Source organism: Python bivittatus, unplaced genomic scaffold, assembly GCF_059951505.1.
Source record: "Python bivittatus isolate LINGU-HERP-01145 unplaced genomic scaffold, Pbiv_v1 ctg000060_np1212, whole genome shotgun sequence".
NCBI lineage: Eukaryota > Metazoa > Chordata > Lepidosauria > Squamata > Pythonidae > Python > Python bivittatus.
This window is the reverse complement of record NW_028277044.1, coordinates 18,778,997-18,904,103: the sequence shown is the minus strand read 5'-3', so window position 1 is coordinate 18,904,103 and position 125,107 is coordinate 18,778,997. Positions and strand designations below refer to the sequence as shown.

Below are 125,107 nucleotides of genomic sequence, written 5' to 3'. Positions count from 1 at the left end.
GTTTGTTATTTGTATATCCCTTTTCATTATCAAAATATCAGCCGTTTTCTTTTGTATGTCCAGTGTAGCAGCTTTTTCCATACCATTCTTGTAGCTGTCATTTTTAAATCCACTTTCAGCTCAGTCTCAGTCTTGTCTGGTAAAACTTGTTCCTCTTCCATAGCATCTTTTAAACCCTATGTATAGAAGCAGACACTCTTAAAATTAACTTCTGGGTCCTTTGTTCAAAAATATCCTTCAATATCTCCAATGTTAAAATATTTGCTCCATTCTGTATTAGTCAAATTAAAGTGTTCTTCTTTAATTGTAATCTTTAGTAATCTTTAAACTATAGTTAAAAATTAAGATTGCGCAAAATTTAAAATTTCTCTGTGTTAGAGAATAAAAGTATTACAAGAAAGCTGTGGAAACTCAATGAATTCTTTGGGCCAGTTGCCATATCTCTGTCCATTTATTCTGTAGGTCTTGTGGGGGAACAAAAGGAAGCCAGGTACGAGATAGGCATCTCTGTCCTCCAAGAAGGAAGATATGATATAAATCTAATATATACATATATTCATACATCTGGGTGATGAAAAACAGAAAGGCAAGAAAATTTTGAACAGGTACATATGGCAGTTATTTTCCTATAGAGTAACTACTACTAATCTTCAAACACCACAGATACAGTCAGAAGAGGAAAACATCACTTCAGAGAATGTTTTTTTCTTTTATAGAAGATCTGATCCCAAGTTTTTCTGTACAAATTAAGCACTGTTAAACATAACGAGACAAACATTTTCCCAATCCTGAAAACTAAACAGAATGGCACGATAAATCTGATATCAAGGATTCAAGCATTAAATGCCACTGATTTCCAGGAGAACCAATGAAGATTTTCTGTAACTGAAATAGAATTTATACATTCTCAATTTCAGCTGGACTCTGTTCAGCATTACTAATCTATGTTTAGTTGGGACAGAAAGGTGATAGAGAAGATTGTAAAACAAACAGATTACTTAACATTTATATAATATTTTAATCCAATGATTTCTGCAGCAATTAAAATAAATGTTGCAAATTTGACCAGTATTTTAATCATGCCCCTGTTGCAGAGGGGTGGACAGGCTGCTCACTTAAGGCTGTTTTAAGAATCCATGACAGAAAAAAAAATCAAGAGAGTTCTTGGTTTTAAGTTTTGGCAGCTTTGCTGCACTAACTAAAGCAAGTAACTAATACTAATTTAATGTTGCATTAAATATGTCTTCAGTACCAATGGTATGATAGAAATGAAAATGATTCAATGATTTGTACACTTGTATTATGATCTACACTGAGTGGATATTTAAGGTTTGGGTTTTTTTCAAACCTTTGTGTTATCATAGCTCAGAGACTGACAAAGTATGAGAATAGGAAATGCAAAATTATTTGCAGTTAATGCATTACAGTGAGGGTAGGAATTTTTTTTAAAAAGAGGCACAGTGGTTGAAGTTACCTAGAAAAGAAGGAGGAGGAGGAGGAGGAGGAGGAGGAGGAGGAGGAGGAGGAGGAGGAGGAGGAGGAGGAGGAGGAGGAAGAGGCAGCTGCCTAGTAAAACAGAGGCTAGGCTTGGATGGAATGAAAAGAAGAAGGATGGTCAAGGGCTAAAAAGGAAAGGGTCTTTTTAAAAAAAATATTTAAAATTATCAGTAAGGGAAACAGTAATGCAGAAATAAAGAATGTGTGTCCAGGTAAAGGATGGGTGAGAAATTCACTGCAACTGAATGCTGATACAAGCAAACAATTTTGGCCCTCCCAAATATATAGGGAACTCTGAAATGCATATGTACACCAATTCCTTTTTTTCTCATAATGTTGGTCATTTACCAGTCAAAAATTATGTATAAAAATTAGTATATAAAAAAATATTTTCAAAACTCTAAAATAGGAAAAGAGTAGTAATCACCCCATGTGCAGAAAGGTAGGCATAAATATTTTGGGATTTCCAATGGGAAAATTAGAAGCACACGCTGTGTAGAAAATTGCAACATTGAGAGCTACACATGAGAAAATGCATGAGAATCATTCTGCATGTGTTTTCTGCCAAATTTGTGAAGTACGGGGTTGAAAAGCTACTAAAATGAGCATTTTGGCCAACAAACAAAACTCCCCTGGAACTCTGTTGCCCATCTTCACTGATACATTTTTGTAGCCTCTATCTCAAAGCGCTTTTCTCTTAGCAAAGTTCAGGGCCGACACCAGGACACAGCTGAGGAAAAAAACAATAAAGAAGATTGACTGCAGAGAGGTAAGGTTTTAAGTACCATCTATCCTCTTTTATTTTATTCTAAATCCTGGATCCCCACCTTCTTTTTAATGAGTGGCTGAAGCAGACCTGGTTTAAATTAGGCTGATGTCCTATCATAAGTAGTTGGATCAGATGGTGAAGGGCAATGAACAGAGAGATGGGATTTTTCCACAGTAACACTCTTTTAGAAACCCCTCCCCAGGGAAGCTTAGAAAACCAAGTCAGGTAGTTTTCTAGGCTACCTGACTTCTTCTGAAAACAAGTTAAAGCAATTTATTTCACTATCTGTTTCATTTGGAGGATTAAGCAGCTTGGTTGTTTTAAGCTGAAAGTATTTCACTTTTTTTTACTATTACATTTTAACATTGATATAAATCTGGAATCTGTATACACTTTCCCATAAATATCCTAAATACACGGTACACTGTTACGTTGTTCAATTTTTTAAGTCTGAAGGCCAGTAACTTAGATATTGTTACCTATTGCAGTATAATATACAAATTCTGTTTTAGAAATGTAAAGCTGTTAAATTGATAACTAGCACAGATCAGAGATCTATATAAATCAGAAGATGGATGGGATGTGTAAGAAATAATGACTATTTAACTGCCTCCATTGAGAATGTAACTTCAGTTAATTGTTGCTTCTTTTTGTAAGACATTTGAGTTAATTAAGATAATTTCAAATAAATGCTTAAATTGTGTCCCACACTAAAGATAGTGATGATAACTGAGTCCACATTCATATGAAAAAAACCACACCTTCTACAATTTCCTTTTCAACTTGTTAATAAAATATTTATGAAAGATATCTTCAAGGGCCACTTAAAAGATATATTTAATTTTTTTGTTAAGTGAGTTTCAAAGAAAAGAGAGTCAGTTTGGTGTAATGATTAAGGCACTGGACTAGAAACCAGGAGACCATGAGTTCTAGTCCCACTTTAGGCACAAAGCCATCTGGGTGACCCTGGGCCAGTCATTCTCTCTCAGCCCTAGGAAGTAGACAATGGCAAATCACTTCCAAAATCTTGCCAAGAAAACTGCAGGGACTAGTCCAGGCAAAGCTGACTCGAAGAAACACACACACACACACACACACACACACACACACACACACACTGTTTCAAAGGCAACTTTTCTGATCAGACTCCTAGAGAAACCAATTTGGTGGAATGCAGTCAATGTGGTTGAGATAGTTGAAATTTCATTCAGATTATGTGTCCCCCAGGTCTTCATACAGCACTAAAATGTCTGAAATTCCACTTGTATTGTTTTGTATTTTCAAGTGCTATATGTAGTTGTGGGTCTTTTTGGATACCTGCAACCTTTCCCTTACCGCCCTCCATAAAGCTAACATGTATTCCTGTGACCATAGAAACATAAGATGTGGGGAAAATATGGACTTGTTTACTACTGTAATATCCTTTTATAATTTATTTGGATATAGTAACAGCATAATGGTTCTAAAGCCTAACATTTAAATGCATGCAATTTTAATATTCAACTTCCTAACGGTAAACAGATGTATGAGTGTCTATCTATTTCTCTCTCTGTGTACACAAGCAAACACATGCCACAGTTGTAGTGCTCTTGATGTGTGTGTGCATATTTTAAGCCATTTGCATATATGACACTGAGCATGCTGGAATATTGTCTTAATTTTATCTAGTAAATAACCAAATTTAAAATTACTCCTGATTTTTAGCATCCCATGGTATAAAACATGGCTCCCAGGCATTTCATGAATCCTCTCACCCTATGGTCCTATAACAAAAAAAAAAAGAAGGTTTTCCAAGCACATCCTTACCAAATGTAGAGAGATCCTGCCATGAGAAAGCTGGCTTTCAAATATCTAATTCTGCACTAACATAAGACATTGAGTCATGGCTATTATTGGAAGCAGAATCCTATTTCTTCCCAGCACCTTTCTGTTGGCAAGATCAGAGGCAGGGATATTATACGATAATGGGTAAACCTCCAGGAAGTTTAATGACACTTTCCTCACAAGGGGTTCGAACTCTTTTGAAGTTTATATTCATAGCAGATTCATTTCCATGTTGCCCGATTCCTTAAGGAGATCCTCCTGGCTTTTCCCTCCACTGTATTCTCCTCGCCTAAACGCCACCAGTATCAGATTCAGCGGCTGTCCTTGGGCGGAGGACTGGTGCCAGCTGACAGGGAAGTTTCCGAAAGCTCAGGAAAATCTCAGGCCGGCTTGACCGCCCTCGCGCAGGTCTCCGCGCCGCTGAAAAGCGCGCGCCGGTGGTTGGCGTTCCCCTCTCTCAAGCGGGCGCTGAAGGCGCGGAGGGCGAGAGCCGTCTCTTCCCCGCGCTGGGCGGCGCGCGCTGGGAAGAGCCGGTCTGAGACGGCTGGGCGGGCTGTAAAGCGTATCTCCATGTGGGTGACCTTCGGAGAACCCGAGGCGTTCCCGGTTGGAGGAAGACGCGGCGTGTTACCTGCGTGGGAAACTCTCTCTTTTGGGCTGCCAAAAGCTGGCAGTCACGGGCGCTAATTGCCAGCCCGGCCTGGTACTGTCCTCCTTCCTCTCGCCTGCAGGTGCGTAAGTGAGGAAGAAGCGGCTCGTGAGGTAGACCTGTAGAAGAAGGGCGGGGCGGGGGGAACGAAAGGCGAGCCTCGCAGGAGCTCGGAGGTGACCCCCACAGGCCGGGCAGGAGGAGATGAAACCCGGCAGGGAAGGAGGGGCAGAGGGCGTTCTTGGCCGGACTGCCTTCCCTCTCCCCCCCGCGTGACTTCGGTCTCCCCCTGCAGGCGGCGGGGGCAGGACCACCATCATGCTAGCAGCGAACCGGTCTGCCGCCGGCGTCGCTTCCCCTTCCAGCTGAACGGAGAGTGCCGGCACCGTAGCCGCTCAATGGGCGCGACTCGGGTTTGCCCGGGAATTCCCGGGATCGGTCCCTGGCTGCTCCTGATCGCCGGCTTTGTGCAGTCTGTGGTCGTGGCCGCCGCCTCGGAAAAAGAGCTGAGCGATCCGGCTGCCATGCCAGCCATCCGTCCCAGTCCCAGAGCAGGCACCTTGCAGGCGCCGACGGGGACCCCTTTCGAGGAGACCAGGCTTCATGTCTTTACCTTGGATTACCCGCACGTGCAAATCCCCTTCGAGATCACCCTCTGGATCCTCCTGGCTTCCTTAGCCAAGATCGGTAAGTGACGGGAAACGCAGAGGGGTTTAACCCCCTTCGGGCGGAGGACGGGGTCGGCGCGGTGACTGTAGAGCAGGTGTTTTGGGGAGGAGGGGTGCGATGCACGTAATGGGTGCCTTTTATCGATCTTCTCTACGAAATGGTCCTCCAGCACTTTCGGATTTTTAAATCTTTTCCTGAAGCCTTAACATTCCTAAGTGATAAATTGGCAACCTGTCAAACACGGCGAAAGAGATTTGGAAGAGAGCTTGGAGAGGTCAGGTATCGTTGAAAACCTAGAACAGGGCAAATCCAGGCTCTCCGTTTGCATGACAAAGATTTTCCCTGCCATTCGTTTTGCATAAGGAGCCAGGTCGGATTCCTCCTAACTCAGAGAAAGCAACACATTAGATAGATAACAATCGCGTTGAAGGATTCCTTCCTAGTAATTTCCTTGGTGTAAAATCAGCTGGCTTTTGCAGGAAAGTTTTATCTATGCTTCTCTGGAAATAGAGTAACTATAGAGAAAGACTGAGAGACAGGATATTCCTGATCCCTAAACATGTAAATGTTATAATATCTCAAATACTTTATATAGGCAGCAAACTCTCCCTTTGTATGCATTTGTGTGTGTGTGTGTGTCATTGTTTCAGATTAGTTCAACAATTCTAATGTTGATGTATTAAGACCAACTCCAGCTTAGATTTGTATAAATACTCCTTAATCATACTCTCTAGAAAATGTCACAACAGATAATATCACTCAGTTGACCTTTGCTTATGTCAGAAACGCTAAGCAGGTCAGACCTGCTCAGTGCTTAGATAAGAGACCACCAGGAAATGCCAGGCTGAAGACTAGGCTGGGAAATTGGGAAGACAAGATATCTTGGAAGTATGCAATGGCAAACCACTTCAGTATTGTTGCCAACAAAAGAACATGGATAAGTCTGTGCAATGGCTAGAACTGAGCTCAGCTCAAGGATGTGTGCATTCCATTATTCCACTGAAATGTGTGGGGCTTTGAAATATGAACATCTAGTTATATCTATTTTGCAATACTCTAGTTACCCTGGAAACATTTATTTGGAGATCCCTCATCTTCTCTTTGAGTATATATGTGTGTTCCTGAGAGTCCATTCAGGAAGCATCTCATTCCATGTGAAGGTTTCAGTTTATTTAGATCTGCCTTGGATGACATTTTTCATGTCACGTGCTCTTCAAAGGAGAAGAGGCTAGTGATTAAAGCTTATCCATGAAAGATGCCTTTCATCTTGTCCTGTCTATTCTTTAGAAAGTCTTCTCTAGTAATCAAGCATGTTCAAACTTGGTTACAATGTAGTTGCACGTTGAAAAAGTGTTACTTGCATTTTTATAAGTTTTGTACTGAAGAGGTGAATTTTCCAATGAATAAAATTCAATACAGCATAAAATTAATTCATCTGATTGTATGAAATGTATGGCTATAGTATTTGATTTATCACTGACAACAGTGACCTACAAGAGTGATGTGAATTGTCTCCTTGTTTTAATGCAGGCATGAGAATATTGAATTAAAATAAAATTTAGGCTCAAAATCTACTGATTTGAACAACCCTACAGTGTAAAGTTCTGTATGTGTCAGAAATCATTGAAGCTGACATCCAGAAAATTGCCTGTATCAGCTACAGCCCACATTTCTCCTCAGTTCGATGGGACCAACTTAACAAGCTACGGCACCTGACCAATTGTCTGGGCCTGGAATTTTAGCACAGTTAGGCCTGGCTAGTATTAGGACAGAAGACCTTCATAGAATCCAAGATTGTAGGCTAGACTGGAAAGTTAGAAAAAAACCTTTTACAATAGTTTTATAATAATTGTTAAGGATAATTGGATAATGTGATAATGGCAGCAATACAGTCTGTATACTTCCAAATACTGTAAATTTTCAAAGTATTTTTATGTAAAATATGCTACAAGATATTTTATTACACAAATGAAATAAACTTTTTGTGTGTACTTCAGATGAAATCCCAAAATTAGCATCTGCAATAATGGTTAAGTATCATTCTTTGTTCATTCACTGCCGATGAAAGGAAATACTTCTTAATTCTGGACATTACATTACCTATGAAATTCATTTCTATACAGTACTGTGATGGTCATCAACTCTGCTACTTTTAAAGCAGGATTAGGTCAGTGCATGGAAAATAAAGCTATCAATAACTAACAACATTAACAACAACTTATTTTATTGGCTTGGTGGCTATTGGCCAATCAATCACAAACCATAAGAATAATTTTCTAACTGTATGGTCAAAGGCAGACGACTTCCCACTGACATCTAATAGGGCACTATATAGGAACAATACTCTGGACGGGAAAGACTTTTGGTCTGATTCTATAAGGATTCTTCCTTAAAAATATTTTTTTTTTATAAATCTAACTTGTGCTGGTTAATAACTGCAATAAAGTTTTTAAATTTCATAAATCTAACCATGCCATTTTAAAACATGCTTGCTAATTTTGTTCTGAATCATCTTACAAGTCCTAAATTCAGAAGGGCATTGTTAGTCCTGCAAGGTAGTCCAGACAAGAAGCACGACCAGGAGTACTAGCTCTATATTTACGATAAGGTTGCATGAACAGAATCTTGCAAGATTGAAAGTATTTCTCCCCTCCTTTTACTGTCTGTAAAACTAGGGAGGGTTCCTTCTAGTTTTGAAACATCTGAAATGTTTCTCACGTCCTCCCTCCTTCTGTGGGCTGAGGTATCTTTTACATACTGGTTGTTCAGTCTGTAGCTCTCCCTCCTGTCTCCCAAGGTCATTCCCACATACCATTATAGGCATTAACCTTACCCATTTTAATGTCCTTGTCCTTATGACATCAGTCACAAGAAGGAAGTTCAAAAAAATTCTGAAAGTGAACAGATCATGACCAGGTGGTGCCATGTCTCCATTTACTGTTAACTTGTATTTGTATCTGGCTTAAACCCTGACTTCCTAGTTGCTCAGACTTACTTTATTCACAACAGCTACTCTCAGATAAGAACCCGTCTAGCTTTGCCCTAAATGTGGCAAAGTTTTGTTTTACGATTTGCAAATTATGACAAATTAACACCTGATACTTGTGCTTTGCAGCATATATGATGACCCTTGTTACTTTGCTACTTTTTCTGTTATATTACATGTGCTTTTAGTTTTTTACAATGGAATTAATACCTGAGTAAGTGCTTATGCTTTATAGTATGTGTCATGATCTTACAGGTACTTTACTACTTTTTTTTATATTACATGTGTTTGGTTTTTTTTTACAACAGTCTATGACTGCAATGAAGTTGATCTGATCTGAACATAGTTCACCTAAATAAAAATGAATACAGATAAGTAGGTTTCTCATCTCACCAAAAATACCACTAGAGACTAACAGAGTTTCAGGGTCAAAAGGTTTGGCACTTCAATACAGATTTTTCTTTTGCTAGTTTTAATTGCTCTTGACTATCATGACTGTTAGTTATCAGGAATAAGTGCAGTAAACACATTTCAAAAGTTAATTGTAGACATACAAATAATTCATAACATAATAAAAATGTGTCTACTTTACTACAAGTGACAAGTACGATATGATTTCTATTCATAACCCCCTAGGAAAGTTAGATGTAAAATGTTGACATTTTTCAAAAATCACTCATCAATAAAAAAGATATGGGTGGATCATTTTAGTACATATTTCAGTACACTGAAAAGTATGATGGTATGAATTTCAACTTTAGCAGTGAACTATAATAAAGAACTACGGGTTTCTGGTTCACCTTCCATTTAATTACAAGATGTGTAATTAAATGGCCTAAGTGTGGAAAATGTGGAGTAATGGGAAAAACATTAATGTTCTCTACCTGAAAGGTGCCTCTGTGCCTCTGGTGAACCATTTCAGCATAGCAAAAGTAAAATGATTTACAGAAGAGTGGGCAATTCAGCAACTAATAGAAAATAATCTGTTGATTATTGGTGATGGACTTCTAAGAATATTTACTCAGATGTAAATCAATTTCCTCTCCCAAGTCAGTGGGCTTATGAATGCAAAATATAATTCCTACAAATAATATTTTTTGTTATCATTGAGCCCTCCAAAATATTTATCAAAGTTCATACTTCCTTTGATATCATAGCTTAGCTCTGAAATGTATGAAGAAAATATTTAGCAGCCTTCTCCAACTTTAGTGTCCTTTAAATGTGTTCTTCCAGAATTCTCAGCAATGACAATGCTGGGAACTCCACAATCTGGAGGTCACCCACGTTATGCAAGATTTCTGAAGCGGCAGTGGAAACAGCAAAAATTCTATAATTTGTAGCAATTTTAGACTTTAATCAAACCTGCTGCATGTTCACTTCACATTAATACATGTTCAATATTGTAAAATTTAGTACTGTAAGCTAACACATGTAGCTGATATACATTTTCCAATCATTCAAGCAAGATATAATTCTTGTAATTCTTAAAGGAGTATTGGTGGTTACTGCTTACATCCCATATATTTATAACATTTGATCTATTTTCATCTTGATTAAAGGACTAAAGCTTGATTACTGGGGATGCCATAATTTCAGTATCAACTTCTATCTTCTTCCTTCCACTATTTGTTTTGTTTGTGAAGAATTCTGAACAATATAACAGTTTGCTCATTATTTAGTGATTGCTGAGTTGATGTATGGAGTTTAGAATTAATAACTTAGATTGGTTTTGTGTGTCCATTTTAACAACTTTCATTATGGTTAGGTAATAGCTAACCACAGCTGGTCTGAGACAGCTTTCAGAAAAGGGCAAGCAGTAGTCATCTCTCATATGCCCATAACAAGTACCATAAAGCAAGATAATGATGGAAAGCTCAACAATGCACTTTAATAATGTTGGGGGTCAGTGGAAGTCCTTATGAGTCCTTATGAGTATATAGTATACAAGCTGCCCTTCCCATACTCCACCAAGAAGCTTCAGGAGTCATTCAGTAATTCATGAATAATTTATCATCAATCATTAAAAGTCCAACTTTTAATTGAGCCTGCACTATTAGTTAGGCATGGAAGACCATATGATCTTCAGTTGCTCAGGCACATCTAGGAAACCTTTTCAAGAGTTCTTCCTTTGACTAATTTTATGTTTTGCATCCTGAACCACATCCAGTTCTTTAGCTGGGGTGGAGCAGCCTCAGACTAACTAATGGTAGTAAGATGACCTTGAAGAAGGATCCAGAAGCCATTATGACAGCAACAGGTGATGAACCATGTGTTAAGCCCATGGCGACAGGATAGTATTGGAAAAAGACTCAGACTTAAAGCATCCTTTAATTATTTGATGAAGTGGGAGACAGGCAACCATGAGATTTCCAAACTCAAACAAGGTCAGCGTACAGTGTAGGCATACATATCAGATTTTAAATTATTTGCCACGGATAATAATATGATCAATTTAGAGAAGGATTTGATGATCACATGGTGAGACAAGGTGCCCCAGATAATTTGGAAGAGTTATTCAAACATTGCACAGTAATATATTTCTGGTTGGAAGAGTTGAGGTATGGGAAAAATGCATGGGGACCATATTTTATAGCCTATTTTCAGCCATGTCCACCTCCTGATGGCCTCCTCAAAATTCAGCAGTAGAGAACGTCCGAAATTGGAGCAATCAAGAGATCTCTATTCCCAGGAAAAAAACAAAAAAGGAGAAATATTGGTTTTTGTTTTACTGCAGAGCTCCCAGACATTCAATCATATCCTGCAAAGCTAAAGTTCATGCCTCTGACTCATCTACAAAATGCCACACCTATGGATCTACAGGCCATATAGCAAGCGAGTGCCTGAATCATTCCAAGCCCATGGGTTCAGGAAACTTCACAGGCTGCCCTCCCAAGAGTTTTGAAGAAGGGGCATCAGACAGTTAAGGAGAACTCAGACAGCCAATAGCAGACAAGCTGTTACTATTTGTTTAAACTCATGCTGTAAGACACGACTCTCTATGACAGCCAATTTTATAGATGAGACTAGTGTACAAGAGTTTAATTTATCCACGCAGACACTGGAAAGATCAGTGCTCATAGGGCTGACACTAATTCATTCTTCTGATTTGAAGGCAATATAGTCATAGTCCAAACAGCCCCATAATACTGTCCGGTAACCACAAACTACTGCCTGAAATACCTGTAGCTCTTGTTCCATTCACAGATAGGACTAACATTTGGGATGTGTGTGAGATGTGGGGTGTGATTTCTGTTTTCCTTCAGATCACATTATTCTAGGTAGGTTCCCCAACCTGCCAGAGCAAAAGAAATGAGTCTCAAAGGCTATAGTGAAAAGTGAGACTCCTGTGTGCAGATGGGAACATCCTGTGGATAGAACTCTACTAAGAAGCCATACTTGCTGAAGGAGACAAACTCATCCAAGATCCCAGTCAGTGTAAGTGAATTCATGGGCATATCCATCTAGGCTTTTTGCAATAGTATGGAAGTGGTTTGCCATCGCCTTTCTCTGGGAAGCTTTTTTGACTGCCCAGTCTAGCCTGCAACTTGAGTATGTAGAGTTTTCCTTCCAAAGAGCCAACCATTCCACTCCAGAAAATGGTGACACTTGCTCATTAGCTAAATCTTATAGCACTACCCTGTCAAGGAACCTTTGGCAAAACTACAAGATTAATTAAAGTCTGATTTAATCAATGCAACTTTTATCCAAGTGGTTTTAAAGCTTTGGTATCAAGTCATGAAAAATAAAGTTACCTCATGAGATCCAAGCTCATTATTACCTAATAGGCCAACTCTTTCCTGCAGATTCTACCCGTAGAAAGTTAATAGTTTTGACTGTTTGGTTTTATTGAAACTTGTAACGAATGAAGAGTATGTGTGTTAACTGATTTTTATTTTTGGAGTTTAATGGTAAGTTTATTTAAAATGTATGAAAGGGAATGAACTAGATACAAAAATAAATAAAATTAGCATTTTAAGAATAATATCCTATTTTGTTGTTGTTGTTATAAATGTAATACCTCTTCCCTTTCTCTCTCTCCCTCCATTAATTTGAAGGTTTTCATCTCTACCACAGATTGCCCCATATAGTTCCAGAAAGCTGTCTCCTTATTGTGATTGGACTGATTTTAGGTGGAATTATATTTGGGGTACAGGAAAGGTCTCCACCGGTGATGAAGAGCGATGTTTTTTTCTTGTATCTTCTTCCTCCAATTGTCCTTGATGCTGGTTATTTTATGCCAACACGCCTCTTCTTTGAGAACTTTGGCACCATTTTTTGGTATGCTGTTGTGGGCACCCTCTGGAATTCATTTGGCATTGGCATTTCCCTCTTTGCCATTTGCCAGATTGAGGCCTTTGGTCTGAGTGACATCACTCTGCTGCAGAGTCTGCTTTTTGGCAGTTTGATTTCAGCAGTGGATCCTGTGGCTGTGCTGGCTGTCTTTGAAAATATTCATGTCAATGAGCAGCTGTACATCTTGGTTTTTGGGGAATCACTCTTGAATGATGCTGTAACTGTGGTAAGTTACATACCTTCGCATACGCGTGCACACACACACACGCACACACACACACAAAACCATTTGAACTTCTTTATGAATAGAGCCAGGGAAAAGTCAAAGCACAAATTTTATTGTGATTCAGAGAAAAAAAATCTTAGCAGAAGAGAAATTTCACAATATATGATGATGGCTTCAGCAATGGATTCTTTTTCAGTGCTAGGTACCTTTTATAATATTTTAAGGCTTTTGTTCTAGAAGGGTAAGGAATGAAGAGAAGAAGGGATTTTAAACCAAACTGTCTAGTAATCTAAGTATTCAAAATATGTGCTGTTATTATTTGTAATAGCAAATTATTACAGCCTTTCAATTACCACAACATCTGGATACTTACCTGCTTGTTCATTTCATACAACTCACCTGCATAAGCAGACTGTTTGTGGGGCAAGATCAGAAAGAGTCAAGATGGTGGATTTGTTAAACAAGGGGTTGGGTTTTGTTTGCACGGTTGCCTCTTGGCTTTTTTACGCTCTCCTCCCCCCCCCCCCCCCCCAATGCCTCAGTGCAAGTTCCAGGCAGGAGAACAGGTCTGCATTCTCTAATTAAACAGTATCCCTTTAATTGATGACTAACGTTAGGATCTGAAAAGTTTGCACTGGGGCCCAGAGAGCTTTGGTTATGCCCTGGTTTCAAGAATGGTATTGCACATACTATCATACGCATACATCTAGAAACATACATTAGCCTTGTCATTCATCATATATGCTGATTTTGTAACAAGAAAGAAATGCATTTTTAATTTTCCCGCAGGACATGGTGGTACTTATCTCAGAGGAAGTGAGACAGAAAATGGGAATATTGTATTATTTACTGAATAAAATTTCCAAGGGTGTTAGAATGCGTAAGCCTTTAAAATAAAAGCTCTATCTACCTTTGGATTATTTCCTGATATACATGTGAATGGTAATTCTATTTTGTGAAAAATACCAGAAAGTTTAAAAGATCTGAAACAATTTGTAGCTCAGTGACTCTGAGATTCATCCTTTCTCTGTTAAAATCAAATATCAATGGACCGCGATAGCAAATAAATGAATTCTGTCCTTCCTGACATCTGTCCCTGCATTTGGCAACTATCTGCATTTGGAAGGGGAGTTTGAATTCTGCTTTGCACAGGAATAGATAGTTGGTAAGATATTGGCAGAAGTTATTGATCAGTTGTTTATTCAAATGGAAGCTTATTCAAAAAGAATAAGTCATGGGAGTTGCCTTGAGAACCTTATTTGTTTAAGCCATAATAAATGACTGCATTAAATATAACAATATTTTATATTTCTACCACATTCTCAGGTCTGTCAAGTGCAGGTAAACCTTTACTGTGCACGTAAAGGTGATAATATGTCTGTTAGTAACAGCAGTACTGCCGGTATAAATAAAGATATTGCTGTGTGTTGCATCAATTTTTACACTGATGAAAGGCGTTATGCACAACTCATTGAGTGAATTGCTATTAATATGTTAAACATCCTGCTAAAGTTTTAGATAGAAAGATACTTTTTGTCATCAAATATTGTAAGTCATATATTTTGTACTCATTCTTTTTCCTCCTAAATCACAACAAAGCATATTTCACTACACTAATTATCTTAGTTAAAGAACTAAATTATTAGATATATAGAATGCAGCTCACCAAAAGGTGGTGCTAATCTTTTTTTTTTTTTTTAATCATTCTTAAGTTTTCTAGTGACATGAGGAGGAATTTTTATTCTGCTCATGCTGAAGAAGGAAAAGACAATTTAAAACTTAATAAGGATAGGCCTATGTTCCTGTAATCTGGTAAGAAATGTAAACTGCATGCTACATATAGCTATAGGGAAAATCTTATTATTATATTAAATAATATTTATTTAAATAATAATTAATAATAATTTAAATAATAAATGTATTATTATTATTTATTAGCCACCCAGCTCCAATGGATTCTTTATTTAGTTCTAAACTAAGTAGAAAACTTAGAAAACAAACTTACGGAAGAGGGATCATGCTGCACCTAGCCTTTCATTCAGGCTAGGTAATAATTTTAAATAATTTTATTATGGCCAAATCACAACTAAATTCTGCTCGTTTCACAAGCCCACAAGAATTTATTTCACTATTTTAAGCTCATCACAGAGTGCAATTCTATCAGTAACCAGATGGAGGATTAGTAAATTTCTCCATCCGAATGCTGTACCTATAATTCAGAAATAGAAAAAACCCACAGCAAGGTGTGTTCACATATTGGGAAATTATTTGAACTAAGTTTTGAATTAATTTCTGTAGCCTACTTTCAAATGAAAAAACAGTGAGGAAAAAAAAAAGATGAATACAGGAGTGCCGAAAAGTTAATGGCCATCAATACGACAATGTGGACCACAGCCCAGTTCATCACACAAATGTTATGCCATAACAACATCAGCTGGTTTTCAAGTCACCGTAAGATTCCAGTTTGCTAATCACAATGGCATACAGTATTTTCTCCTAAATTATGTATTTAAGTGCCTGCCATGTGTTTTTTTCAGCTCCAGCAGCCCCAAAAACCATCTTTAAATATTTTCATTTTCCCTTTTTTGCATCTTATATTCAGTGAAGTGAAGAGATAAAATTTGTTGGGCTGAACCACTTTAGGAAACTGGCATATTAACACATTTAAAAATTCTGTCTCACATTACAAAATAAAGTTTCTTATTCATGTACAGTTCTCATAACAAAGAAGGTTCATATTTGCCTTTCCCCTCCATTTGCATTTTAATGGAGCACTCAGTCATGCGATGTGCAATTGCAACGTGAAATGGCATTGTTCAGGAAAAGTATTACAGTTTCATTCTGCTGAATATTAACTGGGTTACTGTCTATCTTTAATGGCTGATATTTGATAGGCACAAGGAATGCCTGGGGAGTAGAACAAGGAAGTGACCAGGCTGTTTCAAATTGACATGGGAGCATACAGCTCAGATTTCCATTTCTGACTCTGCATCATAGAAGTAAAATGCACTGCCATCTCCTTTCACTATTTCCAACTATTTTTGTGTGTGTGTGTGTGTGTGTGGTTCAATACCTTTTTGCTTATAATATGGTTACTGCTTTCTCACAGGCTAATGAGACACAATTTCATGAAGCAAGGCTAATACAGTTTGCATTCCGTGCCTCTTGCCAATGCATCCAGTTTTACTGCAAGTATAGCAAACATGTTTTGCTTCTATTATCTGCTAACCACACACAATTCTTATTATGCCTGAACCAGGACAAGTTTGATAGATTGTTGACAAATTGTCGTTCTATTAAATTTTACTTGATCAATAATAGAAAACGCTGTCTGAAGTTCTAAAGTTGGATATAGCAACAAAGAGTAAATTAGAGGTAAGAATGAAGTTTCTGAAGTTTCTCAAAAGCCCTAAGCCATGAGAAACAACTTCATGTGTTATATTTGGCATTTTTACTTTGTAATTGCAAATGTTATAATTAAAATATCCTTAGAATAAAGCAAAGGATGCTGTGAATAGAGCAGGAATGCATTTGTGAGTCATGAAAGTTAATCACCTAACAGTGAAATGTTAATGCATTGTCTCTGTTATTAGAAATAAGACCAACATACATAAGAGTTTTTTCTTATCTATGTTTTTCTTTTATTGTTAGCAAATTTAATTTAGGGTAAGAATATGTCTAAACTAAAGATTACAGGTAGTCTTCGACTTACAATCACAATTGGGATTGGAATCTCCATCATTAAGTGATGTGGTTGTAAAGCAAGACCGCATCGCTTAGCGATGGCAATCCCAACACTCCCCCTTGCCATTGATAAGCAAATTTCACTGGTTGTTAGCTCAGGATCCGCTCCAATCCAAGCCATCCCAGGCTTGGTACCTCCCAGCCCCAAGCCTCAGTAAGGTAAGGGACTGCCTTCAACTCCCCCCATCTCTGCCCTTTTGGCCATCCTGCATCCTGTCTTGTGGGGTGGCAAGCAGCCCCAGAACTGCATGGCTCTGGGGCTCCTTGCCACCCTGTGGCTCAGGGGCTTCCGGTGCACCATGGCTCTGGGGCTGCAAGAAGCCCCTGAGACACAGCACAGTGTGAAGCTGCAGCTACCCCTGGAAGTCTCAGCCTCCCCAGCCCGCCCCAGCAAGTGCCAGCACACTGCAGCGCCTGGGAAGCCCCAGAAAATGCCAGCAAGCATTCATTTACCCAGTTGCCTTCTCTCCCATTTCCCCTGCACCAACCTTTCGCCTTCTGTGCCCAGCCACCATAGCCAAAGCAGAAGTGCCTCCCTGCCTTTGCTGTCTCCTTTTTGGACCCAGCTTCTCTGGCAAATGTTTCCTACATGTGGCTCCCCAGCCCGCCCCAGCAGCACAGCGCAAATAAGAATTCCAGCCAACGGGGAAGGCCAGAGGCAGTGCAGTCTGCCACCAGCCTGTTCATTCTTAACTCACAGGCTATACAAAAACAGGTGACAGGCCAAATTTGGCCCGCAGGCCATAGTTGGCTGATCCCTGCACTAGAGTACAGATATTTGTATTGTGGTGCAATGGATAATACCTTTCAAACTTTTTTGAGGAGCCAAATTATTAATTCCAGTTCTCCTTAATTTGCATTGTACGATGTAGAAAGTTCTAGAATAAATAATGCAGTTTGAAGAAAACACAGGTGTCAGGACAAGTGTCATGTTATTCCAACATCTACAGGAAGTTACTACAGAGGTTATCTATTGGCTGGCTATCAACGTGCTGGTGATACCGTTGTACATTGCCAAATTAGGCTGGATAGAGTTGCTGTTGAAGGCTTTGATGGCCTAAATGGGTCAAAATAAGCTCAGTTTCGATCCTCATACAGCAACAGGTAGAAGCTATAGCCAGAAGGACCTTTTCTCCAGCTGAAGCTGGGTGACAATTGTGGGCCTTTTGGGACTGGGAGACCCTGACAGTGACTCTCATGCTCATCATGGGATTCGATTGCTGCAGTGCCAACTGTGAAGCTACAACTATCTGCTAGCCAGTGGAAACAGTTCAGAATGATCCCAATCTACCATATTTGTATTGGTTACCTGTTTGCTCCTGGGTCCTGGTTATTATTTTTAAAGCCCTACGTGGTTCGGCTTGTAGACATTCAAGAAGACTCCCAAGACCTGCTTATTTTGAATGGCATTTTAGGTGCTCAAGGTGACTGGGCTGTCATAATTTTGACTACTGAAAAGTTATTGTATTTTCGTTTCAAACTTATTCAGTTTTTCTGTATGTTTTGTTGTAGTCTTGTAAACTGCCATGTGAAGCGGGCAGCATACAGTTTTTGCATCAGTAAAAAAGCCGATCCAGTTCTGAAAATGGATGAATTCAAATAGTTTTGTGATAGGTTTTCATTGTCACTTTGACAAGCAATTCTTTCAAAGCCCTTGTTGAGCCTGAAAATGGAGAAATGACCTAGAAAGTTGATAGGGCTGTTCCTCTATAGAGTAGAAACAAACAAGCTGTCTGGCTGAAGGAGCAATGAGAAGACAAAATGAGACAAATAAAGCAATGTTGGCAGAAAAACCTGAATGAATTTGATCAGATTTGAAGTAGAATATGGTTTAAAGTCTACTTTATGGCAGTGATGACAGCAAGGAAGCACTTATTCTTTACTACCATTATAACTGGCCTTTTGCGTACTATTGGATTCTGGGCCACAAGAAGAAAATAAAGACTTCTTGCTAGTCCAGTGTGATTAATTTGCACAATACGTTGTAGATAAAAACAGTCTTATCCCTGCCACCTGGCTGCTTTTAATGTAACTTTAGCTCCTGCTTGTTCAGTTACAATGGATATTTTTAAATGTATTCAGCCTATAGATATGGAGAGATGTTTGTCTTTGCTCCTTATGCATTATGAATACTAGGACTGTGTAAGGCTTTGGATTTCATTAAAAAAAAAAAAGTGTTGGAGCACATGGAGGCACGAACATAGCACTTCTGCTAATGCAGCTGAATCCTTTTCTCAGGATTATGTGGCAGCTGCTGAAGTCACCTTTTGGGAACTGATCCGAAGTACCTCAGTCTTAATAAATACCTCAAGTGGATGAAACCACCTGCTCTCTTTGTTTCTGACACATCATTTCCCCCTCTGACATCCTTTTCTTCTTTTTCTTCTCTCCCCACCCCCAACTCTCTCTCACACACAAGGCTCCCAGGTAAGAGACAGCTATTTCTCTTCAGAGAGTTGACTAGATTGTAAAGATTTTTTGAAATTCAGCCATACAACATTAGCTTGAGAACTACACGTTCCTCATGATGACATACAGGACTGAACAACTGAATAGGCTTATTCCATGGGGAAAAAATGAAAAGATACATGTTTTTTTAAGAGAATGCAACACAACTGAAAGGTACTGAACTTTGGCTAGATCATGCTCCACCATCGTGTGTTCCTATTCTTTCTCATTCTTTCTACTTTCTAAAATGATATAATAGTAAGTCATTTACATTTCCAGTTAAAAGAACTGTAAGATTATTTGGAAAGGATTCTAAAAAGCTAAACTTTTCCCTTCATAGGTCCTGTACAACTTGTTCAAATCTTTCTGCCAGATGCGTACAATTGAGGCCATTGACATATTTGCTGGAATTGCTAATTTTTTTGTAGTTGGCATTGGTGGAGTTTTGATTGGAATCATTCTTGGATTTGTAGCAGCTTTTACTACTCGTTTCACCCATAAAATTCGAGTGATTGAGCCACTGTTTGTCTTCTTATACAGCTACCTATCGTACATAACAGCTGAAATGTTTCACCTTTCAGGCATTATGGCGTAAGTATATACAGTATATATAAAAAAAGAACCAACAAACCTAGGCTAAGAATATCTTGAATGCATTATTAATAGTAACTTATGCTCTTCCTTTTTTAAAAACAGGATCTAATTTCCAAATTTAGACATATTAGTATTTAGCAAGTCCAGTGTCTATTATGGTAAAAAAATGGAAAGATACAATGCTCAGTTTTTTTCAGATTCATTATTATTTCTTTGGGTTTCTGTGAGGGTTGTGGTTTCAACTAATAGCCTAAGTTAATATGCTCAACCAACTTAGACAGTGAAAGTATATTACTGTAGCTGTCTTCCTGAGATCACTAGTTCTGATTACTAATCTTTATTAATGCAATCTTGGAACTATTTCAAGTCCCTTGTACCATTCAGTCTTCCACAGATGAAAATATGTGATGTCAACAAGGCTATGTCTGAACATTTTTTCCCAATTTTTGAAGGATCTTCTATATTGATCAAACAATAATAATGACAGAGGATATTACGTAAACTGAGCATGTTTGTTTTTCAAGTTATAGGCTTGTTGCAAGTAAATCATATATATCAGCTTTTTACCTTCTAGCAATTTGCAATCTAATTCTAAAAGAGTAACTGATTTTAAAAAAATGTTTCAATTCCATCATCATAGTTAGAATTATCTACAGCATATTTAGGAACAGTGCTATAGATAGTTATGATAGTTGGTATGAGAAAATGGCTAAAAGTTTAAGATATGCAAAAGTGATTTCTGTTTGAAAGCTTGTTTCTGCTCTATACTTTATAAGGTAACCTTAGTCAAATCAGTAAGCTTCAGCCTTCAATTCCCTTCCATCTTTAAATTATTTTAAAAGATTTGTTGAAAATCAATATAATATACTGTATCTCAAACATTCTAAAGTGTTGCATAAATAACAGACTGGGTATCATCAGAGGGATTAGCATATTTATATATTTAACAAAATGAATATTCCATTCTCATATAGTGTGAACATGTTGTATTTCTTGCTTTTTTAGTGCCATGTTTCAATTTTTTAAAAATCCACTTTTAATATTTTAGTAGTATAAAGCATTAGTAAATACAATGTTCTCACATTACTAATTAATTATTCCCAATATTTTAATGTGGCAAAACATGAATGAAGTAATAGGGCTTAAACTTGAAAACTAGACTTTCATTGCATAACCTGTAAAAGTGGAAATGTATTTAACTGCTCATTTTGTTAAATATAATGTACTATGTTAATTCACCTGACTTAATCTTAAGAGCCCTGCCTATTTCCTTTATTCCTATTAATAGCATTTGTGTGGTTTCCAATTTCCTTCTAATTCTGATATTAATTTCAACATTCATAAATCTGATTCATCAACTAATCCTTAAAGTGCTGCAAGATTATTTACTTTGCTTGTTGTAAAGACTATCATAGGTACTCTTATTATGGAACATTCAGATATGTGCATTATGAGCTCCTAAGGTATTAATGGTCATTCTTATAAAATCGTATTGTTTCTTCAGTGCTGTATTTGTTGAGAATAGCATGTCTTGTAATATTTATAGAAACAGGTATCTACCAATTGTTATCAAGCTAGGCCAGATTGTTTTAACTATGATTTGTTAAATAAGCTGTAGTGACTCATTCACACATAGTGCTAAGCCACTATGGTTAGGTTCCCCCTTCTAGCTAAGCCAAAACCAATTTACATTATCGCTTACCATTTAATGGTTTGAGCTATTAAATTCTTTTCTAGTACCAATATAGTATAAAATTTATGTATACATTGGTACTAGAAGGGAATGTAATAGTACATTGGATGTTAAGTTTCTTTTTTCATAAATGGAGTGATTTTGATCAAGCCAGAATGAAGTGTTTTCAATAAATTTGTATAACTCCTATATATCACATAATATAGAAGGAGAGCCAGGAAACCTAAGACTGCATTGTGAGAAAGCCAGAAGAGATGTCATGATTATATCTAGATTTTTCCATTCACTAGACAGAAACTGCCATGTTTGCACAGGCTGATTTGCAATACTGGTAGGTCTGCCCATTCTAGTTTAAAACGGCTTTAGATAAATGGAAGTGATTACCTAGGAATACTTAAATAAACTGAAATCAGTACACTGAAGGATATCTGCACGAGTCTTTCTCTGACAAGGCAGAAAAACAAAATACAGATCAAACCACTAGCAACTTCTTGGATATGTTTTCCAACCCTGTACTCACATACCTGAGAATAATAATCATTCAAGTCATTGGGACTTAAATTTATAAGTACTTGGGTTACAAAATAAATATATTCAATAAAATGAAAATAATTTATAATTTATTCCAACTTTTATAGGTGAAATCTACATTGCTGCTGTAATTACTAGCTGAACTCAGGCAACCCCAGTCATAAGAAATATCCATATAGCCTTACAACTGAACTAAAAGGGAGACTATGATTAGCTTTCTTATACTATTAGAGTTTTGGAAATTGGGTGAAAGTTCCTAGAAGTATCTAGTGTGGGGCTTCACATTGTCCTGCTGATGCAGTCATTATGTGGGGATCAGATAAATGGCCACTCTGTAGTCCTGGGCCTCATCCAGAGATGAGATGGGAACTATAAAATGAAGTTTTATAGAATTTTATGGAATTGCAGCCCCACAGTACAGTAGAACTTTCTAACTTCCTCTTTCATGCAATAACATGTTCTGGCTATCAAAAACTATAGAATGGCATGAGAACTATTGCAGAGAACTTCCTGTGGCTTCTCCACTTGGTCAGATATGCCCTGTAACACTCTGGAGACTTAGTAAATTTGAAAGATTCCTATCTAAGCTGCTTTAAATAGGTATGTAAAAATGCAACTCGTTTTTGCATCCCAGAATACATTAACAGACCACTTCCATAGCACTGGCAATCAGCAGAAGTTAAGGCTGGCTGGAAGGTGACCTCAGTTTAGTTTAGCTTACTGTACCTTATATAAAAGTACAAAACATACATGTGACCAAAATATATAACAATAGGTAGACTCATCAAAAACAGCAGTAAATCCAGTTTGTATAATCTCAGAAACATCTGTTCCAGGAAGATATTTGATAGCAACAACTTCATGGAACACATCTTAAAGTTCAAGATTAAAACAGGAGGCACTGCATACCACCCACACAGGATATCTATTTGCAGTCTTTCTGACATCATGAAATGGTATCTTTGAAAAGTGAAATCATAACCACACTGAATCTCACAATGCTGAGTAACGAAAGAGGGGACACTTAATTATAGTGCCCACCTGGCTTAGGTGGCCAACACAGCAGTATACTATGTCCCTTCAGAGCCATAAAAGCCAATAAGAATTATCACTTTCCATTTTCTACAAGCAAATAACAATTAAGTCTTTGTTAGAATAGTTGACTGCAAAGGGGCCCACACAATGCAATATGTTAATTGCAAAAAAGTCTATAAATGTTCCCAGAGATCTTGTTATATGGTGTCAAGAAATGTGTTCAGCAGTGATGAAAGGAAGAAGCTCAGTTTCAATGAACTCAGTGACATTAACTTCCATAATGATTCTGGGTGGTATGAATAATTTGCATTTTACTGAGCTTACTTCAGATGCACATTACCCAATTACGTATTTGTAAGAAAAATACAGAGAAACTGAACTAGTTTTTTCCTGCAGGATTACAGCATGTGCTATGACCATGAATAAATATGTGGAGGAGAATGTTTCCCAGAAGTCCTATACTACTATAAAATATTTCATGAAGATGCTGAGCAGCGTCAGTGAAACCCTTATCTTTATTTTCATGGGAGTATCTACAGTGGGAAAAAACCATGAATGGAACTGGGCCTTTGTTTGCTTCACTCTGCTATTTTGTTTGATTTGGCGTTCACTAGGTAAGAGCCACTTAAAGCTTTCTAGATTGCACTTCAACCTACTTTACCAGTGAAACATGATTATCTTTGATGGAACTGTATCTCTGACAAAGAAATGGTCTTTTCTCAAGATGAAAGTCATGTTCTTTACAGTGACAGAGGAAACTCTTTACAAATGACTTTCTGAGTAGACCAATCTGATCCATCAACTAAACCCAAACATTACATAAGGAAGGAAGAAGGTATATTCACACCAGAATGTGGCAGGAGATTTCCCACACATCCTATACAGTGTGAAAACACTGGCAGTACATCTCAGATTCTCACTCCAGATGTTAGGAAGCCTCTTGTTTTACAGAAATTCCTCTGGAATTATTGGCTTGGCTATTTTAAAACTGCAAAGGCATGGGATGTACTTAATTTGTCTTCTTTTTAAAATTATATTAAGTATATTTTCATTACAAAAAACATTTACAATTATAGTAAAAAAAGATTTTAGCCATTATATATACCAAGAGAAGATTATTTGTGTTTCTGTGTTGTTTTTGAGGCATTGTTACCTTAAATGTAAGCATTCAAGCATTTTATTATTATTTATTTATTTGATTTATGAGATTTATATGGCTGCCCAATTGCAAGAGCAACTCTGAGCGATTTACAGTTTGAAGAAACATGAAAATGAGGAATTAAAAATATTGTATCATATCTTTGGAATATTAAAAAGCAGCAGGATGATGGAATAACAGAAGTTACTGTGGCCAGCCAATGCATATCTCATCCAAGGGTTTTATATATGGGTTCATCCTACAATCTGGCTGAATGCTTGGGGTACAGCCAGGTCATGAGGGCCTTGCAGGACAAAAGCAGGGTGTCCAAACCTCAGGGGGAAGGATGTTACACAGGGTAGGCACTTCAACAGAGAAATCATGCCCCTATTAGGTGACACTGTTTTGGGGAAGGGACCCAAAACACACCTTCTTCGCCAGATCTCATGGGATGAGGAGAGACAATTAGGGACAGGCAGTTCTACAAGTAACCTGGTGCTGTGCCATGAAGGATTTTATAGGGGATAAAACCCAGCTCCTTGAATTGCACCTGGAAGTGTATACAGAGCCTGTGCAGCTTGTGAAGCAGTGGTGCTATCTGGGCACACAGAAGTGCATTCATAACTATTCACACCACTGCATTCTTAACCAATTGCAGTTCTGGGTAGTTTTCAAGGGCAACCCTACATCGAGCATATTGCAGCAATCTAGACAGCAGATAACTAGGGCATGAGTGACTGTGAGTAGTGCCTCCCAATACAGGAATGGGTGCAATTGTGTCAGCTCCACTAGGTAGACCAAATCAAGAAGTCAACTCTACAGGAAGGCTAAAACTACTTTTATTGAGCTTAGCTATAACAATAGAATCTTGTCTGAATGTGCTGTGCCCCTCCCCCTTCTTATACTTCAGTGAATTAGGGAAGTGTCTGTCTGACCCATTTACAAACACTATCTGTCTGTTGTGGACTTAAGATATGTTTTATCCCTTGCCACTTCGGTAATGGACTCATCTATCTCTGTCGAGGTCAGCTTCCTTACTCTCAAAACTGTCACACAAGATGGATTTGTGCAAAGGTCTTCCTGGCCATGGGTGTCGTCTCTTCTAGCAGGAACAGAGGACCCCAATGTTGTATCCACTTCTGTTTGGGAAACTCATTCCAGACCAAAGGGATCCCCAACCACTCAGTCTTGCTAGTGTTAAGATAAAGCCTGTTTTTCCCCATCCAGGAATCACAGCCTCCAGGCACTGGGAAAGAACCTTGACAGCATAACTTGGTCAGCCTAAGGTGGAGATGTATATTGTATATCAGCATATTGATGATACCTGACCTCATAATGGTGGATGACCTCACTCAGCAGTTTTATGTAGATGTTAAATAAGAGCAGAGAGAGGTTAGATCCTGGGGACTTGGGTAATTGAATTAGATCTCTGCTCCCTACCAACACTAACTGGAAACAGCCATGGAAGAAGGAAGAGAACCAATGTAACATTGTACCTTCCATTCCCAAACTTTGAAGCTGGTCAGAAGGATACTGTCAGGGCTAGCCCAAGGAACTCCAAGAGACCATGTAAATTCAGTCCAGCAATGTTTATTAGCTACAACCTCTAGCAAGAATCTTCCCAGACTGAAACCCCAGCTCCCAAGTAATGCCAGCCACAACATTGTGAATTCCTCAGGGAGGTGCCAGCCTCGTCCTCTTATATTTCCCACGCTCCTCAGGAGATGAAAGAAAATGTTATTCTCCCTGAGCCTGGCCTTCATAATTCCATTCCATCACAGATACTAATTTGTTTTGTATGTGTGTGTGTGTTTTTTTTAGGAGTTTTTGCACTGACTCAAGTGATAAATGTATTTCGGACAATTCCTATAACATTTAAAGACCAGTTTATTATCGCCTATGGAGGTCTCCGAGGAGCTATATGTTTTTCTCTTGTTTTCCTGCTTCCTTCTGCTGTATTCCCTAGAAAAAAGCTTTTCATTACTGCCGCTATTGTAGTGATATTCTTTACTGTGTTCATTCAGGTAAGAATATTTCCAATTCTTATATGTATAATGGGATCAATAATTGTTTTCATAGAAAACATGTAACTCGTCCAACTCACAATACTGAAGGTGTCACACAAAAACAAAATAACATATTATGCTATCAGAAATTCCATGTGTCCGTGACTGAATATCTTTGATTTTGTCTCAAAGCCTTCTCCTTGATCACTTGCTATATCTATTGACAATCACACCATTTATGCTATGAAACAGGCTAGCCTCTTTGGCTTTATTTCTGGTGCCTGCTTTGTTTTTCATTCTGCTTTCAGTGTATTAACATGCCGCCTTGTACAACATTGCAAAATTCTGTCCCTCTTTCTCTTGGATTTTGGATAAATTTTATAGTTTGCGAAGTACTCATCTCCTGGCTTGACTACTGAAGTATTTTCTGGTGCCTTTCCTTATACTTGAGTCCCCTTGTAAGCTGTATCTAATACTCTTCGGTGAAAATAATCAGTACCATCAGTACAATGTGAAATCTCTCCGCCAAGCACATCTCCTTTCATAACACAAATGTATTTTCCTTTCAAATATTTATAGTCTTATGCTGTATACAGACCATTCATTTATTAAAATACATGCTGAACAAAATATGAAAAAGACATCATGGCAAATCATCTTGGGTTGAACTGAATGTCATGCTTGTTTCTGGCTCTTCTGTACAGGGAATGACAATTCGTCCACTGGTGGAGTTTCTTGATGTCAAAAGATCAAATAAGAAGCAACCAGCAGTCAGTGAGGAAATCTACTGTCGGGTATGTTTGCATTTTGGGGTGCATTACGTGCCTTTTGGGGAATGCCCAGAACCATGGTTCCCAAATTGTATGTGGTGGGATATTTTAAATTTGGACCTAACTACTTAACAAATGGAACAGTTAGGTATTTCTTTTGCCTTAGGGGCACTGTAAAAACTTACTGAGACACTAGGGTGCCATGAACTGAGAAAAAGACATGTACATCTAGTTAACAAGAGTCATGTTCAATTGGAGGGACTTTACTTTTCAAATGGAGATAATGTGACATTTATAACATGAAAACAGTGCTTTGATTATGTTATATCAAGTTGGTGTTGACTCTTAGTGAAGTACTTGTCACACAAATTTATTGTTGATTTTAAAAGCATATGTATTAGATAACTATTCATTTTATAGTTATTCTTTATAGTTCTTTTGTTTCCCAACCATTAAGTAGTATTCTTAATGTTTTAATGCTTATTTTGGTATTGAGATTTTATTGCATACTAAATCAAGACAGCTTTTTCTTACAAAAAGAAGTAATATATACATTTGTTGAATAATAATGTAATGACTTTTTTTTTTTTAACATCCTAGTTCTTTGATCATATGAAGGCTGGTATTGAAGATGTATGTGGACACTGGGGTCACAACTTTTGGAGAGATAAGTAAGTAACAAATTTAGTAATAATCTAAAAGAACAAGTGGAAAAAGACAATTTATTATTTAATTTAATATTTACATTCTGATTATTACTCAGTTTACCAACATTTATTTTGGCTCAGTTTAAGAATGATTTCATTTTAGCAATCCTGAATATTTAATTCTGACTCATTCCTGTCACAAATTCAAAACTTCATTTCAGTTAGAAACTAAAATTCTCTAAAATTCTACAGTCAGAATAATTTATCTCATAAAAACACAGAGAAATTTGCTGGGCTTTCAATTCATTTTAATTCAAATTAATGGCTCTTGCTTCTCCCAGGTTTATAAAATTTGATAAGAAGTACCTAAGAAGACTTTTAATTAAGGAAAATCAACCAAAATCAAGCATTGTTGCCCTGTACAAGAAATTGGAAATAAAGCATGCCATTGAAATGGCAGAGAATGGGATGATAAGCACAGTTCCATCTCTAGCTTCTATCAAGTAAGTAGAGAGAAAGATGGAGCAATATCATTGCCAGATTACACCTGTTAAAAGCGTTGAACTTGAATTCTTTATTTCTTTGCAGCCCAAGAAAAGACAAAAAGGAGCATCATATATATATATATATATATATATATCATATATCATATATTTATATTTATTTATATATTAAATATATAAATATATTAAATATATCATATATATGTATTTAATTTAGGGCTAAACACTGATCTGTTTAGTTACTTCTGGGATTTATTTCCTTTTCAAAAATGTCCAAAACCTTCCATTAGTTAATAATAAAATACAAATAGAAAACAAATAAGTAAAAGCAGCTATGGAAGTGAAATGTTAGGGATAACATTTAAAATATTTGGTTTTTTATGTATTTAATTGCTAAAATGATAATAAACTAAGTATCTGTTGAACTCTCGAAGGAGTGCATTCTATAATCAGGACTTTGCTCCTGATTATACTTGCAACACTGAAAAAGGGCCTCTAGCCATGAGCTTTGCAAATAGCCAGGCTTAATGAGAGTTTAACAGTGAGATAGAACACCTAAAACAGCCTTCTCTTCCCTCCATCTGTTACCTTCCAGATGTTTTGGGAATACAACTCCCCAAATTCCCAGCCAGAAACTCCTTCCCATCAGAATGGGGGAAATAGAGTTATCATTGTTTTATAGACTGAATTAGTTTGCTTGTATGTCTCTATGTTTTGCATGCATGTAAGATTAGAGTTAAGGGCAATCATATTTTCTATGATGGAGAGACCGAGTTAGGGATAGAGACAGAAATAGATGTATAAATGAGATGGTATTTATAAGCCACCCTAACCCAGAAGGAAAATATAAACAAACAAAAACAACTTCCATCAAGATAATCAAAAAGCAAAAACAATTTATAATGGCACCCACAACTGGGCTCAAAATCTCACTGAACAGAACTCAAAGCAAAATGAGGTCGGTAGGGGGAGGGTACTCCATATAGTTGGGATGACCACAGAGGCTTTAGAAGCTCACAATAATTGAAAATGAAAAAAACATTGAAAAATAATATAGACAAGTTTTACTGCCATGTTATGAACCTGTAATTGTGATAAAACACAGTTTACCAGGAAATACCTTCAGTTTTTCAGAGCAAATTTTATATTGAGATTTTGATCATATAAAACTTTATTTACATTTAATTGAGTAAAATGTGTTAAAAGGCATATTAATTCTATAATCAGTTGATAGACTTGTGAATAATTAATTTGAATTAAATTCTCAAATACTTATGAATGAAAGAATCTATGGATCAAGCCTACTTGGGAAAATTGAAGATTTCTTTAAGATTTTATCAACGTGCACATATCTACAATATCGATACAGTTAGTCAAGACCAGCCAGAATTGTTGTTTTTTAAAATGTAAAATGATAATGATAACATATTTTCTTCCTTTTAAATGATATTCTATCTTTGAAAGAAAGTATAATTTGTATTATTCCAACGTATGATCTGTTTAGCTCTATATTTTATCCCTTGTTGCAACAGTGAGCCTCAAGAAGAACAAAAGATAAATACACCTTATTCTGGTCAGATGGATAACATAAGAGATATTTTAACAAAGAATCTCTATCAGATACGGCAAAGAGTAAGTAGAAAACAAGTTCTACATTAACACTTTGGTGTGGCTAATCTACTTTCTCAGATGGCTATTTTTTCTTCTTTCAGTTAAAACACTAGCACGCCATCTTAAAATGTGTACACAGAAATAATTTCTATTACAATCAGTGGAATTTATCTCCAAGCAAATGTGTTTAGGATTAGTGTATAAGAAAGCTGATGAATTACTATGCAAGGAAGAGAAATATTTCTGTTTATGCAAAAAGACTTAAGAGAAGTTTGAAACAGCCAGCTGGAACTGTTTGCAAACACATGTCTCTTGATGTTAAAATGGAGTGTACAACACATGGGGCTTAAACACAGCATTACATGCTGGGTCAGACATTTGAATGCTACAGATGTGAGAGTGGGTGAGCATACAGGCTCCCCTCCATATATATATATAAATAACTGTACACCTATACCACATTCTCCCATGCTCACCCACAGTGGTTTTTGCTGGAATGAAAAAGAGGTGAGCCTTGCTCATCTTTCATTTAACATATAGAAAATAAAATCACAGATTTCTCATTAACATTGGCAGTAAAAGCATACCAATTTTTGCTTCCTTTGCTAAGAAGAACAGGCGCCCCATAAAGAACAGCAAAATTGCTGAATGTTCATTGCCAATGCATAGATTTGTAACCCTACAAATTCATGTTTGTGTGTGTGTTTTTTGGTGGTGGTGGTGGGGAGAAATTTCCCCCTTACTCCTAGCAAAAGGCAGCCCACCTACAGCCCACCAGTCAAGTGTTGAACAGGTTATCTGAGGCTCCATGTGGAGGTGCACAGACTTAAGAGTTTGTGTGCTGGTTGTTGCATTTTTTTCACTGAAACAAATTCAGACATAATTCTGAATACCCAGGGAGAATTCCCAACTCAATCAATCAATCCATCAATCAATGGGCTACATGTTTCATACTCCAATTAATCTTAAGAGAATACCATGTAGTCATGCAAAGACTCTCATCTTTAAGAAAGAGTCCTATCCAAAGGATCCCTGATAAATGTTTTCTTGTGTCCTTTTCCGGCAGAAGCCTTAATTGCCTGGGACAGGTTACCTGTTGGTTTGGGATGAGGTATTATTAGCATGCTGATGATAGCCAGTTGTATATTTCCATTCCTGGCCAGGCCACAGATGCCATGAAGGTCTTGACCCTGTTCCTGGAGGCTGTAGAAGCCTGGATGAGACGAAGGCAGAACTGCCATTTTCCAGTTATAACTCTGGATCAGACATTATTTCTCCTGAAGGAGCAGGCTTGAGACCTGAGAGTTGGCTGGCTGCTGCTGGAAGTGCAGGTTGAGTCAGGGAAGCTTTTGCCCAGCTTTGGCTGGTGCATCATTTTCTTCATTTGTTCATATTATTTATTTACCATATTTATGAACTGCCCCAATTAATCAAAACCAACGCAATAAAAATAACAACCATAATAACGTAGCAATAGTAGTACATAAATATAATGGTTACCCACTATCATCCATTATCAGTCAGGGCCAACGACACATTGGTAGGAAAAGCACAGCCTTGCAAAATGCAGGTAGAGATGGGCCACAGGTACTTCCAGGGAAGGGTATTGCTTAGTGTTGGGACTATGCCTGAGTGGGGCCCTGTGATAATAATTTATACCCTTATTACACCGGAAGAGTACAGGTAGTCCCCAGGTTAAGAATGCCTGGTTTAAGGACAACCCATAGTTAAGAATGGAGCTGACTGTAGCAGAATTCAAGTTAAATACACAACGATTCAAGTTAATTGCACAATCTACTTATACAGTATTATACAATAATACTGTTCTGGCTTACACACAAATTCGACTTAATGACAGACCTTGGGAAAGGAACTTGTTCTTAAACTGGGGACCACCTATGCTGCAATGAGCTTTACATAGGCATGCCTTGAAAACCATCTGGAAACTGCAATTGGTGCAGAATGTAGCAACTTGCATGTTGGCAGGTGAGAGCTACTACAGCCATATTACACCAGTGTTACACCAGTGCTGTGATGCTGCATTAGCTTCCAATAGACTTCCAGGTGCAATGATTTAATTCAACATTTTAATTTAATTTTAATTTTTGAAGCCTACATAGCTTGGCTCCAGGATGCCTTCAACTCCATCTCTTCCAGGTGGAATTGATCCATTTGGTATATTCATTCCACCTGGAGAGATTCAGAATTCATGTCTGAGGTGTGGAGACCCAAAGTGTTTTTCCATGGTGGAATAAACTTATGGACCGTCATAACTCAGAGGTTCAAGTAGCACTTACCCAAGGTCTTTTAAGAAGACTCTGAAGACAGAATCTTCTGCAGAGCATTTAAAGTCTAATGGTTTTAACAGTGACCGGGCTGGTGCCATGGTTTTTACGGTTAATATAGCATATTGTTTTATTATTTTTTTGTAAGATTATTGACATTTCTGATATTTAACATCTTAGTTCTTAAAATAAATTGTGGTACTAAAGGAAGCTACAAAAGAATAAATTACTTATGGAATATTACACTATTTTCAGGTGTTACATTTCTGATGTAAATGTTATGTTAATTGTTTTAATTGTCTTAAATGTTATGTTAATTTAAGTGTTGTCTGTGAGATATCTTAAAAGCAAGATATGATGCCAGAATACTTTACATCAGAACCCCTCCCCCCATTAATATAATTTTAAAGCAAATATTTTCTTATTTGTTTGTTGCAGACTCCATCATATAATAGATACAGTCTTGCTGAAGATGCAAATGAAAAGCAGGCCAAAGAAATTTTGATTCGTCGCCGACATAGCCTGAGGGAGAGCATTAGGAAGAGCAACAGTTTGTCAAGACCAGTACTTATATATATATATATATATATATTTAATATATTTTACATGGGATTTGATTAAGCAATGTATTTTACTATGTGAATGGAACAGTGCTTAGGCCACTAAATGATTCTCAATAGGCTGATCCTGTATCGCTAATTATAGATTCTTTTTCATGATAACACAACCTCATTGACTGTGTCAATGAGTAAAAGCAGTCTTTTGGGGACAAATAAATCTATCATAAGGGGGACACAGTGGTGCAGCAGCTTAATGACGCTGAAAGTTGCCGGCCAGAAATGGTCAACACTTCAGCAGTTCAAGCCCAGCTTCGCGCAGCAGAGTGAGCTCCTGCTTCCTCCCCAGCTCCTGTCAACCCAGCAGCTTGAAAACTTACGTGAGTAGATAAATGGGGACTCTCACTCCGGTGGGAGGAAAAATGCTGGTGGTGCCTTGCAAAAAGGAGACGGGAACAGTTGCCGGTAGCGCAGAAACTGCACATGCCCGAAAAAAAAAAAGGCGCGAAGCAACGGAAACCCTGCCTCCTGCGCTTGCCAGCTGGGCTCTGCTCTAGGAACGAGGCATTGGCAAACCACTTCCGAAACACTTTGCCTTGAAAACTGCAGGGACTCGTCCAGGCAGTCACCGCAGAGTCGGTAACGACTGAGTGCGGATAAAAAAAAAAAATCTATCATGGGAATCTGAGAGTGACCACTATTTTGGTTACTCAAATTTTTATTTCTTTATAGCAAGGGCCTCTAACCTTTTTGGTAAGAAGAGTTATTTCTATTTAGTGGAAAACATCTGAACAATTAAAAATGTACCGAAGATATATCATAACATACATGGATTAGTAAACCAAATATCTGCAACACTAGATTTTATTAGTCATCAGTACATTAACATTTTGGTGGAATGAAGTTATTCTTATTACTTAATCAACTACAGACTGATCTTTATTTCAATGTGGTGAATAAAAATAATTCATTCTTAATGGAAATAATAAATCCCTCTCCTCTCTTCTGCTCCAGTTAGCTTTTGCAAATTATTTTTCCTACCATCTATGGTAAGAGTGATATTACAAGTGTATCCATAATGAATTAAGTGAATTAAAAGGAATCATGATTAAGCAATCTTGAAGATATTTAGAAAACTTGTTCTATACAGAACGAATTTAGAAACCCATTTTCTAAATATGGGTCCTTTTTTGACTTGTCTTAATATTCAGAATGAGTTTCATAAAATGAGTAGCAAGAATCACAACCTTCGTTGCCTCTAGGTAGTAAAATTTAGCTGCCTTGCTTAAAATGTGTGGCCTTCAAAATCTATCCTTGTGCTGTTTGCTTGCACCCAATAATTTGAGAGATACAGTCTTTGAATACTGCTGGACCTGCTAGGCAGAGAAGTGATAGTCATAGAAGAATGGAATCCTTGTATTGAATGAAAGAATATTTTTCTTTATGACAAATTGGGTTAGAAAAGACTAAATAAGGTACAGTAAAGAAAGGAGAATCAATATTAAATCAATTCTATTCAGGTTCTTAAACTGATGGCCTTAAAAGCTATAGCCTGGATTAGTGTTTTCTAATTGCCAAGCTCTTTCTCCTCTGATACCAGGCTAAAACTAACCGTTGCAAGGAGGAAGTCTTTCTCTGGTAGACTAACATCGAGTGACATTTCACCCATTTAATACAGAGAAGTTATATAGACTTCCTTGATCATTGCTCTCACAAAATGCTCACCTGGTGAGCTACCTGATACTACTACTATCACCATTTATTAACTACCTTTAAAAATGTCACTTCAAACACAATTACTTTTAAAAAAGAATTGAAGAGCCCTCAGCCTTTAGAGGCTACCTATAGGTGACTTTCTACCTCTGCATTTCCAGCAATCTGATGTTGGGAAAGCTTTTTGCAAGGCAATGTCACATTGCCATGCTTCTCAGAAATCAGCCAATTAGAGTTGATCTGTCAATCAGGAGATATGATAAGAAGTTTTCTGTTTTTTGCTGTTGCTGATAGTGGGAACTAAGAAATCTTGAGCCCAGCTACAGAAAGGAAGAGGAAAGCCACATGGCTTCCCACTTTCTCAAGCAATTCTAATACTGCAGCAATCCAGTATGTGTCATTGGGCAAATCATTAATGCATGCATGAAGGTACTTACAGAGATTTCAAGGAGAAGCAGAGATTGATGATTGCAAGATCATTTAAAAGATATTGAGATGATTACACCTGTGGCTGATTTGGATTTTTGCTCTGATCTGAGTACAATAGCAATGACTGCTTGATTAAATAGCATCCCTCCCTTTTCTTCCAACCTAAAAAGATTGGGAGGGTTCTAAAATTGAACACATGGCACTTCATACATATCTTTTTTCTATTTTAAAATGAATAGAATGGTCCTTGGACAAAGTTCTATTCCATGAGAAGCTATACTAGTATTTGTAATGTATATATTTCTCTTTGCCTGAACGTAACACATTTTATGCTTCTTTTTGCAGGTGGATACCAAAGCACCACGTTACTTATCACTACCTAAAAATGCTAAACTTGCAGAGAAAATACGGAAAAGAAATCAATCCTCTTTTAAAGGTAATGCAGTTTAGGAATAAAAAGAAGAATGAATTGTTCAGCATTTTCACTGCCATATTATATACTTAACTATATTATAAATTGTTCTTATATTCAATTCTATTTATGTTTGTATATTATATCAAATACAGCTTCACTACCATTTCAAATATGTTCCTCCGTGCCTTAACTCTAGAAAGCTTTTTCCTGATTGTAAGCTTTAATTCTGTCTATGATACTATACAAAGCAAAGACTTACATGGGCAGGATAGAAGAGGTGAACAATGACATATGCAGTCTTCCACTTTTGACCATAGCTAGTTACAGAAATGTGAAATCTTTGCATACACGCATACATAGATATCTCTATCTCTCTTCCTAGTTTATAGGAACATGAAAGTCAACCTAGGTGCTCCTTTTTATTTGGCCAATGACAGACTGGTCAAGAATAAAGTAACAAGTAAAAAAGTGTGGTCTTGATAAATCAATTAGCAATTATTAGTATTTAGGTGCCACCAGTCAAGGTTTGCAGATGTACCGTAGCTTTATTTGCATGCATTTAACAGAGTACTTTAGTGCATAGCACCATGTTACAGAACAAGTTTCACTTAGTTACTTTTTGTGTTTTAGTATTGAATAATTTCTCTTTTAACTGAGTCTTTGAGATGTGAGTGGTCAACTTTCTTCAGTCAAGGGCTACACATGGCCTTTCAGTGGCATGTTTGGAGAACAAGATAGGGCTAAGATCAGTAAAAGTTCTCAAGTGAAAAAGTGAATGGAATTAGAATAGACATGTAAGAAAATTAAACCCCAGCTTCACCCCTCAAAAAGCAACCCACCTGTGGAATCACACTTTATCTTTAATGCTTTTTCAGCATTACAAAAATCTAATTTGCTCAAAACTGCTAGAAGTGTGTAAAACAATTTAAAAAAAAAACCCCAAAACCCTAGCCCTAAAATTTCCCATTCCAACCTCAGCAGAATTTTCCTGATAGTTTAACATTTGTAATGGTCCATTTTGTGGGTAGACTACCTCTGGTATGGTGGAATGATCTGTTCCAATGCTGGAACACTTCTGGCAAGGTCTATTTTGAGGATGGGGTGGGACATTTGGGGTAAGACTATTTCAGTCTCAAAAGATGTACTAACTGTACTGCAGATTTTCACTGAAAGCCATAGAAAAGATGGTAGACCACTGTTTCTCAGCCGTAGACACTTTAAGATGGGTGGACTTCCAGCTCCCAGAATTCCCCCAGCCAGCATGCTGGCTGGGGAAATTCTAGGAATTGAAGTCCACCCATCTTAGAGTATCTGAGGTTGAAAAATACTGTGGTAAAGTATTGGGGATTATGCAAGCAACCCCACAGCTGCTTAGCCTCAAAGACTGTTAGTTCAGTTGATTCCAAATACTTCTTCCTATTCTGCAGAACTACAAGGATTCTGGCTCCTCTCTGTCACATATCTATGTTCTCCATCATGTATTGTTTTTATTTTGTTCCTGGTTGTGTCAATAGCTCAGACTCATTTATTACTTGTCTATGCCTTCCTATCACAGCCTTTGCCTGTTGCCAGTTCTGTAAGTTTGAGGAAACTCCAGGACTTCTCTTAACAGCTTGCCTTTTCAAGGATATTTGTAACAGGTTGTAGATAATGGTGGTAGATATGCTAGATTAAGCCAGCAATGAAGCAACTTTTCTTATGGCGGTTACTGGCACATGATGTCACAAGTATGAAAAGAATTAAGCATTCAAAGCATTTTATTAAACCTTAAAAAAAGGGGGAAAATGTTTATTTTGCATTTCAGCCACATTAGGTTACCAGATTAAACAATTCAGCATTTTGTGTAAGAACCTATTTCCTAATTCATAGCATCATTGTAACACTCTTGGGGTTCCATGGCTCTTTATAATTCTTGCTCGTCTCTTCCTCTGTAAAAGTAAACTGTATACCCTAGGACAAGCAGTATTTACATTTCTGATTCTCTGCCTCTTGCAACTTAACTGCCCAACTATTTGTTTCTCTTATTTCAGTGTCTTTGTGTAGTATACATGTGGACTGTATTTTCTTCTGTCCCTTCTGTCTTATCTAATATACATCCCCTTTGTCAAGTTATGTAGCTTGAATCCATCATGTTGGGCATGTGTGTTCATACTGTTTGTAATAAAATGTACAGTCAGTTATTCTAATATTTGACTACTGTGTTCTTACTCATTCCATACTAGAGAGGGACCCTAGTATTACATCATCCATTATTACAGTATCTGGGCCTACCGTAGGGCTACTGACCATAAAGATTCATATCAGATGCCAGTTAAGTGTATGTGCTTTACAGTACCTGTATCTTTAAGGACATGTGCTATACAGTGTACCATGTAGCACAATTCCAGCACGATGGCAGTGCCTTCAATTTTCTGTTTGTAGGAAGCAGGAGAACATTTTGCTAGGATGTGTATTTAGTTGGATAGGATGGGCTCATAATATAGCATTTGGCTGAATTGAGCAAATCCTAGAGGTGATTATGATGGTGTTATCACTGCCTGTAATATACACACCCATCTGTTTAGTCCTGTTTTTGATTATTGTCCAATTAAATAAGAATCCTGCAAAACCTGTTTGTCCAGAAACAAGAGTAGAACATTTATTGGAGGTTTTGTTATAGCACCTTCAATTCTGTAAAAGAAACTATTGAATTTCTCTTGAGTTACTTTCCTGGAACCATAATCTAGGGATATCCAAAGATTTGAACAAGCCTCAAGACCTTCTTCTCATGGTTGAACTGGAAATTATGCCATGAACCGTTTCTTAAAAGTTTTTTTTCCCCCAATACTGTTATTCAGACAGCTGCCGAAGGATTACAAACTCAAACTCTCTACATGTGTATTGTAATTTTTTTGATTTCAAACATAGATTCATGACATTGTGTGCTTCCACTACCATTTCATTGAATACTGCTAATATTTTCCAAACTAGAATATGCATTAACACATGGTGCTGGAAAGCATGTCATGTATACATAATTTTCAAACAAATGGAGACCATAGCCTTTTCTCTTTGAAATGGCTGCTTTGGTAACCTGGAGAACTTAATCAATGTTAGTATAATGCATGATTTTGATTAAGTTTATACTTAGGTTTTCTATAGTTTAAGAATTTGTTTTAGATACATACAAATTTAAAAGTTTCCTTTGATGAAAAAAAAAAAGCTGAATTAAAGCCAGATAAACATGTAATGTGTTCTAATATTTCATGTTCCCTGTGAATAGCAAAACAATGACAATGTTGTGGTCCTTTATCAGCTTCCTGTCATTCTGTCAGTTCCTTATATTTTATCACAAGTATGGTGTTGTTCGTCATCCTTCCTTTTTTTGCATTAGTATTTACTTAAAAGTTAACTATCAATACAGTTCCAGAGCACTACAATTGCTTATACTGTACTATGAAATTACATAGAGGAAGCATAAAAATTTAGTCTCCCAGAAAAATGTACCCCAGAAAACTGACTGTAAAAAAGGATGAATTTGGCAATGCTGATTTGCGTTTGAGTACAACTCAGTTTCTTATCTTGATGAATCTATGAAGTGAGAACATGCACTTCAGCTGTTTTAAATAATAATAATATGCAAAATAATAATAATATGCAAAATTGGCACTGAACGAGAGTGTGACTGGAATTTTAAGTAGATTGCACCCTGAGGCTAAAATGTGCCTGTGTTTACAGGAATATATTAGCTATATTACACACATTATGTAAGCAAGAAAATGGGGATATCTGGGAATCAGCCATCCACTTTGGTGGTGTGTACAATCCTACAGAAAGAGCACAGAGTTGGGTGTAGATATGCTGTCTTTCAATGTACCAGCCCATGAACATCGCTCTTCTCCCTATGTGATTATTTTTGTTAGCAAAAGAATACCCAACTAAGACTATGGTTCCATATCAACTGAATGTAATATATTCACGATTTGGACAGTTTTGTGTTAACATGTGTTCCATAACTTATTGTGACAGTCAGTATATTGATATATTTTATATCTACATATATATATATATATTTTAAATTTGCAGTAAGTGACAGCAGTGATTCTGAATCTGACCATACCATGGTGCTGAATTTAAAATCCCAAGCAGGAAAAATTTTGAGAGATCAAAGACTTCGGCAGCAACAATGCAGAATTGAGTGGAAGAATGAAATGGACAGGGACAATGGTGGTAAAGTGAACTATCCTGCAGGAACAAGAGGCTTCCGGCAACCACTGTTGCCAAGACCAGCATTTGGCACAGTGAATGAAGAAGAATCAGCTGAAGATGACAGATCAGTCAAGCCCCAGCCACCACCTCGATTAGCCCGACAGGCATCAAAAGCGGAAAGGCCAAGAGATAAATATGAGAATAAACCACAGTAATAATTATTAAACAGATGATAACATTCAACAGCACATATAGTAGACTAACATTGTGTAAACTGTAGTAGGGCAGTTGGATTCATTTAAAACCTAGCCCTAGATTTGTGGGGGTGGGAAGGAAAGAAAATCTAGTCAGAAATCAAGTAGGGAGAAATTCTCAGCTGCTATGGGACCAGATAGTGCAAATTATACAATGAAGACAAGTTTGATCACTTATTATAGATTGTATGCTTGACATGTGATTTATCTATCTATCAAGGGAAAGACTACCAGATCTGAACTGTAAAAAATCTGGAACACCACTAAGGGGCAGCCCTAATTAAAACTAAATTTTAATTAGAGGTTGCACTAAAAAAATTCCCATCCTGTTAAAGATATCCAATGTGCCGACTCACAGTTAGGAATTACTTTAAAGAAGAGTCTGCAACAACAAACAGGGTTCTCTTGATTTGGGGATACAATCCTGTACATGTACTCTGTACAGGTACATGTACATGTACTCTGTACATGTACTCTAAAAGCAAAGGAGCTTACTTTTAGGTAAATGGGAATAAATTTTGCACATTATTACAACTGCATAATACTTGAACCACAGAGCCAACTACAGCAGCCATCAACTATTTTCTTGACAATCCTTCACACCTTGCCATCGCTCCTCTGCCTTGCTATTTCTTATGAATCACAGATCTGTTCATGATCATCCACAGGAGCTTGCTTTTTTGACAGAAATAATAATGCATAGATTATTCTGCTCATTCAACTCAGGTAATATAGAGGCTGCTTCCAAAGTCCAAATTCTAATATTCTGTAGAAATGCAAATAGGACAGCTTTTCTTTCAATCATCATGCTTTTTATTACACTAAGTTAATGGTCAGATGTTTATTTATTTATTAAAATGTACTGAAGATATTTTAAATTATATTTTAGCACCCAGGTACAGAATTTAAAAAAAAAAAAACATTGCAGATCAAAGATCTTTGCTGTAAGCCAGACAGGATTGTCTTTAAAAGCCTTGCTACAGCGCTCCTCTTATATGTCGCTCTTACTTAATGATTTCTTCTCTTTGAAAATAGTTTGCCATTTGAAGGAAGGAAAATAAAAATGTGTTATATATGTATTTTTCCTAGTGTTTTTCTCAGAGGTGCAGAGTCTGCTTTTTTTTTTTTGGCTCAACCAGATGTTGGTCTGTTGGTTGCAACAGAAATTGACTGGCTGGCTTGTTGCCGAAGCCTGATGTCGTGGGCTGAGAGAGAGTGACTGGCCCAGAGTCACCCAGCCGGCTTTTGTGCCTAAGGTGGGACTAGAACTCCTTGTTTCTAGCCTGGAGCCTTAACCACTAGGCCAAACTGGCTCTCTTGCATTTTTTTAGACGCACACGCACATTCATTTTTTGGGTTTTATTTTTAGCATCACATTTTAGAAATCAACTTTTAAAAAAAAAATCACAAATCAGAGCTGTTTTCTAAAGAGTTATTGGTCATTATAATATGCTCTTAGTATAGGATACATTAGGAATATAGACTTAAAGTAATATTTGCTTTACAAATGAAATCATCCTACAGGATAGTAAAACATGCAATAAGGCACCAAAATATGAGATTGTGATAAATTTTAGTTTTGACTTAAGCTGCCCAAGCACAGTAATAATATTGTGCATTTTTATTTGATGCTGTTGCTTTGAGCTGAAATTCAGTTCAACTTTAAATGGCTGAAAAAAGGTCTTTAGTGCCATCTATTGGTAAGTATACCAATAACTTTCTTTTGCTTTTTTAGAAAAGAAAACTCTGCTCTTGTTTAACATATATTACGTTGTTTTAAATATATCAGCAATCAGCTGATGTGATTTTTAGGCAAGTCATATATTATGTACTCTGGAGAAGTACATTCTGTAACATGTTGACAGACATATAAAAGTTCCTGGGACTTTTGGATGGGCATAGATAAGATGCGATGGTAACAAGTGTTCTGTATCAATATATAAAAGGAAGCAAGATAAAGTAACATTTGTGGAATTAGCCAAACTGATGTGAGGGAATTCAAACCTAATTAAATTCTTCAATTTGGTACAATGTTAACATTTTGGACACTTCGACCAGCATATCGTTTAAGTCACAGGTTACACAGGAGTGTAGCGTACTGCAATCCTGTGCAGACTACTATTAAAACTATCATTCTAGAAGAGGTTTGGAGTTTTTTTGTGTACAGTACACAAAAACAGTATACTTTACACCATTTCCCCCCAGTGTAGGTACCCAGATATGTGGATTTCAACTCCCAGAATTCTAAACAGTACCCATGCCCAACAGGGAATTTTGGGAGCTTATCTATAATTCTGAAACTATCCAGAAAGGAAATGCTGCTTTAAAGCTTTAGAAGTTTAAGTATAGATGATTCTACATATAGGAGATATGCCCAACAGTCTGTGTATGGAAAGTTTAGTTTATAGACCATGTGTTCAGGAAGAATACTGATTAAGAATTACTCAGATTGTAGCTTACTATATCTGAGGTGGCAATTTATTAGCAGTGGTCAAAGGCACACAATTGGAGTCACTGCCCTTTCTCCCAAAAAGTGCAGGTTATCATGAATATAATTACTACAATTACCTTTCCCCACCCTTTATATTGTGCCAGGAAATTTTGGGAAAATTCAAGAACAGCCAATCGGTGTTATTTTCTAGAAAAGTAAATGGAGGGCCAAAATGTTTCAAGCTAGAAACAGGGAAAATATTTTGTCTCTAAGGTGGGTGTCCCCTGACAAGCGTACTGATGGTTCTTTTATATCTGGACTTCACCCAGATTTCAGTATAGATTCAAATATTGTGGCTTCCAGTGTAGGGACTGAATACAGTTATTAGGGGTATATGCCACAAAATAAAAATATTTTACTGTATGAGCGTGCTCTGAAAGAATTTTAATCTCAGCTATTATCAGGAATCCTTGGCCATAATGATGCTCTTGCAAATTTCAATTCATATCTGCAATACAGGCTGTCACACAGAATTGCCACGTGAAACTGTAACAATTTAATCAGACTTCAACATGTATGAATCGATCACTGAGTTCTTAAGGAATATTTGCTAATTATAACCATGTTCACTCAGCCATACAGCTTCATAAGGGTGGTTAAAAATTCAAAACCCCAAAAAAAGCACTTAAGAGTTGAGGGTCTCATATTATTTTGCCCAAATCTGTAATTATCTTCATGTTTTGTGGTCATTTGTGGTGTGCAAGAAATAATTAGGCTACAGTGCTATAATCCTTATTGCTGATTGGTGGAATTTAAGGAAAATATCTTTGGGGTGCTAGAAAATGAATCACTAACAGGAAAATAAGGTTGATATAACTTTCATGGTTAAACAGAAACCAAACTGGATGGCCAATCCTGCACGTCAATTATTGATATTTATTTTATAAAAGGGAATTTCATAAGGAAATACAATTTCTTAGAAATGAAATTGGAATGGGAGAATATAACTCTCCCACTCCAATTCAGACATGAAGAACTGACCACGAATCATTGTGAAAGACCACAAAGGTATATTCTATCAATAGCACACTCCGACATCAGATACCCCCATTCTTGAAACAACTCTAGTGAATAGGAAACATTAGCAGAAAGACCCAAATTCATATGCTTGCATGGATGCGCACTGGTAACTGAAAAGTTGGAAAATGAAATTCCTTTTTCACAATCAGATGAAGCTGAAGCTACTGAACACCTTTTCCCATATGCCTTGTTAGCAAGCTATAATAATATATATACTGAAGTCTTAAATCGTGAAGTTCCCACTGAGGCTCATGTCTGCCACATTAGCCCTTCCTATTTCTATCAAGATAAAAATTTGGGGATGTTGAAAGATAAGGAGTGTTGTGGTACTATGTCTCACAGGTAACAAATTAGTTGACATGGATGGAAAAGTATTGTGCATGAATATTTATCCTCATGGAACAGAAGATGTCATTATCGCTGAATATAATCATCACTGTCTACTAAAGGTATTTTGTGCTGCCTTCAACTAAGTATGTCCAAACTTTGTTTTTAACTGCAGTATACATACATACACACACATCACACTATTCCAGTGCATACACAACACCATTCACTATGCCTCTCCACACCTTTCTATTGCTGCAAACCATTCTTGCTTGTCATATCCATCTGCTGCTTCATATATTGCCTTTTGCTCTTTAACCTTCTCATTCTTCTCTTTGTGAGGCTCTCATGAACTCTGCCAAATCACAACTTTCTTAGTCTTAGTCTTGACCATTCACTCTTACTTCATATAATTGTTTTGCAACTCAGTGCTATATTCTCTCTATATACCCAAACCAACTCAAAGTATTTCTTCCATAGTGATAACTTTGTGTTCCATTTTCATTCATTCATTCATTCATTCATTCATTCATTCATTCATTCATTCATTCATTCATTCATTCTCACACACACACACACACACACAGTTCTTAGTACCCCATTTTCATTGAATGCTAGTTACTTTGATGTAAGTACATAGATGACTGTCTCTCTCATATAAAAAAATGGGCAGAAGCCACTTCTGCTTCTTTCAACAAACATTTCTTCCTTGCAAGAGACCACATATTACCCACCACATTTCTAGAAGTGTTTGCACATCCTAACATTTCTCCATTTTTCCCTTTTACATAAAGATTTCACCAAGGTACACATTTACTAGCTTTAGTTTATCATCATTTATATATAACTTGCTGTTATTCACTCAATTTCCCTGGTCAAGCACTACTATCTTGGTACTCAATACATTATTTTTCAGCTCAATACTCCAGATTGCATCACACAATCCAACATCTGCTACGAATAATTTGTGTTCCCAACCAACACCACATCATTAGCATATAAAAATACATGTGCATTGACATTTCCAACAAACACAACTGTAACATCAAGCATTCCTTATATGTTTATCCATAAGTACATTAAACATTGCACATCCTTGAATTACTCCATTCTCAATGTTGAACAATTCATTAAGCATTCTATTTATCCTCATGCAAGCTTTTTCCCCCATGATACACCACTCATACTGCATTCAGCAACCAAGTTTCCAGTCCATATCCAAACAAATATTTCATAATTCAAGCATTATCTCTTTATCATATGCTTTCTCTAAATCCAGTCTACAATTAACTTTCTCATACATTTCACTCATACATCTGGTCTACATACCCATTGCACAGCATAAAGCTGCACTGTTACATTGCATTTCCCAAATTTTGCTCACTGTCACTTGTTATACACTTTCAGTCATAATTCTGCTGAACACTTTCCCTGGCAACAAATTAATCCTCCTATAGCTTTTGCAATTACTTTTACTACTTTTCTCATACAACATTCTTCCAATTGTTATTCATATATGCAGTCTTCACACACACATTAAGCCAACTGTATAGCCACTCCATAAGCAAACTACACCCATATTCTAACATTCTCCAGTTATACTATTTACACCTCAGCCTTACCATTTTTCAACACTCTCACAATATTCACACCATTGCAAGATGCTGGTTGTCACTTTTAAAGTCCTATATTGCATGGGGCCAGGTTACTTATTCCCAATGATTCTGGCCATCCCATGAGATTTGGAAGTGTGGGCATGCTCCAGGTCCCACTGATGAAGCAGTATAAGCTGGTGGGTTCCAGGAAGCTGTTAATAGCAAGGACAGTACAGGGCAGTTTTAGCACATTTGGCCAGTATGCTACAAACACAATGAAAGCCCATTTTTACTTGAGCATGTTCATGTTCTTCTATGCAAACTTCTAGATCTCTAATCTAGAGACAACACTGCAAGCCAACATACTGTTGCCCACATCCCATCAACTCAAAGATACAAGTAATATATTTAGACGTAGTCAGAACAGGACAATAGGATAACCTGCTAAAATACAATCTCTTAAGAGTGTTTAGTCAAGACAGTAAAACGCTTGCTGATTTATTTCAAGAGCAATATGGCTTTCTGTTTGATGGAAGTAACATAGTCCTCTTCAAATGTGAATGCCATATAAACTGATGTATATATGGTGTATACACTAAATGGTGTATACACACTTATATATTGCACGGAGCAGCAACTGAACAGATGACAATAATAACGACACACAGATTGTCTAGGTTTACTTTTTTCCTTTTATTTCCCATTACCGATATTGTAGTGCAATTTTAAAACCAAACCTTTGTAGAAAGCAATTCGAAACCAATTCAAATAGCTGCACAATGGAACAGAATCCCTGAGCCCAACTTCTTATAGGCTTTCTTTGTTCCAAGTACTTCATCGGTATGTTAAATATTTCCCAAATACTTATTTTGCTATGTAATGTTAAGTAACCAGATCAAGATTTCTGGGTTGTAATTTCAGAAGAAAGTTTGTTGAACACTATTTGGACTGTGAGCAAATATATCTTCTATTTCACTTTGAGAGTGGATGTCCAGTTTCTTGGGAATTAATTTTACTGAACTTTGTAGGGTTTACTTCTAAGCAAGCTTGGATAAGAACAGAATACGTCTGTTAGTCCCCTAACCTAGTAACTTTGAACTGGAAGAGAGGATCTAGCTTACATTAAGAGCAAATATCCAGGTCTTTCACTTACATGGCAGGTTGTTTTAGAAAGGGTAAGCACTATTACATACCCTCTCACCACTTCTTTACTTAAAATTGCTACCTAGGCACCCATCACTCCTCTGTTATTCTAAGACAGTGTTTCTCAACCTTGGCAACTTTAAGCCATGCTGTCTGGGGAATTCTGGGACTTGAAGTCCACACGTCTTAAAGTTGCCAAGGTTGAGAAACACTGCTCTAAGAATGAGGCTGATTATAGAAATAATCAGAATCTCACGAGAAAAGAGTATAATATATATTTCCTCCTTTCTTATTGCCTTTAAATCAGCTGGTTTGGAGATGTCTACAAATAGTGTTAATAAATAAATGTTTGAATGTAAAATCAATCCTCTTCAGTAAATGTAACATTTCCTTTTGCAGAACCATACATTTTCCCTCTTGCAAATATTAAAGCAGGTTGTATTATTACGACCTACCATACTGAGTGCAAGCTGTGTCTCTTTCCAGCTGCAAAGAAATGCATTAGTCTTCATATTGAAGGTGAAACATGAAGTTGATAAGTTGTGTTCAGCAGTGAGCACTTTTGCAAGGTTTTGCCAATGTCAGTTTAAATAAATAGGAGCCTGTATTCAAATTCTGAGGAGCTTAATTAAACAAATGTTTTATTTGAAGCAGCTGATCTTGATATGAAGAAGAGGAAAGAGGTTGGATGCAAACAGAACTTTGACTACCTAAGGCAGTGTTGTCCAAACTTGGCCACTTTAAGATGAGTGGACTTCAACTCCCAGAATTCCCCAGCCTGCCATGCTGGCTGGGGAATTCTGGGAGTTGAAGTCCACTCATCTTAAAGTGGCCAAGTTTGGACAACACTGACCTAAGGATATACTTTTAAAAACAGCTCAGTTCACTTGGTAAAATTTCGCTAACTGAATGACAGAAAATACTTTTCAGTTTCAATACTCATTTTAGAAGCATTTGAACAAAACCTATGCTTCTGATTGAGAAATGAATGCTATTTTTTTAGTACTAGATCATTCCTTTGGGGATTGAACTCAACAACCAAGCTGCCATTAAGAAAATTAGACTCTCTTCTAAACCTTTATTCAGTGGGAGTGAATATCTGCTGGGATGGCAGCTCTTCTCCCATTTTCTCTACTGATGTATAAAGCAACTTGAAATATGGGTTGTGCTTGTGCACCATCAAAAAAACCTGCTCCAAATTCTAGGTAGATGTGAGGAAGCGGAAAACATGGCCTTCTCTGTTTAAAGGATTTCAATTTGATTTAAAATGTTATTGCTCTGTTTTACATACTTTTATTGCTCTGTCATTACATACTTTTAAATTTCATGGTCCTCGTGACAGAATATCGTGATTTATTAAAGACCATGATGAGAACTGCTGAAAGTCCCAACAGGCTTCCAAGAATTGGTGGGCCACATGGACTATATTCCTGCACAACGCCTGAGAGAAGAGGAGAAATTATGCGACCCACAGCTGAAACAGACTGACCAACGCCAATGAGCATACCACTGGCCTGATCCCCACCCAGGGTTAGTTCAAGTTCAGTAACACAGGTACGTCCTACAGTGGTTGAAAATGCTAAAAATGTACAAGACAAAATGACTGTCCAAAGGCTTTCTGATACAGAATACAGAAACATGAACAGGCAGGTAAGAAGAGTAGAGTGCAATAACATAGCATAGGTATTGTGCCTATAACACTTAGTGATAGGTCCAAGCAGAAAGCCAGCAGCTACTCCAAGTGTGCTACTATAGCTAATTAGGTAGCCAGTGAATCTGGGCTTCATTCCAAACCTTTCTTCAAGTGCCAAGACAAAATTGCTATGATAGAGCATAACTGCAACGGACATCAGGAGCCGTACCAGAAAAACATCCCACAGATTAGAACTGGCAACACTGCCAAGCCTCTTCAGCACAGACATGACCTGAATGCAAGAGGAGTTCGTATGACTGCTAGACGGCATGGCTTCGTGAGCTGAAGTTGTAGTCTGAAGGCTGTGGTTTACTTCTGCTGAAAGAACACTTCTGGCCTTGTTAATAAGGGTCCATTCACTACTGTGCCTCTTTTTTCCACACCGCAGCATCAGCCAAAAAACACCTGCAAAGGAATTTAAGCAAGAAGTTACACCCTGACACGGCATTACACATTTTCTTGGAATAATCTGATGTTTTTTGCACAGCCACTTTATATGGCTGTGTGTTGTGGACTGCCAACTGTTAAAAAATAACTAATGCAGCGGCACAGCTTTGAACTAAGCAGTTCTTCTCTCAAGACAATCAAATGGTTTTCATGCACACAAGCATAACGGCAGCATAATTTTATCTTATTTGTTTATAGGATTAATATTCTCCCTTTATTTTGTGCAATTCAAGGGGGGAGGTATATAATTGGTAGGTTACTTGCAATTGCTCAAACAAAAGTCAACATTTATAAAACAACATAAAGGACAAAGGCAAATTAGGGGAAGAAGTGAGATAAAAAACAAATCAGAAACAAATCACACAACGCAGCAAAATCTTTGTCCAATATCTAAGCAATGCATGAGTGAAGAGTGCTTTTTTAGGTGCTTTGAATGTATTTTGCTCTTTCCTGGGATTAAAAACTGTACAGTATACGGATCAGATCTCAATAATATGGTATAAATAAAAACAGGATGGAACCTGTGCCAAATGCAAGACTTGTTCTTCACAAAGTTTTTTATTACTGGCAAACAATAATAAACCACAACAATCTTTTTCCTTACAGCACAGTCAATCCAAGGATGGCAAAAAGTAACAAAAACGTTAAAAGATTTCTCTAGTTGACTCAGTACATAATCTTGACTGAGTAGTACAGTGTTTAGATGAGATGACATAGGAAAAAAATAAGTAAACAAAGGTACTACTAGTGATTTTAAATAGTTATTACTTCTATTGTTTACAAAGTGCGACATTGCCTACGGGCAAGTATTCTCATTGGAGAGATAGAAGTTCACCAGCTGTCTCGCCTCAACTGATAGAACAATAGGGCAATGGAAGAGGCACAAATTTGAGTCTCATCACCACATGAATTATACCCTTAAAAAACATTATGGGGCTCTCCTCTACACTGGTATATACCCTGCGGTTGTCTGGATGCTTTAGACTTTTTTTATTGTATCTGTTTTTAACTGTACAGTGGGGCAAAAAAGTATTTAGTCAGCCACCAATTGTGCAAGTTCTCCCACTTAAAAAGATGAGAGAGGCCTGTAATTTTCATCATAGGTATACCTCAACTATGAGAGACAAAATGGGGGAAAAAATCCAGAAAATCACATTGTCTGATTTTTAAAGAATTTATTGGCAAATCATGGTGGAAAATAAGTATTTGGTCACCTACAAACAAGCAAGATGTCTGGCTCTCACAGACCTGTAACTACTTCTTTAAGAGGCTCCTCTGTCCTCCACTCATTACCTGTAGTAATGGCACCTGTTTGACTTTGTTATCAGTATAAAAGACACCTGTCCACAACCTCAAACATTCACACTCCAAACTCCACTATGGCCAAGACCAAAGAGCTGTCGAAGGACACCAGAAACAAAATTGTAGACCTGCACCAGGCTGGGAAGACTGAATCTGCAATAGGCAAGTAGCTTGGTGTGAAGAAATCAACTGTGGGAGCAATAATTAGAAAATGGAAGACATACAAGACCACTGATAATCTCCCTTGATCTGGGGCTCCATGCAAGATCTCACCCTGTGGGGTCAAAATGATCACAAGAACGGTGAGCAAAAATCCCAGAACCACACGGGGGGACCTAGTGAATGACCTGCAGAGAGCTGGGACCAAAGTAACAAAGGCTACCATCAGTAACACACTACGCTGCCAGGGACTCAAATCCTGCAGTGCCAGACGTGTCCCCCTGCTTAAGCCAGTACATGTCCGGGCCCGTCTGAAGTTTGCTAGAGAGCATTTGGATGATCCAGAAGAGGATTGGGAGAATGTCATATGGTCAGATGAAACCAAAGTAGAACCTTTTGGTCTAAACTCAACTCATCGTGTTTGGAGGAGAGAGAATGCTGAGTTGCATCCAAAGAACACCATACCTACTGTGAAGCATGGGGGTGGAAACATCATGTTTGGGGCTGTTTTTCTGCAAAGGGACCAGGACGACTGATCCGTGTAAAGGAAAGAATGAATGGGGCCACGTATCGTGAGATTTTGAGTGAACACCTCCTTCCATCAGCAAGGGCATTGAAGATGAAATGTGGCTGGGTCTTTCAGCATGACAATGATCCCAAACACACCGCCCGGGCAACGAAGGAGTGGCTTCGTAAGAAGCATTTCAAGGTCCTGGAGTGGCCTAGCCAGTCTCCAGATCTCAACCCCATGGAAAACCTTTGGAGGGAGCTGAAAGTCTGTGTTGCCCAGCAACAGCCCCAAACATCACTGCTCTAGAGGAGATCTGCATGGAGGAATGGGCCAAAATACCAGCAACAGTGTGTGAAAACCTTGTGAAGACTTACAGAAAATGTTTGACCTCTGTCATTGCCAACAAAGGATATATAACAAAGTATTGAGATGAACTTTTGATATTGACCAAATACTTATTTTCCACCATGATTTGCCAATAAATTCTTTAAAAATCAGACAATGTGATTTTCTGGATTTTTTTCCCCATTTTGTCTCTCATAGTTGAGGTATACCTATGATGAAAATTACAGACCTCTCTCATCTTTTTAAGTGGGAGAACTTGCACAATTGGTGGCTGATTAAATACTTTTTTGCCCCACTGTACATTGCCCAGAGTTGTTCTGGAGTTGGACAGCCTCTAAAGATAATGATGATAATAATAATATCCAGTCAGAGTCCATCTTGAAATAATTCTATACTTCTAAGAAGAGTTGGTAGCAGCGGTCAGCTGCAGTATACTGTCAAAGACACAAGATGACCCGATTTATAAACTGGGTTCAGAAAGAAGATGATTCTCTGTTGTAAGCCCTGCCTCTTTATAAACTAATGTGGGAGACAGGGCGAAAAGACACAATCGAGGGAAAGGTCAAATAAAAGGCAACTTAGCCCACAGCAGGAATGTGGGCAGGGTAAGCAGCTCAGAAGGGACCCTCCCTAGTTTCTTGGGCTGTAAAGGGGATGTGGGAAGAAATGTACTTTCAGACTTGCAAGATTGATGTCAGCCTTGCGAGGTAGACCAGACAGGAAACACAGCTAGATGAGCTCATTCTGCTATTCAACCCTGTTATTGCAGGGTTACATTAATAGAACCTTGCAAGTCTGAAAGTACATTTCTCCCCGTCCCCTTTACAGCCCAAGAAACTAGGAAGGGTCCTTCTGAGCTGCTGGCCCCGTCCACATTCCTGCTGCGGGCTGAGTTGCCTTTTATCTGACTGTTCCCTCAATTGCTTCTCTTCGCCCTGTCTCCCAAGGTCATTCCCACAAACCATTACACAATGGGTGCTGCCTGGCGTTTCCAGAAATATAGTCCTGGCCCAACTCATGATTCAAGTACAAAATATTAGCATAATTCAAATCACATACCAGCATTCAAGACAAAGATGGAAGCACAGATGAATGCGGTCAGGTAAAAGCCACTCTCTAGCTCTGTAAGATAGCCTCCGACAACTGGTCCCAAAATGAAACCAAAATTCGATATTGCATTGAAATATCCAATTACTAAGAGGCGCTCCTTCTTAGGAACCAAGTCAGAGATGAGTACTTTGGAAATGGAATGTGTATGTTTGAAAATGCCTAAAATTAACAAGAAAGGTTAGTAGAGAAACAAAATTTGAATAGTTACATAACCCAAACCTTTGAACTCCTATTAGAAAGTATTGTAAATAAAAGCAAAATCAATAGAGTAGTAAAACAATATTACTTAAAATGCAGTCAAATATTTGTCAACTGTAAATCAAATAATGGTCAAGTATTTTTTTTTACAGAATTATAAAATTCTGTAAAATTCTAAAATTTATTTTTTATGAAAAAACAACAACAACCCTATGGCATTACAGGTAGTCCTTGACTTACAACCACAATTGGGACCAGAACATCCATCGCTAAGCGATGCAGTCATTAAGTGAATTGCACCTGATTTTACAACCTGTTTGCTGCAGCTGTTAAGCAAATCATACAGTTGTTAAGCAAATCTGGCTTTCCCCATTGACTTTGCTTGTGGGAAGCTCCCTGGGAAGGTCACAAATGGTGATCATGTAACTCTGGGATGCTGCAACCATCATAAATACATGCTGATTGCCAAGCACCCAAATTCTGAACATGTCACCATGGGGATGCTGTGACAGTTGTAAGTGTGAGGACAGGTTGTAAGTCACATTGCCGTCGTAACTTCAAATGGCCATTAAATGAATTGTCCTAAGTCTAGGACTACCTATAATTTGCAATGAATTACTCTTAATTTTATTCTTTTACGATGCTAAGGGTAAGTGTGCAGTTCTCTCTCACCTCCATTTAAATAACATGAAAGATCAGTAATGGAAAAGTCTAGCTAATCTTGTATCCTGTTAACAATCCACAAGCAAGACATGAGCAAATAGCATTATCCTACTTATCTAGCCAAGCAACAAGTACAAGTAGGCGTACATGATGATTATTTATCTGATGCTAGCAGAAGTTACAATACCAGTCACAAATAGTCTTATTCTTGGATTTCTGAGTGAGGCAAAGCCAAAGTAAGACCTCTCTGGAGGAGCAGAGATGACATCATTGGCAAAGATCAGGGGACCAGCGATGAGCCTGGTCTAACAGAACCTCTCTGGATAAGGAGAGGACAAGAGATTGCCCACTTGTGCTCCAGACAGCTGCTCCTCATGAGGAGACTGCAGGACAGTGGTCACCTCGTGGGTCTGAGCACTGGGAGACAAGGGAAGCCATCAACCACAGTGCAGCCTTTAAGGACACTGGGTTCATCAACCTTATTTTCTAAACACATCTAGATTTACAATTACAGGCAGTCCCAGGGTTAAGAATGTCTGACTTACAGACAACTCAGCTCAGACAACCAGCTGCCTATTACTAAAAATGGTGGATGGCATTTTCCTTCCTTGAGCTGACGAACTCCTGAAGCCACGCAATGCTTTCAGGAACCGCTGAAGTTGCAAGTTTTTAGTATAAAGTCTGTTTTCAGCAGTTTGTGAAAACATTGCACAGCTTCAGCGGTTTGTCGCCTTGTGGAAGGAGAGTGCCATCTACCATTTTTAGTAATAAGCAGCCTGTTTGCAAGTATGAATTTCAACTTACTTACAAATTCGAGTTAAATCAGACTTAGGAACGGATCTTCTTTTAAAAGAAACTTTCCAAGCAATAAGTTTGAAAAACTACCTGGTAAGTAAAACTTCATCCCCAAATAGAAGAAAAATTAAATACAGGTACTTCTCGAATTATGACAGCAATTGGGACTGGAATTTCCGTTGCTAAGTGATGAGGTCATAAAATGTGACTGCATTCCTTAGCGATGGCAATCCCTATAGTCCCAGTTGCCATTGTTAACCGAATCCCATGGATGTTAGGCAAGGCAACTTCCTGCTGGCTTCCCACAACCAAAGTCAGTGGGGAAGCTGGCAAGAAATTGCAAGCCCCAGGTCTGCAGGCAGGTAAGTGGCTGCTGTTGGGTGGGAGAAGGAATGAGGGGGTGTGGGGGTACGTGCACGAGAGGAGTGGTGTGGCATGGGGAGGGTGCGTGAGGTTGTAAGGGAGGGTTGGAGTGAGTGTGTGAAGGGTGGGCAAAAGAGGCTGCATGGGTTGGGGAGGGGTGTGTGAGGCGTTGCGTGGGTCGGGGAGAGTGTGTGTGAGGAAGTGTGTGAAAGGCACAGTGCAAGTTGGGTGCACGAATGGTGCAGCGGGCATGGGGAGGGTGCACGAGGCTGTAAGGGAGGGGTGGGGAGCATGCGTGAAGTATGTGCAAAAAGGGCTGCATGGGTTGGGGAAGGGTGTGTGAGGCGCTGCACAGGTTGGGAGTGTGTGTGGGGAGTGTACAAGAGGTGCGGCATGGGTTGGGAGGGTCAGGGAGGGCATGCGAGGCTTGGAGTGGGCTGGGGAGGGTGCGTGAGGGTGCGAGAGGATGTGCAAGAAGTGCCATGTGGGTCAGAGAGGGTACACAGGGGTGCAGCACAGGTTGGGGAGGGTGCACGGGGGTCTGAGAGGGTGTGAGGGAGGTGTGGCAAAGGTCAGGGAGGGTGCATGGGGGTGCACACTGGCCGCCATGGTGTGAGCGCAAAGGGGCTGGGGGAGGGTGCACGGGTGGGGAGACTTACCCCAGCAACTAGTGACCTTCCCTGCTGGCTTCTCCACTGACTTTTTCTGGAAGCCAGCAGGGAAGGTTGCAAGTAGCAATCACGTGATCGCAGGGTGCTTTGCAACTGGTCATAAGTACAAACGGGTTGCCAAGCACCCAGATCATGATCATGTGACTGCGGGATGGCTGGAACTTCAAGGACCAGTTGAAACCACCATTTGTTCAGCACCATCGTAACTTCAAATGGTTGCTGAATAAATGGTCATAGGTTGAGGATTAACTGTAACAGTTTAAAGAACTTAAGGAATATAAAATAAAGGGCAAAAAGCTAAATAAGAATTTAATTCAAGAAAGTTTTAAATGGATTAAGGGACCAGAAGAATTTGGAATATTGGAACTTTTGCTGAGATATTTTAAATCACTTTTGTTAAGACTTTTGAAATAATAAGATAAATAAAACAATATTTTCGTGGGGACCTAAATTGTTTAGTCTACCACGAAAGAGATGACTGCTGAGATTCTATAGAAATTAGACACTAGAGGAGACTAAAGTTCCAGGCAGGAAAAAGAAAAAAAAAAGAGATAAACCCTTTTTTAAATTGTTATTTTCAATTCAAAAGAAAAATAATGAAGCTCACAAAATGACAGATAAAGGTATGACACTTGAGACATTTCTAAAGGGTCTTAAAGAACTGGGAGAGAAATTTATAGTTAAACTAACAGCAGTAATTATTGCACCTGCTAATGCATTTATTGAGCTAGATCTTAAAAAGGAAACAAAAGATGAAAAAAAGAATGTGGAAGAATTTACAGACCAACAGAATGAAGAGGTGAAACAAATTCCAGCTGATACAGAAACATTGGCAAATAAAGAAATTGTGGATTATAAGACAGAGATGACAGTTAAAGTGGAAATATAAATGATAAGCCAAGAGATGAAAAGTGACTTGGACAAAGATTTATTAATGGATTTACAAAAGAAAGTTTTGAAGAAATTTTTGAGATGGGAGGAAGAAAGTTTGAATGGAGATTCAAGCTTGCTACAGGAACTTGATGAAGTAAAGATCAAGATCGTTAGAAATAAAACAAAACAAACAAACAAACAAAAAAGAATATAAAGTTGACTTATTTGATCAAGGATAAAATAAAAAATACTGCCATAAAATGCTAGAAATCCTTTATGGATTTTTTGCCAATACCCAGATAGAAATGACAACAATTTTTGGATTTGTGAATGGAATGGTGGGATTATGGGAGGAAGTGGATTATGTTGATAATTTTATAGGGGGTGGAGAAATTTTAAATTTGCTTGTACTTGTTGCAAAGAAGATCGGAAGTCACTTACATATTCTTTTTTCTATTTCTTTTTTTCTTTCTCTATTTTTTTTCTTTTTCTTTTTGCACTTTGTATTTCTTTTTCTTTTTGATATTAGTTCGATTACCTCTTAGTATTGTTAAAATCCTTAATAAGAAATATTTAAATATGGTTTTATTCTCCATGAATTTGTCTAATTCCCTTTTAAAGCCATCAGTGATAGACCATCAGCACAGCTTGTATTAACAAAATCTATTGTTTAACTATACAGGTGAAACTTGAAAAATTAGAATATCGTGCAAATGTTCATTTATGTCAGTATGGCAACTCAAAAGGTGAAACCAATATATGAGATAGACGCATTACATGCAAAGCGAGATATGTCAAGCCTTACTTTGGTATAATTGTGATGATTATGGCGTACAGCTTATGAAAACCCCAAATTCACAATCTCAGAAAATTAGAATAGTGTGAAAAGGTTCAATATTCTAGGCTCAAAGTGTCCCAATCTAATCAGCTAATGAATCCATAACACCTGCAAAGGGTTCCTGAGCCTTTAAATGGTCTCTCAGGCTGGTTCAGTAGGAATCACAAGCATGGGAAAGACTGCTGACCTGACAGTTGTGCAGAAAACCATCATTGACACCCTCCATAAGGAGGGAAAGCCCCAAAAAATAATTGCAAAAGAAGTTGGATGTTCCCAAAGTGCTGTATCAAAGCACATCAATAGAAGGTTATATGGAAGGGAAAAGTGTGGTAGAAAAAGATGCACAAGCAGCAGGGATGACCGCAGCCTGGAGAGGATTGTCAGGAAAAGGCCATTCAAAAGTGTTGGGGACTTTCACAAGGAGTGGACTGAGGCTGGAGTTAGTGCATCAAGAGCCACCACACACAGACGGATCCTGGACATGGGCTTCAAATGTCGTATTCCTCTTGTCAAGCCGCTCCTGAACAACAAACAACGTCAGAAGCGTCTTACCTGGGCTACAGAAAAAAAGAACTGGTCTGTTGCCCAGTGGTCCAAAGTCCTCTTTTCTGATGAGAGCAACTTTTGCATCTCATTTGGGAACCAAGGACCCAGAGTCTGGAGGAAGAATGGAGAGGCACACAATGCACGATGCTTGAAGTCCAGTGTGAAGTTTCCACAGTCTGTGTTGATTTGGGGAGCCATGTCATCTGCTGGTGTTGGTCCACTGTGCATCATTAAGTCCAGGGCAACGCAGCCGTCTACCAGGAGATTTTGGAGCACTTCATGCTTCCTTCCACAGACGAGCTTTATGGGGATGCTAACTTCATTTTCCAGCAGGACTTGGCACCTGCCCACACTGCCAAAAGTACCAAAACCTGGTTCAGTGACCATGGGATTACTGTGCTTGATTGGCCAGCAAACTCGCCTGACCTGAACCCCATAGAAAATCTGGGGCATTGCCAAGAGAAAGATGAGGGACATGAGACCGAACAATGCAGCGGAGCTGAAGGCCGCTATTGAAGCATCCTGGTCTTCCATAACACCTCAGCAGTGCCACAGGCTGACAGCATCCATGCCACGCTGCATTGCAGCAGTCATTGCTGCAAAAGGGGCCCAAACCAAGTACCGGGTACATACGCATGCTTATACTTTGCAGAGGTCCGATATTGTTCTATTTCCAATCCTTGTGTTATTGATGTCTGTAATATTCTAATTTTCTGAGATTGTGAATTTGGGGTTTTCATAAGCTGTATGCCATAATCATCACAATTATACCAAAGTAAGACTTGACATATCTTGCTTTGCATGTAATGCGTCTATCTCATATATTGGTTTCACCTTTTGAGTTGCCATACTGACATAAATGAACATTTGCACAATATTCTAATTTTTTGAGTTTCACCTGTAGGTTGTTTAAAAAAGGGCTTCCTTTAAGCCCTGTTCAAGTACAGGCAGTCCTCGCCTAACGACCATGTTTAATGACGGTCTAGAGTTACACAGACTTGGGAAAAGTGCTTTAGGACCCCCGCAGTCATGTGATTGTGATTTGTGACATTTTTACAATGGCCATTAAGCAAATCACTGCAGCCATTGAGTCACATGGTTGTTAAGTGAAACATGTGGTCATTAAGTGAATTCTGTAAAAAAAAAAAAAAGAAGTCCATTGGGGAAGCTGGATTAGCTTAACGACCGCATAATTTGCTTAATGACTGTCATAAAATGTAAAATCAGCTCCAATTCGCTTAACGGCCAAATTGCTTAGCGACCTAAATTCCGGTCCTTATTGTGGTCAGAGAGCAAGGACTACCTGTACTGTATCATTTGCAGCACTTACTGGTAACTACCCTGGTGATGGGTACACTGTTAGAAGACCTCAAAAATCAGGTTAGATTTTCTCCACAATGATCTGACACATTTTAGTGTTTGCTAAAATGACAATCTGATCTATGAGACCCTTTATCGATTAATGAAATATACTTGGATATGAACAGAAAAGTATAAACTTACCCACAAAAGTTCGAGCAATGGCAAATAAAAACACACTGGTGGATATACTAAGCACAAAATAACCTAATGCACTGAAGAGAATGCATACAAGTAGGCAATGGGGTCTTCCAACTAGATCACTCCAAGATCCCTGGATAAGACAACATAAATGTTTTGAGATCAACGTAACTATTTATTAATCATGTATAGATTGCATTCAAACTTAGATATGGATAGAAGATTCAGTGAAATCAATAAAACAAGCTTATCACAATTAATTTAAATTCCCCTGCGTCTTGTCTAATTCTGGATCCAACTAGTATATCTTTTCTTATATGCAATGGCAATAATTTACATTTAAATATGTAACAGCTATCATTTGTAGATTACTTTTTCTAACAGGTTTGTTAATATTATATTTATTTGTTACATTTATATCCTGCTTTTCTTCAAAGAGTTCAAGGTAGATTTTTCTCTTCTCTTCCTTGGAAATTGTGGATTTCTCTTCATTTTACTCCCCAAACATCACCTTTGTGAGGTAGGTGAGGTGAAAGAAATGACTGGTTCAAAATCACTGAATGAGTTTTCATGCCAGAAGTTGAATCTGTACGTGGGTCAGTCCATTCCTAGTCTAACACCTTAGCCATTATACCACACTGGCTCCACAGATCAAATTACTTGTTGCTTACCAATGTAAATTACAGGTAAGCCACAATTACTGTGAGTTTGAATAGAGCAACATTTGATTTAGTGTGGTTTATAAATTGATACCAGGCTGCATTGAACACGAGCCAAAATTCAGTTAGTGTGAGGGTAGCACGCATGCAGTTGAGGCTATCGCGTGTGCAGCTGCTGTTGGGGTTTTGTATGCTAATCGTTGTTTGTGCAGAATGGAGAAAAGGAAGGAAAGTTAAAAAAAAAAAAAGAAGAGCTCATTTTGAAGAACTACAGCAGAATACAGGAGATAGCAGTAAGCTTTGGATATAGGTTTATCCTCTTTTACTGTTATACACTATTTCATTAATAAACATATAAAACTTTATGTTTAAAAATTTTAATTGCATATTTCTGTCGGGCAGGAACCGATTACGCTATTTCCCATAGAAGTATCACTTTGAATACTGCGAATTTGAATAATACGACCATTCTGTGGGATTCATTAACCACACTAATTGAGACCTACCTGTATAAAAGAATATATACATGAACAGAAGAAAACATTGCAGCAAATGACATAGAAAGCTTGATAGTAGCATTTAAAGATACAGAAGCAGCTAAATATGGTTGTGGTTATAATAGGTTAGATTGTGCTGTACAGATAAACTACTTTTGCTTATGCAGATGTTTGTACTGGAGTGAAGGAAATGTGCATTTTTTTAAAGCAAAGTATTAGCTTACAGAAAGGCTGTGGCAAAAGAATTAATGGGATAGTCCCTATTTGCAGGAATTATGTAGTATTACTTAACTTAAAATAAAGTTTCCTTGAATTGACTCAACTCCTTGTGATTTCATGAATAGATCCCTACAGTTTTCTTGACAACAGCATGGAAGTAGTTTGGCATTTTATTTTTATAACTTCCAAAGTTAAATATCTTTATAAAAGATATTTTATATCTTCCAGGCCTCTAGCTCTGGTAGTCTCTATTGGTCTCTTTTCCAAGTACTAAGCAGGCTCAATTGTTACTTGGTATTTAAGGTTATACAAGCTTGGCCAAGTGCTACCACCTGCAACATTGCCAGCAGAATCACTACATAACAGATAGCGTCCTATTCGGGAGTCCCAGGATCCACAGCAAATTATTTAAGAAAGCAAGGTAGGTTCAAACACATCCGGGGATAATTTGTGCAACAACAGCCATGGCAGTACAGGAAGTTAGTTTGGGTTCACCTGGTTTTTAGGTGTCGTATTTTTTGTCAGTGCTTTCAAAGCTATAACATATATTTAAAGTAAAATAAAGTTATACAAATACTCTTGACAGATTCATTTGAGAGACAAACCCAGTTTACTACAGTGACAATTTAAAACAAGAATGTATTTTAAACACAACATTCTGTTTACTGCATCATGCTATCCCAAACCTTTAAAAAAAGATCAGCAGTTATTTATGAATTAAGAATATAAACTTACCACTAAGGTGCTGGAAAAGAGTTGGAGTATTCCATATAAAGAACCTAAAAGGAAAATAGTGAAATAAAAAATATAAATGATCATCATTCTGCTGTAGATTTTCAGCAGGAAGAAAGCAAGTTATTCTTGACATTACTGGTAATATTCTTTGGCCGGATACATTCCTTAAAACTAAATCTTTGGGGACAAATGATTTAATAACTTCATGTAAACAGAAAAAGAAAGAAGTGGAATATAAAATTCACTGAGAAAAATCAGAATATGCACCAATATTCATTACCGTGTTTATATTTTAATGGCAGAAAAGAGGCTAAACAGCTGCTCCAGACTGAGATGGGTCTACTATTGTGGAAGCCTGCAATTTATGAACTTCTATGAACCCTTTTTATTTATATGAGACTCTGGGGTTGTACTGTCTCTGCTGAAGAAAGATAACAACTAAGGTAGCCACTAAAACTGGGAAAAACCATTCTGTCCTACAATGACTATCAATGGATATCAAACTTTCAAACGATTTAGTTTCTACGTGCCTCCCCAACAAAGTCAGTTGTCTGTCTTCCCTGAAAACCTAGTTATAATAATGGTATATTACCTTCAAACATACGGTAGCGCTTGATAAACTGTCTCAATCATAAGAGGAAGCTTTGATTTTATTTTCTGAAACACATAGGCAACTTTGCTGAATTATACACCCTGTTATCTGTTATACTCCAAGGTCTTTTCTTATTAAGAAAAATCTCCATCAAGGGTAAGTAAGTAAATTTATTGTTGAAACCACAGATCATAACATATATTATGCTACAAAATAGAATAAAATAACAGTAACAGTTACAACAATAAACTTACTATTCCATCAAGGGTCTTGTACTGAAAAATGACTTGCTTCCAGTTGTTGACAAGGAAAGATGACATGCTCACCTACCACGCCTGCGATTGTTGAACTCGCTCCTAAAGATTTCACATGAAGGTTTAACAAGGGAACAATCATACTGACACCAAAGAAATCCTGGAAATAGACAACATATTTTAAAAAAAATTAACTTAAGCATAGCTTATTAGCAGTTGTGAATAACAATCCATTGTTAGTCATTTTAACTGTATTTTATCACTACAACATTAATTCCTGCACAATAGACAAGAACTTGTCTTTTATTTTCTGCTGTGTTATTCAACAGAAAGGATTTGTCCCAGTAACATTTGCTTACAAAGTTTTTTTTTCAAAAAATCAATTTCAGAAACATTTCCAGACTTAACTACAATTCTCAACCATGCTTGCCAAAGATTGTTTTAGCAGAACCTTCCTTGCACGTTGGTTTTGAGTATAAAACTATTATATATGCCCCCACAAGCCTTTATGAAAACAGTATTCACTAATCCTACCAATCATAATCAGCATTTAATAGCTTACGTTACTACGCATTATGCATTCAATTATCTTCCACAGCAATGATGTACATCTCCATTGGCATTACTCTACCCAGAAAGGTTGCAAACTGTTAAGTGAAAGTTAAACCATGTAAGGAGGTTACAAAACAGATCTTGAACTAAAAGAAAATATAATGCAAAAATCAGCCATCCATTTGGGGAACTCACTACTGATTACTAGCAGAAGGTATCTTGCAAAAAGCTAGAATCCCAGATTCCTTCTCCTCATTCCCAGATAAAAGATAATATGTGACAAGAAAGGTTTTTTTTTCCTAATTAAAATGCTCCAGAATGATGCTAGTTGAGTACAAAATTAGTTTCATGTGGAATAAGGAAGGTTATTGTGGTCCTCAGAAGTGTGAACCGAACATGTTATAGCAAGAGCTATGATTCTCTGGTCATTATATGCACATTCCTTTCTATTTCCCCACTGCTGATTTACTCCATATTCAACAGTAGGTGACTAGAAATGCTGCCAAAATTTTCAATCTGTGACACATTTAGCCTTCAGTGTCTTAACCCACAATATATTAGCAAATTAATCTGAGTTCTTATTTCCATATGTAAGTTTCGTATGTGCCAAACTTTTTTCCTTCCTTTATGGACTCAAAGCCCCGTAACCTATAAAACAATAATCACATGCAGTTTTTTCTTTTTCTTACTTGAGAATTGAACATGGCAGTATGACAGAGAAAAACTGTGATTTCTCTTTTAAAGGGTTGAAAAAGAATGGAAAAGGCAGTAGAATACAATTTTGAGGTTTGGGGAAATTTTGAAAATGTGGATAGCAAACATGGGAGAGGTTAGATGTTATCCCTGCCATGCATTCAGCTTATCATCACTTATGTCCAACTAAATCAGCACCACTTTAAATAACAGTACACTTCCCCAGCGGGCATTAGTATTTAGAGATAGAAAGTATCTGAATATGGAGGCTTTATTTAACTAATATACCCAGAGTTGACTGAGTGGGTAGTATAAAAATGAGGCTAAATGAATAAATAAAGAGTGACCAAAATGAAAATGCTTTCAGAGAGGGGAGGGAAGGCCTGGTCATACAGTATTTGTCATATGCAGTACTCAATCAGTGTTTCTCAACCTTGGCCACTTTAAGACCTGTGAACTTCAACTCCCAGAATTCCCCAGCCAGCAAGGCTGGCTGGGGAATTCCGGGAGTTGAAGTCCACAGGTCTTAAAGTGGCCAAGGTTGAGAAACACTGATTCATTGGATGGATGGATGAGAAATCATTCAATTCAGCAACAGGTCTCATAAATTGTCCCTCGCATCTGCATACTGATTACCACTTAAAAACGCTCCTATGCTACCTAGGGACAGACGTAAACGTGGGAAAGGCTATGTCCTCAACAACTAAAACACGTCAGCAAAGAAACCGGATCTAGCTTTCTCTGCGGAAAAAGAAAACATGCGACTCAACCTCCAAGCGTCAAACGACAGCCTTCTCGCCCCCCGTCCCCCGCCATCCTCGATTAGTCCACCAACTCTGCTCCTGTCAGAATGCTGCCTTCCTCCCAGTGCCAAGGCTTGCACCCAGAGGGGGCAGAGTGCCTCTGGGCACGTGCAGAGTCGAAGAGGCCACTGAGCGCGGAGGAAGCCAAGGGAAAGGGCCCAACCTCCGGCGGCTGCGAACCCTCGCCGCCAGCTCACCAGAAAGCCCACCGCGTACAGACACAGCAAGAACCGGTTGGGCCGGGGAGCCCTGCCTCGGAGTAACGACGACAACGACGCCGCCATCAACTGGGGCGTTTCCACCGCCCCGAAAAGAGGCTGCCGCGGGTCGCCACCGACGCCCCCATTCTCCATGGGTCGCGGGGCGAGGGGGGGAAGGACCCCGCCGCAGCCGGACACGACCGGAGCCGGCGCCGCCCCTCCCGGCCGGCCAGCCGGCCGAGCGACGAGGAGAGAGGCGAAGGGCGGCCGCGCGGCGGGCCGCCGCATGCGCAGATGACGGGGGGCGGGGCGTTGTGTGGTAACAGCTGCAGCCGCCGCAAGGGCGAGAGCGGCGGCGGCTTCCTCTCAGCCGGCAACAGAGTGGGGTTGTGGAGGATGGCGGAGGAGCCGTTCCCGGCAGCCTTGTGCCCCCGGGGCGCTGGAACTCATTAAAAAAGATTATTTGCCAAGGTCTGGCCTTTGTAGGCTTCTCCAAGGCATTTTGGAAGGGGGGGATGGGAACAATGGCTCCACGGCACTCCTTCAGGTTCTCAAAGCGATGCAGCACTTCAGGTGGGCCGCCGCTTACTGAGATTCAGGTGCGGCGGGAGGGGACGCACGTTTACAGGCGGAGCCCATACCTCTCCAGTGCCGTTGAGTTAATGGGATTTAAACCCCTGACAGCAGTTTCCGGCGCATGTTTTGAAGAAAGCCTCGACCTCTGGATCTGTGGTTGCTTTTTAGGGGTGAAGTTGTCCCAGGCCTTTTGGGCTCCACTGTAATCCAGGAGCTGAAGAAAAAAACAGAAATGCCACAGACAGGCTTTGTTATGGTATAGGAACAATCCTTACCCTATTGTGAAGTACGGTAGTTTGAGGTGGCCGGATCTGGGAGGTGTAATTCACAGCACGAAGTGATACGGTGATGGGGAGGAAGGAATTTAATCTTGGAAAATAACGCGACCTACTTTCCTATTTGTATCATTCAGAATTTAAAGTTTTTGTTAGAGGCGAGGAGCAATTAAAAATAGTACATGTTTCCTAAATCACTGTGCTTTCCCTAGGAGATGGTGCTGCTTTAAAGCATAGCTCAAAGTTCTGCTTTCAGGATGGGGTAAAAGAAATAAAGACTCCGATATGGACAGAAATTTTATCTTCCAGCTGCTCAACATCAGCAGACTGTAATGAAAGAGCATCGGTACCCCCACAGTAAGGCATCTTAGAGAAATAATCTTGCAATGCGAAACAGGAAACGTGACTGTTCTAGTCTCTCCACAGAGAATATACAGTAGTTGTTACTCTACCCTACCTGGAGCATATGGATCTTACACAATGGTAACCCATGTCTTCATTACTACTCACTTGAGATACTATGTGCTCTATGTGGGGCTGCCTTTGAGGAACACTTAGAAGCTGTAATTGATACACATACAGTGGCCCATTAGCTGGCAGGTGTTAGTCAACCCGGAGTGCATTAAACCTGGGCTGTGGGTGTCAGTGGGCTTCTGTGTGCAACTGAGATTGCTGTTGTGGGGCGGTGTTACTTGTACTAGGTTGTTTGATCTCTTTTGGACTTTTTAATTGTTTTGCTGTATGGTGCTGTGAGACTGAATGGATTTGACAGCGTACAAATCTAATAAATTAATACAGCAAGGGATCTTCTAAAGGTACATATGTCTTTTAAAAGAGATATATGTCTATTAGGCCAATCATTTTATGCATGGATTTAGAAGTAACATTGTTACATGCAGTCCTTTCCAAATTGTTATAAGTAGCAGGCTATATGCTATATACAGGAATGTGGCTATTCCTTCTATACTCACACTTGAGCTCATAATAAGCCATGACATAATCTACGTTCAACTAATGTGTGGATGAAGATTACCCAGTGATGATAACCGTGGATCAGGAATGGATTTCTACAACCAAGTCAAACATACTCATCACAAGATTGCCTTTTGCTCTTCTGTGATTAGCTGATCCACCTAAATTAGGTGTTATAATGCTCTTGTTTCTGGTGGGTATTTTAGTAATGTAATTTTAGTCTAATAGTCAGCTTGGAGGCTTTCCAGATATTTTGGACTTCAACTCCCATCCCCCAGGCATGGGATTTTGAATTGTAATCCCCAATATTTGGAGGACATCAGTTGCCTATTTCTGTTTTAGATATCAGATGTAATCATCTTACAACCCCCTTTACTTTAGAAGCTGAGAGATATTGCTTCACTTACTTCAAAATAGAGTTTAAAGAATTGTAACAGAGATCCTATGGACAGACTCTCTTGGTTATTCTGCAGTGACTCTGAAGCTGGACCTGAAAATTCTCCCTGATGGCACCTCTTGGTGGATATACACAAAGACAGCACAACAGAGCAGCATTGTTGTGGGTATTTTGGAGTCTTCTTAGGAGCATCACTATGGGATGGCTGTGAAATTTCAAAGTGCACCACTACAGCCTGGTGTATGCAAGGAAATTATGGGTATGGGTGATATCCATAATAAGATTCAGTTGTTTTAAATGTTTCTTTATACATATGAATTTTTTGTTGTTGTTCACAACTGCTTTACTGAAAAGTAATACTGATTAGAACAATGAACCAGATACAGTTGGACAAGGACATCATTTGGACTGCAAGAATGAGACAAACAGTAGATGGCAGCAAAGAGAGAGATTTCTGTTATCTCCTGGCTACCAATTAAGGGTCATCTGAATTTTTGCAGTCTAGATCTGGTAGGCTGGAATTAAGCTCTTAGTCCATGATAAAGACAGTTCTAATCATTCTACATTATTTTCTCTAGCTTGTCAATTTAGAACTGCAATGTAGTTCTAACAAACATTTCTTTTGGGAGAAGTCAGAAATCGGCATTTTAATTTAATTTATTTAATTAAAGTGTATGCTGCCCAACACTCAACATCTCTGGACAGCTCACAACAATCAAAACAAATTACAATAAAATCAATTAAAAGAAAAAAAAGATAAAAAATAATATAAATTAAAAGATGGCAAGACCATGTACCTGGAATGAATTGTTTTCAAGAAACATATTAAAAGGAAAGAGTGTTTGAGGCAGGTGCTGCTAGGCCTCCTGTTCTTAGAAAGATTGGTTCCTTGGTTCTTACATGGAAGACCTCATAAGTAAATTTAAATGAGATCCTGATCCTCAATGACTTTTAAAATATGTTGATACTGTTTCCAGAATCAATATAACCCATTTTATGGCAATGCTGCTTTGGCCATTTGAAAGGGCAATTGTTTATTATGAAGGGGAGAAAATACAGTTTCATCTGTGGCAAAATAAGCTAATTCTTAAATGTCATTGTAATGGGAGCCTAATAAGTCCTAATGCATTTTCATGCGTATTTAGAATTAAAGCTTTAGCAGGATTTGAGAGTCTGTGAAAATCAAAGTAGGGGATATGGGGACTTTCTTCTACCCTCATGATTACCAATGATTACTGAGGTAGATTCCCTCATTCAAAGTAGATCAAATCTGAAGTCTACAAGATTCTGCATGACCCTGAAGCATTCTTCTTTCCATGTCCTCTGTATCATGTCCTTGTATGCTAGCCATTCAAATGTGTAGTGCATTTCTCTTAGGATTCAAGCTACACTCTTACATAAACCCTTCTACACACCTAACAAATTCAATGAAAATTATTTCTGATAAAGATAAGGGTTCCTGCTATTGCTGTACTGCAATGGCCATTCAAGGAGATAAGGCATTTTCATGCCTTTTCACTATATAATTTTTTGCAAGGAATGGGTTTCTACTGAAAATGATAATTATAATTTTCTAATAATAAATCATATAATTAGAATTATTCTTATTGTTACTATTATACTTATTAGATCAGACCATTAGCCTAAACGGCAAACGTCGTCTGGATTTCTCTTTTTTAATCTCTTTCTCACTCCAGTCTTTTTTCTAACTTTAGTTAATGACCCATCCAGCCATGGAATTAATTTTAAAAAAAGATCTTCAGCAATATCAAATATTTTAATTTATTTTTTTGAGCAGTTAACATCATTTGATGACAATTATCCCAGTAAACTCTGATTTTTATTTCACAAAACAGGAAAGTTCAATACCTCTAAGCAAGAAGGTATTATTTAAATAGGACTTACATTTTCTTTTCAATTTCTTCCAATTTCAATGACAAATTTTATGAGCTACCTGAACATTCAAAAAGTTTTTCCATACTCAACAGAATTTTGTGAAACTTGATAAATAGTGATAGTACTGGTAATATTTATAACTACTTTTAAAAATGGTAAGAAATCTTACATATGAAAAATGCATTCTGTTGTTTGCCAAAATTGAAGACAAAGTAGATGACGCTAAACTTTTCACATGTTATATCCATGACCAGTCAGTTTCCTAAAAGAAAAAAAATCATACAGGGGAAATATAATAGTTTATTCAGAAGTATTTCAGTAGATTTTTTTTAATGTACATTTTTGTAGACATTGGGAGAATAGTAAAACAATAATGGAAAACTGCATATCATATACCAAACTAAACCCAGTAAGACTAAAAAAAAATTAAAACCAGAGATAGCCTTAATCTAGTAAATTCTACATTATAACTCTGAATCTTATAAGATTATATCTTTATCAGTAGAATGGATAATTGTTTCCATAAGACTGGAGGCCAAGACTCTAGGGTTGGATTTATTTTTCACAACGAAACATAAGGGCTTAATTTTAATCTAAGAGTTGCCACCATGAGATTTTCTACTTAGATTCATGGAGTGGATGGTATAGATTTTTTCTGTTTCATAAGCAGCCATAACCTTTAAAGCAAATTGTTCAACTTTCAAAAATATAATTTTAAAATGATATAAACATTGAATTAAAAAAAAAAAAAACCCTTACAGTAGTTCTTAGTTTCTTGCAGCTCTAGGTGCAGTTGTACTTTTCAGACAGTGAAAGTGTCTAAATGATCCAAATGCTCATAAAAGAAACTTTGGCATCTTCCAAGACATTGACAATGCCTGAAAGTTCTATTAGAACATCATATGTGTTTATTTAGAGCACAATAATTAATGTATGTGATTTATAGACAGCTTTAGTTTCCTGAAAATAGCTCAAGTAATCTTACTGACAACATTTAAAAAAAAAAAATTAAGCATGGTTGGGTAGAGTTTTTTTTTTTTTTAACTAAATGTAAGAGATGATATAGAAGAGGCGCTATTGTGGGATACTATGAAACCATGCATAAGAGGAATAATGATTAGTGAAAATAGCTACCCCAAAATACTCACCAAATGTTTATTTAGTAGTTTTGCTACTATACATATTTTTGGTCATTGTATATACTAAATGGCTACAGCAAGAAAGAACAGTTACTGTATATACTCCAACTTACCGTGAAAAATGTGCCTCCTGTGGATAAGCCTTCAAAATGTTTCGTATGTTTTAATTTTCACAGTTGGTTTATCCGAGGGTAATCCTGGAAAATAAAGCAAAACAAAACAATTCCACCACCACCCCTCAAAAGAAGGCACTTCTGTACCCTTGCCACGAAAGCTACATTGATATGTTCATAAAGGTCTCAGGAGTTGAGGATGACTTGAAAGAGGTTTTTTTTTTAAATGGAATAAAAAATAGTCCTTTTTCGACCACCTTCACAAAGAATTACTATGAAAATTAACATTCTAAAATAAGTTTATAACCATGTTTTCCTGTACACCATTCCTTGTTATTTTACAAACTGATGAAATTCAAAACCAGGAACTTGAAATACTTTAATGTTCAACTTTATATTTTCAGAATACAAGAATTGGTTTTGTCCTAAGGAGTGAACAACAATGTTTCCAATGACATCTACAGTCTTGACATTTGTCAGTCTCTCTGACCACCAACCTCTAGCATAATTTTTATTTGCAAAAATGTCTTGCCCCCACATAGACTCCCTTGCTTTGTATAGAATGTGCCTACCTGTAGAGAGAAAAAGAAAAGAAAAAGAAAGATAAGTGAAAAAAGGGGGAAAGAGCCAAAATAAGTTAGGTTAGAAGGACAGAAGTGTTGGTGAGAAACTTGCTTACCATAGCAGTTATAATCAGACCAACAATATGCTGTCAAAATTTTAAATTATCCCAATGGCTCAAAAAGTTTGTATAATTGTATACTTCTGTGTTGAATTAGTTCAACAAGTTCCTTTAGATCAGGATTCTCCAAAGTGGTCAATATCAACCTCCAAGGGTCAATGGGACTATCCAAAATTGTTGTTACTGTTACTATTGTTAATATTATTCATAGTACTATTAGTCAAAGTAATATTTATTAAATTATTTTCATATAATAAATGCTTGGGGGTTGATGAATAATTTGAAACTTCATGAAGAAGTCGATCAGCTGAACAGTTTGGGGACCCCTGCTTTAGATAGACCACTATGTGCAAAGAGAGAGAAACTGATGCACAGATGTCCAACTACCATACAGAAAAGCTATACAACTGAATAAAATCCTATCTGTTTGGTAGTGCAGACCCAGATATCACCTTCCCAATCTGGCATCTTCTGGAGGTATACAGAGTAAAATTTCCAGAATTCCAAGGCAATCAAGCAATTAATGATGTAGGCTGGTTCTTGCTGTATTCCCAGAGCATCTGGATGGTATCAGGAGGCAGAAAACATCTGTTTCTATTTGAAATTGAAAAATAATAAATACGGCCTGTTGTCTAAAAGCATAGTTGTGCCACTGGAAATCACTTTCTCTGTATCCAAAGATAATTAAAGCATACAAAGCAGGACCAGATTTCTTCTTTCTTGTGAATATGAGAGCATATTAGATGCTAAAATCTTGCCTGCTATGAAACAGAGACGCAATTCTAATTCTGAATTTGAGCTAGGCATGTACGCCCTCGTTTAAAGATTGAAAAAAAAAGGAAGTGTTTTGGAGTTACTTGGACACCACATTTCAGCTTTAAATGTCTTGATTGCTCTTCTGGAATGAGATAGCCAACCAGTCAATGAGGCTCAAGTGTTTTTATGCATCTGATGATAAGCTTTCAGTGTGCCTGGTACGTGTCTGCAAGTTAGTTTGGCACAGTGCTTTGTATGTGTGTCTGTGGCAGAGGAGGACTATTCCTTGCCTGCTTATGGGAGGAATATAAATTGATTACAAGGTGTAGATACTGCCACTGCCTGCAGCATTGAATATTGAAACCCAACCTAGGCAGAATAATAAGGGCACAGTAATTTCATCCCTCTTCCTCATATGTAGATGCACCCATGTGCAACAATATTTCAAGCCAATACCCAGCTAAGGGAAGGTCAGCTATTTTTGGCTGGTCACTCCAGCTAAGGAAAATACTGTAAAGTTGTTTCAGGGAGTGTCCTAAAATAGAAGTCTATCTTCATTTGTTAGGTTGCAGTTTAATTGAACACAAATCAAGACATAGCATAAGCAGTGTAATCCTTAACTAAATTTATCTAAGGGAGAATATTTCTCCCCCACCACCCTGAAATATATCTCTTAGATTTATCAGTGGTTTTTTTAAGGAACGAATCAGCAATGAAGTTGAGCGTTGGAATATTTTTCGGAGGCTTCTTTGGAGCTCTTGGGATTTTGTTTTTTCTGGTTGCTTTTGGGACAGACTATTGGCTTCTGGCTACAGAAGTTGGAAAGTGTTCTGAAGATTTGAATCGCACTAGGGTTAGTATACTTTTTTATTCCTAGGAAATATCTTGTAGTTGTGTCACAGACATGTCTACTTCTTTCTTGTTTAGAAAGACCATTGATGAATGAGGCACGTTCTTGATTTTAATATTAACCTCATCCAGTAATATTCACGAGATTATTTAGAATCAGCAGGATATTACAGAGTTGGGTAGTCTACCATAAAACATATAACATGAGTTCATACAAATGTATGATGAGTTCTTAGTTTCTTTTGTGCAGGAAGAGAAGATTATGTTCCACCATGAGGGTTTCTTCTGGAGGTGCTGGTTTGATGGGAAGGTTGATGAGAATCCTAGCAGTATGTTGAAGTTTTGGTACAGTAAGTACTGTAGTTTTGACATAATAGAGAGAATGCTTGCTTACATTTTAAAGCTTGCCCGTTTTAATAATTTCTATCTGTAGAATGAAATCTTTCTGAATAGGGTTACGATATACCAAAACAAGTTTTCGTGAGTGTTTTCATTCTCTTTCTCTCTGCTGCATTTCTCTGTGATTCTTTCAAAATCTGTTCTAGAGGACTTCCCAACCTTCTGCAGCAGATACGTGCTTCTGTTTGTTATAGATATTATTCTGCTGGACAGAGATGGCAGAATATAGCTCACAGTCCCCCAGTTCTTTAAGCTGTTTTATATTCAGGGATTCACTCGAGATTTACTTCAACCACAAGAACGCATTGCTTTGCGACCACTCCCAGAAGCTGTCCACTGAAACCGGCATGTTTGTTCTGGCAGGATGACCCTGTATGCAAACATAAAACATAAGGTTATGCTTAGATTTGCAGAACTGTGAACAAAAGGAAAGCAAGACAGTTCTGCACATGCCTGCTCAAATACATTCTGCAAATACTTGAGCAAGGTTCACGTAGTGCTATAGACAAGACTGAATAGCAGCTTTCATGTCTATGCTTGTCAAAGAGCTGCACAAGTTCTTGAATGAAGTGGAAGAACTTATTTGAATGCATTTTCTGTTTTCTCATGCACTCCTCTAGAGCAAGGTGTTTTTTAAGTAAGCAAGTAGACAGAGCCTCTCTGTGTAGATATCTGTGTAGACATGTACAGATGCCCACACATGGAGCACCAGGTATTCCTAAGCACTGTACACAGAGAACTAGAAAAACAGGTGAAATTATAAAACTATGGCTACAAACTGTTTTAATCATTTCAGAGGTATGATACCTGTATGCTTCACAGAAGTTCCTCCTGAACATTTAATGTTAAACTCTTTATTGAAATAGTGCAGCCCATCTTTCCATAAAAAACTAATTGCTGTTTGTAGGATCATAATTCAAAACAATTGCATCAGTAAAAACTCCAAAGAGTAGCAAAGTTTTAGCCAACATCAAAAAACAAGCACAAAGCAGTAACCCCTTAAATCTCTCTCTCTCTCTCTCCACCTCTTTCTCTCTCTCCCTCCATCTCTCTATCTATCCATCTATCCATCCTCCCTCCCTCCCACCCACCCATCCATGTCTTGCCCTTCAAGTTTCCTCCTTTTTCCATGCTACTCTCCAGATGCCAGTGGAGAGGCAGTGAAATTACTGGAATGCCTTACTAGGACCCCTAGTAGAACAAAGCTAGATCATGGAGACTTGTCTAATGAATGATGTTTGGATGATATTGGAATATTGGAATTGCAAAAGAGTTATGCAATGTACTGGTAGCTTGAATAAGTAGAGAGATTGAAGAACTTGGGAGGGACAAGAGTGGGTCTGTTTTATGAGTTTTTTACACTAATATGATTTCATTATAAGGATCTTCTAAAATACAGGCATCTGGGAATATGGAAAAGTCAATGGATGCATTTTTTTTTTGTCTTAAAGGTTTTAATATAAGTGCTGAATAAAATTCTAATTGGGAATAATTGGCAAGTATATATATCACTGGGAAATATCTTGATGCTCTTGGGAATTTCTTGACTGCTTCTGTTTCACTCTGAATCAATGAGCTTCTGTGTGCTATTGCTGCTATCAACTTAACTCCCTCCAGAGTAGTGCTATTTTTTACAATTATCTTTAGCTATCACAGATCATGAAACAGATTTTTATTTTTTATTTCTATTTTTAAATTTATATGCTGCCTGGCTCCTGGTGACTCTAGGCGATTTGTCAGTATATTTTGTAGAGCCCTACAAGAACTATTCCATTAAATAAAGTCATTATTCCTTTCCCCAGTCATAATTCAGAAGTTTGGATCTTAAACACATGGGGCCAATCATTCATCCACCCAGCATAAGCATTCTAAAATGGGAAAAATTTAAGTATATGGAAATGCAAGAGAGTAATTTAGTCTTTGCTACTCTTTTTCAGCGAACCAGTCACCTTCTAAAAACTGCACCCATGCCTATCTCTCTCCATTTCCTTTCTTAAGAGATGACAATAATTCAACCACCTATAATTCTGCAATTAGTAAGTATTTTCTTGTTTGTTGCAATTAGCATATTAGGGTGATGCAATTCTTCAAGTTCAATTCCAAAATGGTTCTTTAGAAAGCAGAGCAGCAGCCACTGCATTAAGAGTTGCAGACAGATGGTGGATTTGCACACCTCTGCACAATGAAGCACCATTTTGGAATTGAATCCACAGTGTTGCATTGCCCTGAGAAATATTTTCTTGTGTGAGTGGAACCTCTACATTCATAACTCACTTATGAACCCTGGAGGTTGTGACTTTTCTTCTAACAACTGAAACCAGAGGCTGAACTGATCTCATTCATTTGAATTAAAATATCTCTTAAATGAGGCACTTTACATCTTTTACCTGCCCAAGCGCTATATTTGGGAATGGAAAGAATCAATAGGCTAAAGATAATGATTTGTATCCAATAGTTCCTAGAACATGGTTTGGCTTGTTTAAATAGGTAATCTGATTTTCAGTGATCTTCTTATCCTTACTATTAATCCTTGGTACCATGTCATATTCTGTTCCAAGTATTCCCCAACATTAAGAACCTGATATCTAAAAGGAGCAAGAATGGATAAAGGGGAGCCTAAAATTCTAGTATCCTGACTTATGTGATTGGAAGGGGTGGGGTGGGGTACAATCTAAGATCTCTATGTATGTAATTCAAGTATATAGTACAAATTCATGCTTAACAAAGAGGAAAGAATGAACCATTTATAGGATAGAACTAGTCACATGGTGTGGTTCAAATAAAAATTAACGTGTCAAAAGCTATGCTTCACTACTAGCTGAAAAAAGATGGCCAGCACCCATTAGTGGTGTCCTTTTAGTCCACAAATTTAGTCCAACTTTTTTTAGGTGCAAGATTGCACTGCATCTCAGCAGCTACACATAAAAATCAGGTAAGTCAGGAACTGAGAAATGGGTTGAGTGGGGTAATTTTTTTTAATATATACAAAATTAAATCAAATTATATTAATTTGATATTGATAATAAGGTTCCTCCCAATAATTTATCCCCATTGATCATATGAAAAAGTACAGTTTAGGGGTGACATTTGGAGAGGGGAGGGGGCAAAAAAGTCAAGATGACATCTGCACCCACACAAAGTCCTGCTTCTTTTCTGTGTGTATGACATATTAAAAAAGGGGGATTTTGATTGCATAGGCTTGAGCATCATCTTGACTTTTTTACCTCCCCCATAAATGATCTTGTACATATTGATCAATTATGTAATTGGTCAAAGGTCAAACAGTAGTCAGTCTATTGACTGATTAAATCAATCAATCAAGAGACCCTTTTTTTTTTTCCATTTTTAAGAGCATTTTGCGCCTTTTCTGTGCTAGCCCTGACTCTTTAGAATAGCCTCCACTCTGAGATTTGGAGGTCCCTACTCTGTTAGCCTTCCAGAGGGCTGTGAAGACCTGGCTCTTCACCAGGCATTGGGCTAGGATGGAAGTGAGCTCAGCAAATAAAAATTGTGTTGTAAATGTAGAGTTGGTAAGAAGTTATGGTGTTGTGATGGGATATATTATATGAAGCTGTTGTGGGGTTTTGTGGCTTCTATTTTATGGAATGTTGTTGTGAGCCACCTAAGATTATCATGCATAGAATGAGTGGCCATACAAGTTTTCTAAATAAACAAAAACTCCATGAACTCCTATCATGATAAAAGGACTTCTGGGGAAGCAATGGCGAGCTGAAGATCGCTCCGCTTTCAGCAGAGCTGACAACCACAAGAGAATGAGGAGCTGAAAAATGGATCAGTGCCTTGAAATTCCTCTCCGGACAAAGGGGAGGACTTGGGATCACTCATAGGGCTTCTTACAGAGGCTGCCTGTGATAAGACCTAAAACAGCAGTCTTCAGTTAGTTTTAGAGCTCTGGGAGCTGGGAGAGTCAACTTGCCCAAGCTGTAGTTCGGAGCCTTTAAAGAGACAATGGGTTTGCCCCCTTCCTTTCTTAATCACTTTTGAAAATGGCTTGTAAATTGCTTTTTGGATACTAAGAACCTTCAGAAAGACAAGTTTTATTTCACTGAGTGATTTTCCTTCTATCATCAATGAAAGAAATTTCATGTACGTTTAAGAATTTAAAGAATTTTTTTGATTTGGAAATAAGCAGCAAAAGGGGGATTAGAACATTGACTTTGGAAAGTTATAAATGGATTAAGGGGCTAGATTGACTGAAAATAAGATTTTGAAATTAACTATAAGAATCCTCCCTGTGGTTTGTTTGAAATCCTATTAAAATATATGAAGATCTTGAAGTTAAATGTAAGAAATCTTTCCATGAGAAAATGGTGTGGATTAGAGAAAAACATGATAAAAGGAGACCTTGAAGGCTGGTTACTAGAGGCAACCAGAAAGAAGTAAAGGTTACAATTAAAGGAGAAGACCTACTAATACAGAATGGAGAAAAGTATTTTAACTCTGGAAGATTTCAAGGATATTTGGCAACAATGTACTCAGAGCTTTCTCTTAAGATGATTTGATACTATAAAAAATGGGTTTTAAAGAAGAAATAGAAGATACAACTGAGAATCAGGCTGTTTTGGATATGGATTTAAAAATGATAGAGTACAAGAATAATATTGACAAAGATGCTATACAGGACTTACAAATGAAACTGGCTGATGTTTTAATAGCTAAAGGGACATACAAAGTGACTTGGAAGTGTGGAAGAGTGACTTGGACAACTTTCTTATTTTGGACTTAGAAAAGAGATGTGTTACGCTTATGAAGAAGTTTTTGAAAAAGATAAAGAGAGAATGAAAAGAAATCAGCTTTTGGGACATTAATTACAAGGAATGAACATCAAGGCTTTAAAACCAAACAGAAGAATTATAAAGCCGGTTTGTTCATTCAAGGTTAAAATATATGATGTTTTTTCTTCTAGTTGTTTTTAATGGATTTTTCATGACCAGGACTGAATGATGAGGCCTTAAAGATTTGCTATTAGATAAGATATGGGGAGATTTTTTGTTGTATGATTAGAGAAAGTGATGAAAGTGACGAGTGATTACAGAAAGTGATGTTAAAATTGAAAGAAAGTGTTAAATTTGTGAGGGTTTGAAGATTAAGATTTTCTGGTAGTTTGAACAACAAGCTTTTATAGGTTTGCTTATAGATATGAGATAAAATATGGGAAGAAAAGATTTTTGTTGTATTTTTAGAGAAGATGATAAATTACTGTGTAAGGTAAAGTAAATGAAATTGATTTACTTGTTTAATCTTACATATATTGTTATTTCTGGTAACTCTTAATGGACTTTTGCTGATTAAGTTTTAATGATGAGGTTTTATTATTTACTAGTAGATAAAATATGAGATATGGAATGAAGAAATCTTTGCTTGAAATGTTAGAAAGGTAATAAGTTTCTTAAATCATACTTGTCTTGATGAAGGGGGAAGTCATTTCTTTATATATTCTTTTTTCTTTATATATATAGTTTTTGTTTTCTTCCCCCTTTTTTTCTTCTTTTCCCTTTTCCCTTTGCACTTTTAATTTTTATATTTTTCTTAATTTGTATTAGTTTTTTGTCTCTGTATTTTTAAACTTAAATAAAAAATATTATTAACAGAAACTCCATGAACTCCTATTATAAAAAAGCATGAACTGGATAAATAAGAAGAAACTGAGAAACATTGAGCCTTTGGATACACTGTTCAGGAAGGCAATAAATTAGGCTGAGTTCTGCAAATAGGAGCATTTTGATTAAAGGAACTGTAATTCTGAAAAGTTACCCCCCTTTCCTCCAAAAAAAGCAAAAAACTTTGGTTGTATTTGGGCATGTTAAAAAATAAAATTACAAGTTATTGCATAAAAAAAAAATGAAAATAGAATCCTCTGCCTAGGAATGCTATTCCTAATCAGTTTAGTTGGAAATCCTTTTCCTTTACAAAGAGGTGGAAAGAAATAGTTCAAATATTGAAAATAGAGCCAATTTGCAGACTCTTCATCAACTCTACTGGGAGAGAAGGCTGGACATCTGAACAAAAGTTTTTGGTACACATTCAGAAAACCTACATCAGGGTTATGTCTTCCCTTAACAGCAACCTGAGAAAGTAGAAAGATTATTTCACATTTCACAATCAGTCAACCAACCAACCAATCAACCAACCAACCAACCAACCAATCAATCATCATTCAATCCCCTTCTTAGGGGTACTTCTAATTCTGCAAGTTTTATGATACTATGAAAGACATTAAGTGATAATTTACTCTTCTTCTGACTGGCAATATCACTATGGTAGAAATCAAGCTCATATAACCATCTACTCCTGTTTGTTTTCCTGTTCCCAACTCCTTTATATTTTTAGCCTTGTGAAACACTGCCAAAACTAGAGCTGTGACATGCTGCAGAAAAATGTTGTGGTGCTCAGTTATGGAAACTATTTGTATTGCAACAACACAAAGCATTTGGATTTGAGATCTGTAGCACCACTTCAGTGCATTCTTATCCTGCTACTTTGGAAATACCCTAAGTATAAATATTACCTAAATGTCCACTTTATTTATTGAGAAATGATATTTACAATTTACATTTATATTTGTTGATTGTTATTATATTATATAATAATATAATATACTATATTATATTATTATACCATATTATACAGTGAAATAATAAATTACTCCATTTTGGGTGTCATACAAGTTTAATGATAATGATAATGATAATTATTTCTCTGTGTATGTGGGCATCTGTGGAAATAATTTTTTCTGGGCACCAAACATAAAGGAATGTTTAACTTTCCAAAACCTTAGAGTTGATATTTTTCCAATTTGTTAACCATATTGCTTCCTATCTTATTATTCCTGATCACAAAAAAGCAACAAAGATGAAATATTTTTAATATAATTTCTCAAAAACAAAGCTAAGAAAATAATTTTGACTTGGTCATTTCTTATGAAGGAAAAATCTCAAACTGGGGAACTCTGTCCATGATTCTACGTAATGTTAGAGACTATAGTAGACTGTTAAGAATAGAGACTATAGTCTTGTATATCTGTGTGATCTTATTTTGAAAGGCCCCATTAGATGTTCAACCCTCTTTCAGAGGTAGGGTGCAAGTAACAAGTTCTTCAACCAGAAGACATGGAAGACATCACTATTATAAGACACAAGACAGGATTCTTTCTGATATGCATATAAAATTGTGTTTAGAGATGGATTCCAAGAATTCATTTATGTTTTTATACTATTAGTATAGTCATTGTTTTTTGTTTTAAATCAGCTATGGAAGCCTCACTCCTTTTGCCTGATTGTATATGAATGTTGGCTGTTTTCTTATTGCTCTCAACAAAGTTACAATATCATGTCACCATAACATAGCTAGAAGTATATATTAAATATTTAAAATAAATAAATGTATAGATTCATAGATAATCAAGGCATACATTTTATAGGAAAGTATCATGAATTATTGGAAGACACTATACTAAGGATTTCTAGCTGGAAAATAGGACATGGCTTTCTGTCAAATTTATAATTGTAGTTGTATACATAACAATGCAAATTTAGAAATAATTCCTTTAGGTTATACCTTATTAACTGAGCATAACAGGGAAAGCTGTGACCAAGATTAGATTCTGACAATCCTTCATATAAAGGACTGTCACTTGTACATTAGGGAACATAGCCACCCTAATACATTTATAGTATCTTTTTAGAATTAAAATTATTTGTAGAACAGTGATAATAAAGTTTGGGGTAAGGTCTTTAAAATTATGGAAATATCAGTACTTCCTTGTGAAATACAATATGAGGAAAATTAATTTCTAGAATGTTCATCTACTTGAAGTTATTTTATGCATCCACATTCATCAAATAATAGTTGAAAATATAGTCTTATTAATTGTGAGCTATTTTTCTAGTTCAAGGATCAACTTTTTTGGTTTATCTTCTCCATTTTAGTTTTATGCAAGTGTGCTCAAACTTATGCTATTCCACAAGAATTTAACATTTGTCTCTTCTTTAGTATTTAGATTTATAATGAATAAAATAAATTTATTTCCATGATCCTAGTTTTTATAAAGAGATTCCTAAAAATGGATACCTAATTAGCCCATTAGATTATTGTTATGAACACTTGAGGGGAAGGGCACCATATGTCACCAAACTCTTAGTTCATTGATCACTATCCAGCCCCATTAAATCAGCACTGCTGGTCCTCAGCTCAAAGAGTTTTAGTATTTTGCTTTGAAAAATTTACAAAGAAATGGGCTGTCTGAACAGTTCTAGTGATTAGTGATTCTGACTTGTTTTTTTAGGATACATATTTTGGCTTGTCTTTCCATTGGTACTTTCGGTTTGGATTTAAAAATCATATGCAAATACATTTTGGGGAATATACAGTATACATTTCTTAAAAGCACTCAATCCTGGTTTTTAAACAGAAACAATTTTGTGCATTTATCTTGGCTACATTCTTCCTTGCATTGTCTCTACGCTCTGTTTCTACTTTGGTAAAATCAATTGTATCTGGTAAAACCACGTAAGTATCTTGAAGAATCTTGGCTATAGTTCAGCACATTATTTTGTGAGCAATTTCCATTGGCCAAGCAAGGGGGCTGATTAACCACATGCCTCTCCAGCAGATACCAAGCAACAGGGATTCATAACACTCTTCGCATGCATCATTATATTCCAAGATGATCTGATAGCACTTGGCATTCACGTCTAATGCAGGACATATGGTGCTTTAGATTACTGATTACCAGGAAGCTGGGTTGGAATAAATGTTCAGCTTGCTAAAGAAAAAAATGAAAATGTCAGGGAAGGATGGAAAGATTTTGTAAAAACTGTATTTTATTCTCTACAAATCTCCTTTCTGTATTCTTCTGTCCTCTTTGCACCATTTCCAGTTTATCGTGGTTTCTGGTCAATTTTCATGCTGCTTGGAGTGGTCACGGTGGTTGTTGCTAGTTTCTTCATCATCTGCGCTGCACCTTTCGGTAGTCACATCCTCTACAAAATAGGAGGAAGCTTTTTCATTGCTGCTGGTAAGTTTCATGTGCTGTCCAAAGTTAGTTTCTGTTATTGTATACAATCACCTTTATTTTATTATGGACACCCCACTTATTCCTCCCACTCTGTCCCCACTTCTACCACAAATTCAGGGTCTCAAACAAATTAATTTTAGCCTTGTGACTAGCCATGCCTGATCCAATAGTCCAGACTACTCTATATTATCCTCAAGTCATTTTCAATTCTTCCTTATTTGCCCCACTTCCATTCCAAGCCTCTGTTCTTACCAGCATTCTGGTAGCTTCTATCCCATCCTTTTTGAGTTCACAGGCACTTCATTGGATTTATATCCCATTTATATTTATATCCTTGAAGGAATAGTCAAGATGGCCTCAACAGAAGCTCTGTAATTGATCTTCTCATCATTTTCCTTTCCAGAAAATTCTGTGCAAGTAAAACGCTAGTGGCTGGAGGCTTTGAAGTCCTCCTGGCTGCCTTCTCACTTATTAATTTTAAAATACAGTAAAATACACCATAGATTTGACATTTTGTAGATTCAGAGCAAGCTATTCAGGGTCCATGAGTCTCTGCAAGCATCTCATGGTCTACCCCAGAGATTAGGCTATGCACAGAACAGGAGAGTTCTGATTCAGAAAAGATGTTGCTGATGAGGGGACAATGTTTGTATTGGGTGTATTTAAAGAGCAATCCTACATGTTTCTACTCAGACATAAATCTTATTAACTGCACTGATGGGGTTTTACTTCCAACCATCCAGTTCTTCAGCTGTGCAACAGAATACTGTAACCCTATATTTTTTCTCAGCTTTCTGCTCCTGACTTGGTGTTTCTTCATATCACTTCAGTGGCTGCTCTGAGGCTCAAAGTCCTGTTACCTTGCTGAAAACACTGCCCTTGAAACACATCATTTTATTTACCTCAGATGAGGCATGAAAGATTCTGATCTGGACTAGGACCAGATCATGGAACGTGTGATTTAGGAGGGATTCCTTCTCTACAAGCTGTTTCCTTCCTAAATTCTGTTCTTTTCTGCATTGGTTCAGGAGTTAAAAAAGAAGGAAAAGAAGCTCTTGTGGCAGAGAACTTTATTCAGTTATTTTCAACAACAACAACAACAACAAATATCAGGGAAGAATGGGGGGAATCAAGGAGACATGATAAAAAAATTATTAAGGATTTTCAAATCTGGATAGTGAACTACAGAGGAGCCTGTCACTCTACACAGCACCTGTTGACCACACCTCCCTCCCTCCCTCCCTTGTGTCTTATGGAAACCTTGCACCATAAACAACCCTTCATTGCTGGTACAGGAAAGGCATTGCTATGTGGGAAGTATAAGCAAGATTGGGAATTTGTTCTTGAGTGCGCACGTATTTATTTATTTACCTTTGAAAGAAGAATATACATGAATGAAGAATTCCATTAATAATGGAAATGGTGAATATCCAACCTCCCTCTCATGCCTATGTTACTGTGCACCTTGTGGATCAAATATGGGTCCCCTTTAAAAATAAAAGAGCAAAATGAGTGTTGGTGAGGGATGGAGAGAAAGAGAGAGATGAGTCCTTATTTATCCTAATCTCTCCTGAACACATAGTTTATGTCTTAGGAATAATGTCTTCCAGTCCTTTTGGATTCATTGCAGTTTTAAGAAACTTGCTCTTACTAATGAACAGATAGTTGTGCCCCAAGCAAAAAATCTTAACAAGTTGAAAGAGGAAATATGCAGCAGTCTCCAAAGTTTCTAAAAATCCATGTTTCTTGAATTTAATCACAGCCACTGGGCTTGAATGGCAATGGCTACGCGTGATAATGATCATAATGATAGAACAGTTTTCTCCAAAAATGAATGCGTTCCATTTGGCACATTCATCTTGGCAATAAACCAGTGTTACGATTAAGCATCCAAACTTTTCAAGCATAATGCAGGTTTTGAAAGAGGGAGCCATCTAAATAATGAGTTTTTAAGACAAGGATTGGAGGCTCTGGTCCTCCATGGGTTCTTGGTATCCTGCTCTCATCAACCTCAACCAATTCTCAAAATTGATGGGCCAAATCTTTTCTCTTTTGGCTGGATAGATAGATATCACAAAAGTCCCATGCTGACCTTTCAAAATGATGCTGAGTAATACACAATATGAAAACATTCATCCCTTTGTAACTATAAGGTATCCCAATATATATTTTTTTCTAGCCTAATAATTATTATATTCACCTCATTCATGAAAGGTCCCCAGCAGAGACGAAGACAAGAGTAGTGAGTAAGAACTGACACCAGGCAGATGGGTTCTAGTTCACTTTCAGCCATAGAGGTTCATTGGGTGACTTTGGGCCAGTCATTTTCTCTTAGCCCATCTTCCTCACAGAGTTGTTGTAGGGAAAATGGGAGGAGAGAGTGTTACGAATGCTGCCTTGAGGTTCTGACCAAAAGGGAAAATATAAATCTGGAAGTTGTGATTCCAACAGATTTACAGGGTTGGAGAATCTGTTTCTCTAGATTTCCTAAGTATTTCTGAGTTCCTGTATGATAATTTTGCCATAAATATTACTAAAACATTATTTCTTCTCCATCCTTCAGGCATCTTATTCTCCCTGGTGGTTGTGCTATATGTTATCTGGGTCCAAGTAATGGCTGATCTCAAAAACTATGAAGCTCAGAAGCAAATTGACTGTTCAAGTTATTCCATTTATATACGTTATGGCTGGTCTTTTATACTGGCTCCAGTTGGAATATTTTTTGCTATGTTTTCTGGTATGCTGTTCCTCCTGGTAGGGCGTACAATTTATCTGCATTCTGATTAGTCCGGTGGCAGATGCTTAAAGTACTAGTGTGTAGTGAAGCTGTGCTGAACAATGTTTTTTATACATTATTATCCCTTCTACCATAGAGTGCTTATGGTGTCATTCAAGATTGGCTTAAATGACTAATGTAACGAATATTATATTCTCTACTCAGTAATACTGGAAGTGTGGTGATTAGGTGTCCAGTGAAGATTGCTTCCAGCAAATGTGCATAGGATTGCAGCCCCTGTTTACATGTTCTTGTCATGAAGGACATGAAACATCTTTCTGAAATAATTCTTTCAGAAAGGATGATCCTTTCTTATTTCTTCAGATCACCATACCTGTATTAATACACAAGGAAATATATGAAATCATTGATTTAAGAATTAGGTGCTAGCTGTGGGCCAATTCAACAATTATCAACTTAATGAAGGAACATTTACAATGAAGTTATACCTCCTCTTCTCTCCTCCACATGTCCTAGCTGCTGGAAGTAAGGAAAGGGTTGTGGAGAGGCAACTGTAGGTCACCCTTCTATATTCATCTACATCAAATTTTGTATCCTGCTTCCAGAAAGATTCCAAATTTGACATCTTCAGCAATAATATTTTAATATTATAAAATAATATTATAATATTAATGATAATGCTCATTTCCAGAAACAGACATATTTTTGACACAATATAGATCTAAATTTTCTCCATCCTCAGTGTTTTCTTCCAATGCAAGGGTCTGTGTGCTTATGATGGCCAGTAAATAAGGTCTAATCATTACATTAGCCTTGCAGTCAAACTGTACCTTTCTTCTGTGCACAAGGAATGTAACATTATATGGGAAGGCCCAGATGCAAACACCCACATTGCTCCTGAAAGAAGGCCCAGCTTTGGTGTCCCTGAAAGTAATCTGAGAAGTAGTTTGGACAGTGTGTGTTTCTTCATTAGAATAACATTTAAATTGGTCCCACAACATTGTACTGAACAAACATGTGTCCCATGAAGTGCTTACTCCATTTTCTCTTGTTTCAATTCTCAGCATTAGCTTTACTATGAGCAAGCAGTTCTGCTCTTAAAAATATAGTTATCCATGTAATGCTTTAGCCAATGTGCCAGAGAAAAGATGGCATCAGCAGAATAGTGCTTTGGTGCTGCTCAGTAGATATGCAACAACTCCATGTGGTCCAAATCATAAACAGCCCATGCAAAAGAAATGGGGAAAGTTATGGGTTATCTAGTTCAGCCCCCTGCAAACAGCAGTTGTTGTTGCTTATCTGGGCATCAAAACAATGCATGATAGAATAATATTATTATTTTTTGGTCACTGATATCGTTCATTATTTAAGTATTTATTTTTACGTTATGTTTTGGTTTCCAATGAAGTTTGTAATTGGATCCATTTGATCATGTCATTCAAACTATTGTCTGTCAATCACCTTTTTGCAGTCAACCTGTTCTCTTATGGCATGTGCACATAGGGAGGGAGGGAAGAGGGGAGGGAGGGGGGGAGGGAGACCTATGATGGATATGTAGAAAGGGTGATCATGTGGAATGGAGAATAAGATGATATTTTAAGCCGCTGATATTACCACTTTATCACACACTTTCCATGTTGAAGAAGCAGGAGGATAATGGGCTTTATCCACAGTCAGAGACCACAGTTGACCCCTGCCTAGTTGCTTTCTCTCGCAGATTGATAAGAGCTAATCCCTACCTGCAACCAGAGCAGAAGGCTCCAGTCCTTACATGTGATCTCCTTTTTTTCTGGCTAAGGACCATAGGCTTTTCCCATAATCCCTTAACCTACTGTAAGTCTGAAGTATTATGGGTATTGTAAAGGGGGCATCAAGGGCTGCTTTGTATGCTGCTACCATGGCCAGAAAATACCATCAGGACTCACTTACATGGGGGAGGGCAGGCAGGGAGGGGGCATCAGAAATGTTGCATATATCTTTCAAGCCTGGAGCCAGGTCTGTATTTCTCAAGTATACTTTCTTATCATTTTGCAATCATTCACTTTTTAAAATTAAAACCATGCTACATTGGGAAACTTGTTCCATCGTCTATTTTTCGTTATAGCAAGAAAGTATGTCTCTAACAGTCTGTTTACATCTGTTTTGCTATAATATAATCCTTTCTTTTGATTTTCCCCTTCTCCTCTTACCACAGTGTTCTGGGTAGAGTTAAAGCCAGCATGATCATGTTCCCACAAATATTTAAAAGTGCCACGGCCCAACCCACAATTTTTATGGAACTTCTGTACTCACCTTTCTGACACCTGCTCTGTTGTCTGAATACTCTACAGTACCTGTACAGGAGGCCTACCTGTATACCTCAGAATATCACTTAGAGCTCCAGACAGAGGCTAGCTATTCCTTGCATCATCTATCTACCAGGAGAAAGCTATTAACAATTGAAAGTATGCCAAATCTGTGTCTTGAAAATAGGAGCAGATTTCAAAGATAAAATTCTTATCTCATCATTTGCAGCAATATATGATAATTGGATTTCTTTAGAAAAATACATATATATGTATTTGACATATGTTTTCTATGAAAAAATTGCTGTATATGTTCCCTTTTTTAAAAAATAAAAGTTAATGAAGAAAATATTTGTATAAAGGAAGGATTTTTTTTCTTATTGCTCTCTGTTTCTCTCCAAACAGTGGTGCTGAATTTCAGTATATTAGCAAAACATAATAGTTGCCATTTGCTTGGATATGCATTTTATTAATTTAGTTGTTAGGCATTTATTCTACCTATATATCTCAAAGCTGGTTTAATGTTCCAGGCTATTTCCCATTCAGCTATGGAAACAGCCAAACTTCCTTATCTCCAATTGCCTTTGGATCATGGTGCTTTTACTAGGAAACTATTCTGACTCATTCAATAAATTTGATGGAGTTGGGCTTATCTAGACATCTTCCTAGCATTTCTTCAATCTTTTCATTGTTTGCTCTCTTTAGGATTTCCCATTAATATTTATCTATTCTTTTGCTGCAGGTGATTTTTTTCCCCACTACTACCAATTTTACAGGGCTACTTTAAAACACTTACATGTCCACTCGTGTGTAATGTTTTATATATGGACATTTTTAAAAAACTGTCTGAATGAGCTTTCTGAGCTTAAGGAAATGTTTGTGGGAACACTTCCCCATCCAGCTTATTCACAGCTGAATACAATGAACTGAACCACTGAGGTCCCAGGACTCATTGACAAACCCAGTTAAAAAAGTGGTAATTCCCTGTAACATGATCACATATAGGCTTCTGAAAGGTAATTTCAGAAGTGTATAATAATTTTGCAGGACTGGCACAACAGTAAAATGTCCAATGTTAATACTAAAACTAATCAAGTTTTCTATGTTCCTTTACTAATCATATGGTCTCGCGCTGGATCTTAGGGAGGTTGAGATTAGTGTAAAAGATCCATGATGGAGCTTTATTTATTTTCTAATTTTAATTTTTTAATTGTGTATTTTTAAAAGAGTACAAGAAATAGGTAATATACTTACAGGCTTAAAAGAATATAGGTAATAAAGTTAGAAAAGCAAATATAAGCAGTAAAATATGGGTGGACGGCTGACAAATCTGAAATACCATATGACAAATATATTCCAATACACAATTAAAAGCTTATAATACTATAAGACAGTTCGTGTCCATTTTCTAATCAAAACATGTCTCTGTGAAGCTTTAAATGTAAAGTTGATTGAAATTTTATTGTGTAATAACAGTAAAAAGAAAGTATTAAGTAGAGCTGTAAAGTGGTGATATAATTGTAGCTTCTCACTAAGAGGAAACAATAATAGTAAGTGACAGATAACAAGTCAGAATGAATGTAAGCAAGAAAAGTTACATAGGAATGGAGAAAATTCCAGTAGTTTCTCCCTTTTGCTCAATGCATCATCACTACTATTCATGTTTATCCTTTATTTTCAGTGGAAATGACATGCTTCTTGGATACTGAATTTTTGACAAGGCAGGTCACTATAGAGTATAATAACTATTGGGACATACAGTTCATATATTGGTAGCAAGGACAGTTTTATAAGGGGTGAAAAATAGAGAGAAAGAGTTGTTCTCTTAAAATGTGATCAAGTGAGAACCAGGCTTCACTCCCCACTTAGGCAGTTAATCACCAATCACTTAACTCTTACTTCAGCTTCTCCACTTGACCTGGCAGAAGATACTTCACCCCCAACCCCAACATATATTTTCTTAAACTATTGGCTTTTTCCTCCTGCTCTTCTAAATTAATGGATCCTTTCTAGGTCTCTTGGTAGCTTCGTAGAGTTGAGATATATTCATATAATGGCCCTCTCTAACTTGGGAACCAGAGGTCTCCTCTTCACCACCAAAGCCTTGTATTATACACTGAAGGGCTAATGAAGGAATGTAATATCAATACATGTATAGTATTTATTACAATTTTTATATAGTAAGGTACTCCAAAACAACTTCAGGGGTTCACTTGTAAGGAACAATATACATACATGCACATCACATACACATACAGTCCGTACTAAAACCATTCAAAACTATAAAAGAGCCATAGAAGCATCTCCTACCAAACAGACAACATATTAATTACAACTCACAGGCCAGTTTTTACAGCTTGTCTAAATGCCAGCATGTTTGGGTCCATTTGAAACTCTGGAGGAATACTACTGCAGAAGGTTGGGACCATAACTCTGAACTCCTGACTCTAGATCCATTCCCCTCCCACCAGCCACATCCTGGAAAAGTGATTTGAAAGCATACCCTCCCATGCTGAGGGAGCAGATCCTTGACAGCCTTAGAGATACCAGGCAATCAAGCAATGTACAACTCAATAGGACAAAACCACAATTTCGCTTATACCATAAACCTATTAGTAACCAGGGCAGTACCTACAAACCAGTTTAGAGGCCCTCATCTGCTAATATGTGGGCTACTGCATTCTATACCAATTACAGTTTCTGAATACAGTAATTGTAAAGCCAGACTCATATAAAGTGCACTGCAGTAGGCCATCCTTGAGGTGATAAAGGCATGAGTTACCATTGCCACTTCACATTTATGACACTTCTTCCCATAATTGTTTTTTTCAGACATTTAAGCAGAACTATGGGACTTTTTAGTTAGTCTCAATCTTGTGAATGTATGGTGCAGACGGCATAAGGAATGGCCTTGAAGGACAGGAGAAAGAGCCCCTACCAGGGAAATGGTCAGATAAGCAAGGCTTGGGCCTGAACCAAGAAAATAACTTGAGAAAATCTTGGACAAGTCCATCCCTAGTTTACACAAAGATAAAGTGAGGGAGGGGAAGCATAAGCAGATTTGCAAGATTCTGTTACTATAGCTGTTACAAAAGTAGTCCTGAACTATGTGGCATTAGTTTCTTAGTCTGGTCTACTTTTTAGGGCTGTCATATGGTTCCTTCCAACCTCTCACATGATTATAGTGAACTTATATTCTGGGGCCATATGTATCTATAGGTATATATATATAGCCTTCAAGTCAGTGTTGACTCTTGGCAATTGCCCGGACAAGCCCCTGCAGTTTTCTTAGCAAGATTTTCAGAAGTTGCTTGCCATTGCCTCCTTCCTAGGGGCTGAGAGAAAGCAACTGGGCCAAGGTCACCCAACTGGCTTCGTGCCTAAGGCAGGACTAAAACTCAGGGTCTCCTGGTTTCTAGCCTGATGCCTTAACTGCTACAGCAAACTGGCCCTCATATAGGTGGATTAGGGTTTCTGATTTTCAAAATGTGAAATACACGGTCCCACAGCCCAATTATACCTATGCGGTCTCTTATCTAAGGGATGCATGAAAAGGAGTCCTGTATGCACTAATATATTAGATCTTACCTTAAATTTTATATGATGTTCTGTGTGGCAAAATACCTGTAAAGTTACACATTTGATTTCTTAGTATGACACTTGATCCAGGTTTTGGTTCCAGCAACTCAAATACAACATCAAAAGGAAGGTATCTTATCTCTTCCTATCAGAATTTCCAAGGTAGTAAGATCTTGCTTTATCATGAATACCGTTCTGGGTTGAGGATAAAGTTCAGGTTAATGAGTGACTCACCAGCAAACAACCCAGCTAGAGGAATTAATTTTTATTAAGCAATTGCTAAGATTCAGTTGAGCAACTTTATGTTGCTGTCCCACATCTTTCTGGCTCATCATAAGGTACCTGATGTAAAGCATACTTTCATTCATGAATTTGAGCTTGTTGATTGTCTATATGATAATGTAATATACTGCTAATTCTTGATCACCGTTTGGATTTTGTCATTATTCTCCTCCTGCCTCTCTTAAGAAATGTGCTTAGCGCTGATCTTGAACAAAATATTTTAGAACTCAGGCACATTGATATGGGTAGGTGGTTCTTTGGATATTTTGGTCCTGAGGATTATTATTTGATTAATAATGGAGCTATCATTTCATATGGAAGATACTGACTGACACCCTGTGGACAAGTTCATAATGTTCACTTGGGAGTCTGTTAGTATTAGGTACTATTTTAGAATTCTTCCTGAGAGTTTTGTTATGTGTGTGGCGATTTATTTAAAGGACAGGTGAAAGAAGCAATAGAATTACCTCATTCACCTGGGAAAAATGGCAGCCGCTCAGGAAGGTGTAGTGAAAATATCATACCTAGTCTTAGACTATTTTAATGCAATCCTATTCATATCTACTCAGAAGAAAGCACCACTGAGTTCAGAAAGCTTTATGCTCAGGTAACTGAGGGTAAGATTGCAGAATCAGTCTCATTTTTGTCCTAGTTCTTACATACCTCTGCAGCATATTGAGGACTCCATGGGGCAGGGCTAATATATGTCTGGCCCTAAGACCTGGAACCATAAATCAGAAGGATAATATAGTTCCCCTTACAGGAAGGCAATGACATCATTCTCAAAGAAGTTCAGACTGGTCCTGTTAGAACAATGGTGAACCCTAATATTCATCAGAAAAATGCCAGAAACCAGATTTTTGTATTATACCTGACTGGGGAGGACAGGACCATGATATTTTGCTTCTGAAGTGAAAAACAAAATGGTATATGTTGATCATATTTAGAGCCAAGTAGAATGGTTGACTCTTGCTTCAGTTCTACATTGGGAAGTGATCACAGTCATGTTTAAGAACAGTGAGTATCTTAAGTCTTTCTTCTACCACCCCACTGCTGGCCTCACTATCACTACCTAAGATGTCACCTCATTCTGTTGATTACAGTCAACTCTACCTACACCTGCTAAATGAATCAGTTGCTTTCAGGTGAGATGAAGAGTGCTGTCTTATCATCACTGTTGCAGTAAATTCATCAGTCTGCTCGGTTGGGTGCATGTCAGATACCCTTTTCCTCAGAGGCCACATTTCTTGGCCTTTCCTGCTTGAAAGAGAGTTGCCTGTGATATACCCATTACATCTATCTGTCCATCTAGTTTAGTATTATTTATTCCGATTGGCGGCGTGTTCCCAGAATCTCATGCAAGCAGTGAGTCATATCACCTAATCCTTTGAACTGGGGATGCCAAAGACTGAACCTGGGGACTTTCTGAGCTGAGGAGGATCATGCCATAAGCATGATCCTTGTAGAAATTGAAATTCCAATATTTATGAATGTTGAAAAGGTATGGGAGAGTAACATGAGACAAAGTCAGGTATGAATAGAGGTAGGGAAGATCTTTTAAATTCATCATCTCTTGCTGTTCAGTGGCTTTACTTCGGAACGGATCATTCACCCTGCAACATATTTCATGGAGCCATTCCTCCCTGGTGTACTTGGCAGCTATTTTAAGCTCAGATCACATTACTCCATTCAGCATTTGGCATGAGTGTTCCTGAGTTGTATGAGACTGATCTAAACAGAAATCATCTCGCTGGTTTTTGTTCTCCAGAATTAAAGCTGACAGCATGATCTTTATGATCCTTTCTTTCTCGGTATGTTATTACTTTTTGTAACAGTGTTTTGCTAGCACCACAGGGGAAATTCAGCACAGTTGTCAGTCAGATAGAGTGAATTATCCGACATGTTAGCTTTCCTTCTCACTTACATTTGCTTAAGAGCTCATAAGCCACAAAAATTGTTTTTAAAATGCTAACTTGAATGAAATGTCCTGCCAAGGATATCTGAGAACAACTTACGGAAATTTTGCCAGTTTCCAAACACCCTGTTCTGAAATACTGTAGTTTACATAATCAATATGTTTGGAGATCTTTAGCTGATTAGTGATGGGGAGGTGGGAATGTACATTACACTTTTGAAATATGAAACTGGCTTCACCATGCCATATACTAACCATATTGGAGTGGCTATATTTAGACTTCTATATATTGTACAAACTCATCTTTCTCCAGATATATAGAGCTATAATACATATAAATCCCAGTCCACCTGACTGGGAATTATGAAAGTTGTGGTCTGACACATTTGGAAATTTTGGCCAAAGCTTACAGGAGCATCAAGATTAGGAAAAGCCATATTATACAAATGTATGGGCAATAGGCTTTTAGTGGCTACTCTCCATGATATTTGAATTAAATCTTGGATATTGGATATCACTGACTGCCAGATGCTAAGGATTAAACAAAGGTTGACAGACACATTTCCATTGCACTAGTGGTTCAACCACTTGGCAAACCTTTTGAATTGGAATACTGCATTAGATACTGTGATGCTATTATCCATTCTGACTAGGAATACATTGACTTTCCCTCCCCCCCCAACATGCTTGTTTTCCTGCATTAGTCCATAAATATTGTACCTTAATGGCAATCACAATTTCTTCTAAAACCTTCTTTTAAAAAAGCACATAATAAGGAAGGGACTCACCCTTCCCAATATTGTTATTTCCATAAATATTCTCATATTAGTTGTATGGAAATTCTCCATGGAACCTGAATCTTGAACATAAAACACCCTCTACAGTAAAGGAGCCATAAGTAGAAGCCAGTATGAGAGAATGGAGACTGTAGTAAGGAATCAAGGAGAGTATTATAGTGATGTTAATTTTTGACACCAATTTCTCAGTCACACATAGAATTCAGGGGGAAAAAGGCTTTATGTACATAAATCAGTGTAATTCCTTGTTGGTTTTTGCGAACTCTGTCCACATTTGTTTTGCTTTTTCCTTTTTCCTTTCCAAGTTCAATGTTTGATAGCAAGGCCATGATCTTGCTCAGTGGGCATAGGTGCATGACAACCCCCCCACCCTTTGCATGTTCAGTCCTCAAATTCCACAGGACCACCCATCTATGCTGTAATAGACCTTACCAGTCTCACCAGCCCTTGCCAACCTGACTGTCTGCACTTCTTCCATTAAGTAAACATCTGACTTTATTTATTGATATAAATATACCTAACAGCTCAGAATATACAGTATATAGCTCATGACTGAACTTTCGGGTTCTTGGTGTCTGAGCTTGGTTGTTCTCTAGCAGATGTTTCATTACCAGGCTAGGTAACATCATCAATGCATGGAGAATGTTTGCTGGAGAACAACCAAGCTCAGATAACACCAAGAACCCAATAAAGATAAAATATTAGTACATGCATCACTCAGGAAGCTGAGTGTCAAATTCTAAAACTGCAATGTTACAATGTTAAATTTTAAAAGTACTTGCAAAAACATGTACAAAAATATATAAGAAGTATTAGAAAGCAGACAAAGGCAGGAGTTATTCTCTTTTCTGCCTCTGGAGATGCTGGAAGTCCAGGAGAAGCTCCACCAGCCATCTGAGGGAAAGCCATTATTACTAGTGGACAGAATCAGCAATTTTATAAAAGACTACCATTGTTTAGAAATCTGACTTGATGATCCCTCTGTCTGATCAGAGTTTCATCAAACTCTGTACCTCTCAAAGCCTCCTTTAAAACCATGTTTGAAAGCTTTTTCCTCCCATCCCAGCCTGTAATTCCTCACAACAAAAACAGGTTATTCTGCCAATAAAACATGTGGTGATCATTGTAGTTTATTTTAAAATCTGCTTTCATTTGTCTTCCAAAATCATCATTCTCCATAAAGAAGATGTACAAAGTAGAGACTGCCGCCACCTCCCTTCCCCCAATGCTTTGCTTTACATCTGCAGTGGTAAGGCATTTGAGCAATGTTCCTTCCTGTGCACCAGTGAATGTTCTATCAAGAGGACATGGAACATTCTTCCCTGTGATTAACTGCAAAGAAGAGCTAAAATAGCCTAGCCTCTCCAACAGGCTAAGAAGAGCTGAAAACAATCCAACAGCAAAGCATTTAACAGGACAGGAACACTAGACAGGAACTGAAGTTCACCCAAAGTAAAATGACAGAAGTTAACAGAAGCATCACCTTGCTAATAAAGTACCGCATGGTAGACAATATATGAGAAGTTCAATCTGGAAGCATAGGAAGATGGATCTACAGGAGTGGAAATCCAGAGGAGAAACTTGTGAGGGAGGGAGGTCCTGCACGTGACCTGAGCACAGCGGGTCATATATGATTTTACGGGATTGTTTTATGCCTAAAAAACAGACAGTGCTCTCTCAGACTTCTTGATCTCCCACATTGCATTTTTCTAAACATGTGATCTTATTATGGAGATGTCTTGTGTTTCTGCTTTATAACTCCTGGGATACTGGCCTGGAATTGTAAGTCAGTCACTTTGGAGCATCACAATACTGACTCCCATCCCCTGCAGAACACTGATCGGCAGGAACTGTCCTGGCTAGAGATGATTAGGGGTAAACTTTGGCATAAACGTGGCCCTTTGTTTTTATTTCCTGATATATTTTTTACTAAATTTATACCCTGACTTTCTGTTTCTGCTAACACCTGCGGAGACTTTCAACAATTAAAAAGTACAACATATTCCCATCGTTGTCCACCAGGAACAGGGATAGCAATAGCCACTGGACAGCTCCTATCCAGATTCGTATTTTGTCAAATACTCTGTTAAGCACAGTAAAATCCTGCCATAAAGCCATTTTTCATCCAAGATAGATTTCTTTCTCTGTATCAGAATGATTTCCTTGACCTATGAACCTCACATACAACTATGTGACTAAAATATGATTATGGCCTCTGAAGAGTGTAGATCTGTACATGGGGTATTAATCATGCCCACGCAGATATGCTTTCCATGTGATGAGGGAACAGACTCTGTCTGGACGGGAAAAAAAGGGAATCAATATGCCTGATTGCTCGAGACTCTTCATTTTGCACTCTGTAGCCCCTTGCTGAGTTGAGCAGCGGGGATCCACAGCTTGCTTCTCTAGTGTTGTGCCACCAGGTGGCAGTATAGACCGAGGAAATGGCAGCTGTGAGATTTCTGAGCATTGGAGGCAGGTAAAGTCACTGTGGATATTATTGTTATTGCTATTATTCCTGTGAAATAAAAATAAAGGCAGGATTAATACAAAGGAATTGTTTCAAAAACATGTCCTGTTATTTCCACATTTGCGTCCACTTATGGCATGTGAGTTAAGAGCTGAGGTGATGCCTGTAAAATCTCTACGCAGCAGTAGCTCTCCCCCAGCGGTGCTTCTCTACTCCATATTAACCTCTGACAGGATACGGATCCTCTGATGCCTTCAACGGGAACAAGGAGAAGCTCTGTTGTTATCCAGATTCTCCTTATTAGTTCAGCTGTATAACCAGAACTACATTGATCTTTGCAATATCACTCGGACATGCAGCGTGGAGTGTTGCCAAGAGACATAATCAAAATAATCCTATCCCTGTTATAAATGACATCTTTGAGGAATAGAAAGAAATGAAACAGCTACCTTAACAATATTCCTATAAACAGAGCATTGCAAGGAAGCTGGTGTGGTTGTGGTGGTTAAGATGCAAGACGAATACTGGACAGAACCACATTCTGTCCACTGTCGGCCATGGAGGCTCATCAGTGACTTTGGATCAGTCCTTCTCTCTCAGGCTAACCTACTTTGCGGGGTTCTGTGGTGGGGATTAATCTAAACAGAAATCCCCAGGTAAACTGCCTAGAACTCCTGGGAAAAAATGTCAAACAGCAATCAAATGAATACAGACAGTGATTGACATTGTGGGTGAGCAGAAATTTTCAGCCTAAGGCATTAGCTTTTTGTTTTTAGATATTAAAGAGAATACTACAACTATGTTTTATGATTTCCTAGATATACGCTGTTCCCCAACTGAAAAAAATCTCAATAAAAAGAATATAATGGACCCCAAAGGCCCACTTCTCCACCTATTTATCAGAGTAAACAATCTATCTGGCTGGGACACTTCCAGAAATGGTTCAAAGACCCTCCCTCAAAGAATGAAATTTAAGGTGTACAGGCAGATGTGGCTGCTTCCAAAAGTTGCAGACCAATGCTGAGTTTGTATCTCTGCATGCTTCCAAGAAGCTCATGGAACTCAGTTTGAAGTGTTGCACAGCCTCAACAGATAGTGATGTATTCTTGGAATTGACTCAACTCATTTCTCTACTTCTGTCCTTTTTCTTGTAGAGAAAATCCATTCAGAAGAAAAACTCAGAGTATTCGCAAAATTAATTTTTGACTAGTAATCTTCTGCTTGGAAGTAGTCCTGAGGCAGGTGTCTATAAAACACAATTTGAGAATATGCCTCTTTGGGAAGAAAATAAAATTACTTTAAAAAGTAGATAAGCGTATCATTCCTCATTTGATATCCAACATTCCATTAAAGAACACAGTGACCTACCTCAGAGCTGGTTGCTATCTATCCTCATTAAACTCCTTCTATCATATATGGCTGATCTTCCTTCCTTCCTTCCTTCCTTCCTTCCTTCCTTCCTTCCTTCCTTCCTTCCTTCCTTCCTTCCTTCCTTCCTTCCTTCCTTCCTTCCTTCTTTCCTTCTTTCCTTCTTTCCTTCCTTCCTTCCTTCCTCCTGAGGTGCCTTTTGCTTTATAATGGATTTTAACCAACCATGATCATCTGGAGCTTTCCTATCAGGATCCCAACAGTGTATCTATTCTGCTGTGGTGCAGCTCCACCATGCATACATAACATTTTCAGGTTGCCACTTCACATAAATGTGTATGCATGCGTATGTATGTATGAGTGTGTGCATGTGTGTGTGTGTAAGTATATATATGCGCCATGCTAAGCCTAGCTATCCCCTCCCAAATGTGATGAGTCTCAATCATGATTGATTATTATCAGCCATAGTAATTTCTCTTCTAGTCATATATTTGAAGAGCAGTTTTAATGGAGAACATTAAGAAATGTTTCTAAATTAGGAATAGTCCAAGGAAGTCATAGAAAACTGGGCAACAATTTATCCTGTAATTGGTGGATTGCTTTATAGAATCCACCAATTCTATTATAGCACACGCACATCCAATGTACAATTTGACACACAGGCCAAAATGAAAACAAGAGTTGCACAAGCAGTAGAAATTGGATACACCCATAGACATCTGATCAAATTAATATACAGAATAAATAAGCATTATATACTCAGTTATTTTCTCTTAAATGAATACAAGGAAAAAGTTAAACATGGAGAACCCAAGATGATAATAGCTTTGTCTAAGCCTCATTTCGGCTTCTTGCATAAGATTACCCTATCAGGGCTGCAAAAATCTGGATAACCACTAGATAACAGCAAAGAGGTACAAAAATGTGATCTTTTGCTGCCATCTATTGGTTAAATGGACTTTGCAGCCCAGATAGGGTAGACATTTGGGAGCATCTACCTCTTTATTTTTTTTTGGAGAATGCCAGAAAATGGGCATTTTTGGCCTGTAGCACTCGACTTACAGTTTGGTGGAATTCTGGTGAAGTCTTGAAAATGAATCGCAAGACATGTCATAGTTTTCTTTCTGATAAAAATGCTAAAAAATGTGTGCAGAACAAGAGGAAGTTCAGTATTCCATTACTAAAATAAGAATAATATTAAAAGTTAGAATAAGATGGATACAAGGCATTGATATTGTAAAGAAAGCAACAATAATTTAAAATAATAAAACAAATGGCACCATTAATTTCAAGAAACCCATGGTAGAATCAGTTAATTAATTTTTGGCCTCCTTAACTACAGGGTATTTGAAGTCATATGTTATGAATCATTTTCAGTTGAGATATTAAAATCAGATTACAAGAGAAAAGCCTTGTAAATATTTGCCTTCAAATGAGTCTGAGAATAAATATATATTCAGTAATTCATCCATATTTAGCAGATATTAAAGAGACAAAGCATAGCTTTAAATTCAATTATCATTTTATACAAAGGGAGGAAATATGAAACTTGGCTTGATTAGCTTGTTTCTTTCCATGCTTTGTAATACCTTATTAAAATTTGAACTTTGAAATTGATATTATCAGTCCAATAATGTCAGAATAAATATTTAATCCATGGTTACAGCCTTAGTTAATAGAACTTTTATTTGAAGTGTGTTACGTCAAAAGTAGGGAAAATACATAACGGAAATCCAGATTTGATAGGCAAGCTTGATTTCAATAGTCTAATTCCATTTAAAATCCTCCAGCACAGAAACACATTTTTTGGAACTCATCCAAGTAGAATTATACTTTTATTTTGATTTGTGGAGGAAAACATTGACATAATCCCTGAATTAACCATTATACTAAACATAATATGGAATAGCCATTCGGCCAAAGGATTCCTAAAGTAACAGTGCTTTTTGGTAGAAAAGCAGCAGCAAAGTTATACCCCCAAAGACTTACCTTAGAATGAAATAATTGCTCTTTAAGGTTCTTTGTTGTTTTGCCTCAAAAGACTGTTTATTGTGATTCTTCTTAAGCATCTTTTAAAAAAATTCTTTACTATTTCCCTACCTATGGGAAATTTAAAATGCAATCAAATCCACAGAGATGCATAATGTAAGGACATAAGCAGTGCCCTGCTGGATTGGATCCCAACTGTACAATAAAGTCCACTGTGCTTCATATATATTTCCATTGGGGAATTATATCAATGCATACAATTGTTAAAATAGAACTCCCAACCTACATTTTATCTCTGAAGGACACAACCTAGTTTTGTGACTGTCTGTTTTATTGATGGGAGAGATGAACCTAGATGTGCATTAATGCTTCAGTGTCATAATGAACTTTCAAAGTTACAGTATTTTTATAGTAAGAATACAATTATATAACTGATTTTTCTTCTTCCTATTTAGCCATTCTTTTCTTTTCTTTCTCACTGCATCTGCAAAATCATGCCATATGATGGAATGAATGAAAGTTTGGATCTGCAAGAATGCTCTGTGATGATGCTAGAGAACTGAGGAGTGCCTGCACCATACAAGTACACCACCTTATGTGAAGGAACCAGAATACACATATTTATCTAGGTCTTGAACAGGTTGGTCATACTATCATTGCAATTATGTGATCAATGAGGAGATAGGTCACTGAAGAGATGAGATCTCGTCTCCTCCTAAATGCTGCTGACATACTGTTCTACCTTCTTTTAATGGTCTGGATCATACTGTTCATGAGCTATAGTATGATACTGCTAAACTCTAGTTTGTAGATTTTTGAAGTGGGCTGAGTTTTGGTCAGCTGAAGATATATTGAAAACTACTGCTGCAGAATCACACAGATACACATCGCTCCTATGGTTATATAAACATGACAGGACTTTCTCTGCTCCCTCCTCCCCAAAATGTCTCTAGGATAGAAGTTTTAGGGACGTAAAAATGGAGTCATATCGTCACATATTTGCGTTGGTTTTAATGAGTTGGGCAGTGACCAATTCGATATATAAATAAATAATAGATAAATAAATACCTCATAGTTAACGAAGTATAGTGATGGCCACCAGCTTAGATAGCTTAGATGGATTGTCCTATGCGGCCTCTCCCTGTTCATTGATTTCAGAAGGCTTTCTGGTTTTCCAAGCAGCTATGGGAGTTGAGAATGTAGAAGAAATCCCAGAGCACAGTTGGAGATGATGAAGAGCAAATCTGACCAAATAAGTATTAAGAGCCCAGTTTAGAGATTACATTGGGGTGATAAGAGCAGCAAAACGTGTTTATTTTCCCACTTTTACCATGCAGGAAGCTAGCCAGCAGCCTTCTTCAAGGTGATCCACTCTCCAGTGGAAAGGGAGGAGTCATGGGAATATCTTCAAGGCCACTGAATATGAATGAATAGACTCCGACTGGATGAGTCCATATGAGTTGACTGAGGAATCATCTTGTCCTGGTATCTGGGAAATATTTAATCCTGTAACTTCTGATGAAATGTACAGGATCTTTGGAACTGTTAACCTGGTCACCTGTCCTTTAGATTTTTGCCCCTCTGTGTCAGTTAAAGCTGTCCAAGTACCCATGTGGTAATGAATGAGTCTTCACTGAAGGAAGCAGTGGTACACCCCCTCCTGAAGAAGCTATCATTGGACAAATGGTGTAGGCGTAAAACCAGTTTTGTTCAATCTTTTGTTAAGAAGATGGTCAGATTGTAGCTTCAAAGGACCCTGGAGGAAGTGAATTATTTGGATTCTTTTCAGTCAGATTTTAGGCTGTATTGATCATGCTTATCAATGACCTCTGGTGGTGCAACTGTTCCAATTCTTCTTGATTTCTCAGTGGCTTTTAATACCATAGATCATGGCATCCTTCTGGGCCTCACAGTGTTGCAGTGTTTCTTCTTGTTCTGTGCCAGTTCCAGTCAGTGTTTATGGGGGGACTCTAAAAGTTAGGGGCTTTAGGCTTGACCTCTCTTCTCTTCTCCCCTTCCCCCCCCCCTAAAAAATTAGAAAAACCCTTGGAGAATCCAGTTATATAATGCTTCCAGTATCCATAATCCATTTTATATTTTTGTTCCACTTTTAAACCACAGTAGATCTTTATAGAAGTACTAGCCATAAAGACATTGGTTATACATGAATCAACATACTGGTATAGATAGGAATGTGAACATGGACTTTCCTATATTCTCATGTTCCATGGACATATTCCTATCAATACATCACATTTCCTCTCCCCATTACAATTTCTCAAAAATAAATGTAGAAACTTGGAATGGAAATATCTGTTATATTTACATATTTTCTGGAAGTTAGTAAGACTAAAGAGAAATAATTGTTTACAATTTTATAACATATATAGTGCCCAGGCAGAAGACATGCTTAGAGCTTATTTGACTAATTATCTACACTGATAAAACCTGAGTATCTGCCATTTAGAGCAATCTCTTTAATGTTGGAAATCAGTTGTAGCCTGTTCAAAACACCTTGTCTCTCCTCCATCACTAGTGATACAATTAGAAGATCCTGGGGAGTCCCCCAGCTGAAGAGATAGTATGAGAAAAGGAGAACAAGGAAATCTTGCTGGGTGCAATTGTTTATTCCCACTAATGTATACAATCAGGCAGCAACGTCACTTATACATTCATATAGATTTTCCTTTGATAGAACAAAGGGTTTTGTTTTCAACAGGGCAGTGGGTGAGAGGAAGAGAAAAGGAATGAATTACTCAAGGCACAATGCCTCAGTATGAGAGGAAAAGGCACTAAAATGTAATGTTTTCTCAGGGAATTTAATTGCAAAAACACTCAAGACTTTAAAAGGACTTTTAAAAAAATGGAATGTTCTGATTAATCAATATGCACTTTCCAATGGCATTGTGTGAGGAGCAAGGAGAAAAATAGAAGGTGATTTGAGTCCATAAAATACCGGAACATTTAATTGTTTGTATAAAGCAAATGTAAAATTTGATTTAATTAGATTTCTCTGTAACAAAGTGATATATACCCCTATGGGGACAGGGCATGGCGAGAAGGAAATAGGCCAGAAAGCAAGTCTGTTATAAGGAATTGGAAATAACTAGAGGTGTCCACAGCAAGGGAGTAAAATAAGTCAATATGTTGTCCACAACTATATGATCAAAGTCCCGCCCTTTTATTAACATTAATCAAACTTCCATTATGTCCTGCATGTTGATAAACTTAGAAGACTAAGAGCCAAAACTGCTTGGAATTGGGAGAACTTCTTATTCATTTCTTTTTCACCTTCCAACTATCAGAAGTTAACTTTGGGAATGAAGAAGTTTAACCCGCATGGCTTTTTGGAGTGGGTTAAATCTACCTAGTTACTCTGAAGCTGCGAGGAAGTAAAAACAGTTAACTGTTCTGTTGTTTTTTAGGTTTATTTCTGCATAGCTATCACTCGTGCGCTTTGATTTTTCTTAGATTTGGAAAATGGTATGGGGAGATATTTTGATCATGTCTTTCCAATTAAAACACTTGTTCAGGGCCAAACACTTCTCTTCTAACAAATCAGTTTCCTGTTGTGGTTACCAAAATATAGTGGTGCAAATAATGACCTGGATCGGATGTGGCTTTTTAAGTTAGGACATTATCTTAAGATGTAAGTTGGTGAGGAAGTAGTCTTAGTTTTTAGCTTCCATGGACAAGGCAATGAAGACCGCTATAAACTAGGTATGGGATTCTAAGGACCAACTGGGAGACTTCTTGAAACCTCTCCAAAATCCTCACAGCTACTAGATGTATACAGCTGCCAAAACAATGTGGACATCACAGTCAAATTCTAAGTATAGTCTAACCCTAACCCACTCATGAAGGGAGATTCAAGATCAGATCAGATCAGATCACAGCAGAACAGGACAGGATGGAACAGAACAGAACAGAACAGAGCAGAACAGAAGTTACTTTTTGCCTCCCCCAGTTAGTTTCATGTGACTGTTGTTATTTCAACACATTATTTTTTTACAAGGAAAAAGGGTTATGTTCTTCTGCTAGTAGCTAAACTCGTAGCCTATGTTATGTGAGTTCTAAAAATTGGGTCCTATTTTTCATTTTTGCTGATCTGGGATAGATCTGTCAGGCAGGGTAGGGGCTTGAAACTCAGGTTCTGTGATACGATTTTCTTCCCCTTCTATCTGTTCTCAACCCTTGTAAGCCAAAAGCAGATATTTAATTGTGGCAGTCTGAAAAATCAAGGTTAGAAGCTAAGGATGTTGATATTGGCTGGTTAAAACTGTTGTGACAAATATAGCTCCAGGGAAGTCTCTTAATGTGCTGGATGAATTACGGGAGCAGTCGAAGGATTTTGATACAGTCTCTGCTGGTTTACTGCTCCTTGACTGGCCCTAGTCACCAGGTATTAGCAAGTTATGCTATAGAGTTTACAGCACAGAGAATATACTCTGAGGCCTGTTAGAGCTATAATCTTTTTTTAATGCTTTATGTCAGGCAGCCCTGCTGCACTCTAACCACTCTTTAATAATAAGACAAAAGTGATATTTTAAGGTAACAGTTAATAAATAACGTGACTTATCCAATCGCACCTTTCACTAAAATATTATTATCTTTTGACAGATTCATTACAGTGGAGGCATCAGGAGCTGATGAAACACTCTCTAATTCTACCACTAGTACATTTTCTGCAGTTGTCTTTCTTTTAATTTAATTCTCCTATTCTGAAAGCATACTGTCCATTGCAATTATCGAGTAAGCATTTAATCTAGCATAAGTAAAGCATTTTAATCTTTTCTTATGGAAAAACGATTAAATGGTCATAACATTGCTATGATGAACATTCATTTCATATACTCCAAAGTTTTAGAAGTTTCTTGAAGCCTGATCTACGTAAAACTAAACTACTTTATCAAATACCATTAATTTGGATTCCTAGATCTATAATTTATTGCTTTTTCCTATTGTTCAGAAATGTATGTCTTCATAATAGGCCATGACCCATTAATGTATCATTTGATGGCAATATTTAATTTTTCTTTTGCTTTTGAGGCAATGGCCTCTTCCTTCCAGATTCTAGATTAAATATTCTTTTGTAAAATTTCTGTACATAATTTTGCAGAAGTTTAATTTTTAAAGAGTGGTACGCATTTTAATAAACAGTCCAAAAACTGAACTTTGATACAAGGTAATACAAGGTAAGAGAGGTAAAACAAGTTAGAAGGTAAAATGTTCATCAGATTGAAGTGAGTTATTTCCATTGCTTTTTTCTGGGATATTTTTGTACTTCCCAATCTAGCGTACAGCCCTGGTATTCTCTGAGGTCTCCCATCCAATTACTAACCCAGAGCAATCCTGCTCAGTTCCCAAGCTCAGAAAAGGTTGGCAAGCTATTGCCACCTGCACAGATGGAAGTTTAGGATTATAACTTTCACACAATTTGCTATTTTGCAGCAAACCAAGATTACATCCAAATGATATGTGCATGGCAATGTTCTGATGCAAATTCTGCCCTTGGGATTTGGATCCTGACATCTGATGCTAGTAGGTATGAGTTTTGTATCTTGGGGTCATGAAGCATGCTTACTTGCAGCCTCCAGGCCAGTTAAAGCAATTCTATGACTGTCTCTACTTTTGCCAGACAGAAATGACTTTTTACAGTGTTGCAAAATTCTGTGTGATAGCATGTGGTGGGTAGCCCAAAATAACATCTTTGTTACCCTTTGTGAACCGTCCACTCAACACAATTTAGAATCACAGAATCACAGAATTGTGTAGTAGAAAGGGATCATGAGGATCATCTGCTCTAGTCCTCAGCAATATATTGTTAATGGTCACTCTCAAGTTCTCCAACCTTTGAATCCCCTATATTGAATGTGTGCCTTAATTTTTTCTCTGTAAATGTAATGCCTTACATTTCTCCCTGTTGAAGGACATCTTGCTCCTCTCAACCCAGTCTTCCAACCTGTCCAGATTAGACTGCACTCTTATTCTGTCATCATGAGTGTTGGCCCAACCTCCCAATTTTGTGTCATCCACAACTCTGACGAGCAGTCCATCAACTCTGTTATCCAAGTTATGAATAAAAATGTTGAATAACACTGAATAATACTGACCCCAAGACAGACTGCCGTCGGCTACTGTTCTCCAACTTGATGTAGCATCATCAGTGCTGGCTCTCTGAGTTATTTTGTCTCTGCAAATTAGATTCATTCAGCTAGTTAATGTCGGTGCATTATTTAATACGTGATTTGCTGTTTTTATATTATTCTTAGTAAATTTAAGCACTTTGCCTGGTTGGCCTTTGGATTTCTTCTTTTACACTAGAGTTAAGCTGACACTGAACTTCTGATTAGTTTCAGGCATATAATTTAACTATTTCAGATATATTATTTAACAAGTTCTATTCTTATCATTACTAAGCATATTGCATTGTTATAATTTATGGATTGTATTTAATCTCTTAGATCAGTGTTTCTGATGGTGTTTCATACTGGCTGGGGGATTCTGGGAGTTGAAGTCCACACATCTTCAAGTGGCCGAGGTTGAGAAACACTGTCTTATATAGTTTAGCAGGATCATAATCATTATACTTGTATCGCTACAATTTTGTGTCATTTGATGCTGATCTTCAACCAAAAATGAAGATTGTTTTGTCCCCTGTCTTACAGTTGCTTATGCTATATGTCCTATTTGGGCTCCAGAGGGTTCATGTCCCAATGCCCATTCTTTCAACTTCATGCAACATATACAGGAGAAACATATACATCAGAAACTGTTCAGCTACCATGAAATTGGAAACCTGCCCTTCTGAGCATTTTGTACACCTACAGAAAGAAACAAAGGGGAAGAGAGATTCTGTGGGTGCATAAATCTTAAATCTCATCATCTGCCTGTTCTAATTGTAGTTCTCTAATTCAGCATACTTGTCTAGGCATTGCTCTATTATGGGTGTAGACTATTTTTTTCATATGGAGGTTCAGGGAATCAGCATGTGGGAGTTTCAACAGATTTTGGCAAGCCTGAATATTGATCAGGACAGTGATGGGTATACAGTTTATTTGGGATATTACTTCATCCTAGGAACCTGTAAGGCCATTTTTGTTGCAGCTTATCAGGCAATAAGAATTCTTTGAGGTAGGCACACCTAGGATGCTCTGTGGTGCCACCTGCTCTCTTTGCCCATAATTGATCCAAAGGATGGAAAAAGCTTTTGATTTCTATCACCACCCCTGGACTACTCTTTGTCTACCTATTGCTGTCATCACTGCAAGCTATCCAGAATAGCCACTGCCATCATAAGCTTTGCAGGACACAACCACCTCATGGTTTAGAGGTTGTGCAAGCCAGCTCTATCATTAGCTAGAGTGAAACAACTATTTTTTCTTGATCTCTCAATCCATTTACCTCTTCTGGAAGATGGAGCTATAAGTATACAGAAGGCCTTCCCTGCTCACATGAATTAGCTTGCTAACAGGTGAAGTAAGATATAACTGCCAATCCAGTTGAATTCTTGAGTGGATAAGTGATTTTGCCCTTTGTTTTGATTATTATTTTATTCCATTATTTTTTACACTTAAAACAGCATCCAAAGAGCACATAAATCAAGATTCATTCATTGTTCCAAGAGATCACGAGATTCACCAGGGCTATTATTCTTATTAACTCAATATATATAATTTTTCCACAACCAATAAAATGAGATTCATCCCTTTGTAAACCTAATGTGCAAATTTTATCAGTAGCGTTTTTCCTGAAGAGCAACTGATCATATGTTAAAACGCCATTTTTCAATCATTAAATTATTCTAAAACCATCCAGATGAACAATTATTAATTTAGCTGCCAAAAGTAGGAATTTAATAAACTCTTTAACATTAGCTCCCTAAAAATATGTAATAGATACAATTCTGGGATACCGTCTACTCTTTGTTTTGTTATAATTCTTATTTCTTCTATTTTTTTTCTGAGAAAGACACAACTTTTTCACATATCCAATCCATACGAAAAGATGTTCCCTTTGTCTCAGGCACAAAAGCCTCTTGGACCAATCTTAGTAAGATAGCTTTATTCAGTCCAGCACATTGCTTTTCCTTCTTCATTTCAAACATTTGCAGGAAAAACCTGTCCCCCACTGGGTTATTCCAAAAATATGTTTGTGAGGACTTATCAGGTCTAGTAATCTCTCTCTCTCTTTCTCTGTCACTCCATAAAAATACCTTTAGTGCTTGCTGATTTGAGGTGGAGGAATGTGTATGAGGAAGCAACAACCATAAAAATGACGGCATTGAGAAAATAGAAAAGCTTCACACTTCTTGTAGCTTTCCTGGTTTTTTTTTTTTTTTTCCCTGTCTCAGATGGTTTCTGAGGTAGAAAACAGTCTTGTCTTGCTTAAGGGAAAAATTTAACGCAACCTTTCTAAGCTACGTTACGTGCAAACATAATTAGCAATCGAGTGCCAGAAAATAACTGTTCAGAAATCAATCTGCAGGGACTGGGGGAGATGAAAATAACAGAAAATAGTACAAAAAGTGTGGGAGAAGAGACATCATTTATCTCTCAAATTGTTTCTTGTGAAGTTTGCTCTATTCCGGCCTCAGTATTATTGGCTGCTCCTCAATTACGGTGTAGCGTTTGATGGTTAAGCCTAAATTTTCTGAAGTACAAATTAGTGATTTATTGTATCAAAATGATCACATTGCTACAGTGAAGAGTCAAGGATCCCTGGGTGCCTGTCACACTTTTGGATGACATTTGCAGAACCATCATGGAAGATTGTGCAATGGCACCTGGTACCTGGTGAAGGTATTTCAACCTCTGCCTATTTGCCAAAAGAGTGTGACAATGTTGCACTGCTCATTATATTCATCCATAAAGGTGGTTCAGTGGTAAACGTAGCCATGTGCCCTCTGGCAGTGCATGCAATGGGTATGATTACCAACTTTTCCACAGCTTTGTTCACCAAGCATAGGGTGACATCTGAACGTGGGGTGGTGGCTTCCTAGTCTCTGGTGAAGTCAGATAATGTAGTCATGGTTTGTTATCTGTGAATAGTTTCATTCTTTTCTTTTAGATCAGTGTTGCCCAAACTTGGCCACTTTAAGATGAGTGGACTTCAACTCCCAGAATTCCCCAGCCAGCTTGGCTGGCTGGGGAATTCTGGGAGTTGAAGTCCACTCATCTTAAAGTGGCCAAGTTTGGGCAACACTGTTTAGATAAAAAAAAAGGGTCTAGGCATTTTGACATAAGATTTTTGCTTAGCTGAGAAACAGCTTTAAGCCTGTCTAATCTAACATTATCAGTTGGGTTTGGGAGCTAAGTTGGCTTATTTTTCCTCTGCATCAGTTTGTCTGAAACAGCAGCAAAGCTCTTTTCAACTTCTTGTAGTTCTGCATATCTGCCGAGCTTGTGGATGAACATTTTTTTTATTGGCAATTCTTGACTCATCCTGCCTCCTGCTAGCCTTCCTCTGGCCCCTAGGCCCAAGCCAGCCTCCCTCCAGCCACGAAGAAAGAAGGTCAAAATATCTTCCTCCTTCCTCCGTAGTATCATGCTGAAAATCTGTTTTCAGAAGCATTTTTGTTGCATCAGGTTTTTGTTGCATTCTTTTCAACGGAGCAAAAGAAGGACGGCACGGCAGCTGAACAGTTCCCCCTCAGAGCAACCGTTCAGATTTTTTCTTTGCACGCGACCAGGCAAATTCACATGGTATAAACTACAACAAAAAGTGAATGCAGATAAATCGTTGTGGGGTTTTCCTTGCTTGTTTCTTTTTGGTTTGCAATTTATACATGTATGTGGAGTGGGCTTAAGATTTTGGGGGGGGCACTTTGAAATGGTGATAGCCCAGGGCAAGGAACTGATTACATGTTTTGTTGGACAGCTGGCAAGAACATTAATTCGATCCTGGTGTTCTCTGTGGGTTCTCAGTGTTTTGAGAACCACAGCAATGATGATGTTTGTCTGTTGGCTTCATACTGTTATTGAGACCGAAAGCGGCAGAGGGGGAGGGAAGGGGGAGGGGAAGATTTCCTATGGAAAAATGGCTAATTGGAGACCCACTTCCACCAGGGAATTGGGGGTAATGGTAGGAATGGGCATTTTACCCTGTGGGAGCAGGGTATCTTTCTCCCTACAACTCAGCGAATGAAGCGATTTACTCTTCACTTCACTAGAAGCAAAACTGTTCTTTTTTCAAACAGAAACAAGAATAACTGAGTTTTTTTTTTTATCCTTGCTCAACAAGGGGTTTCAGGGCAGAGCCTTGGTTTCCTTCCAGGTGCTTTTTGTCTTTGTTTCAAAAAGAAATACAGCCGAATTCAATTATACATGGTTTTTGTTGGTTTTCCATGTCTTTTTCCTTCCTTCGCTCCCCACACGAGGACTGCACCAGTCCAAGAACAGCATCATGGCGTTGGGTCCCAAGGCAACATGGGTCTGTTTTAGCTCCGTGGCTTTGAATCAATTACCTTGTGGGTCAGCTGCTGCTCCAGAGGAAGATTGTTTTGTGGCATTTTCTTTGTGTGGCTGATCATTTCCCACTGTCATGAACTCACACTGCCCAGGACTTTCCCTTTCCTCTAGACATGGAAGAGCCATGGGGTACCCTTCCCCCATCCTTTAGAGCAGTGTTCCTCAACCTTGGGAACTTTAAGAGGTATGGACTTCAACTCCCAGAATTCCCCAGCCAGCATGGCTGGCTGGGGAATTCTGGGAGTTGAAGTCCACACCTCTTAAAGTTCCCAAGGTTGAGGAACACTGCTTTAGAGTCAATCTGAGAGATGCCTGCCTCTCCCTGCATAGTGGCTCAGTGTTAAAATTGTGACATGGATAAGGGAGGGGCGAATGCTGGAACTCTTCATGGAAATCAATGGAAATCATTTTTGGATCGTTGTATAGATCGCTGTGGTATAATTTCATAATTTGCATACCTTTGTGGCCAATTGTTTCTGATTAGTAATCTTATAAACAACCTTTACACTATTGTTAACAGAGCTCATCCTGATTTATTTTTCATTGATTAGTGCTTTCATTTTTAGTTTTAAGTGATGTATGCCTTTGTTTTATGTTTTTAGTTTGATCTGATTTGTTTTTGCTGCTGGGCAGACCCCGCTATCCCTGTTGTGCAGCCAAATGAAATTGATCCTGCCTTGAACAGAATCTTAAACAGAACGTTAACTTGCATTAATTACATTTCTGGTAGAAGAGATCCATAGGTTGGCCATGCTAAGTCTCGGTTGCCTGTAGAGCCAGCAAAAGTCTGTGAGCTGCTACGTGCGTCTTGGTTGATGGTTGCATTGTTTAGTAAAATATAATTAATTAAAAACATCAAATTACATTTTAGGAACTCAGTAAGAATCTTAATCTGGTTGATAATTAGACATAGGGATCAGGGGATCAATGAGCTGAACTTTAATTTTAGTCGGTCACATTTGCAGTTGTCGGAGCAAGGTGTTCTCATTGCCAATATACTTTAAATGCAGCCTCAATAATTAGAGACAATCAGGATCAGAAACGTTTGGCTAAAATGCTTGACCCACTGGGTGAACCAGAATCCAGGAAAAAACTTCCACCATAGAAGTCTCTTTAAAGTCTGCAGAACATGCTTTGTTTCATGTTTTACTTATTTTCATATCTAACAGCCTGCTATCACTCTATCCTTCCCTTCAACTTTTGTTTCAGAATATGGATTAAGAAAACTATCTGAGGTGTAAATGTGACTGTCAAAAATATCTGGAAATGTTTAATCTGGCGCACGCGTTTTAGAGGACAAAAGAACAATGCTAAATATGCCTTTTGATAATAACATAGCTTTGTGGCTGGCAGAAAGCAGAGAGTCATAATTTGATTTTGCAAAGGGATGCACAGTTTAAAGTGCTCCTGTATTTTGCTTTTTTTTGGTTGGTTGGTTTGTTTCAAGTCTTATATCTATGGCATTTTTGGGACGTTATAAACATTCTCCTGAAATCTGCTATTACAAATCTGAAGTATTTCAGGGGCATGGCAATATTTGACTTTTATAGGTTGCAAAGATGCATAGAAAATTGTGCAAAATACAGAGGAGACATTATACCCATGCAGATCCCACCTTGCTCCAAGGGATCTTCTGCTAATACTTAGTCAAAAGAAGCAATTGTGTTTAATCAAGCTTTGCAATGAGCCTTGCTTTCTCCAGTTCAATTCCTCCTCACGATGGAAAAAGAAGCCGCTCATGATTGTAGGCTGAAACCATTCTAACTGCGTGCTTACACCTGATCAGGAGTTGTAAGAGTTTAAGACGAAAGGCACTATTTTCTTAATGTTGTAAGAAACTTAAATCTGAATCAGATCACACATCTCTTTCTTTAGGACAGCTTTCTTCAACTGTGCTAATTCTGAGCAAATCATGATATGACCCAGTATTCTGCTTTCCACAGAGGGAAGCTAAATTCTTTGCAAAATTAATAGGCAGGGCCTAAAAGAAGCAGATCACCATTCTTGACCCATCCCAGCTACTGGTGCTGTATAGGTGGCCCTTGCAGAACCAGAAATGGACTTTCTATAGTAAAATGACTTAAACTGCATTGACAATACAAAGATAATACAGTAAAATATTTTATCAGATTTTATTTTTAAGGGGTAAGTGTCCTTTCGGTACTGAATGTAACCATAATACATTTTAAACATGACGATGAATAAATAAAGCAGTTAAACTATGTCGGGTAGGCTCTCCAGAAATCTGGGAGTTGAAGATCCATCTGTCCCAAACTACTCTATAGCCTGATGCATCCAGATGGCACCAGATTGCTTAACACATTTAGATCATGTCTCAAACACATGACAAGAGGCAGAGACCTGAGTAAAACACCCTCTACAATATTTGCTTGTGAAAACATTGTAATCAATCCTGCAGAGTACAGCAATGCAGTGGCTGGCCTGAGAAGTCTAGTGGACCTGGGATTACCTAGGAACGGGGCAGCTATTCTTAGAAGCATACAGAGGAATGGTTGGTGGTCTTATTGAAACAACGGTTGTGCAGGCACGCAGGCAAACTGCCCTTCCTTTGTGGTGGCCGCACTCCCATCAGCTCCCTTGCTGGTCCTTCCTGTGTGTGTTGTTGCTGCCTTGAGTAACCCCTTCCCTTCATTAAAAGTCTCGAGTTAAGCACATGTCAGCTTCCTTTTGTCCGTATTGATCAGACTCTGTCATCTTCTCCCCTGCCCTTATCTGCAATTGAACCCTGGGTACCGGGAGACTTTTCCTCCCTCCTGAAGAGCATCCTCTCTCCTCCTTAACCTGGCCTGTCAGCATAATGAAGGCTTGATTTCAATGCAACTCCCTCATTTCTCTGTTCACTGCTCTGCAGGTTAATGCAGATTCCAAACTTCAACAAGCAGCTGTTAAACATGTCATTAACACTACTCCGGCTGCAAATGAAACTCAGCTATTGGGATTATTCTGGGAGCTATAGTTTCGTGATGAGCTTTGTCAATCACAGCTGACCTGCTGTGTACAGAATGAAACTCAGATTATCTTCTTTCTTCCTCAGACTCTTGTCATTTTTTTTCCCCCAGAAAGAATTACTATTCTGTTCCCAGAAAGATTGATTACTTGCACAAATAAGAGAGTCAGAGACATTAATACAAAATTCCACAGGCTTTTCTTTATCTCAAACCTGCAACTCCCTCTACATTTCCCTCCTGGTAATTATATTAGAATTGTATACACTAGGAATTGCCATCTGATTATTATGAAACTAGTTTTGTCATGACAAAAATGAGCTTAAGTCTTGTTTTTTTGGAAAATGATCAGCACAGTGCAGTAGATGAGAGAGAAGGAGATTAAATCCAACTTGCTTTCATCCATGAATGCTTTCATCTCTTTTTCAAACACAGGAAATGATTACCACTGCTATAAGCTGCAGATCATAGGAGTGAAAAAAAGGATATGAAAATATTGAAAATTCCGTAACCAGAGGTAGGGCATAATATAGGTCCCTGTTACTGAGAGACATCTGCTTAATTTTTTTCTAATATGGCCAATGTCAAGGCTTTCCCATTTGAAGAACTATCTGACAATGAGGTCCCATTTTGTCCTGGGGAATATGTTAACTAGCTTGTGTTTTTCCTAGGTTAGATTTTGATTGCAGAGAACAGAACTATAAAAGAAGCTCCCTCTGTTTCTCTCCCTCTCTCATTCTTTTTCTTCTAAATGTGGACCTTCGTTTGAACCCTGGAATAAGCCAACAATTGCATATCAATATTTCACAGGGAATGGCAGGAGGCAGCATCTTTGCTGGAACTTCTTTTGATGTGGTCAAAAGGTCTATATTACAAATAGCCTTTTTGTGACCCACTTGCTATAAAAGAATTAATATACGACTGCTATTTTTCATTCTGGCACAAAAGTGAAGGCAATTTTCATAGCACTTTAAAATATTTGGAGAAATTGACAAGAGTTTAAATGTTTGAGGATGATATGATAGCTGGAGATGCTTGCTATTTTTGGCATCTAGTTCTCTGCCTTTTTTTCCCATTCACTCTTCCCTAGACATAACCACTATGTTCCCCATTTGATTCCAGTTCGTTGGGTTTTGTTTGCATGCTCAGTTGTCTATTTCTTCTCTACCTTTCACACAGTCCTGGGCTTGTTGTTTTTATTCCATCCAGCAAGCAAAACTGCTCATGTGCAAGCAATGTCTTCAAGGTGAGCAATCCAATCTGATCACAAGACCCAGTAGAAACTACGCAATAGACTGCAACTGGGGTAGTGAAGGAAGTTAACTGGAATGACTGGGCCCTTTGCTGTATCACTTTGGAGTTCAAAAGAATTTGTGCAGTTTCCAAGAACTCTTCAGAAGGCAAGATTGTTAAAAGTCCTATCCGGGGTTAGGGGGGATGAGGATAGATGATATGTATGTCTTACCTACATCAGGTGACAATCACAGATGGAATGTGGAAGTAGACACTATAAAAATAACTAAGGCTGCCCTAAGGACTCTAACTAGCTTTCTGGGAAGAGGAAGCCAACAAAGTTTATATATATATAAACACACACACACAAACACACACACATATACATATACATACATATACATATATATATATACACACACACACATATACACACCAATCCATAGATAATGATATCAGAGCTACCAGAATTGCAGACATGACATGGAACATGGAATGTGTAGAACACTAGAGAAGGAAAACTTCTCTAGCAGCTTCTGTAATTGCCCTTATGTGATGACATTCCATGTCTTGGAAAGCTAGCTAGGTAGTCTGTCTTCAGTTGCACTTTGTTACTAGCTAAAGGTTCAGCTAATTAATCAATGGCTACTTGTTCTGCCTTTCAACACATTCTCCAGAAAAGTATTTTCAAATTAGAGTCTGAGCTATAGCTAGTTCAGCCTTGTGCATGGATTGTTAACTCAAAACCAAGTTGAGGATGACAGCAAACATATCTATAGCCCAGAAATTGAAGGAGGCTAGTATTACAACTTTAGACCATTGGTACTCCAAATAATTAGAAATAGTTTGAATGGAAAAGCTTTCAGATATAATATATAAAAAGGAGGGCAGTAGGTATAACATCTTTTTTTACTGAATCTGGAAAGATTTTATTCACTCATAAAAAACTCCAGTTCAATTAAGAAACATTGTCCTCAATGATTATGTGGGTTTTGTGAGATGAAGATGAATGGCCATTTTGAAGGGCAGAATATAAAGATTGATTATGGGCCATTAAGTCATTCTTGACTCCTAGTGACCACACAGATTTTCTCCATGACAATCTATCCTCAACCTGGCCTTTCAGGTCTTCCAATGGTGCACCCATTGCCATTGTAACTGAGTCCATCCGCCTTGCTGCTGGTCATCCTCTACTTCCTTTTCCTTCCACCTTTTCCTGCATTAGAGCCTTTTCCAGAGAGCTGGGTCTTCGCATAATGTGTCCGAAGTAGGATCATTTATCCTACTTGGCCATTTATACCTCAGGTGAGAACTCTGAGTTGATTTGTTCAATGATCCATTAGTTTTCTTGGCTGTCCATGGTATTCTCAGGAGTTTCTGCAACATCAAAGTTCAAAAGTGTCAATACTCTTCTTATCCTGCTTCTTCAAAGACTAACTTTTGCTTGCATATAGTGCCATATAGAATATTATGGCTTGCACAATTATGATCTTTGTAAGTATAGGTACATCACAGGATTTCAGTATCTTTTCAAGGCCTTCATGGCTGCTCTACCAAGTGCTAGTCTGTGGCATATTTCTTGAATGCTTGTTCCTTTACTGTTGATTGTGAATCAGCCATGCATTATGAATGGTGTGTGTTTGTGGTGTGTGTGTCTCTGTGGCTGTGTCTCTGTGTATCTGAATGGGATGCTCAAAGCTGAACTTCTGAGCAGTCATCAATATATCTTCTCTTCATGCCATCATTACAACAAATCTGTGAGCTAACATGGTGGAGGGTTGGCATATAGGCTCTCAGCGTGCATTTTTCCTTTGATTGCCATGGTGAGCAGAAGCATCATTGCTTCCTTTTTTGCTTTTCACATGATCAAATTAACTCAGATATATTTGAGTTAATGGATTTTCTTTTTACTAGAATGTTGTAAAATATAACTGCTCTACCTTACGAAATTTCAGAGTGAGTTATTTTTGCTTTTGACCTTTCCAACCCAGTGGAATTTTGGAAATAAATGATGTAAATGGACACAGGACTGTGTCTATCCATCTGTTTGTCTATCTATCATCAGGATAGCTCTCCAGAAACAACTTTGGGTCATGTTTGGTAGGGCGGGAGAAGCTTGGAAATGATACACGGAAGAGGGCTGCAGAGAAAAAAAAATTCAGAAAAAATCCCGGAGTCTGAGATCCATTAATTTAAAAAATAACCCCAAGATTGGTCCCTGTAGAAATTTTTGTAATCAATAAAGTTTAACATACTTCACAGAAAGAAAATGATGAGGTGCAGAAATAAGTGCCTTGGTCCAGAAATTAAGCGCAATTTAGATGTGAGATGTGAGTCCCCAGCACAAAATTACAAAGCACCAGAAGTGTACTTTTTGCAGAAGGCAATAAGAATTGCTTGAAGAAAGATGCACACACAGCAGGCACAAAGAGAACTTCAGAAAAACCATGGAGGAAACACACACACATACACAGACACACACACAAACACACACATAGACCCACATCATCACAACCAGCTTAGGTTTTTTGGTTTTGGTTGGTTGGCTGGCTGGCTTGTTTTTAGTTTGAAATGAAGGTTGGGCTGCAGCTAGCCAGCATTTTTATATTTTCTAAGCCTGCCTTTGGGGCTGTTGTGAAACATTTGTAGAAAAAAGAAAAATACGGGCTGGATGGGTGCTCTGGCTGAAATACTGAGATTAGCAGTTAAAGCATATTTTGGGGCCAACAGGATGGGAAAAGGCTTTCACGGAACATCTCATATTTGGTACAGAGAATTATTTAAGAAAAGAACTAAGTTTATAAGCAGATAGTGAGGAGGGTGATAAACTACTCGCCAGTAGGGAAACCCCTCCCAACTATTAATAATTCAATGTTTCATATTTTGATTTATTCAAGCTTTGTGAGACCCAAGTAGCACTTTTGCATATTCAATTTTTTTCTCCATTGACTTTAATTAAGTTTGCCCCAGGCTGGAAATCTGGCAATGGTGATGAAACTTGGAGATTTTACCCCCTGTTCCTCAAGAACAAGGTTAAGCAGACTTTTCCCTGTCTCATCCAGCTATTACTTAAAGCCTATAGCTTATTATGTCATCAAGTTAAAGCCTCTGAAATTTTTTGAGGTACTTAACTGCCACACCATAAATATTTTCTACCTGGTGATGATAAAAATGATCCTATTTCAAATAGTTCTAAAGATGTTAATATTGGTAAGTGACTGTAGGGTGGAGGCTACAGATGTTGAAATTGTGGGGGACACTAGGATTTAATTCCAGGATTTCTCTTCTAAATGATGACAGTATGAGCAGAATTATGATTTGGAGTGGAGAGGGTGCTGGTTTATAATATGAACTAGACTATTATATTAGGATTAAGTTTATATTTCCTGTCAGCAATGAAACTCACTGGTGATTCTACACAAGACTCTTTTTCTCAGCCTATTTTTGCACACTTGGTTGTTCTGAGGACATGAAAAGCAGTGCTCTACTCACTATGACCTTCGGCTACTCCTAAATAAATACGGACTACCATCCCTATCTTATTGTGACTGGATTGCCATAACTCTGCATTATGTAACCATGTGAAAACTTTTCCCGTGGAAAATGTCAGAAAAAAACCCACTCTGTGTTGAACCTTAGGTGGCAACGAATGAGACTAAATCTGGTATATTAATATTGCATCTTTTTATTTATTACTCTGTATCTGAGACTCTTTTTTGTCCCCAACTTTTCCTAACATTCATACCTTGTATGCATCTTGAACACAACTTTCTCCATAAGTACACTTCAATAGGCAACTTTGTCTAATGAACTGTTTTGTAAACAACACTTTTTGCAATGCGCACCTTTTTTCTGGTCCATTATGTATCCAAGTGTATTTTTTCTTGTAAGCATGCTGGGAATGATCCATGCTGACAGATTTGAACATTACTGGCAATCTTGCTGCAGAATCCTTTGCTTTAAAAGAAATCAGTGGAAGTTTTACATTTTTACACATGGCTATGAGATCATGGCAAGCTCCATAAATCTCGTGGAGATTGACCTGCCATAGCCTATTGGAGTTGGTCCTTATAGCATCTGCAAAGGTCATATTACAATCCATACTTATCTACCTGGACAAAATGACACTTACTTCGGAGTAGATATAGAGGCGTTCACTACTGGGGGGAGAAACAAACTAAACTAATAAATCACCCACAGTAAGTTAAATTCATTTCGCATAACTGCTAGTTCTAGGCAAATCCTGCCATGAAAAGGGTTGCAAAATTCATCAACTGAAGGTAAAATGGAAACCAATTTTAATCAGTAATGCTAGAAAATAAGGATAGCCTTTTTAAAGTGCCTGTTTTTATAATGTTACTAGAGGATACCAAAGACTTACATTTATTAAACTCTATAGCATCAATTTTTTTTGGTCCTTCCAAAGATGTTGATAATATGCAAATATATTTAATTTTCATCAATCCAGCAGTTGAAAAACAGATGATGATTCAGCTGCAGCTTTAAAACCTGGAGACCCCTCTCCTACAGTTGATATGTTATGCATCGCTAAAGTTGCATCTACATGTCAGTGTGCAATGAAATTGGGAGAAACCACGTGCAGCTTTGTTCCTTTCTGCCTCCAAGGTGGTAGCTATTAAAATTCCATCTTCGACTCTGCTGTTCTCAAAGGTAAGGAGTGGGATCATCTTTTACATCACCTTGGTGAGCGAACTCCAGGGGTTGCCATTTGTTTTTTAGGAAAGCGTTTCAATGACTCAGAAATAAACAAAGGGGACAATAATTATAGCTTTGAAAATGTCTACGCTTCTAGGCTTTGGTGGTGCAATGGTGGTCCTCTCTGCTCATCACTCTAATTGTATCAAAATGATTCCACAACAATTTCTTTGACCGTAGCCTTCATCAAAAGGGTCTCTGCCTTAAAAGCAAGCCGCAGACAATCCTTTTCTTGTAAAGGTGAGGGATTCTCAATGCACATTCAAAGCCATACACCCAAGTGCAAATAAGTCAACTACCACAGCTATTTAATCAGGAGCATTTGTTGATTTGAGCAGAGCCCCTATGCTGTGAAATGAAAAAAAGAAAACCAAATTTTCTCGAGCAATCTTGCTGTTCCTGCTTCAGGTGCTAGGCCATTTCACTAAAGCAGCTCAGACGAGAATGTCATTAGTTCTTAAGCCCCAGGTGAATTTGCCACTGTTCCACATGATTAAGCCAGATAATTGTGTGTTGATAGCAAATGTGGTTGGTAAAATACAATTTCTGGGACCTTCCTAAACAAACACAAGGTAGAAGGGAGTCAAAGTGCTGTCATTTCAGTCTTTTGTCACAGGCTTTGCGCCTGCAGACGCATCTCTGGCGAAGAGCACCGAGGAATTTGATGCCACATTCTCTTAAAGGTGACCTGGCTGAAAAAGGAGAATGTGCATTTTTGGCATTCAGATCCAGGAGAGGGGAAAAGACCATCACATGGAAGTGTTTGTGCAATGGAGCTGGACTGCTTTTGGCTTGTCTTAGGCAATAAATGTAAATGCTCCTTCTAAGTTTAGCACAATTGTTCTTGCAGACGATACCTTGAAAAAAGATGCAAATACTCCTTAATAAGCTTATGTGGTATTTTCCAAAGAGCAAAAGATAAAAGATACATAAGAAATATACGGAAGCTAGAATACCGAAGAGAAATTCTAGAAATTTTAGACTTCAATGTATCTGATACTGTATTTAGAGGAAATTTAAATAGGATATGAAAGAAATTACACTAGTGGACATTCCTAAAATAGCATAAATAATAATTTTTCCAGTATCTCAGAACTTACATCCTTAGATTTAAACACAAACTTAACATGTATAAGGCTTTCCTAAACCTTTGATCATCAATCAGTTGGTTGAGATCAAAATTAGATTTCAGCTTAATCTAAAATATTTGCATTAAAATTATTTTCTTATAAGTGGTAAGAGGAGAAAGCAAAATAAAGTTACCAAGGGAAATCAATCCACATGTGATATGCACCACACACACACATGCTTCAGACACAGTTGGTAAAAAAATTAAAATTGTCCCTGTATCACTAACATGTTAAACATGGAAGAACATGGCTAGAATAAGTCATATAATTCTGTTTTAATTATATCTTTATTGAAACAAAAGTACTTTACAAGCTCTATTTCATGAATGTGTCATTTACAGATTGAGAGTTGAAGTTCAGAGACCTAATTTTGCTTAGAGCTGCCTGTGAGTTATGGCAACTGTTAGACTTGAATTCACATTTTATCAGTTCAGATTTGATCTATCCAACAGTATTCATGTTAAGAAAGGGTACTACTGCTTCCTCCAAATCTAAGGTATATTCGCTGAACTGTTTTAAGTTGTTCATTAAAAGTACTGCATTCTGTCCACGGGTATTAATGATTCAGTATGGCAAATTTTATTTTTGCAAAATATTTAGTAGCGACTAAATGGCGTTGGCTAAGCAGAATAGATCTTGGCTAGTATTTGGAGAGGGCCAAAAAGGAAATACCAGAGCCATAGTCCAGATTAATAAATAATTTTTAAAAATGGAAGGATGCAATGACATACTACTTCTATATTATTGCCAGCAAAATGGACATGTCTACAAAGTAAGCTTAACTAAAAGGATATTATAGCTAATTTGCCTCAGGGTACATCCCAACACTTTAGCTCATTAGTTTGAGAAATTTCAGCCTATCCTGGTCATTCTTTATGCTCCATTCTAGTAATATAGTCCAGAATAAAATATGAATACTATGTATTTCAGAGACTTCAGCACAACCTGGTCATGAATACCTTCTCTCTTGTTCATTACAATAACATGGAACAGAATAAAATGTAGATACTTTGAACTGTACTCCAGACATGTGGGAGAAAGGCCTCTACAAATCTGAAGATGTTTGAATGTTCCTTATCATAACATACTTTTAGCAAAGAGCAGTGGACATCAAGTCAATGGCTATTAAAATACATTCTTTTCAGAGCTGATCATATAAAAATAAAGAAAACTAAGATGCACGAGGGTATATGTTCAATACATTTTTCAGAGAGAGAGTTCTTGAAGCATTCAAAAGTGACGGTAAAGAATCTACCTGAATTGACAGGAATCAAACAGGTCAAGCCAGGAAACTGCAGATGTCAAGGAAAAGCAAAGAAGAAGATGGTGGCCCATGATCAGCAGGCAACAGAGGCAAAAGAAAATGCACAACCAGAGTCAGGCCATGTGAGAGCACACCAGCAGTATCCATAGTGGGAACAAGATGAGAACAGAATTGGCAGCCCAAGGTCAGAACTGATCAAGTTGGAGCGAAAGAATTTGCAGGCTGGCTAAAAACAGTAAGTCCAGGAGCAGCTGCAAGCGATAGGGACCAATCCTGCAGTCTATCTTCTTCATCTCCCATGGCAGCAAAAAAGGCTGCAAAGACAATTGTGGTACCTTAGAGATTAACTCAGGAAATTTTAGACATGCTATGAAAAAGTGACAGACTGTTTGCATCTTTCCTTTTTCAAAGTAACGGCTGGGTGACTTTGGACCAGTCGCGCTCTCTCAGCCCAACTCACCTCACGGGGTGGTTGTGGGGAAAATAGGAGGAGGAAGGCGTATTAGGTATGTTCTCCACCTTGAGTTATTTATAAAAATAATAAAAGAGGGATGGAAAATCTAGAAAAAAAAGTACGTGCTTCATATTATCAGTTGTATATTTAGTTATCACTTTTCCTATAGAAGAGGATTATGAGATGTCAGAAAATAAATGCAAAGGGTATGATGCAGGTCATCCAGAACCTAATCCTCCAAACCAAGGAAATACTATTATCAATCACTTTTCCCCAGAGGCAGCAGCTTATTAACAGGGAGAAAAAGAACCCCAAAAAACAAAAAAATGAACTTTATATTCTTCATGAATTTCGGTCCAATTACTCTTTTCAAAGGTTTTTTTTTTAATTTCATTGGATGGATATAACATGAGTGACCAGTAAGACATAATGTGTGTGAACTTCATCTTCAGGTGCTGCTGATGGAAAAGAAAAGTGATTAGTTTGCATTTTCCCAAATGGGAGATATTTCTAGCCATGCTTTTGTTTATTTTGGATCCTATAAAACAGTGTTTTTCAATCTCAGTGACTTTAAGACCTGTGGACCAACTCCCAGAATTCCCCAGCCAGCATGCTATTCACTGAATTGAGAAACACTGCTATGAAGGTACCTCTCCCCATTTCAATGAATGGCCTGGAAATGCATGAGTCCTTATTTACCCTTGACACTTTCAGATATGTCTTTGGTGAGAGCTGGCACAATAATTATTGAGATCTGCCCTAGTAATAATGAAAATAACTTAGGTTCCAAGTCAGGGAAAGTTGATGAAATCAATAAGACAACACGTGCTTGTAATTATTCTTGAACTGATTTCATTGGAACTGTATTATTTCTGACTTCCTTTGCTTTTTTTTTAAGTACTTGGATTTATTACTGTGGTTTAGTTCCCTATTTTTATTTTGTGTTATCGTATTTGAATCCCCAATTGATGTCAGTAACATCATTTTCAGTGACACTTTGCACTGACTATAATTTTCTTTGAAAAAAATGTTACCGAAAAAGGAAAATAAATAAATACCATCAGTAAACAAAGTAATAATCACAGAGCATTTTAATCACTTTGTATCATTTGATTTATCAGTAAAATATCCTTCTACTTTTTGCTGTGTCAAGTTCTAAGTAATCAACATATGAGAAATCAAATAGCAAACTCCTCTACATTGTTAAGTAATCAAGAATACATGTCTACCTAATTCAAGCCTTCTGAAGCTAATTCCATTTCCCCACTAATGTCTTTAGGTGCTTTTGTAACATCACCTAACCATTTAGGTGATGTTAGGAACCCATTATTTGAAGTCATATAAAGCCTGCCCTCATTAGGGTTATTTTGGTACGCTGATGGCTGGCTCTAGAAGATGCAAGAAATTGCTAGTGGGAAAATGATCTAGTGTTGTATTTAATATTTGGGAGAAGACTTCATTGCACAATCAGTGAGATGATAACATGCAGGACTAGAATTTAGAAAATAAAGGTCCTTGATTTCAGGAACAAATGTTGAGCCTTTTTTATTTTACAGCTACATGAATCCTACTTTATAGTTTTACAGCATTACAGTTTTCTTGCTTCAAAATGACAGAAAATGGGATGTGCTACAGAAAGGCCTGAATATGGAAGGAGACACAAAAATTGCCCATCTCTGATTTAAGCAATGGAAAATGTGTGCTTTTCCATTCGTTATATTTTGTATAAACTGTATAGATCAACCACAAGGAATATGTGTTGAATGGATTTGTGCACTTTTGACCTCGTGGACCTTCCCAGCCAGGACTAGTTTTACCTATGTTAAAAGCTGATAGGAACATGAACATATGCGTACCTGAATACATTTGCATGCCAACATTTCACACCTAGAATGCATGGAAAAAAGGGCCAAAATGAATGAATGAATCAGCATTGCAGAGGAAGGTTGAAGGGCCCAGTTTCTGGGTGTGATTTCTGTTTATTTAGCATTTATAATTACTGTAATATATATCATAAGAAATTGAGGTCCAGATATTATAACAATGATCATGGAATCCTATGTATATAGTCTTAGAAAAAAGAAAGTTGGTACAATATGGAAATTCTCTGTTTCAACAAGTTTCTTTGTTCATAAAACAGCAACACACCAGCTTTTAGATGACTCTTCTTGCCCTGAACATTTTCATAATTTTTCATTTTAGCACAAGAGTGTTAAAGGGGGAAAACCTGATTGGCCAAACATGGGTGATTTGACCATCTCAGGCCATTTAGCCAACCAATTCCACTTTCTAATTGTACACAGAATAGGATAGAATTAATTGGTTATAGTGTGGCCAATAAAATGTTAATTGCATGACTCAATTTCATTTACTGAAGTAGAATTTCTAAAGTGAAGAGGAAGTCAGACATAGGAATCACTGAGCCCACCCTTAATCATCCTAACCATTTTGACTGAGGGTATTAGAGGGATGAGCAAATTATGTAATTAATTAAATGTTTCTACATAGTATGTAACTGGATCCTTTACCGGGAGTAGAAGATCCACTTAGGTTTCATTGCAAAAAACTGGTATATTTTTAAAAAGATACTTCAAACAGACTTAGAGAGATTTGATGAATCTGAAACCCAACTCAGAGCTTGTAAGATTTCTAGAAACTATACATTTAAACTGATTCTGTATATGATCAGAGTTCAGTAGAAAGTTCCGCCATTTGAATTTCAAAATTTGCTAGGAGTCAAAAGTGACTTGATGGCATGTAATCAATCAATCAATCAATCAATCAATCAATCAATCAATCAAATAAACTTTAGCCCAGTTTTGGAAGGTAACTTCTTGAACAGAGCATCAATTTCATCTAAATCAGTATTTTTCAAACTTGGCAACTTTAAAATGTGTGGTCTTTAACTCCAGAATTCCACTGCCACCACCTTGTTCCGTTCTTCATAACAATACTTACTATTTCCATGGTACTAAAAAACCTTACTTCCCTATCTAGGGTTCTTTCTTTCTTTATTATTAAATTTGTATGCTGCCTGGTTCCCAGCGATTCTGGACTCCTATCAAATCACAGCCTCATCATGTCTTATTTGTAACACAGAATAATACCTTGAACTAGGATGAACCTTTTTTTCTGAAGAATATTAAAGGAATATAAGGGCAACAAGATTTTCAGGGAGTGGGTAAGATATATGAAATTTAAGCAGGATGGATAAGGTAAAGCATGTCATGTCCCTTTTGTTCCCCAGCTGGCTGGAGAATTCTGGGAACTGAAGTCCACATGTCTTCAAGTTGCCAAGGTTGAGAAACACTGCACTAAGAGGTAAAGAAAAAATTGGTTGCAGTTATTTTCTTTTCTAAGAATATCTCTGGAGCCTATGAGAAGCCCAGAGGTATGGTTGGAAATACAGGTTATGCTTGAAACTAGTGGTTTGCATCATAGTGTGCTGGCTTTCCTTTCCTTTTTTCTTCTTTTAATTAAAATAATCTAAAAAATGAATCTAGGTAGGGCAGGGAGCTTGGCAGGAGTGAAGGAACGTGTCAGAAGATACATTGTTTGCCCCAGGCACCATGTTGGGACTAAAGGCCTATAGAGTTGCATTTGAATGGCTATGTTTGTAAGATAGGAATCCAAAATGCCTTTTCACACTAGGGGCACCATTCAGCCAAAAAGCTTTTATTTTAGGAGACCCAAAAGTTGTATAGCATAGTAAACCTTGAATCATGTGATGTTTTAGAAAGAATATACGCTCTGTTCCTGAAACAAGCATAAGTGGCAAATTGCATCTCTGATCTGCTCTTCTCAGAAATGTCAAGGACTAACCCACACCCTCCCTCTGTCTCTCTAAAGATATAATTCTGTTGTCTCATTCCAGGATGATAAGCTGTTTTCTTGTACATCTATAAGGATCATTATTGTTACATACGGCTTTTTGAGGATGACGTTCGTTGCATCGATGGCCTTTAGTGCAGTCATTCATGAACTATATGCATAAGAATGCTTCCACAAGGTTTTATTTTTATTTTTTTCAGTTAGCCTGGGAAATTTGGATTTTTCCTGCATGGAAGTAGATCTAAAGCTTGATAAACATCCTACTTCCTAGTAAGAGCCAAACTGAGAATTGTTCATATTTGCACGGAACTTTCTGTCATATACTTATGACTATATGTGTGTTCTTCATCTTTGCATATATTATAAATAAAAATAAGATGTTTATTTTTTTTTCATAATAGCTTTACTGGCTTTACTGGAAAAGGAAAAGAGCATAGTACGCACTCCTGGCAAGTATACAAAAAATGACATCCTCAGTATTCTTCTGGGGGAATGAAGTGGTCTGAACGAATTTATACGTAAGCAAATTTCTCATAAAATTGGACCTTCTAATGAATGTTATTGTAGATATATCCCATCCTTTCTTTAAGTGAGAAACATATAGCCTGGCACCGTCCCTCAATTGGCGGATACACAACTCTATGCGAGTGGCTCTAACTTGTTCCAAGCAACCACCCTCATGGTGAAACCTTCCCCTGTTTTATAGACTGTTTATTAATTTGCTAAAAAAGAAGTTTGACAATCACTAGGTTGGAAAAATGAAACTTTTAACTTTTTTTGAGGGGGGTAGATGGCTTACCTCATGCAAGCAGATTGCTTACCGTCAGAAGGGGACAGTTCAGAAAAATTGCAGCCTTTCTTTGAAAAATCTGTTTTAGTACCTGTTCACAGAGTGGGTGAAGGTGAAACTTGTCAGGCGGTGAAAAATGGAATCGGTGCTGGATGACCTGCAAGATGCCGTAAAAGGCTGTTCTTCACAGTAGCAAGATATATTATTGTCGCAACGCCATTATTCCGCTCCATCACTTTTAAACCTTGTTCCCATTACCTACAAGTTAAATATAACCCTATGTAAAAACAGGAAGGCTGGTACTAAGTTGCCCAGCTTAACAGCACATACTTAAAGCATAATAGAGCACTTGTTACTGTATTTTATGGAACGGAAACTCCAAATGTAAAGATGTATTAAGGAAATATCTCAAAGTTATTAGGAAAGGATATTTACAATTACAGATTGCTTTATATTATGCTTTTATGAACATC

At 37.7% G+C, this 125,107-nt stretch overlaps 3 protein-coding genes and 2 long non-coding RNA genes across 8 annotated transcripts; 3 read left to right on the top strand and 2 right to left on the bottom strand.

Moving 5' to 3' along the window:
* Window positions 1-4,638: 4,638 nt before the first annotated feature.
* Window positions 4,639-40,553, top strand: SLC9A2 (solute carrier family 9 member A2). Its single transcript, XM_088136583.1, has 13 exons — window positions 4,639-4,821; window positions 5,035-5,426; window positions 12,450-12,913; window positions 19,446-19,696; window positions 23,355-23,572; window positions 25,918-26,120; window positions 26,807-26,896; window positions 27,473-27,543; window positions 27,861-28,022; window positions 29,555-29,654; window positions 32,357-32,482; window positions 34,963-35,053; window positions 39,098-40,553. The coding sequence occupies exons 2-13, from the start codon at window positions 5,138-5,140 to the stop codon at window positions 39,433-39,435; spliced, it is 2,403 nt and encodes an 800-aa protein (XP_087992709.1). The 5' UTR covers window positions 4,639-4,821; window positions 5,035-5,137; the 3' UTR covers window positions 39,436-40,553.
* Window positions 40,554-46,251: 5,698 nt separating this feature from the next.
* On the bottom strand, window positions 46,252-63,559 carry SLC67A2 (solute carrier family 67 member 2). 4 transcript variants are annotated; one of them, XM_025173425.2, is made up of 7 exons: window positions 63,266-63,404; window positions 61,583-61,667; window positions 61,093-61,180; window positions 60,175-60,218; window positions 58,068-58,197; window positions 51,567-51,776; window positions 46,252-48,148 (listed from the first exon to the last, which is right to left on the bottom strand). In XM_025173425.2, exons 2-7 carry the CDS (start codon window positions 61,592-61,594, stop codon window positions 47,358-47,360), a joined length of 1,275 nt encoding a protein of 424 aa, XP_025029193.1. In that variant the 5' UTR covers window positions 61,595-61,667; window positions 63,266-63,404; the 3' UTR covers window positions 46,252-47,357. The 4 variants fall into 4 exon arrangements, with proteins under 4 accessions (XP_025029193.1, XP_087992708.1, XP_007421712.2 ...); XM_088136582.1 differs by lacking the exon at window positions 61,583-61,667 and having other exon boundaries at window positions 61,097-61,180; window positions 63,232-63,559; XM_007421650.3 differs by lacking the exon at window positions 61,583-61,667 and having other exon boundaries at window positions 63,266-63,557.
* A 154-nt stretch (window positions 63,560-63,713) lies between these two features.
* Window positions 63,714-70,195, bottom strand: LOC112541937 (uncharacterized). The gene is made up of 3 exons (XR_003085872.2): window positions 69,771-70,195; window positions 68,637-68,720; window positions 63,714-67,646 (listed from the first exon to the last, which is right to left on the bottom strand). It is a non-coding gene; the product is annotated as an uncharacterized LOC112541937 (long non-coding RNA).
* Window positions 70,196-70,513: 318 nt separating this feature from the next.
* TMEM182 (transmembrane protein 182) lies at window positions 70,514-85,732 on the top strand. The gene is made up of 5 exons (XM_007421649.3): window positions 70,514-70,927; window positions 71,174-71,273; window positions 73,260-73,358; window positions 80,222-80,359; window positions 82,923-85,732. The coding sequence occupies exons 1-5, from the start codon at window positions 70,787-70,789 to the stop codon at window positions 83,144-83,146; spliced, it is 702 nt and encodes a 233-aa protein (XP_007421711.1). The 5' UTR covers window positions 70,514-70,786; the 3' UTR covers window positions 83,147-85,732.
* Window positions 85,733-98,137: 12,405 nt separating this feature from the next.
* LOC148216449 (uncharacterized) lies at window positions 98,138-121,131 on the top strand. Its single transcript, XR_015795411.1, has 3 exons — window positions 98,138-103,322; window positions 116,918-117,120; window positions 119,226-121,131. It is a non-coding gene; the product is annotated as an uncharacterized LOC148216449 (long non-coding RNA).
* Window positions 121,132-125,107: the final 3,976 nt, after the last annotated feature.

Bases quoted from the DNA above. Each gene is read 5' to 3' on its own strand.
- SLC67A2 (XM_088136582.1), bottom strand. From the start codon at position 63,556: ATGCGGCGGCCCGCCGCGCGGCCGCCCTTCGCCTCTCTCCTCGTCGCT. The intron at 61,181-63,231 runs GTTGGGCCCTTT...GTCTATTTCCAG, and splicing joins AGGGTTCGCAGCCGCCGGAG to GATTTCTTTGGTGTCAGTAT. The intron at 51,777-58,067 runs GTAAGTTTATAC...TGTTAATTTTAG, and splicing joins CATTGCTCGAACTTTTGTGG to GCATTTTCAAACATACACAT.
- SLC9A2 (XM_088136583.1), top strand. From the start codon at position 5,138: ATGGGCGCGACTCGGGTTTGCCCGGGAATTCCCGGGATCGGTCCCTGG. The intron at 5,427-12,449 runs GTAAGTGACGGG...ATTAATTTGAAG, and splicing joins GGCTTCCTTAGCCAAGATCG to GTTTTCATCTCTACCACAGA. The intron at 12,914-19,445 runs GTAAGTTACATA...TTCCCTTCATAG, and splicing joins TGAATGATGCTGTAACTGTG to GTCCTGTACAACTTGTTCAA.
- TMEM182 (XM_007421649.3), top strand. From the start codon at position 70,787: ATGAAGTTGAGCGTTGGAATATTTTTCGGAGGCTTCTTTGGAGCTCTT. The intron at 70,928-71,173 runs GTTAGTATACTT...TCTTTTGTGCAG, and splicing joins AAGATTTGAATCGCACTAGG to GAAGAGAAGATTATGTTCCA. The intron at 73,359-80,221 runs GTAAGTATTTTC...CACCATTTCCAG, and splicing joins CACCTATAATTCTGCAATTA to TTTATCGTGGTTTCTGGTCA.